Source organism: Mercenaria mercenaria, chromosome 5 (genome assembly GCF_021730395.1).
Source record: "Mercenaria mercenaria strain notata chromosome 5, MADL_Memer_1, whole genome shotgun sequence".
Taxonomy (NCBI): domain Eukaryota; kingdom Metazoa; phylum Mollusca; class Bivalvia; order Venerida; family Veneridae; genus Mercenaria; species Mercenaria mercenaria.
In genome coordinates, this window is record NC_069365.1 from 14,429,894 (window position 1) to 14,574,072 (window position 144,179).

A 144,179-nucleotide genomic window follows, 5' to 3' on the forward strand; every position below is an offset into this window, starting at 1 on the left:
TTCCCATAATACGTCCCATTTTTCAAACGGGCATATAAAAATGTTAACAACAAATATTACCAACAACAGTTGCACACAAATATACATAGGCTTGCAAAACTCAAGCATAAACATATTCCCAGTATTTCCCAGTATTTCCGAGTGTTTTAAACATTTCTTCTGCTCTAGAGAACAACTGAAGTTCTTGCCTGTAAAATGACATGGTAACCTCATTCAGAATGAAAATTTATTAAGCCACTTTCTGTGATTCTATGATACAAAGAAATAAGCAATTTTAAATTTGTAATATTTAAATTCGTAAAATATAAACAAGAGTGCAAGAATGTCACAATATACGCCCGTCGCAGCAAATTAGCAAAAAGCAGCTGCGTTTGCAAATGGAATCTTAACTTTGTGGTTGTTTAGTAATTATTGTAATTCTTTTGTTTTTCTATGTCCACAAAAAACTCCTTACCAAGTAGAGATACCTGTTAAAATACACCTAAAATTTGAAAGTAACATCTATGTTGTACCACAGAAAAGTGATCTTGGTTTTTACCTACGGTCAATTATAAAAAAGTTACAGTATAGGTTATTTATAGTAACAACTAAGGGAAGTTAATCTTTTAAAAAAAAAAAAAAAAAAAAAATCCAAAAAAAATTTGTAAGTCCACACAAAAATCCTTACCCTGTAGAGATGGGTCAAAATACACCTCAACATTGGATGTAATATGCATGTTGTACTACAGAAAAGTGGTCTCGATTTTTCCCTACGACTAGTAATGAAAAAGTTGCAATATAAGCTATTTATAGTAAAAACAAAGGGAAGTAATTCTAAAGAAGGGACCTGCGCATGACACTTCGTCTCATGATGGTGTACAGTTGTGCCAAGTTACATCAAAATCCCTCCATGCATGAAGAAGAAATGCTTCGGACAAAGTCATTCTTGTATCTGACCTTTGGCCTCTAAGTGTGACCTTGACCTTAGACCTAGGGACCTGGTTCTTGCGCAAGACACTCCATCTCGTGGTGGTGAACATTTGTGCCAAGTTATATCAAAATCTCTCCATGCATGAAGAAGAAATGCTCCGGACAAAGTTTTCATTCTTGTATCCTTTGACCTCTAAGTGTGACCTTGACCTTAGACCTAGGGATCTGGTTCTTGCGCAAGACACTCCGTCTCATGATGGTGAACAATTGTGCCAAGTTACATCAAAATCCCTCTATGCATGAAGAAGATATGCTCCGGACAGTCATTCTTGAATTTGACCTTTGACCTCAAAGTGTGACCTTGACCTTAGACCTGGTTCTTGCGCATGACACTCGGTCTCATGATGATGAACAACTGTGCCAAGTTTCATCAAAATCCATCCATGCAAGAAGAAGATATCCTCCGGACAAAGTCTGTGGACGCCGCCTGCCCGCCCGCCCATCCGCCCGCCAGGGGCGTTCCCATAATACGTCCCGTTTTTCAAACGGGCGTATAATAATGTGTAAAAAGCAATTCACACTGATATAATCTACTATGAAATCGTAACTATTTGTGAGGGATGCACATATCCATAGAATAAAATCCCAACAAAGTAATAAAATTCTGTTAACTTTACTTTAGAATTTCATATCTGAAAAAAAAAAAGCCATTAAGCTAAAACTAAGTAATATAATACCAACATAATGATATGATTTTGCTGAAGATCCACCTCTGTACCAATAAGTATAAACAGAACAGCTTGTTTATTCAAACTAGTTGAAGAAAAAATCTTATTACCTCAGTGATTTTTTTGTTAATTTGACAGTGATGCCATAAGTGTATCAATATCACTTGTATTATAATATTCGATTACCAATGAGCAAAAATCCCCATAAAGTCTACTTAAAATCAGCGTTTTTGGTACAAGTTCAAATCTGACATTTGTCATTTATTTCTTATATCTGAGTTTTCATTTCATAATATGACTTAATACGACTTGTAGCCCAGTTCTCTCCTATATAAGTCTATATAAAATTTGGGACCCCCAAGGCAGGGCCTTTCACCCCAGGGGTACAATTTGAACAATTTTGGTTGAGGACCATAAGACAATGCTACAAACCAAATATCAAAGGTCTAAGTGTTGTGGTTTCAGACAAGAAGATTTTAACATACCAAATATCAAAGCCCTAGGCCATGTGGTTTTGTACAAGAAGATTTTCCAAGTTTTCCCTATATAAGTCTATATAAACCATGTGACCCCAGGGTCGGGGCCATATTTGACCCTAGGGGGATAATTTGAACAATTTTGGTAGAGGACCACTAGATGATGCCTAAATCTATCAAAGGCCTAGGCCTTGTGGTTTTAGACGAGAAGATTTTTAAGATTTTTTAAGTTTTTCCTTTCGGTTGCCATGGCAACCAGAGTTCTACATGGAATTCAATTCTTTGAACAATTTTGAAAGGGGACCACCTATGGATCATTCCTGTGAAGTTTGGTGTAATTCTACCCAGTGGTTTTCAAGAAGAAGATTTTTTTAGAAATTGTTAACGACGGATGACGGACATTGAGTGGTCACAAAAGCTCATAAGAGTAAAAATGCACTTGAAGAAGCTGATATGACTGTATACCATTAGTAAAACAACAGATGTTAATAAAATATCAAAGTACCCCAGTATTGTCTTTCCTGTAATTAAACACTGACTAGCCAAATATAAGTATCCTTACAGAAAAAGTGTATTAATTCAAATTAAGTGCAGTATAAAATAAATTAATAATCTAACGAAATAAGCATAAACTAAACTAATTTACTCCAGAGTGGTTCAAATAAGCTTGAAGCTTTCATCACAACCAAGCTAAAACAAACTGACATTGCTTAACATTCAGTATCCAAGCACCGACACACTAAATTTGTATATAAAACAAATACTTGAGCAAAACTGATCATACAAATATAAATTTTCAATGCTGTCTACAAGTAATCTAGCACCATCACCATCAAAATGACAGACTTTAGGTTCACTGAGGATCTATACCACTTTTTAATAGTGCTTTGAATTTTACACGAGTATGAACTTGTTCTCAGCAACTTCAAAACATAAATCAGAAAAGGAGATATACTTCTGAGGTAATGTATTTAAGAAAAATCAATATGTATAAAATATATCTCACCTTGGGATCAAATGTCATGATGCACCTCAAATAAACTGCACTAATCAGACAGGCTTCATTTCAAAGAGCAATGTATGTTTGCAACAATATATACACTTTTGCTTGGTTTTCTAGTATTTGTTTTTTCCTTCTTACAAGCAACAATGCAAGTGAATTGAACTACATATCTTGTGACAATAGAATAAATTCACAAGGGCATTCTTTACTAGAATGTGAAAATAAACAATTAATATCACATACAGATAAATATGTGGGAAATCACATATATACAGATAAATATGGGGGAAATCACATATATACAGATAAATATGGGGGAAATCACATATATACAGATAAATATGGGGGAAATCACATATATACAGATAAATATGGGGGAAATCACATATATACAGATAAATAAATCACAATCAAATTCAAACTGTAAATTAATTCACAGCGATAACACAATATATACCAGTCAGAATATATATTTATAATTGTTGCAGTAAGAACTGCTATAGAAAAATATACTACATGTATACCTGGTGGTAAGCAATGACACTGCTTGTAAATATTTAACAAAAATGAACAATCATCTAGTTCAGTTTTAACATTTGCTTTCTTCCAAATGTCAACAATAAAAGTTTCTGGCAATTTGAAATTTGTAGCAAATTGTAAACACAAACACACACTGAAGTTATTTTTCAGTAATATTATCTTGATTAACACAAAAACATATTGAAAATGCCAATTATAAACAGGATGAGCAATAACTGAAGGTATTGTTTTAATATTTCAAAGGCTTGTTAACATTCTGTTCTGCCTTTCATACAATAATATGGACAACCAGACAACCAGTTGTAACAATAAATTTCCCTATCTTTGGTCAACATTCTGTTCTGTCATGCAAAAATCTGGAAAACCAGACAGCCAGTCGTAACAATTTCCCTCTCTTTGGTCAACATTCTGTTCTGCCTTTGATACAATAACATGGACAACCAGTCATAACAATAAATTTGTCTATCTTTGGTCAACTTTCTGTTCTGCATTTTATGCAATAATCTGAACAAACAGTAGTAACAATTTCCAAATACTTGCTCAACTGCCTTTCATACAATTATATGGATAACTTTCCTATATTTGGTCAACATTCTGTTCTACCTTTCATAAAATAATCTGAACAAATAATCAGAATGCACTAATAAGCAGGATGTTCTTTTTTCACTAACCCAAGGGACAGCCTAGATTAGATTTTTTTCATTCCCTACCTCCTACTGGGTACAGAAAACCCTAACATACACAGTGATACATGCATTTAAGATCGTTATCTTCAAATCCAAATATTTTTTTAAATACAGAAATGGGACAACAGGGAAAGATTCCTGAATAGTCTGAAAGCGGCTTCATTTCGACAGTCAATACATGTATGCATATATTTTGAATTCATCTTTATACTGCGTTTGAAGTTCATTCAATAACAGTAGCCGTGTATTCAAAATGAACAAACATTGCTAACACATAATACAGATATAATAATAAATTGGTGTTTTACTAATTATTAATGCCCAAAACATTAACTGTTACATGTACAGAAACAACCAACACAGGTAAACTTCCATTACCAGTTATTTATTACTTAGGAATGACTATTTTTGATTAAATATTTTGAGAAATTCATTATAAGCTGTTGCAGACTATTTTAATATGATTCCATCAAGACTTTGTTTAAACCCCTTATCTATCACCATTTCATATCATATGTAAAATGACCAGCACAGATGACTCTGCAGAAATATACATTCTCAAAATTCCATGTATAAACCAATTTATTTGAATAGCATATCATATACAGTACGTTCCACTTAATTGCATATCGGTTAATCGCATATCCCGGATATTCGCATACGAATTTGAAGCACCGATCGATCCCTATATAATTACCTTTAAAGTTTTTCGCATAATTGCATGAAATTTTTAATCTGTCCCGCTTAATTGCATAAAATATTTGGCTAAAAGTCCACTTATTTGGTCGCAAACAGCGATAAAAATGATCAAAAGACGCCGACAATTTGCTGTGAATTACTCTAGCCGATCAGCTGTTTCACATCGCCTAGGTGACAATGGGTGCGTGACAAATTCGTCAACGTGATTCTCACACTTGTAGCAGTTCTTATGCTACACCGCTGATGACGTTCTACTTCCTTCTTATAATTAGGACAGTACTTTTGTTATCAATTCGTCGAAAATACTTCAACAGTATTGTCATTTACAGTTTTATTTGTTTAAAACATACACAGGTATGATTAATCACTCCATTAGTGACACATTTTCCAATTAATGTTGCCGTATTGATTCAAAGTAATAACCATTGCTCCTAGAGCAGCCGAAGCATACCGAAACAGATGCCATATACGTGTATTCGGATAAACGAATAGCCCGGTTATTCGCATATTTTGCTTTGACAAATTGGGTATGCAAATAAGCGGACTCCACTGTATATATAATAAATATTGACAATATATATATACCTTGGAGGTACTTACAATATATATCCATAAATTTGTATCAAGAAATATGCACAAGCTCTGCAGCGGAAATATTGTGTGACTTTAGGAGTGCAATATTATTCAGCGAAAGAACAAGTGCATATTTTTTGATGGAAGTATAATAATCTTTCTATTACATATGTGTCTAAACTTAAAATTATTATATAAATGATACAAATTTGTTATTAAGCCTGAGTGAAATTAAAAATATCTTCGTTAAACAACTTTTAAATGTGGCAACATACATGAACGCGGCAACCATACATGAAACTGACATCACAAATGACATCATACACCCCAATATGAAAATTGAATGTCAATATATAAAACATTGACGTTTAAGGTTCCATTGCAATCTGACTAAAGTACTTGATCTTCTAAACGAAGATCTGAGGATGACCTATTCACATTCATCTTTTTGTATATTTGGATTTGCCGATATTGCTATTTTTATTTTTGCAAATCTATTTTTATTTGAACCAATCAAACTACTCGTTTCAACAAGCATTTAGCTGAACCATCAAAATAGCGTTGAATGTCACAGGGTGAGAAAAATGTGCAGTCAGTCTGGGGCTCGAACCAGGGACCCCTCACTTACAGGGCGAGTGTTCTACCGATTGAGCTAACCGGCTGCCTGACACATATTCTCCCCTTACTTATCCTGTGAGTCTTAACTAAATATTTAAAAGTTAACAATGTTATAGTCCAAATAAATTTATTTTTGATAAAACTAAACTATATGCAGCTAATCCATTCTAATTCCTATGAAATCTTCTGACCCAAAAAATCAATTATTCCAATGGTGACAATGCTTGAATGACCACGTTTGCTTATATATATATTACATTGTCATACGAGACATGTGCATTAACTGGATGTTACCCATGGGAGGTATGCTCTTTGACATGACAACACAAGGTAGGATATTCTGTAAGGTATATTTAGATGACAGTGACAAAGTTTAGATGACAATTTTGTTGTTTCAAAGATCAGAAAAAGTGTGAAATGCTGACTCAAAGCTTGATATTTCAAAGATTTGTACCTACAAACATATGCAACACTGGAGCAATCAGAGTTACTTCCATTTGTGTATTAACATAGTAGTGTTTAAGCATACATGAAGACCTGCTGCCAGTACCCACTTGAAAAGCATGTATGCTTTTGAAACCGAAATGGAAACTTCTACCAGTAACCAAAGTATCCAGATATATAAATAACTGTTTAAGTTTTGTCTGGGTTTAATGCCATTTTGAACAGTATTCTAGCTGAGTAACATTGGGCAGTTAACCTAACCAGTTTTCCTGGGTACTGTTCAAGCACTAGCCTGTTCTCTAATAGTAACTGTCAACTTCCCCACATGAATCAGAGGTAGAGGACGTGTGACTTCAGACATAATGTCTTTCATCAGTCATCATGGAGAACATATGGCTCACCTGGGAATCTGACAATACCCTGCAATAAGTTGATCTGCACTCTCCCTACTAACCTAAGCTGGCAGACAACTAATTAAGAACAAGAGCACCACCTACAGGTGCCATCGCTCAACTGCAAGTGCTGGACCGTATGTAAGAAGAGAGTAACAGTTCAGAATTTCTAAGTACAAAAAGGGCTATAATTCAATCAAATTGCAAGTTACAGTTATGGTTCTTGGCCTACATAGTCAACTAATGATGATAAACAAGTGTGCAAAATTTCAAAGCTGTAGCTCTTACAGATTTTGAGAAAAGATGGACCTAAAACAAAAATTTTAACCAAGAAACTCAAATTTTCTTAGTACAAAAAGGGCCATAATTCTGACAAAAAACATATCAGAATTATGGTTCTTGGCCTACACAGTCATCTAATGATGATAAACAAGTGTGCAAAGTTCAAAGCTGTATCTCTTATATTTTTTGAGAAAAGGTGGACCTAAACAAAAATTTTAACAAAGAAACTCAAATTTTCTAAGTACAAAAAGGGCCATAATTTTGACAAAATGCAAATCAGAGTTATGGTTCTTGGCCTACACAGTCATGTAATGATGATAAATAAGTGTGCAAAGTTTCAAAGCTGTAGCTCTTACAGTTTTAGTTTTTGAATAAAGGTGGACCAAAACAAATATTTTGACAATACCTCATAGGTTTTTTTCAACAAGAGCTGTCAGTGGACAGCGTGCTCGACTATTCTCAGTGCTTGATAGTATAATATAAGCTATGAGTAAAACTTTAACATTACAATAAGCATATTCTAAGTCGAAAAGGGGCCATAATTCAGTCAAAATGCTTGATAGAGTTGCCTCCTCCTTTTTACAGACTGGGGTCATGATGGTAAACAAGTATGCAAAATATGAAAGCAATTTCTCAATGGACTTTGAAAATATTTGGGGTGGTACGCAAACTTTAACATTTATTCTAAGTCGAAATGGGGCCATAATTCAGTCAAAATGCTTGATAGAGTTGCCTCCTCCTTTTTACAGACTGGGGTCATGATGGTAAACAAGTATGCAAAATATGAAAGCAATATCTCAATGGACTTTGAAAAAATTTGTGGTGGTACGCAAACTTAAACATTTGTGTGACGCTCATGCTAACGCAGACGCCGGGGCAAGTAGGATAGCTCCCCTATTCTTCGAATAGTCGAGCTAAAAATCAGATGAGCTAATAAAAGAAAAATTAAGTAGTATGCAGCTAAATCAGTTACAACCATACATTCATTAAAATAATGGTGAATGATTCCAATCAATCCCAACCCCAATCATCATCTTCATCCTCCCAGTCATCTATTGCAACGCCTTCAAACAGTTTATTATAACACGGTGATCCGTGGGTGTTGTAGTGAGAGTATGGGTTTGCACGTGACAACGAGCTGTTACATATCCAACAAAAATATGCACGGCATTTCATACAGGTCATCTTGTTGCAGCCATCTATTTTCTGAAATTCAGATTGTGATTTTAATTATATAGTTAACAAAAGCACCACCTGCAGGTGTCATCGCTTAACTGTAAGTACTGGACAATATGCAAGAGAAGAGTTATGGTTCTTGGCCTTCTTACTCATCTTAACTGATGACAAAAAAATGTAAGAAATTTCAAACCTATGGTAAGTGTTCAAGAAAAGTGAACTTAAACATAAAAACAACCATGAAATACTGATTTTCTAAGTTAAAAAGGCTCATAATTCTGATAAATGCAAGAGATAGTTATGGTTCTTGACCTACTTACTAATCTAATGCTAATAAGTGTACAAAGTTTAAAAGCTACAGCTCTTATAGAATTCAAGAAAAGTGGACCTAAATAAAAGGAATTCAAATTTTCTATGTACATAAAGGGCCATATGCATAACAGACTTATGGCTCTTGGCCTATGTACTCACCTAATGATGATAAACAAGTCTGCACAGTTTCAAAGCTAGTGTTCTTATAGTATTCAAATTAACTGACATAAACAAAAATTTTAATCAAAATTTTATGCCATAATTCTGACAAAACGCATGTTACATTTAAGGGTCTTGGTCTACTTACTCATCTAATGATGATTAACAAGTGTACAAAGTTTTAAAGCTATAGTTGTTTTAGTTTTTGAGAAAAGGTGGACCTAAACAAAAATTTTAACTAACGCCGACATCGACGATCAAGTGTCAACAATACCTCGTAGATTTTTTTCAAAGATCAGACAAGCTAAAAATCAGTGTCCGTGTTTAAGTCTCACACAGGCCATCATGTTAAAAATGCTTTACAAAAGTATTTTTTTTAAACAAATATACAAAGGCTTATGACAGGTCTATGAACAGGTTAGAGCAGTACAGTGACAGAGGAACTTGTCTGTAAGATAGGACTACAAATCTTACTTTTCATCTGTGTACTCACAGAACATCTGTAAATGCAATATTTTCTTAAAGAGATGTAGCAAATTTTTAGTTTGGCAAAAAAACAAAACAAACATCAATGTGTCACACAAAACAAACCTCAATGTGTCACACTGGTGACGTACATTCTGGCAAGTATCTATTGTAATGTTCATTGAATATGATGATGAACCAAATACAATTTTTCAATCTCTGCAGCTTGAATTTTTCTTTTTCAAATATTCTTGCAAAATTGTTAACTGTTCATTTTTTAAACTTACATACCTGAATGAAAGCCCCACACACGGATGTTAAACATACCTATATGAAAGCCCCACAGCCTGATGCTAGTATACCCTAATGAAAGCCCAACAACGTGACACCAAACATACCTGGATGAAAGCTACACAACCTGATGCCAGACATAACTGAATAATGACCCTACAAGCTAATGCCAGACATACTGGAAGAAAGACTCAAAACTTGATGCCAGACATACCTGAATGGAAGTCCTGCAACTACATATCAGACATACATGAAGGAAGTTCCCCCCTCAACATGATATATCTGAATGTCCCACAGCCTGATGTCAGACATACCTGGATGAAAGCTCTGCAACTTGATTCCAGACATACCTGAATGAAAGCCCCACAATCTAATGCCAGACATATTTGAAAAAAAAGCCCTGCAACTTGATGACAGACATACCTGAATGAAAGCCCAAAACTTGATGACAGACAAATGTGAATGAATGCCCTGTAACCTGATGCCAGACATACCTGAACGAAAGTCCCACAGTCTGATGGAAGACATACCTGAATGAAAGTCCCACAGCCTGATGCCAGACATACCTGAATTAAAGCCTCACAACTTGATGCCAGACATACCTGAATGGAAGTCACACAACTTGATGCCAGACATATCTAAATGAATGCCCAAAAACTTGATGCTAGACATACCTGAATAAAAACCACACAATCTTATGCCAGACATACCTGAATGAAAGCCCCACAATCTTATGCCAGATATACCTGAATGAAAGCCCCACAATCTTATGCCAGACATACCTGAATGAAAACCCCACAATCTTATGCCAGACATACCTGAATGAAAACCCCACAATCTTATGCCAGACATACCTGAATGAAAGCCCCACAATCTTATGCCAGACATACCTGAATGAAAGCCCCACAATCTTATGCCAGACATACCTGAATGAAAGCCCCACAATCTTATGCCAGACATACCTGAATGAAAGCCCCACAATCTTATGCCAGACATACCTGAATGAAAGCTCCACAACCTGGACATTGTTTCGAGTGCTGCTTGAGCCATTCATTAGAAAAGCTCTCTTCTAGAGCTTGCTGTATTGTTATCTTGCCGTATCGTTTCTCAAGTAATTTCTTGGTGGCAGAGTCCGCTGACAAATACTCCTCTCGTAACTTCAACAATCCATCTAGGAGTTTAAAAATATAGTCAAGTGAAAAAAAAAACTATTTACATTTTTTTCTAATTTTTGTTTAACTTCTAGATGTGTGCATTGAAACAAAGAAGTTTGCTTCATAGTGGAATTTAGATCTGAATAGTATTATTTATCCACCTGTCTGTGCATGATTATAAAAAAAACTTCTAAAAAAGAACCACACATTATTCATACAGCTGTGCATTTTTGTAGAAACAATGGTGTACTTTAATTTAGCTGAATATATGCAGTTTTGTTATTTTCAAAAATAAAACAATTTTAAGGAAGTAACAGCTTTTTAAATACATACTGGTAAATATCTATAATTTTCCAAGCCGAGAGCCTTCTGAAATACGTATTTATGTATTGTGTGATTTTGAGTACTGTATCTCTTTTTAGTAGATTCTATCAGAGAATGTTACCACAAGACACCTTTTTAAATAGGCCAACAATTGTAAAAGTGAGCCATGAATATTCATCATTGTCTCATATTGTAACCATACAGCATGATTTCTTATATTCATGAATGTTTGAAAATATTTTTTCTTAAAAAAGCCCACCTGCTTTCAGTTTACAGGGAGATAATCCATGATATACCAGTCTACAAAGTGTGCAGAATGTAAAATGACAGACTGGACATGTAGCAAGAGTTGTCTCCCTTTCCATCAGAACAGGTGATTGACAGACTGGTCGAGGACAGAACGTCACGTCTGACATCGTATCTAGGCTCGTCTGGAATAACAACTGATCATACTTGCTGAACAGATCTGGTGACACCAACTTTTTAACCTGTTAAGACAAAACTTGAGTATAAGTCCTTCAAAATAGCTCATACAACTAAGAGTTTGTATATAACTCTCATGAAAAGTCTTCAAAAAAAGGTGTACCGTGACCTATCCTCTACACCTGACCTGTGTCAATCTGCTGAAAAATAATGTCTAATGCAAAAAGAAAACAGAAATAATCTATAGTCAAAATACAGAGAATCAGTGTGTCAGCAATAAACGTAACATTTATGACTGTTAAAACAAATATATAATAAATGTATTGTTGTAACTGCAAACAGAAAAGAAAGAGCCATTTATATTTAACATTTAGAAAAGGAAACTGGCAAGAAAATGCTGAAGTGTAATATCTGAACTTAATGTTAGAATATCTACAATGAAAACCCTTTCACTCACTATTTTCTATTCAAGACTTGAAAATGCTTACTTGTGCAGGATGTGCCTGTGATTCACATTTATCATCTGGACATTCCAGACCTTTCACATTTCCATCTCTTATCTGTACACTGAAATAGTCTCTCATACACTCATTACAGTATACGTGATCACAGTCATGAAATATTGTACAATTTACACCAGCTTTTTCACTAAAACACACTTTACACGTAAAACTGGATTTCTCAAACTGGCGGAATTTTTCCTGTTTGTTGAACTCTAATATCACTGGTAAAAGTTCGTGTTCTGACGATATTTCCTGTATGGCACGGTCGTCAAGGTTTGAATCTTTTCTAGGGTTGATCACATGAGCAAGTTCCAGTGGCGAACTGAGAGATAGGAAATCAAACAGCTCGTCTTGCAGGAATGTGTTCCACATAAATAATACAACACAACCCGTGTTCTCCTCCCAAATGGAATCTAACTTCTTGCACAGTTTTCCAAGCTATAAATTGAAATATTATCTATGTTTTTATAAATTTTCAGTGATACAATTTCTTTTTTATCAATTTTCAACATACCCTGTAACGTAAGTTTTGTGAGGATGGGCACTTGAATTTTTAATGATAGCTTTCAAATGACAATGTGCATGGAATACAAAGATATTTAATTATTGCATAGTAGTACTAGTACATATACTATATAGTTATCCCTAAAGTGATACGTAAAAACTCTCCATTAAATCTAGTAACAATGCCTCTTTCAATAAGGAAAAGGGGAATATGAAAAGCTGTTACAAGTACCTGCTGCCTGTTGAGCCATTTACAAGAGAGAGTGAACTGTGGAGCGTTACAGGATGGGTAGTCCTTTGGTAAAACAAAATTCAACAATATTGGAGGTAGGTATCTAATTATGTGTAACTCTGTTTCACTTGTCTCCCCACTACTTCCTGTAAAGTACAACAGTAAAATATTATATCACACATTTTTCAGTGAATTATTAAAATATCAGAGTGATATAATTATATCTGGCAACTTCCAACACGAGGGCCATGATGCTGGTCCTAGATGGCCATGATGCTAGCTGGCCCCTGATGGTCATGATGCTGGCCCTAGATGGCCATGATGCTGGCCCTAGATGGCCATGATGCTAGCTGGCCCTTGATGGTCATGATGCTGGCCCTAGATGGCCATGATGCTGGCCCTAGATGGCCATGATGCTGCTGGCCCTTGATGGTCATGATGCTGGCCCTAGATGGCCATGATGCTGTCTAGGGGAAGGGTGTGTGTTTGTGTGTGCAGGTTAATTCATTGAGGGTGAGGCAGTAATATGGGCTGCTGCATTACCCAAATCATCCCATCACCACCCACCTATATTCAAAGATTAGTAACTGAGATCAATCCTTATGCAATGTTTGATGATTATAGCAGGGCTCCAGATAATTTTTTTGGCCTATGAGTATTAATTTTACTCATCATAATTTTTGTGAATGAGTAAAATGGTAAATCTGAAAAATTTACTAGAAGTAATTTTACTTGACACCGCTTTAAAATACACTACTGTACCATCCGTAGTAAACTATCTGATATACGCACGCACTGAATGTATAATATAGTTTAACCTAAATACAAAATATTCTAAACCAATATTTGACTTTAAAAAGGAAGAATTACCTTTCTGATTCTTCAAAATTTTCACACAGAAATCGTCAGGCAGTACTGGACTGGCAGACAATTCTCCACCATTGAGCTCACCTTCTTTTGTGACCTTGAGCACATTGTCATAGATACTAGTCAGTGCTAGCAACTCATCATCCTGCTCTTCCTGATCGCTCATTCTCAACTAGGAAGGTCACAGTCTGGAAATAAACAACTAGGAAATTCACAGTCTGGAAATAAACAACCAGTGTAGTTAAAATCTGGAAAGAAACAACCAGGAGCATCACAGTCTGGCATTAATCAACCAGGAAAGTTGATCACGCTGGAAATAAACAACTTGGAAATTCAAAGTCTGGAAATAAACAACAAGGAAAGTCATAGTCAGATAAATAAACAACCAGGAGAGTCACAGTCTGAAAATAAACTACTAGGAAAGTCACAGTCTAGAAATAAACAACAAAATCTGGAAAGAAACAACGTGGAGCATCACAGTCTGGCAATAATCAACCAGGAAAGTCGATCACGCTGGAAATAAACAACTTGGATTTTCAAAGTCTGGAAATAAACGACTAGGAAAGTCATAGTCAGATAAATAAACAACAAGGAAAGTCAGTCTGGCAATAAACAACCAGGAAAGTCAATCACGCTGTAAATAAACAACTTGGAAATTCAAAGTCTGGAAATAAACGACTAGGAAAGTGATAGTCAGATAAATAAACAACAAGGAAAGTCACAGTCTGGAAATAAATAACCAAGAGAGTCACAGTCTTGAAATAAACAACTAGGAAAGTCACAGTCTGGAAATAAATAACCAGTGAAGTCAAAATCTGGCCATAATCAACAAGGAAAGTCACACTGGTAATAAACAACTTGGAAATTCAAAGTCTGAAAATAAACAACAAGGAAAGTCATAGTCTGATAAATAAACAACCTGAGGAGAGTCACAGTCTGGAAATAAACAACTAGGAGAGTCACAGTCTGGAAATAAACAACCAGGAAAGTCAGTCTGGAAGTAAACAACCAGGAAAGTAACAGACTGGAAATATACAACTAGGAAAGTCACAGTCTGGAAATAAACAACTTCAAGTTGGAAATTCACAGTCTGGAAATAAACAACTAAGTTAACAGCAATTTGTAAGTAAAATCTAAGTCACCATTTTATAACAGCTTTTTAATTTCTGATGTCATGCACCACTGTTACAGTTCTCTGGACGTAAGTTTGTTTTGGGTTTAACGCAGTTTTTCAACAGTTTTTCAGTCATGTAATGGCGGGCAGTTAACCTAACCAGTGTCCCTGGATTCTGTACCAGTACAAACCTGTTCATCCGATTCTGTAAGATCAAGATATTTTTCATTCATCAAAACTAAACCTTGCCCTTTCACTTGTAACTTGCCATTCATTTGTGAATATTACATCTGATATTCATTTGGTGAAAAAAATACAAATCGTGAATGAATGTATAAATTTCAAAGTGGATATAACAACTTTTGCAATTTAGATCCACATATAATTCCAAACATCATATTATTTCTGCCAGCTGTTGACATTAACATTTTACCAATCTATATAAATAACTTAATATCCTTTAATATTGCAAAATTCCTGTCGCAGCTAGTTTATGTGAAACACAAAATTATACTTTATCTTGTCATGATGTACATGTAGTTTGCTGAATAATAATTTATGTCTATTAATATTTAATTACAAATTGAATTTACATACGCTTTCTGTGAAAGCATGCTTTCAAATTCTTACACACATCTAAATGTGATTATATATCTGTGCATGTACATGAATATTGAATAAAAACTGTTTAAAGCAATAAAGATTAAAACAAGAGGGTCACTGACCCTGAAGCGCTCACCTGTACAACTCCGATATCACACGCCAAATATCAAGGCTCTAGCTATTACTGATTCAGAAAAGAAGATTTTCAAAGTTTCTAATATATAAGCCTAAAGTAAGTACATGTCACACTTTGAAATTGTGGCCATTTTTGACCTTAAGGCAATAATTTGGACAAGTATGGTAGAGATTCAAACCCTTATATCACATGCCAAATATCAAAGCTCTAGAGAAAAAAAATTTGAAGTCAGATTACTGAAAACCAAATAGACCAATATGTTCAACGAACCGGAACCATTTGAACAACTTTGAAAGGGGGCTACCAAGAGATCATTTGTGTAAAGTTTCATCAAAATCCATTCAGTGGTGAGCTAACAAGAGCTGTCACAGGAGACACCGCGCTCGACTATTTCGATGCTGGATAGTGAAACTGGGCACATTTAACGAAGCTGGAGCTGTCACTGGAGTGTTTAATGACTCCAACGTGGATAAAATACTGGATAATAGCTTAAGTCTGTGTCAAAAGTATTAAGTAATAAGAGAGATAAGGATCAAGTGTATCAAAACATTAAATTTTAAGTATAATTCTTAGGAAAAAGGGGGCATAATTCATGAAATATTGGTGCAAGATTGATGCACCCTGTGTCATGCTGAATCAAATCCATTTTGTAATAATTGAGATATAGTGAAAATGCATCAAAATTAACCTTTAATTCTAAGTAAAAGGGGCATAATTCATGAAAAACTGGTGCCAGAATTAATGGACCTTGTGTCATATGATGTGGGTGATAAAGTGGAACAACTATTTTAAGTTTGAATCAAATCCATTCAGTATTAAACAGTTAGAGTGGAAGTGCATCAAAACTTTAACCTGAAATTCTAAGTAAAAAGGGGAGATAATTCATGAAATAATGGTGAAATAGTTATGGCCCTTGTGTCACATGATGTGGGTGATATGGGCCCTTGTGTCACATGATGTGGGTGATATGGTGAAACAACTATTTTAAGTTTGAATCAAATCCATTCAGTAATAACTGAGATAAAGTGGAAGTGCACCAAAATTTTAACCTGAAATTCTAAGTAAAAAGGGGGGATAATTCATGAAACACTGGTGCAAGAGTTGTGGCTCTTGTGTCATATGATGTGAGTGATGATGTTGAACAACTATTTTAAGTCTGAATCAAATCCATTTGGTAATAACTTAAATAACGTGAAAGTGCACCAAAACTTTAACCTGAAATTCTAAGTAAAAAGGGGAGATAATTCATGAAATAATGGTGCAAGAGTTATGGCCCTTGTGTCACATGATGTGGGTGATAAGGTGGAACAACTATTTTAAGTCTGAATCAAATCCATTCAGTAATAACTGAGATAGAGTGGAAGTGCACCAAAACTTTAACCTGAAATTCTTAGTAAAAAGGGGAGATAATTCATGAAACACTGGTGCAAGAGTTATGGCTCTTGTGTCATATGATGTGAGTGATGATGTTGAACAACTATTTTAAGTTTGAATCAAATCCATTCGGTAATAACTTAGATAACGTGAAAGTGCACCAAAACTTTAACCTGGTTTTCTAAGTAAAAGGGGGGATAATTCATGAAATATTGGTGCCAGAGTTATGACCCTTGTGCCATATGATGTGGGTGATGATATTGAACAATTATTTTAGTTTGAATCAAATCCATTCAGTAATAACTGATATAAAGTGAAAGTGCACCAAAACTTTAACCTGAAATTCTAAATATAAAGGGGGGTTAATTCATGAAATATTAGTGCCAGAGTTATGGCCCTTGTGCCATATGATGTGGGTGATGATGAGGAACAACTGTTTTAAGTTTGAAGTAAATCCATCAAGTTAATAACAAGGATAAAGAGAAAGTGCATCAAAACTTTAACCAAAGTGCGGACGTGGAAAGACGCTGACGCCCATGCGGACACAGACGCCGGGTCGAGTAGGATAGCTCTCTATACTTCGTACAGTCGAGGTAAGAATGTATGCCGCAGCTTTTCATATATACAGTTTTGTTTTACATCCCACAAGTTTCCGGCATTTTACATGGTCAAAAGGTGGCCAAAGGGTGACACCTATATTTCTGTGGTGGGTCAGTAGAGTTTCATTTTGTTTTAGGCAGCGGTGCAAAACTTTTCAATGCCAAAATTCAAGGGAGATGAAGCATCTGAGTTTCACAGCTTTCCTAAACAGTTTTGGTAAAGGGTCATGCAAAAAAAGAAAAATATCAGAAATTATTTTGAAATAGACATCAATTTTTTTTTTTTTGGAGTGGGGATCCATGCAATATGAAGTGGGAGAGGGTAATGTGGGTGGTGGGGGATGATGATGATGATGTGATACTAATCGACAACACCATAATAGTGGGCCATGACGGCCCTAGATTTGACCTTTTAGCTCAATTTGTGACCATGACCTTTGACCTATAGAGCCAGTTGAAGTGCTCTGCACATCAACTCACTGCCATGTACCTATATGCCAAGTTTAAAGTCAATACCTTTAACGCTTAGGCGTGAAAAAAAATTATCCCGATCTGCCTTAAATTTTTGGCCCTACCCTAAATGTTTTTATGGCCTTGGAGAATATTTTTTTCAACTTTTTAACAAAAAGTTGCAAAACTGCACTTTTTATGCTTTAAACATGGCCAGTGATGTTAGAAATCAACTTACTGATGCTCTAAAGGCAAATCTCCCACTTGAACACCTCAATCTCCCACTTCGGAAAGCAAAAACTCCCACTTGGCATTCAGAACAAGTTGGGATGTCTGGCATATCCCCCTTATTTGCATTCATTTTTTGACACAAAAATAATTTCCTAAAAGTCTACCTTAATAAAAAAAATCCAAAAAAAAAAAAAAAATTCCGACCTACCTACTCTAATTTTTTTGAGTATGTTACCGGAAACAGAGAATTTTTTTTTTTAGGCCTCATAAAGTTAAGCTCCGGACATGAATTATGATGGACAGATGCATGGACAGATCACGTGCCATCACATAATACGTCTTGTTTTGAAAAAACAGGCGTATAAAAAGAGCAAAACTGAAACATTTGAACAAACTCGACCATGCCAGATTGCTACTGACTAAGTTTGGTGATATTCTGACAAGTAGTTCTTCTGAAGAAAAGTGTGGATGGATGGATGACGGACGGCGAGAGATCACAATGGCTCGTTCTGAGCACAGGTGAAAACACAGGAACCTAAAGCAAAAAAGCTTTTTTGGTGGGTGAGGTTGGGGAGGGGGTAATGTGGACTTGGGAACATTATGAGTGAAAATATTTTGACTATTTGAGTTTGTGTCAGGAATTTCAGAGGAGAAAAATAGTTAAAGTTTTCAATATTGCCATATAGAGAAAACTAGCCTCACCATATGCATTCACGGGATGATCGCAGCAACTTATTCGTAGGAAACTCACAGCTACTTGTATGTGACAACTTGTTCCCAGCAAATACAATTTGCCATTGAAAAGTGAACACCAAACGAACATCCCGCGATTATGGTATCGATTTTACCTCAAGTTTTCCCAGCATGTTCCATGTTCACCTGATATTTGTGGCATGATCGCAACAAGTGTTCGAGGCAAACTATAATAATTCTGGAATAGTATAGACTACTGGTACTGATGATAAAACCAAACAGAAAATGAGGTTTTTTACCTGTAACTTTTTTATTTCTGCAAATTGTAATCAATGGTTGGTATCAAAATAAAGCTTAACCTTTGCTGAAAACTTTACATAATTCAAATTTATATTTAGTAAGCAAACTCACAAGAAGTGAGGCCATGAAAGGGGTATGTAAAAAGGGGACTGTATGAACGTTGACTGATGATAAATTCGAACACTTTGTCATTTACAAAATTTTCTTGGTATTATTATATTGAAACTTTCACCAAAAAACAGCCATTCCTGATCAAGTAATGAAAAGTTACCAAATGTCAGGCCTTCATGTCTCGACAGTGAGCATGCGCAAAAAAACACCCTCTTCCCCAGTAATTTTGGATAAATATTTTTTATACAAATTTATGTAAGTCATTTATTTATGGAAGTGTCTAGCCGTCTGGTAAGCGGACGACTAGCCTGCGTTCTAGTCGTCCGGTTACCAGATGGCTAGCAAATCCTCAGGGGATTTTCTAGTCGTCCGGTAATTGATTTCTTAATGAATAAGTAATGATTTTATATAGTTTTAAATGTTATTTACTTAAAATATCAATACTTACGGTATCTGATTTTTCAGTCGATTAAATGCAAGAGATCGTGTTTGTTTACAAATCTGTTGATATTCTATTTTTAGAAATGATACAACATTGATCGCCGAACGTCCGTTTAGTATGCTATTTTGTAAAAAGTTATGTTTTTTCTAACGGCCTAAACTTTAATTATTAAAACACAAATCTATATATATACTTTGAAGAATGGAAAGCTTAAAAAAGCAATTCATTCATTAATTTTGACTATAATTATTTCAAAATAAAATGGGTTAATTATGAATGCTTAACTACTGTTTTTCTTAAAGTTTTGAACATCACGCAGCCGCTTTTGAAATTAGATGTCATTTAAAACAGTTATTCATTAAAAAAATATTTGAATACTAAAATATGAAAATTTGAAAGTACTTAAAAACTGTTTTAATTTTGAAAATCCAGTGAAAAAGTTGTTAAAATTACAAAATTCCGCTCCCATAAAAGCCTCCAGATGAACAGATTTTAATAAGTGACATCACGTCGATCTCGCCATTACTGAGTTCGGCAAACTTCCATTTTATCGGCTGAATAATGCAGTGATTTTTTGTAAATGTTTATAGGGGATGAAAATCCCCGAGACGGTAACGTCCGTATATAGTTATTCGTCTTTGTTGTCTGCATATACTGAGGCAATTTTTTCGATGTTTTCCGGTTCCGGTTTATATACAAACTGCAGACTGGTTGTCTGCATGAACATCCGAGCACCCCGAATCAGTCAAAGAAACTCGTAAACCGCGCTAACATGATTGTTTTACTTCTTTTTCGTAATGAAAACTGTACATGCAACTGAAAAACACTTAAAACAGTAAGAAAGTGTAAAGGTCGTCAAGTTTTTGCGTGGAGTGCAAACAAACCAAAAAAATCTTAAAAGCTAGTGCGAGAACACTGAATGACGTCACTGTCACGGCTTCTGTAAATTTTGCAAAGTATGATATTCGCTGTAAGAGGTATGATGACACTAAATGTAAACTAGAGTTTAGAGCAAAGTTTCCCTTTCTTGAGCTGAATATTTCTTTCTACGCGGATATATAAAAGATAAATCCTCAATGCTAGGCGGTGCCTTAATTCATATTAGTATGTATTTACACAAAATTTTGTTTGCAGATAAATATCGATATCTTAAGTAAGTAACATTAAAACTATATAAAATCATGTCTTATTCATTAGGAAATCAATTACCGGACGACCAGAAAATCCCATGAGGATTTGCTAGCCGTCCGGTAACCAGACGACTAGAATGCAGGCTAGGCGTCCGGTTACCGGACGGCTAGACACTTCCTTTATTTATACAGATTATTTACCAATTTTGTTTTTGTTTACACCAGTTGGTGTTGTAAGTGGAAACTATAAGATGGCGTGTTCAGTTTTATAAATAACCGATTGCAATCAAATATTTCCAAGGTGGTCGACTCTATCATCTGTCCGGGTTTATCATCAGTACCAGTATCTATAGTCATAAAAATGCTATGTCCGATTTCTACACCAGTGAAAAAAACACTTCATATAATGGGCTGACAAGGTTTCATTGATATATATATTGATATAAAACAGAGAAAATATTTAAAAACAGTAACGCAACATTCAGAAACAAATAAAATGAAGCAAAAGTAAAGTATTTACATTTTTTTTCTTTTTACCAGTTTTGTGCAATAATACAAGGGACGCAACTCTCAATTATCATATTGATCTAAGCGGTTTCCTTCCCAGAATTCCACTGAGCATGCGTACAGTGACCAAAAGTTTACTTGTTTTCAAAATACGGAGGATAACAAAGCAAATCTAGTTGAGATTTACTCACTAGAACTTCTTTAAATTGATCTTAAATACATGTGACAATTAACGGTGGTATCGTTTTAACATGTCAAGTGCGGTTCCTGGTGGAAAAAAGGCCGCACTCTGCAGATATTTTATCAGCACTGGTACTTGCACGTACGGAGACGAGTGTCAGTTTCTTCATCAAAATCCACACGGCTTTCAGCAGCAGCAACCAAATATACCAAATTCCTTTTTAAATGGGCCAACTCTTCCAAACGGACCAACAAATTCAGCTGATAATTTAGGTCTGTACATTTTTATGGAAATATTTGCTGAGTAAAGAAAGGATTTAAGTGGGTCAAACCTCTTATGACGTTGAAAAAATAGTATTTGGGAAAATAGCCAGGTTTAAAAATGTAAAAAGATCAATGAGGAATTAAATCCCTTTTTGATACATGTTAAAGTTTAATTAGAATTGGCCAATTCAAGACATAATTGGTATTTAAACCTATAGCATTTAAAGCACCGGCAGCGATGAAACTTTCACCACAGGAGTCTGAAATTCTATAAATAAGACCATAGAAGTCTATCTTTACAAAAAACACCCCCTATATATATAAAATAAACACCAGGAATGAAACGTCAAAAGCCCTGGGTCCCCTGAAAATACGCATGGAACTCAGGGTGATCGCAATTTAGCGAGCGTAGTGAAGAAATAACACTAAAATACACCTACCGCACTTGACAGTATTCAAATGTGATACACATTACAAGAGTAATCAGACATTTTCTGAGGTTTTCTGAGATTTTCAGCTGTCGCCGAAGCCATTCGCTGACGTCACAACAACAACTGTGACTCCTGTGCTTTCACTGGAAATTTCCTCCACTATTTAAGTCTATTTTGGTCAAGTGGAGATATTGCCAATAAGAAAAATCAGGGCCTCCTCTGCCATTCGCCAATGATGCCAAATGCTACAAATTCAAAGAACTGGCTACAGATTTTTGAAAGTGGCTAGAAGAATTTTATTAAAATGTGGTAAAATTTCAGCAATTCAGCTTTTTGGCAATTTCTCTCAAAAAGTGGCTACAACTTTCTGAGGCCCAGGGAAGGCCCTGAAAATAACTTGATATTTCTTAGGATTGCATCAAATTTGTTGGACTATCTTAGGTCACATTTAAAAAAGTCTTTGTTTGTTGTCTTCCAACCCTACTTTTTAAAGTTGGGTAGGGCCATCCTTAAAAAATTGTTTGTTTGCGGTAACGCGACCGACTCACGAAAATCGCCGCGACTCAAACAATTTTTAACCCAAAACTCGGAATTTTTTTTTTATCTGTGCCGTGTTTTTATTCTTTCCTGTTTCGTTATTTCTTTTGGGTAACTATTTGTATCGCTAAGTTTTCCTAGACAGTGTTCGTTGCGGTTCAACTACATGAATGATCGATATGACCGATAAGAAACAAAATAAGTGAATGTTAAGCTTTCTGTATACCGCTAAGTAACAAGTGACACAAATACGATAATAGGCTGCTCTTCTATGCATTGTTTATCAATTAACTTTTACACATTGATCAATAAATACCTTTGGCAATGACGGACATTATTGTACCAAATACAAACCGCGAGAAGCCCACGTGTCAGTCGGCGCGTGGCATGATTGACATCTGCCAGAAGCTGATTAATATACCAAGCTCCGCCTACTGCCATACTTCCGCTTATGGCGGCGAACAATATTGGAATTCACCGGGATTTTGATTGACAAGGGGCAGTACTTTCGAACTCAGACGCATAAAAGAAAATTTCCTCGGGTCAAGCCGACGCACGGGACATTTTTTGTGTGGGTCAAATACGAGTTTTTCTCGAAAAGTGCGAGTGAAAACCCAGAACCTCAGGTCTACCGAACGCCCTGCCGATTTCCTGATATACTACAAAAAAATCATGCAAAAAGTTGTTTAGAAAATTCCACATGGACAAATCATGGTACATAGTGTTATCTGTGCAATACTGCAGACGTATTTAACTGAGTTTTAGATTTGTAAAATAATGATTTTTTTCGTACGTAAAACATCTGGGATAGATAAATTCTTGGATATCATTCTGTCATAATTTCTCAAACAATTTTGCAAACAAATAATAATTTTAGTTTCGATCTTTTGTCGTTGCATAATCTTTAATCTGCCCCGAGGATAAAACTGCAGTGACACTGCACAAGTCACTTGGAAAAGAGCACAATAAACGTCAAAAATATTAGACAAACAAAATTTTCTTACCTGAAAATTTATTTATAAAAGTTAAACATCCTTTCAATGCAATGACTAAAACCAGCAAAAGAAATCCATAATGTTTACATTTTTAGATTTTCCTATTTAAGTGAAATTAAATTTCCATGGGTCCACTTTTTCCTATTTTTCAAAACCCAGACTTCAGAGACATAGTTATTATTACTGAAACTTTCTGTGACTTAAATAATGTAACTGAAATTCATGCAAATTTTTGAGACCTGCCATCAGAAACTGGGTTTAACCTGTTTGACAACTGTTTCTTTTAATGTGTGGCGACAGTAGCAGATCAAAGAAGACACTAGCAGATCAAAGAAGACATGTATCCTGTGTGATGTCATAGTGATGTCACTGCTATTGACATGTATTTAATTCAAGAAGTGACTGTGAAATGCTTTTATGGGTATTTGTGTTTTGACTTTGTGTGCATTAGCACTGGGAGCTTGATTTATTTTTTGCTGATATGGAATTAACCTAGCTTTTTTTAATTGTATTCATATTCAGATTAGGCTTTTCTTGGTTAAGGCAATCATTGCAAGAGTGAAAAAAAACTTTAATTTGCAGTTTAATCACATTAGATTCACAAGGATAAGAAATTAGGTTTACATTGAAGGATAAGAAAACAGAATCACTGATATTTTCAGTGAATTTGTTATTTACTTTAAATCAATAGACTTAAACAAAAACAGGAAATAATAAAAAAATATATAAGTATATTTAGTTCCATTTTCAACTTGCATGTCATGGCGCTATTAAAAATCTTTCCACGTTCCCCTAAAATCACTCCACCTCTCCCTAAAATCTCTCCACTTCTCCATAATCTTAGCTGAGGAAGAAATGACTTCTCCCTAAAATATTAGCATAGCTTAAGCCCTGAGTAAACAATGTAAAACAGTTAAGTATTGTCTTAAAATTACATGATACATAGGCTTTGAAGGAGTGCGGTGCTAGTAATCAGACTCAGGTCTACAGGGTAAAATATCAAAGATTTTGCTATGTACTTCAATGCTGTCCATTGGAGTAGGAATCCTAAGGAATGTAATGTATTTTTTATTACCCTAGCCAGTGCAAGAACATTCAAAAGGTCTGGCCAATTATTTTTGTTTAATATATTGATAATCTTAAATTTTTAAGTTTCATATGGAGATAATAAGCTCTGTTTCTGACTGGTGTCAGGCTATCTGTTGTTTTTATTGTTATTAAAAAGGTGATATTGATATTAGTATTCATACCATGTTAAAACTACCACCCTTGCAGATATGTTACAATCAAGTTAGCATTCTACAGGGAAGTGTTAGTACCCAAAAGATGTATAAACCAGAGGGTTAAAAAGAAAATGCAGGCGTTGTACAATTAGCATACAAAAAAAAAAAAAAAAAAAAAAAAAACGAAAAAAAAACAACCTACCTACCTACTCAAACTAAAAATTCTGGGTCGCGTTACTGCAAACAAACAATTTTTTAAGGATGGCCTAGGTAGGTAGGCAATTCTTACATATAAGTTGGGTAGGTACTAGGTAGGTAGGCAATTCTTCGCTTCACCCCCTACCCAGTTACTTGGTTAGATTTTGGCCCTATGGTCACTTTATTGTAAATTTTGGCAAACGTTTCACTTGTTTGCATTATTTTTCACTGGGATTCTGAAATATCATTTATTCGCCCATGCGTCGGCATCTGCGTCCTGATTTGGTTAAGTTTTTGTATGTAAGCTGGTATCTCAGCAACCACTTGTGGGAATGGATTGAAACTTCACACACTTATTCACTGTGATAAACTGACTTACATTGCACAGGTTCCATAACTCTATTTTGCTTTTTTACAAAATTATGCCCCTTTTTTGACTTAGAAATTTTTGGTTAAGGTTTTGTATGTAAGCTGGTATCTCAGTAACCACTTGTGGGAATGGATTGAAACTTCACACACTTATTAACTGTGATAAACTGACTTACATTGCACAGGTTCCATAACTCTATTTTGCTTTTTTACAAAATTATGCCCCTTTTTCGACTTAGAAATTTTTGGTTAAGGTTTTGTATCAGGGTTCTAGCCAGGCTATTATCGCCTGTCGCGTGCGACATGCCTTCAGTCTATGAGTTGTATATTCGACATCCCTTACTTTCCCCGTCATCCCTTAATTGCCAAAGTGACATGTCTTTTAGAAATGCATTCCAATAAACACCTCGATTAATCCGATAGTGTATTCGAAAGTTTACCACATGCTCGGCCGATAGTTCAGGTAAAGCGATGTCAGTTAAGATATACGATAAACCAATGACAGCTTCCAATGTAGAAACGTGTGACGTAAATTTCATCGGTATCTTAAGAAGTGTACATGAAAGTGTTTTAAGATTTTTTATGTAATCAGAAATAATGGCAGATGACTTCCAATAATTATTGTCCGAATGGACTTCAAAACAATTATTGTCCGAATGTTTTTCGCAATCAAGGAAACACAATGGAAGGTACCAGAAAGTCAAAAATTGTGCAACACTTTAAAGTGATTTTGAACAATTCTCGGCGTAGTAGTCAGGGGTTCCATTTGACCCGGGACCCCGGGTCCGGACCCGGGAGATTTTCAAAAGACGCTCAAAGGACCCGGCATGATACTTGCCTGTGCGTCCTTCGGGACCCAGAGGCATTTTCCTTCGATAATCCTTTCTCTTATCATTCATTTCCTTCAGTAAAACTATTTCCACGATAGACACGTGTATTCCAAAATAAACACACGCGGTCATGCCCTCCTGCCTTTGATCTTCTGCTAAATCCCGCCCTTTCTCCTGTAGACATGCCTCGCTGATTTTTTTTATCAGCAAGTTACGTCACGGCGAGTGCACATAGGTAACAAGAATCAAATAGGTGTTGAAATTAACTGATAATGCGTATTGATCCTGTGTACTGTCAAAAAAGGCGCCAATTATCAAATTATCGTAAGCAGCCGATTACCGAGCATGTGAAAAGTGCCCTGCAAGATTTTTTCTCGCAAACCTTAAATTAGACTATTGCTTAGTGATCATAGCGTAATTTCAACAAGAAGCTTCACAAATTTTGATGAATTTTGAAAGCAAAAATAAGTTTAGAATGTCCGTTCACGAGTATTACACCTGATGTCCATTGTGTACACTACGGTAGTGCTTTCATACTGTCGCACTGACATTAGACGGAATGTGTGACGTCACGCTCTATGTATAGAATGCCCGAAACAAAATAATGCATATTTCCAAAATTCCTTAAAAAACTGACTTTCAATGCTGTTTTTGAGTGGGCTAAACGATGTAATCGTTTTGACGAGTCCTTGCTATCCAGCGATTCTCTAAGTCTAAATGGACCAAATAACACAGTGAAGCGATGTAGTTCCATAAGATTTCTCAAACTTCAAACAGTTCACTGCAAGAATGAAATTAAGTTGCGTGAATTCCCTTTGCTATGACCAATATACGATGTAATCTGTCATATTTATGACTTGTAATTGTGCAATACTCGAATGTAACTCATTAAGCATAACTGTGCATTTTATGAATTGCGCAGGCTTACAAAGCTTGCGTAACATCCAGCGAAAGACAAAAAATAGTTCCACAGGGCTCCAGATAAGATGCGTATTAGCGTAAATTACGTATAGAAATAATGCAAATACGCATGTGTAATAATTTCTAAACGTATATAAAATTACAGAAATGCACACAATGCTTTTTTAAAAACAAAATCTGAATCATCTGGATGCGTTAGGTAACATAGCCGATCCCGATCAGCCTTAATTCTCCCACATTGAACGTATACACGCATCGTATGATCTCTATAAACTTTGCGTGGGTTTCTACACACACACATGAATTTTGCAGTCAGTAAACGGATAAATTATCGGAAGAAGAAGCTCTTACTGGTTTGTTTAGTTACTACAGATATTAAAAATGATTTTAATTCTTATTTTTCGAGAAATAAACAAATCGGCGAAACATTAAATTGTATTTTCTTGTAGTTTTTGAAATCGAAAGTAGATCGTCTATGTTTTGCGAAATGAAACAACTTTTTATGAAAAGATTTAAATAAGAGGTAATTTAACCGTAAACTTCAATGTCAGATACTGCCAATTGCTGCTAAATGTCTTCGTATCATCACAATTTGTAAAATATATTGTTCAAACTGGAGAAAAGTGTAATCGTATCCGGATATAATATTTTGGGTAAATATCGAGCTGTGTTATGAAATTTTAAGAAAAAAAACTAAAAACAAACTGAAATACTATACTGTCAGTACATCAATCATTAGCCGACTCAGGCCATTCAGGCCTTTGATTAATGATAAGTAGCATCATTATTTGAGGGACTATCTCTGATTTAGCTTAGTTGGCCAAGTAAACTGAGCAAAAACTACTTTCCGATGACATTCCGAAAGTGTACCAGTATCCGGACAGTACATTTTGGATACACTTTTATATAGAGTGTTATAGCACTGTTCTGTTATTAAAAATTAAATGAAACGGAAGAAAAACCTAATCTAAATAACATGAATTTTGATAAATATTAGTTTACAATATATGACCTGAAACTGACATTTTTATTATGCTATAACATGATCTTGGGTTTATTGTTTTCTTATAATATAGGTAAAGATCTTCGTATTACTAAATAAAAAAATATAGTCAATTATATAGACGTGTTAGGACAGGACTGCTGTATTTTGGAAAAGGACCCTTCAAAATTTGGGCCCAAGGGTCCTGGGACTCTTGGGTTTTCAGGTCTAGTGGAACCCCTGATAGTAATGTTTTTCACATTGTATGAATTGTGTTTTCTCGGGTTGAATATCGAAAAGACAATGCCAGAATTAACTTTCGATATAGAACTTGTAGATAAAAGTTTGAAATATTGTGGATCTATTACTTAATTATTGATGATGCCTGGAAATAAACGTAAGTCAGAGAGTGGGAAATTGTTAAATATGAACTATTTCAAGAAGCTCCGGAAGGAGAACAGTGTTAGTGACTCAGTAATAGAGGAGACATGCAGTGAAATGTGAAAAGCGAGACAAATCTATGAATGACATTCTTCCTTTTGTCTTCTACGCTCTTTTCAAAAATACCCTTCAGAAAATCCTGGCTAGAACCCTGTGTATGTAAGCTGTATCTCAGTACTCACTAATGGGAATGGATTGAAACTTCACACACTTGTTCACTGTCATGATCTGACATGTACAAAGCAGGTCCTATAACTCTATTTTGCTTTTTGTATAAAATTATGCCCCTTTTTCAACATAGAAATTTTTGGTTATTATATCCCCACAAAACGAAGTTTGGGGTGTATATAGGAGTGAGCTTGGCGGCCGGTCTGTCCGTTGGTTTTGCATGGTTTCCGGATGATAACTCAAGAAAGGATTGACCAATTGAAATAATTTTTGGTACACAGTTGTAACATCAGAAAATACAGGTCGAGTTCGAATTTGGGGTCAGTAGGTCAAAGGTCAAGGTCACAGTGACCCTGAACAGTTTCCGGATGATAACTTGAGAACGCTTGGGCCTAGGATCATAAATTTTGGTACACAGGTGTAACATCATGAAATGCAGGTCAAGTTTGACTTAGAGGTCTGTAGGTCAAAGGTCAAGGTCACAGGGACTCGGAACAGTTAAATGGTTTCCGGATGATAACTTGAGAACGCTTGGGCCTAGGATCATAAACTTTGGTACACAGGTGTAACATTATGAAATGCAGGTCAAGTTCGACTTTGAGGTCTGTAGGTCCAAGGTCAAGGTCACAGGGACACGGAACAGTTAAATGGTTTCCGGATGATAACTTGAAAACGCTTCTGCCTAGGATCATAAATTTTGGTACACAGGTGTAACATCATGAAATGCAGGTCAGGTTCGACTTTGAGGTCTGTAGGTCAAAGGTCAAGGTCACAGTGACTTAGAACAGTTAAATGGTTTCCGGATGATAACTTGAGAACGCTTGGACCAAGGATCATAAATTTTAGTACACAGGTGTAACATCATGAAATACAGGTCAAGTTCTACTTTGAGGTCAGTAGGTCAAAGGTCAAAGTCACAGTGACTTGGAACATTTAAACGGTTTCCGGATGATAACTTAAGAATGCTTGGGCCTAGGATCATGAAAATTGATTGGGAGGTTGGTTATGACTAGCAGATGACCCCTTATGATTTTGAGGTCAGTAGGTCAGAGGTCAAGGTGACAGTGACCCGGAACATTTAAACAGTTTTCGAACAATAACTTGAGAATGCTTTGGACTAGGATCAGGAAACTTAATCTGGAGGTTGGTCATGTCAAGCAGATGACCCATATTGATTTTGAGTTCCAAAGGTCAAAGGTCATTTAAACCTTTTACGGACAATAACTTGAGAACGCTTGGGTGGAGGATCATGAAACTTTATAGGGAGGTTGATCATGACTAGCAGATGACCTCTGTTGATTTTGTGGTCAGTACTGTGGTCAAAGGTCAAGCAAGTTCGGCTTTGACATTGGCTTAGTTCTGTGACAAGGCCATATTGTGGGGGTATAATTCGTCATTTTGTGACAACTCTAGTTTAAGTTTTTAGCTCGACTATTCAAAGAATAGTCTAGCTATTCTACTCACCCTGGCGTCGGCGTCGGCGTCACACCTTGGTTAAGTTTTTGCATGCAAGTACATACAGCCATCAATTAAAGGCATATAGCTTTGAAACTTATTTTTTCTTTTTCTAGGTCAATTACCAACCTCTCTGGGTCAAGTCCCATAACTCTGACGTGTATTTTGAGCAAATTATGCCCCCTTTTGGACTTAGAAAATTTTGGTTAAAGTTTTACATGCAACTTACTATCTCCAAATCTAATGCAGATATTGATTTGAAACTTCACATGTGTCTTCGGGGTTATAAAACTAGTTGATAGCAGCAAGTCCCATAACTCTGACTTTCATTTTGGCCAAATTATGCCCCCATTTGGACTTAGAAAATTCTGGTTAAAGTTTTGCGTGCAAGTACATACAGCTATTTCTAAAAGGCATATAGATTTGAAACTTATTTTTTCTTTTTCTAGATCAATTACCAACCTCACTGGGTCAAGTCCCATAACTCTGACATGTTTTTTGAGCAAATTATGCCCCCTTTTAGACTTAGAAAATTTTGGTTCAAGTTTTACATGCAAGTTATTATCTCCAAAACCAATGCAGATATTGATTTGAAACTTCACATGTGTCTTCGGGGTTATAATTCTAGTTGATAGCAGCAAGTCCCATAACTCTGACCTTCATTTTGGCCAAATTATGTCCCCTTTTGGACTTAGCAAATTCTGGTTAAAGTTTTGCGTGCAAGTACATACAGCTATTACTAAAAGGCATATAGATTTGAAACTTATTTTTTCTTTTTCAAGATCAATTACCAACCTCACTGGATCAAGTCCCATAACTCTGGCATGTATTTTGGGCAAATTATGACCCCTTTTGGACTTTGAAAATTCTGGTTAAAGTTTTACATGCAAGTTTCTATCTCCAAAACTAATGCAGATATTGAATTGAAACTTCACATGTGCCTTCGGGGTTATAAAACTAGTTGATAGCAGCAAGTCCCATAACTGATATGCATTTTGGTCAAATTATTCCCCCTTTTGAACTTAAAACTCTTTTCATATTTAACCTTTTTGGGTAATGTTTTCCTGCTTCTGGGACAATATTTCGAATAGTCGAGCTTGGCTGTCTTACGGACAGCTCTTGTTGTATGTAAGCTGGTATCTCAGTATCCACTAATGGGAAAGAATTGAAACTTCACTCACTTGTTCACTGTCATATGACATGCAGTGCAAAGGGTCAATAACTCAACTTCGCATTTTACAGAATTATGCCCCTTTTTCAACTTGGGAGTTTTTGGTTAAATTCTTATATGTAAGCTGGTATGTCAGTACCCATTTATAGGAATTGATTGAAACTTCACACACTCGACAAGGCTGTTGAATAGTCGAGCTTTGCTGTCCTCCGACAGCTCTCATGTTTTTTTTGGTGGGGAGATTTTACTTTTACCATTAGATATAGTATCGTTTCTTACAGAATATTTCTTCTGTAAAAATAAGGCAGACTGTGCGTATTGTACAAAAGGATAAAATTAAATAATACAATTTAAACATTTTTAGCTCGACTATTCAAAGAATAGTCTAGCTATTCTACTCATTTTGGCGTCGGCGTCACACCTTGGTTAAGTTTTTGCATGCAAGTACATACAGCTATCATTTAAAGGCATATAGCCTTGAAACTTATTTTTTTCTTTTTCTAGGTCAATTACCAACCTCACTGGGTCAAGTTCCATAACTCTGACATGTATTTTGAGCAAATTATGCCCCCTTTTGGACTTAGAAAATTCTGGTTAAAGTTTTACATGCAAGTTACTATCTCTACTAGGGAGGCATTTAGTTTTTGAACCGTCTGTCGGTCTGTCTGCAATTTTCGTGTCTGGTCCATATCTTTGTCATCGATGGATGGATTTTCAAAGAACTTGGCATGAATGTGTACCACACTAGACAACGTGTCGCGCGCAAGACCCAGGTCCGTAGCTCAAAGGTCAAGGTCACACTTAAACGTTAAAGGATAGTACATTGATGGGCGTGTCCAGTCCATATCTTTGTCATCGATGGATGGATTTTCAAATAACTTGGCATGAATGTGTACCACAGTAAGACGATGTGTCGCACGCAAGACCCAGGTCCGTAGCTCAAAGGTCAAGGTCACACTAAGACATTAAAGGTCATTTTTCATGATAGTGCATTGATGGGCGTGTCCGGTCCATATCATTGTCATTCATGCATGGATTTTAAAATAACTACGCATGAATGTGTGACACAGTAAGAGGACGTGTCGCGCGCAAGACCCAGCTCCGTAGGTCAAAGGTCCTAAACTCTAACATCGGCCATAACTATTCATTCAAAGTGCCATCGGGGGCATGTGTCATCCTATGGAGACAGCTCTTGTTCACACTGGGACTCAAACTTTTTCCAGGACGCAAAACCAGGACTCCTATTTTTAAAATCCTAGTGAGAACCCTGGTATTGTTTACAGAACCAAAATAAACAGATAAAGTAGCAAAACTATTGTAAAACAGCAAGAACACTGAAAGTTAATAATCATTTAGAAATTTTAAGTTCAGAATTGGGGAAAAAACATACTTTTTTGCTTTGGGGCTGACTCTTTTGCCGGAGGTAGATTTATAGGGGAAAAAAGCTCTGGTAGCAGATAAGTTTAGGTAAGCAGGTTCAAAGTAGCTCTATTATTTTCTTGGCTTTAAATATATTTTATATTGAAAATTGCCTTGCTTTTCCAGGTATGCCGGTTCAGGACAGCACAGGAAGTAATGGTGACCAGTTTTTTAATGCAACGTTTTCTGCAGCTGACAATGCGCCTGAATTTCAACCTTTCTCTGTAAGTACACTTTCTGTAAAGAAATGTATAGGAAATAGTTTTAAAATTTATGTTTATAAAATCAGTGACCAGTTGATAACTGAATTGAAAATGGGTTTATCTACAAGAAAGTCTTATAAATGGTCTGATTGAACAACAGTATTTAAAGAAAATGCTGTTGGATTCCATTGATGACGTAATAGACAAGACATTGTAAAAATATTATCAAATGCATAAGCTAGGCTATTCAGAGCTTGCACTCACCCATTCATCGGTCTGAGTGTCTGCATCCCATTTGGTCAAGTATAGTTATGAGCTGTTTTCTCAGTAATTACTAGTGGGAATGGATTGAAACTAAATATATATATCACAGTGTCGCCATTGGTTAAAGTTTTTGATAAAGTCAAATATCTCTTTTACTATCAAAGCTATTGACTTGAAACTTAAAATGGTTATTTACTATCAAAGTCTACACCAGGAGAAACAATCCCCATAACTTTGTTTGAATTTTGACAGAGTTATGCCCCTTCTTACATGTCTTAACTTAATATTGTTTGGTTAAAGTTTTTAGCTTATCTGATTTTTTGAAAAAAAATGATGAGTTATTGTCATCACTTGAGCGGTTGTCGGCGTCGGCATCTGCGTCGGCGTTGCCTGGTTAAGTTTTATGTTTAGGTCAGCTTTTCTCCTAAACTATCAAAGCTATTGCTTTGAAACTTGGAATACTTGTTCACCATCATAAGCTGACCCCTTATAGCAAGAAACATAACTCCATCTTGCTTTTTGCAAGATTTATGGCCCCTTTTGTACTTAGAAAATATCAGATTTCTTGGTTAAGTTTTATGTTTAGGTCAAGTTTTCTCCTAAACTATCAAAGCTTTTGCTTTGAAACTTGGAATACTTGTTCACCATCATAAGCAGACCATGTACATCAAGAAACATAACTCCATCTTGCTTTTTGCAAGAATTATTGCCCCTTTTGGACTTAGAAAATCAGTTTTCTTGGTTAAGTTTTATGTTTAGGTCAGCTTTTATCCTAAACTATCAAAGCTATTCCTTTAAAACTTGCAACACTTGTTCACCATCATAAGCTGACCCTGTACAGCAAGAAACATAACTCCATCCTGCTTTTTGCAAGATTTATGGCCCCTTTTGGACTTAGAAAATATCAGATTTCTTGGTTAAGTTTTATGTTTAGGTCAACTTTTTCTCTTAAACTATCAAAGCTATTGCTTTAAAACTTGCAACTCTTGTTCACCATCATAAGCTGACCCTGTACAGCAAGCAACATAACTACATCCTGCTTTTTGCAATAATTATTGCCCCTTTTGGACTTAGAAAAATCATTTTCTTGGTTGAATATTATGTTTAAGTCAACTTTTCTCATAAACTATCAAAGCTATTGCTTTAAAACTTGCAACAGTTTTTCACCATCATAAGTGGACACTGTACATCAAGAAACATAACTCTATCCTGCTTTTTGCAAGAGTGATGGCCCTTTTTAGACTTAGAAAATCATGGGTAGGACAATATTTCTATTATACAAAAAAAATCAGATGAGCGTCAGCACCTGCAAGGCGGTGCTCTTGTTTTTAGGGGCCTCCGTAGCCAAGCGGTTAATGTCGTTCATCGATGTGGGTTCGAGCCTCACTCGGGGCGTTGAATTTATGTGAGGAAGCCATCCAGCTGGCTTACGGAAGGTCGGTGGTTCTACCCAGGTGCCCGCTCATGATGAAATAATGCAGGGAAGGGCACCTGAGGTCTTCCTCCACCGTCAAAGCTGGAAAGTCGCCATATGACCTATAATTGTGTCGGCGCGACGTTAAACCCAACAAAATAAATAAATTGGTTAAAGTTTTAAGTTTTTACTGGCAAAGCTCTAATTCAGAGTCAAGCACTGAGAAAAGTCAAGCGTGCTGTCTTACGGACAGTCTTATTTGACTTAAATATTCATTCAGTTGAGTCATTATTGACAAGGCAGGTTGCTGAATAGTCAAGCGTTGCTGTCCTTCAGCAGCTCTTGTTCAGCTTAGCAATTCTTTGGTGTGATCTGTAATGTTGTTAAGCATGATAACAGGGGAAAATTCTATTATTCAAAATTGTTGTCCCTTTTGTACTTGTATGTTGTTGTCATTATTTGAACTTATAAGTTACAAACTTTTGAATAGTCAAGCATTGCTGTCCTCAGCAGCTTGTGTTTTATGATGATGTTGAAATAAATAAGACTCGTTTTATGATGATGATGTTAAAATGCAATGAAATTTATTTTTGTATCCAGCAAAGGCCAGGACCAATATCTCGACAGAACAGGGGCAGTGTTGGTATGGTTGGAAATGGAAACATGATGTCAAACAGCCCTATGTCCCAGTCTAACAGTGCTATGCCCCAGCAGCCTCAGCAGATGGCGAGCCCCTTCAATAACAGTAACATGACCCCTAACAAGGCACCGATCTCACAGAGTACTCCTCTCTCACAACAGCAGGTTGTTAAATTTATTTAGGTTTTGTTTGAAAAGTTAATATTTTTTTTCATCAAAGCCTTCAACATAAGGTGTCGTACTAGCAAGAATGTTAACATAACATAAGAAGGAGGGGTATATTGTTTTGCAGATGTCGGTCGGTCGGAATGTAGACCAATCCGTTTCCGGATAACTCAAGAACGCTTGGGCCTAGGATCATGAAAGTTGATAGGAGGTTGGTCATCACCAGCAGATGACCCCTATTGATTTTGAGTTCAGTAGGTCAAAGTTCAAGGTCACAGTGACCCTGAACATTTAAACAGTTTCCGGATGATAACTCAAGAACGCTTGGGCCTAGGATCATCAAAGATGATAGAGTGATTGGTCATGACCAGCAGATGACCCCTATTGATTTTGAGATCAGTAGGTCAAAGTTCAAGGTCACAGTGACCCAGATCAGTTAAACGGTTTCCAGATGATAACTCAAGAATACTTGGGCCTAGGATCATGGAAGTTGATAAGGAGGTTGGTCATCACCAGCAGATGACCCCTATTGATTTTGAGATCAGTAGGTCAAAGGTGAAGGTCACATTGACCAGGAACAGTAAAACAGTTTCTGGACGATAACTCAAGAACGCTTGGGCCTAGGATCAGGAAAATTGATGGGGAGGTTGGTTATGACCAGCAGATGACCCTTATTGAATTTGAGGCCATTAAGTCAAAGTTCAAGGTCGCATTGCCCAGGAACAATTAAACGGTTTCCGGGCGGTGAAAGTTGATAGAATGGTTAATCATGACCAGCAGATGACCCCTGTTGATTTTGTAGTCAGTAGGTCAAAGGTCAAGGTTACAGTGACCCGGAACACTTACAGTTAAACAATTTTCTGGACGATTACTTGAGAACGCTTGGACCTAGGATCATGAAACTTGATAGGGTGTTTTGTCATGACCAGTAGATGACCCTTATAGATTTTGACGTCAGTAGGCCAAAGGTCAAGGTCACATTGACCCGGAACAGTTAAACCCTTTCTGGACGATAACTTGAGAACGCTTGGGCCTAGGATCACGAAACTTAATAGGGAGGTTGATTATGACCAGCAGATGACCCCTGTTGAATTTGAGGTCAATAGGTCAAAGGTCAAGGTCACATTTAACCAGAACAGTAGAACTTTGGTTTACAGTGAGCGAATAATTTCTGTTTCTTGTGCAATTACTGAATTACTGAAAGGGGGCATTTCATGTTCTACGAGCTCTTGTTAATCGTACAGTTAGGTTCATTTAATGTTTTACTAATACAAAAATCTTATTGTTTCTATAAAAGAAAATTAGAAGTATACTCCACTGTTATTTTGGTAACATGAAACTTTCAGGCTGTTCACCCTCCACCACAGAATGGTCCAGTGTCCAGTCTAATGAATGGTCAGCTGCCACCAAACATGAAACCTTTCATGGGTAACAACAGTGGCTATGATTCCAGTATGACAAGTGAATTCTCTGCACTGAATCTCTCTATTCCTTCTACCACTAAGGTAAGTGATGTTTATGATTTACTCAACCAGGTTGTTGTTATGAAAGGTAATTGGTTCAACCCAGATGCCTGATAGTGCTGGAAATGATGCTGAGGAAGGCAGTTGGAGGCCAAAGTTTTCTTTTGTCAGCTGTTTATGTGACATTTAACGAAATAATAGTCTTCTTGCCAAGGTTAATGGAACAGTTGTACCCTTTTGATGTTGAGTTTTTTAGTCAAAGATCATGGTCATTGTCATGTGAAATGATATGATGGACGTATAATGTGACACCAGTGCTTGTCATCCATTCATCTGTTTGCAATTTAGTTTCCCTCCATTAACTCCAGAATGCTTTAGCCTTTGAGTATGATTCTCATTCTGCATTTTGCCTATTTTGTACTGCACAGTGGTGCACTTGTTACTACTTTAATTCAGTGCAGTTTGACTTTTTACATATAGATATGTCTTAGCTGTTTTTGTCTTCCGTGTTTCAGGGAGGTAATCCAATGGTATCCGAGTTTATACCAAAATTATCACACAGTTCAAGCTCTCCAAACTTTTCAAGCTTCAACAACATGCCCCCACCGGGACACCAACAACAAAACTCAAGTGCTACAAACCTTCTTGGCGGTAAAGTATATTTATTTCATCTCTGTTTATTCCTAGGTAACTTAGCTTAAGATGGGTATATTAATTTAAAGAAAGATGCAACCCTACATAAAGAGAATTGCTAAACAATACAAACATTTCATAATTTATATACCTTCGTTAACTTTCAATTTTTCAGATGCTATTACATTTTTATGAATAAATGACTCCTGTTTAAAGGGCATATTTTCTTGTCAGTAATTAGGAAAGAATTATATTTAAACAAACTGTAACATTAACATTGTTTTAGGATTGAACATCACATCAAGTTCAAGTCCCAACCACAGCCCCAGATTGTCACCCAATAATTCACCACTGATGATGAGGCGCACTGGGTCGCCAGTAGCACCACTGAGGCAGTCGAAGCCGGCGGCAGGCAGCATGGTACAGGAAAATGTTGGTGGTACTACATACTTCTATAATGCAGAGGATTTCACACCTCAAAGAGAGGGCATTGTAAGTGTCTCAATAAATCTGAGAAAAAAATCTTTAAATGTTAAACAGTTCACATAATCCTTCTCTTCAAAAGTATATTGAGTGCCTATTCTTGTATTGAAAAGGTATACTGACTTTTTTCCTATGTCTCTTACATTATAAATTTACTCCAATATAAACTAATCATCATTTATAATGTATCATACATGATTGAATGGAGCATGCCTCCAGATAGCAGTGTAGAAAACAAGGAGGCTTTGTGTATGAAATATCAGATGTCAGAAGTTAGTACTATTTAGTTTGATGTTTGATAGGTATGGTAGAAAGTACAGCTAACTTCCTTCTATTCTACCTGAAAACTTTACTCTTTTACATAGTAGATACCCTTTAGATAATGTCTCTACACATTTTTGCAGACAACATGAGTGTCTCCATATATAAAAAATTGGCAAGAACTGTCTGAATCACTTTATTAGCTCACCTGTCACATAGTGACAAGGTGAGCTTTTGTGATCGCCCTTTTTCTGTTGTCCGTACACAATTTCAAAGGAAAAGCTTAACACTCTAGAGGCTACATTTATGACCCTATCTTCATGAAACTTGGTCAGAATGTTTATCTTGATGATCCCTTGGCCAAGTTCACATCTGGGTCCTGTGGGGTCAAAAACTAGAAGGTTAACAGATAATAAGTTCGAAACAGGGCTTAGCTATTTGGCCTGTAGGATTCAAACCGTGACATGTTGATCTTCACCAAGTGATCCACAATCCTCCTGTTAAACTATAACAATGAAACTGTATCTGCATAGAAAATTTTTTCAATTTTATTCAAATCATGACCCCTGGGGTCACAGACATATGTAGTAGTAAACTTAAAATCTTATGGAACCACATGGCACAGACCTTACATAAATATTGCATGTAGCATATTTAACAGGTGAGCGATATAGGGTCATCATGACCCTCTTGTATATTTTATTTACCATTGCACATGTAATTAATAAAACAAAATTGCATTTTTATTGCATTTTCAAAAAAAAATGTTAGCACTATATGTAGCACATTCAGCACTGATGAAAAATATAGGTAAGTACTGTTTATCTTAATATGTTGAGACATTGTATTAAAATAATCATTTCTCTTTTAGCAACTTCCAAACTTTACAATGTTCCATGGTCCACCACCACATATTGCCCACATGAAAGTGAAGTCTAACATGCCACAGTTCTTCATGCCTGATGAGCTGAAAGTGGAAATTCTTAACAAGAGTGCTGTTACCATGGCACAGATAGATCTAGGACAGAATATTGGTAAGTCTTTTACTGTACACAATTCAGTGGTTGAATACAGATCAGAAATGCGATCTCCAGCTACAGTTTGGAAGTTGTAGAACCTGTATAGGAAAGTATTTCTAGATGAAGTATGATTCAACTGAAGTTAATGTGTATAGGTAAAAATAATCTTTCAAAATTTAGAATATGTTTTGTGTGAATAAATATTGATATTGCTTGCCAGTTATATTGTAGATCTTTTGATACTATAATTACATATGTAGAACAGACATGTAATTTATTAGAAAAATTTAGAAGCTTCTTACAGTTAATGAAATGAGATATTTCTATTTTCAGATATTCCGGCAGAAGTGGACACATACAGAAACTTGTTCCCGTTAGAGCCTCCCCCAGACAACCCCCATCATAAATCAAAAACATTTGGTTACCCTACTACATGCTACAAAGCCCTTAACACTAAAGATGGCCAGACATACTGTTTGAGAAGAATTCATGGTAATATAATGCTGATATTTGTATTCAGTCTGTGTTTCCATTCTTTTCAGTTTTACATATAATTTCCAAATGTAAAATATCCTCAAAGTGTTTACAGCTTCTGAGCCAGGTGCAAGTTGTTCTGTAGCACTGACAGAGGTGGCAAGATCTAATAATAGAAAATAAATGTAAAACAATATACCCTACCAAACTTATATGGTGAGGGGAGAGCTGTGCTGCATTCTCTTTTATGTCTGTCCCTGTCATTTATAAAACCGTTGAAGATATGTTAAAACTGATATTATGTTTTAAGGATCTTCAGACAAGTTCACATATCTGGCCTCATTATTCTTACTTTTATATGGACAAAACTATTTCCCTTCTTCACTTGGAAAATTTCTCAAAAGTGACATTTCTTTCATTGTTTTTGTAGCCTACTTACACCACTTCACTTACACATAAAGTTCCATAAGTCTGCCTTCTATTTTTGATGAAATTGATCCCCTGTCGGACTTGGAAAGTTTGGCAGAATTGCTTTTTAGTGGTAACTCTTAAGTTATATTAATTTGCAGGTTTTCGTTTGGTTCATACAAAATGTATGACATTGGTTGACATGTGGAAGAAAATGTTTCATCCTAACATTGTACAGTTGAGGGAAGTGTTCACAACCAAGGCATTTGGAGATCATTGTAAGTTTGTGTTTTTCTTTATCATTGAATTTCCTGTTGAAAAAAATATCTCTAGTTTTAATACCAAAACTGAGACTTTAGAAGTGGAAAAAATTTAATGTGTAATTTGTGAAAGTTAGAGATTTCATGGGTAATTCCTATGCAGAATATTGGATGCTAAGAATTCTATCTGAATTTTGACACTGTTAAAGCTTTCTAAAATAAATGATGAAAATCTTATGTGTGCACACATAAAATTTTATTCTTATCTCAGAATCCAATAATTACACGTATTAGAACTGTTTATGTCTGTTTCAGCGATTGTGTTTGTGTATGATTTTTTCCCGTTAGCGGAGACTCTGTTGTCGAAGCATTTTAGTCATCCCCATCACAGCAGTCATCATAACCCATTCATGGATTCATCTGCCAGACCCTTCAGTGCAGGGAAAGGTAACTCTAGAGGTATGACAGATAGTTTCAGTGACATGTCTTTTAAATGTTCAGATTTAAAACTAATTTAGGAGTGAAAAATTGGTTCCACACAGAAGTACAAGTAAGGTATTTATACCTTTATTTGAATTCCAGCTTATTTATAATAACTGTAATAACTTTACACACACTTAGCCTTGATGTATGTTTTTATTAAAATAGTATATGGAGCCTTAGTATATCAATTAATACACAATTCAAATTTTATACTTTGACTTATCAGTAGTTCCAAATTCTGGGAGTTTGATTTTATATCCATGAAGGGCAAATATACTTTGAAACTGTACCTGCTAAATGTATTGTTTTTCTTCATTCTAAAGTCAGAAATCAAAGAAAGAAATTTTTTCTCTTTCTACCAGAGGAATACAGTTAAAATAAAAACGATAATCTTTTGATAGAAAAAAATTAAGAGAAAAATCAAAATCAGCTCTTCAGAATTATTACTATAGATCTCTGATGGAAAATTTCCAAATTGTTACTGTATTTATATAAAGCTTAAATTTTATACATTTACCCTAAAGGAGGCAGTTCATCTGGACCTAGGCAGCATGCAGGGCTACTCCCAGAGAGCCTCATCTGGTCATACGTTGTTCAGTTATCATCTTCACTGCGGGCGATACATGCAGCAGGTCTCTCGTGTAGAACTCTTGACCCATCGAAAATCATCATATACAATAAATCGAGGTATTCTTCATTTTATCAAAGTTTTTTTTAGGTTTTTAGCTCCACTATTCGGAGAATAGGGGGGCTATTCTACTCGCGTCAGCGTTGGCGTGACCTTTCTTGGTTAAAGTTTTTCGGCAACCTTTGTTTTTCTGTCATATCTTTGTTACTGTTGCATATATCTTACTGTAACTTCACATAAACATTGTCCAGCATACAAACAAAGTATGTGCAGGGGCTGGGTCCATTATACATAAGGTTAAGGTCACCAAGGTGTTATACTTTGGTTATTTGTAAGAAAGTTTTTCGGCAACCTTTGTTTTTCTGTCATATCTTTGTTATTATTGCTTATATCTTACTGTAACTTCACAAAAACATTGTCCAGCATACAAAGTATGTGCAGGGGCTGGGCCAATTATACCCAAGGTCATGGTCACCAAGGCGTTATACTTGGGTTAATTTTAAGGTTAAAGTTTTTTGGCAACCTTTGCTTTTCTGTCATATCTCCTTTACTATTTCTTATATCTTACTGTAACTTCACATAAACATTGTCCAGCATACAAACAAAATATGTGCAGGGGCTGGGCCCATTATACCCAAGGTCAAGGTCACAATGTTGTTATACTTTGAATTATTTTCATGTTAAATTTTTTCGAACGCTTTGTTTATAGACATATCTTTGGTACTTTAAAAGATAATGACTTGAACTTAAAAATATTTCTTTATAATCATCATCTGCATGTGTGGTTACAATCCCCATAACTCTCATTGTATTTTTGACAGAATTATGCCCCTTTCATACTTAATGTTTTTTTGGCAATCTTTAGTACAAGATAAGATAAAGACTTGAAACTTAAAATGTATCTTTATCATCAACATTTGCATGTGTGGTAACAATCCCTATAACTCTGATTTGTATTTTTGACCAAATTATGCCCCTTTCATACTTAAATTTTTTGACAAACTTCGTTTTCTGGACATAACTTTGGTACTATATAAGATAATGACTTGAAACTCAAAATATATCTTTACCATCATCATCTGCATGTGTGGTAACAATCCCAATAACTCTGATTTGTGTTCTTGACAGAATTATGCCCCTTGGTGTACCTTCCTTTTAAAAGTAGAGGTCTCTTCTTGAGACATATATTCATTTTACTGCCAAATCGCCAAATTGTGGAGCGCGCTGTCTTACGGACAGCTCTTGTTGTTATTTATGGCTAATATTAGGCCATCAGACAATTTTGTCAATGATAGTCTCTTGATAGACATGAAGGTTGGTGAATATTTTGTGCATCAGCTAACAGTTCCAGTCTTCCTGTTTATATTTGTGTGCTATATATTTATGCTTTAGTATTTGATGTTAATCTACTTTAGTAATATGATTTGAAGTTATTATGTTGATCAGTAGCGATACATCAAAACTGTTAATTGTTATGTATATATACTAACTTAATAAAATTTGTATTCAGTATTTGTTTACATGTCATTGTTGTGAAAATTAAGGTAAATAGAAATTATAAATGTTATCCAGTCTGCTCTAATTATTGAAGATCTTGCATATAGTAAAAGGTTCTTACTTCTTGTTTAAATTTTCTAATCATTGATAAATATTTGCTTCTTTAAGATTGCGTTTAAATTGTTGTGGAATATTTGATGTGCTGACGTTTGACAATAACCAAAGCAATCCTATGGCTTTAACTCCACACTATCAGGTCAGTAACTGTCATTTTCACATACTTTATCATTTTTCAGTGTTAAAGACACATCTGACAGTTTTCTATATGTATATAGGCAAAAATTTTCCTACGGACAGAATTTCTTTAAACTTTGTGTACTGACTGAGAATCAAGTTTAAAACGGAAATATGTATTAAAAATCATAGGTACCGGTGCTTGATCTTGAATTATCTGCCCTTGAAAATAGATTTTTCAGTATTTTCCGACTTTCAAGGGCAGACAATTCATGACCAAGGCTGGGTACCTATGATTTGCTTCATATTATATTTCTGTTTTTGATTTGATTCTCTGTCAGTAAACACAGTTTAAAGAAGAAATTCTGTCCGTAAGAAAATTTTGCCCCATGTTAATATAGACACTGTGGCAAATGTCCTTGACTATGAACATGACAAAATGATACCTCAAAGTCCTGGTCTTTCCCATAGACCAAATTTCTTGCCTTAATCTTGAATTATCTGCCCTTGAAAATTGGATTTTTTGGTATTTTCTGATTTTCAAGGGCAGATAATTCAAGATCAAGCACCAGTACTTATGATTTTTAATACATATTTCTGTTTTAAACTTGATTCTCAGTCAGTACACAAAGTTTAAAGAAATTCTGTCTGTAGGAAAATTTTTGCCTATATACATATAGGAAACTGTCAGATGTGTCTTTAAGTATACATTCTACGCAAAGCTTGGCGGAAATGAACATGTTGAAAAATTTCACCCTTTATGTGATAATAGAAGTTTAAAAACACATTTTTGCCGCATGTGATTGTCCATCCCATAAGTGTTTGGAAGTTGCCAGATAACTTTCAGATCCTATTAAAGAACATAATTAATTGTTTGTCAGAGGTGGATGATGTATGTAGTTCAACCTCTTGTTACGTACAATTAACCCTTTAGCCTGCTAACAGCAAATTATTCTGCCTTTGCGACCAGTGCAGACCAAGATCAGCCTGCACATTCAGGCAGGCTGATCATGGTCTGCACTGTTCGAATGTGCAGGCTGATCATGGTCTGCACTGTTCGCTGTTCAGTCAGTAAATTTTCAGTGAACACCCCTTTGATTAATAAGTGGTGCTGCCCAAATTGAAAGATGGACAAGTTCATTATAGAAATTTAGCAGGGTAAGGGTTAATCTGACAACAATTCTATTTGCAGCAGGAAGATTTGATATCGCTCGGGAAGGTGGTGTTGGCTCTTGCCTGTAACAGCGTGATGGCAATACAGCGGGATAACCTGCAGACATCCATGGAACTTGTTGCTAGAAACTACTCGGCCGATCTCAAAAATCTCATCCTGTTTGTACTTTTTGTTCTTAATGCATCATCAGTACATGCAGTATGTAGAATCACACTTTCCATGTGTATTCATGTTTGACTTTTATGTTGTAATCTATTAAACAAAATAGGGACTACTCCGAAAATAATGCTTGGTCACTATTCAGAAGTAAATTGAAAGATTTTAAGACAGATGTGTATATTTAGCACTAAGGTTGATTTTCATAGCAATTCGTAACTGTTCACTGTATTACTATAATCACTTTCTTGTTCTTCTTCTAATAATTGTATGTGCATTTTCGATTGGGTCTGTAGTTGAGCCATATTTAAGAGCAGCACAAGCTGCTGTAAGAACCTCTCATGGAGGCGGCTTTTGAAGTATGGATATGGTTTTGTCTTTAGGTATTTGCTGGGCAACCAGAACCGCCCTCGCAGCATCAATGATATTATGCCAATGATTGGGGCTCGATTTTATACGCAGTTGGACTCGGCACAGCTTCGTAGTGATGTCATAGAAACTGAATTGGCTAAAGTATGTATTTTTACCAGTACTGTATTTGCTTCATTCAGCTTTTTATGCCCCCCTTCAAAGAAGGATGGGGTATATTGTTTTGCAGATGTCGGTCGGTCGGTCGGTTGGTCGGTCTGTATGTAGACCAATCTGTTTCCAGATGATAACTTAAGAACGCTTGCGCCTAGGATCATGAAAATTGATAGGGAGGTTTGGTCATGACCAGCAGTTGACCCCTATTGATTTTGAGATCAGTAGGTCAAAGGTCAAGGTCACAGTGACCAGGAACAGTAAAACGGTTTCCGGGCAATAACTCAAGAACGCTTGGGCCTAGGATCAGGAAAATGCATAAGGAGATTGGTCATGATCAGCAGATGACCCCTATTGATTTTGAGGTCATTTGGTCAAAGTTCAACGTCACATTGGCCGGGAACAGTTAAACCGTTTCTGGACGATAACTTGAAAACGCTTGGGCCAAGGGTCATGAAAGATGATAGAGAGGTTCATCATGACCTGCAGATGACCCCTATTGATTTTGAGGTCAGTAGGTAAAAGGTCAAGGTTACAGCGACCTGAAACATTTAAACTGTTTCCAGACAATTACTTGAGAAAGCTTGGGCCTAGGATCATGAAACTTGATAGGGAGGTTGGTCTTGACCAGTAGATGACCCCTATAGATTTTGAGGTCAGTAGGCCAAAGGTCAAGGTCACATTGACCTGAAACAGTTAAACGCTTTCCGGACAATACCTTGAGAATGCTTGGGCCTAGGATCACGAAACTTAATAGGGAGGTTGATCATGACCAGCAGATGACCCCTGTTGATTTTAAGGTCAATAGGTCAAAGGTCAAGGTCACATTGAACCAAAACAGTAGAACTTTTGTTTACAGTGAGCAAATAATTTTTGTTCCTTGTGCAGTTACTGAATGCATCAAGAGGGGGCATTTCGTGTTCGACGAGCTCTTGTGTTGTTTTTTTTTGTCCCTGAGACTGTATTATTTTGGGGGTTACATGTTGTACACAAGAACTTGAGTTTTTCCGCATTAGTCAGACTTGAAATCCATAAGTACGCTTTTATCACGGTTGCATGTAATACAAACAAAAATATGATGTTCATATAGACACAAACTTGAGATGTGTAGTCTGAATATCATGTCTAAAATTGATAACCAATTTTTAAGCACAGCTAAATAACACTTACACACATTTTTCATGAGGTGTTAAAGTACTTGTACTGTAGTACATGTACTGAAAATCTTTTTATCACTATGGCTTAAATATATTAAGCTTAAATATGCTCTTGCATATTGTATCTGGTGAACAATTAAGATGGCATTGTGTAAGGAAAGCATTTCATACATTAACTGACGTGAAAGTAACTGTAGTAGCAGGTTGTAATGTGGAAAGTTAATTTCAGGAGGTGGAGAATGGCCGTTTGTTCAGACTGTTGTGTAAACTTGGAGTGATCAACGAGAGGCCTGAGTAAGTACACTTATATTAAAACAGCTTCAGTTGTTGCAAAGATTAATTCATAATTTTCCTTTACTGTTATTGCAGATAAATATTTATGTCTTCCCCCACTGGGGGAGACATACTGTTGCCCTGTCCCTCCGTCCTTCCATCCGTCCGTCACACTTCATTTCCGATCAATAACTGGAGAACCATTTGACGTAGAACCTTCAAACTTCATAGGGTGGCAGGGCTTATGGAGTAGACGACCCCTATTGTTTTTGGGGTCACTCTATCAAAGGTCAAGGTCACAGGGGCCTGAACATGGAAAACCATTTCCGATCAATAACTTGAGAACCACTTGACCCAGAATGTTGAAACTTCATAGGATGATTGGTCATGCAGAGTAGATGACCCCTATTGATTTTGGGGTCACTCTGTTAAAGGTCAAGGTCACAGGGGCCTGAACATTGAAAACCATTTCCGGTCAGTAACTTGAGAACCACTCGACCCAGAATGTTGAAACTTCATAGGATGATTGGTCATGCAGAGTAGATGACTCCTATTGATTTTGGGGTCACTCTGTTAAAGGTCAAGGTCACAGGGGCCTGAACATGGAAAACCATTTCCAATCAATAACTCGAGAACCACTTGACCCAGAATGTTGAAACTTAAAAGGATGATTGGACTCTCAGAGTAGATGACCCCTATTGATTTTGGGGTCACTCTATTAAAGCTCAAGGTCACAGGGGCCTGAACATGGAAAACCATTTCTGGTCAGTAACTTGAGAACCACTTGACCCAGAATGTTGAAACTTCATAGGATGATTGGACATGCAGAGTAGATCACCCCTATTGACTTTGATCTCACTCTATTAAAGGTAGAGGTTGCAGTGGACAGAAAATGGAAATCCATTTCCGGTCAATAACTTGAGAACCGTTTGACCCAGAACCTTCAAACTTCATAGGGTGATAGGACTTACAGAGTAGATGACCTCTATTGTTTTAGGGGTCACTCCATCAAAGGTCAAGGTCACAGGGGACTGAACATAGAAAACTCTTTCCAATCAATAACTTGAGAACCACTTGACCTAGAATGTTGAAACTTAATAGGATGATTGGACATGCAGAGTAGATGACTCCTACTGATTTTGGGGTCATTCGATCAAAGGTCAAGGTCACAGGGGCCTGAACATGGAAAAGTGTTTCAATTCAAAACCTGAGAACCACTAGGCCCAGGATCTTGAAACTTAGTGTGGGATGATTGGACATGCCAAGTAGATGATCCCTATTGCAGCCAACCATCAGTGTCTCTTTGACTTTCGCTCATGTCCCCTATTGACTTATTGCCTATACGAATGTGCATTGGGGGAGACATGCGCTTTTCTACAAAAGCATCTTCTAGTCTTTACTATGCTTAAAAAGAGGTTGATATTCAATTTATTTTCAAGTTTGAGGAATTGTTAGCTCACCTGTCACATAGTGACAAGGTGAGCTTTTGTGATCACCCTTCGTCCGTCGTGCGTCCGTCTCGTGCGTCCGTCAACAATTTCTTGTCTGCACGATAGTGGTTTCATTTATGATTTTATTTTAACCAAACTTGCACACAACTTGTATCACCATAAGATCTCGGTTCCTTTCTTGAACTGGCCAGATCCCATTACAGGTTCCAGAGTTATGGCCCCTGAAAGGGCCAAAATTAGCTATTTTGACCTTGTCTGCACAATAGCAGCTTTATTTATAATTTGATTTTTACCAAACTGGCACACAACTTGTATCACCATAAGATCTTGGTTCCTTTCTTGAACTGGTCAGATTCCTTTATGGGTTCCAGAGTTATGGCTCCTGAAAGGGCCAGAATTAGCTATTTTGACCTTGTCTGCACAATAGCAGCTTCATTTATGATTTTATTTTAACCAAACTTGCACACAACTTGTATCACCATATGATCTTGGTTCCTGTCTTGAACTGGCCAGATTCCGTCATGGGTTCCAGAGTGATGGCCCCTGAAAGGGCCAGAATTACCTATTTTGACCTTGTCTGCACAATAGCAGCTTCATTTATGATTTGAATTTAATCAAACTTGCACAAAACTTGTGTCACCATAAGATCTTGGTTCCTTTCTTGAACTGGCCAGATCCCATAATGGATTCCAGAGTTATGGCCCCTGAAAGGGCCAAAATTAGCTATTTTGACCTTGTCTGCACAATAGCGGCTTCATTTATGATTTGATTTTAACCAAACTTGCACAAAGCTTGTATCACCACAAGATCTTGGTTCCATTCTTGAACTGGCCAGATTCCTTCATGGGTTCCAGAGTTATGGACCCTTAAAGGTCCAAAATTGGCTATTTTGGCTTTTGCAGCCATAAAGAGACTTCATTTATGGTTTTATTTGATACAAACTTCCAAAATATCTTCAACAACAATAAATCTTGGATTCCATGTCAAATCAGATCCAGTCGTAGGTTCCAGAGTTATTTTATATCTGATTAGCTCCACTGATTGTAATCAAAATGGATTTATATCAGTAAGTACTTACAGGACTTATTTGAAATTTCATTATTGTCATTAGTTGGACTGAACCAATGCTATACACTGGGCACGTTTAAGAACCAGGCTGTCTATTCGCAACGAGCTAGGCTAAGTTAGCCAGACAAGCCTGTATCTGATTTCTGATCTCTCTCTCGTAGGGGCTTTGTCTCACTCTGTCCCTCTGGTCAGATCGCTCTGTGTCTGTACTAGTAGAGGATGAATTATGCGCCGTGTGTGGCTGCATTTGAACGTGAAATTGATCATGAAAAGGGCGCTATATAAATCTGGTATAATAATAATAATAATAATAATAATAGATAACTATGGACTGATTTTATGTCAAATTACCTCCCTTTATTTCAAATTAAAATGGGTATATCTCCATAACTAATGAAGATACTGATCTGAAATTTCATTTATGTCAACAGATTTATTTGGCAGATCCTTCTTTTATTAACTTACAATCATTTTTTTTTAATTACTTCCCTTTTACGTTACTATAAATAGCTTGTTTTTAGTAACTTTTTTAGCTCACCTGTCACAAAGTGACAAGGTGAGCTTTTGTGATCGCACAGCGTCCGTCGTCCGTCGTCAGTCCGTGCGTCCGTGCGTAAACTTTTGCTTGTGTTACTATAAATAGCTTGTTTTTAGTAACTTTTTTAGCTCACCTGTCACAAAGTGACAAGGTGAGCTTTTGTGATCGCACAGCGTCCGTCGTCCGTCCGTCAGTCCGTGCGTCCGTGCGTAAACTTTTGCTTGTGACCACTCTAGAGGTCACATTTTTAGCTCACCTGAGCAATGCTCAGGTGAGTTTTTCTGATCGCTCGATGTCCGGCGTCCGTCGTCTGTCGTCTGTCAACATTTAGCTTGTGTATGCGATAGAGGCTGTATTTTTCAACAAATCTTCATGAATATTGGTCAGAATGATAACCTTGATGAAATCTAGGCCGAGTTCGAAAATGGGTCATCTCGGGTCAAAAACTAGGTCACTAGGTCAAATCAAAGAAAAACCTTGTGTATGCGATAGAGGCTGTATTTTTCAATTAATCTTCATGAATATTGGTCAGAATGATAACCTTGATGAAATCTAGGCCGAGTTCGAAAATGGGTCATCTCGGGTCAAAAACTAGGTCACTAGGTCAAATCAAAGAAAAACCTTGTGTATGCGATAGAGGCTGTATTTTTCAATTGATCTTCATGAATATAGGTCAGAATGATTGCCTTGATGAAATCTAGACTGAGTTCGAAAATGGGTCATCTGGGGTCAAAAACTAGGTCACTAGGTCAAATCAAAGAAAAACCTTGTGTATGCGATAGAGGCTGTATTTTTAAACTAATCTTCATGAATATTGGTCAGAATGATAACCTTGATGAAATCTAGGCCGCTTTCGAAAATGGGTCATCTCGGGTCAAAAACTAGGTCACTAGGTCAAATCAAAGAAAAACCTTGTGTATGCGATAGAGGCTGTATTTTTCAATTGATCTTCATGAATATTGGTGAGAATGATTGCCTTGATGAAATCTAGGCCGAGTTCGAAAATGGGTCATCTCGGGTCAAAAACTAGGTCACTAGGTCAAATCAAAGAAAAACCTTGTGTATGCGATAGAGGTTGTATTTTTCAGTTATTCTTCATGAATATTGGTCAGAATGATAACCTTGATGAAATCTAGGCCGAGTTCGAAAATGGGTCATCTCAGGTCAAAAACTAGGTCACTAGGTTAAATCAAAGAAAAACCTTGTGTATGCGATAGAGGCTGTATTTTTCAATTGATCTTCATGAATATTGGTGAGAATGATTGCCTTGATAAAATCTAAGCCGAGTTCGAAAGTGGGTCATCTCGGGTCAAAAACTAGGTCACTAGGTCAAATCAAAGAAAAACCTTGTGTATGCAATATAGGCGGTATTTTTCAATTGATCTTCATGAATTTTGGTCAGAATGATTACCTTGATGAAATCTAGGCCGCTTTAGAAAATGGGACATTTCGGGTCAAAAACTAGGTCACATGGTCAAATTAAGGAAAAACCTTGTGTATGCGATAGAGGCTGTATTTTTCAACTGATCTTCATGAAATTTAGCCAGAATGATTACCTTGATAAAATCTAGGCCGAGTTCGAAAATGGGTCATCTGGGGTCAAAAACTAGGTCACTAGGTCAAATCGAAGAAAAACATTGTGTATGCAATAGAGGATGTAGTTTTCAGTTGATCTTCATGAAATTTGGTCAGAGTGATTGCCTTGATGAAATCTAGGTCCAGTTTGAATATGGGTTATCTGAGGTCAAAAACTAGGTCACTAGGTCAAATTAAAGAAAAATCTTGTGTATGCGATAGAGACTGTTTTTTTTCAATTGATTTTTATGAAATTTGGTCAGGATGATTGTCTTAATGAAATCTAGGTCGAATTTGAATATGGGTCATCTGAGGTCAAAAACTAGGTCACTTGGTCAAATCAAAGATAAAACTTGTGTGTGTGATAGAGGCTGTATTTTTCAATTGATCTTCATGAATTTTTGTCAGAATGATTGCCTTGATAAAATCTAGGTCGAGTTTGAACATGGGTCATCTAGGGTCAAAAACTAGGTCATATCTAAGAAAATGCTTGTTTTATCGCAAGAGACCAATTTTTTGGTCCATTCTTAATGAAAATTGGTCAGAATATTTGTTTCCATGAAATCACTAGGTCAAACATGTTTTACACTGTTATGGTGTGTTTCTTAGGTGAGCGACCTAGGGCCATCTTGGCCCTCTTGTTCATGGGATCTTTATGAAAATTGGTCAGAATGTTCATCTTGATGATATCTAGGTCAAGTTCGAAACTGGGTCACGTGCGGTCAAAAACTAGGTCAGTAGGTCTAAAAATAGAAAAACCTTGTGACCTCTCTAGAGTCCATATATTACACAAGATCTTCATGAAAATTGGTCAGAATGTTCATCTTGATGATATCTAGGTCAAGTTCGAAACTGGGTTACGTACCATCAAAAACTAGGTCAGTAGGTCAAATAATAGAAAAACCTTGTGACCTCTCTAAAGGTCAAATTTTTCATGGGGTCTTTATGAAAATTTGTCAGAATGTTCACCTTGATGATATCTAGGTCAAGTTCGAAACTGGGACACGTGCGGTCAAAAACTAGGTCAGTAGGTCTAAAAATAGAAAAACCTTGTGACCACTCTAGAGGTCATATTTTTCATGGGGTCTTTATAAAAATTTGTCAGAATGTTCATCTTGATGATATCTAGGTCAAGTTCGAAACTGGGTCACGTGCGGTCAAAAACTAGGTCAGTAGGTCTAAAAATAGAAAAACCTTGTGACCTCTCTAGAGACCATATATTTCAAAAGATCTTCATGAAAATTGGTCAGAATGTTCATCTTGATGATATCTAGGCCGAGTTCGAAACTGGGTTACGTGCCTTCAAAAAGTAGGTCAGTAGGTCAAATAATAGAAAAACCTTGTGACCACTCTAGAGGTCATATTTTTCATGGGGTCTTTATAAAAATTTGTCAGAATGTTCATCTTGATGATATCTAGGTCAAGTTCGAAACTGGGTCACGTGCGGTCAAAAACTAGGTCAGTAGGTCTAAAAATAGAAAAACCTTGTGACCTCTCTAGAGACCATATATTTCACAAGATCTTCATGAAAATTGGTCAGAATGTTCATCTTGATGATATCTAGGTCAGGTTTGAAACTGGGTCACGTGCCGTAAAAAACTAGGTCAGTAGGTCAAATAATGAAAAAACCTTGTGACCTCTCTAGAGGCCATATTTTTCATGGGATCTGTATGAAAATTGGTCTGAATTTTCATCTTGATGATATCTAGGTCAAGTTTGAAACTGGGTCACGTGCGGTCAAAAACTAGGTCAGTAGGTCTAAAAATAGAAAAACCTTGTGACCTCTCTAGAGGCCATACTTGTGAATGGATCTTCATAAAAATTAGTCAGAATGTTCATCATGGTGATATCTAGGTCAAGTTCGAAAGTGGGTCACCTGCCTTCGAAAAGTAGGTCAGTAGGTCAAATAATGAAAAAACCTTGTAACCTCTCTAGAGGCCATATTTTTCATGGGATGTGTATGAAAGTTGGTCTGACTTTTTATGTTGATGATATATAGGTGAAATTTGAAACTGGGTCAGTTGATATCAAAAACTAGGTCAGTAGGTCTTAAAATAGAAAAACCTTGTGACCTCTCTAGAGGCCATACCCTTGAATGGGTCTTCATGAAAATTGGTCAGGATGTTCACCTTGATGATATCTAGGTCAAGTTTGAAACTGAGTCATGTGCCTTCAAAAACTAGGTCAGTAGGTCAAATAAAATAAAAACCTTGTGACCTCTCCAGAGGCCATACTTTTCATGGGATCTGTATGAAAGTTGGTCTGAATGTTCATCTTTATGATATCTAGTCAAGTTTGAAACTGGGTGAACTGCGGTCAAAAACTAGGTCAATTGGTCTAAAATTAGAAAAATCTTTTGACCTCTCTAGAGGCCATATTTTTCAATAGATCTTCATGAAAATTGGTCTGAATGTTCACCTTGATGGTATCTAGGTCAGTTTCGAAACTGGGTCACATGCGGTCAAAAACTAGGCCAGTAGGTATAAAAATAGAAAAACCTTGTGACCTCTCTAGAGGCTATATTTTTCATGAGATCTTCATGAAAATTAGTGAGAATGTTCACCTTGATGATATCTAGGTCAAGTTCAAAAACAGGGTCACGTACTGTTGAAAATGAGGTCAATAGGTCAAATAATAGGATAACCTTGTGACCTCTCTAGAGGCCATATTTTTCAATGGATCTTCATGTAAATTGGTCAGAATTTTTATCTTGATGATATCTAGATCAGATTCAAAACTGGGTCACATGAGCTCAAAAACTAGGTCACTATGTCAAATAATAGAAAAAAGTACGTCATACTCAAAACTGGGTCATGTGGGAACAGGTGAGCGATTCAGGACCATCATGGTCCTCTTGTTATTATTTGCCGTAGGGAAAAACCGAGACCACTTTTCTGTGGTACAACATGGATGGTACCTCCAATTTTTAGGTGTATTTTGACATATCTGTACCTTGTAAGAATTTTTTTTCCTTTTTGGTTAAATTTCTTCCCTTTATTAATCCTGTCCTTTGGACTTAGACATTTTTTTTTGAGGACCTTCTTGTCCTCAAGTGCAATGATAACAGGTGAGCGATATAGGGCCATCATGGCCCTCTTGTTAACAAGTGTAATAAAATGTTGCATATTTTAGGTTTAATTTGGACCCGCAATGGTCAGAGACAGGAGATCGTTACATGCTGAAATTGTTCCGAGACTATGTGTTTCATCAGGTGGATGAGAATGCGGCTCCTTGGGTGGACATGTCACATCTTGTCATGTGTCTCAATAAGGTAAAAAAATTCTGTATATTGGGGAGAGAGGTTGGGGGTAAATATTTCTGATTTAAGAACCATCTGTAATATGTATATATTATAACACTTTTGTTTTGAAAATATTGACTCATAACGTGTCATCAGTCTCAATAAGGAGACACTGATCTCAGTTATTTTTGTCAAGTACCCGGTATATGACAATATTTTTCATTTGGATGCTGATTCCCGTGTCCCATGATTTATGTCAAGTATATCACTATAATTATCATTTGGATGCTGGTTCCTGTGCCCTGTATATTACTGTATTTTTCAGTTGGATGCTGGTTCCCTCATTTTAAGATTTATGCCCTGTATATCACTGTATTTTCGGTTGCATGCTGGTTTCTGTGTCCCAGGATTAATGCCCAGTATATATCACTGTATTTTTCAGTTGGATGCAAGTTCTCTTATTTCAGGATTTATGCCCTGTATATCACTGTATTTCCAGTTGGATGCTGGTTCCTGTGTCCTAGGATTAATGCCCAGTTTTTATCACTATTTTTCAGTTGGATGCTGGTTCCCTTGTTTCAGGATTAATGCCCAGTGTATATCACTGTATTTTCAGTTGGATGCTGGTTCCCTCATTTTAGGTTTTATGCCCTGTATATCGCTGTATTTTCAGTTGGATGCTGGTTCCTGTGTCCCAGGATTAATGCCCAGTGTATATCACTGTATTTTTCAGTTGGATGCTGGTTCCCCAGAGAAGATTAGTCTGATGTCAAGGGATGAACAAAATATCTTAGTGGTGAGCTACGCAGAGTTGAAACAGTGCTTTGAGAATTCATTTGGAGATATTCTTAACAGCGCGCACTCCAGTGGAATTTCCTAAACGTGGATTTATAATCAACCAGTTAAGGAAAGAAAAATCTGGTTAGACTCATAAGCTTCATAAAAAGCTTGAGTTATTTACGTGAACATGAATATACAGGCTTGAAGCAAGCTGTAACTTTCCCTGGGCATTTTATTTGCCTGTATCGTTACTTATAAATACTGTTAAACATTGTCAGTATACACTTGTCGCGTTTAGTATTGGTAAATGTAATTTATATTGATAGTACTTAAGGAGATTGTGATTATGTGAAAGGCAGCTCCGCACTTCTGTAGAGTTAAAAAGACTTGAAATTTTTGTGACACTGAGGCTATTTCAGCTATGAAACTCCTGGATATTAAGCTGTATGAACTAAAATCAAAAGTTGTAGTCTTTAAACATTCAGTGTAATATGATATTGTCATGATCAAGGATTAAAGATGAATTGTTTAAAACGCTGAAAACATGTCCAAACTAAAAAGTGTGGGATTAAAGTACAATTGTTCTAGCTGGTTTTTAACTTGTCATGTCTGCTCAATGATTATGAAGTATTTCATTTCATTTTCGGGTAAAAATCTGACTGCCCACTGTTACCCACTTTACAAGTTATTTTCATACATTTTTAACTCTGTAAATGACTAGTTAATTTATTTTTGTGGTATAGAATTGTACATTACATGTACATAATGCATGCTGAATTTTGTATATAGTATTATTACAAGTTATTTTTTTCTTTTTGTTGACCATAAAAATGAAATGAAAATTATTTTGAAACCAAAATTGTTTTAAGTTAATACCTAATTGACTTACAGTCCTTAAATCTGTGTTGAATTCTGTGTATTACTGAAAGTACCTGATCTGTTTGTAACTTATCTTGATCAGGAGTTTGTCTAAGAAATTGATACAGAGGGTTAGCTTTAGGTTATACTATTTTAGCTTGATTTTGGTGAAAGCTTTAAGCTTATTTGAATCACTTTCCACTTCCTGGATAACTCAGTACTGGTATCATATGAGAAGTTATGGTCGTGACCCCAGTGGGGCTTATATGTGTGACAAAGCGTTTAGTGGCCGGCACCTCAACCACTAGACCACCTTCACCTTTGAAGGGTTAGGATTTGATACTTGTGGTAATGCAAGAACATGCTATTGTAGTTTATAATTCAGATGCATCTCTTAACATTTACCCTGCTAAATTACTGAAATGGACTGGTCCATCATTCCATTTGGGCAGCACCACTTATAATTCAAAGGGGTGTTCACTGAAGATTTACTGACTGAATAGCGAACACTGCAGGCTGATCTTGGTTCGACTGGTCACAACGGAAATATCATTTGCTGCCAGCAGGCTAAAGGAGAAATAAACTGTGTAGCCTTACAGAACATTATATTGTAGATTCTGGGGAAATTTATTTGAATTATAATGCTGGAAGGAGAATAATATTTACTTACACAGTACAGGACAGGGAGGGTTACCCTTGTTGTAGATATATTACATTACTAGAACAATAATGTGCTATTATTTTACAGTAAACACAAATTCAACACAGTTTAGATATGTGAGTATAGAATCAGGGTGTTGTTATTTGATCTGATCCTACAAGCTGCCTAATGTTAAATGTATGTGCATATATTTTAATATTGAGTGTATGTGTGTAAATGTTGATAAAACACACGGTTGTGAAGCTAATTGGTGTAAGTGAAATCTATCCTTCCGTATTTTTATAGTTGCACATCATGTGAAGATAGTGGTTGCATTATTGAGTGAGAAATGATTGACATTTGTTAGATGAATACACATCATTCTTGACACATTATCAGTAAAACAATTGAGTTATACAAAATCTCCTACAAGTAACTACTGGTAATACTCCATTATGATTGATCAGTAACTTGACATATATACTGCTGCTAACATTCCAATATATCGTGCTCATATTGTGTACTCATTTCTCTTACTTCATAAAATACTTTTTTTATGATCTTGATTTTTGAAGGTATATTTTTACAGTACAGTTGAAGTAGTTACATTATGTTATTTTCCTTACAGTCAATGTGTTTTAGTTAAAAGTGAACTGTGGAATTATTAGAATGTAAGATTTTCAGTATATTCTATCAGATGCTTTGTTATCACTCAAGGTGGCCAAATACTTTTAAGTACAAGGTTGACAACATTACCAAATATTTGGGGGGGTTTTGTGAGGAAGTAGTTAATGTAGGAAATTGCCAAATCTGCTCTTGGTAGACTTTGTTAAAATTGTTATTAATTAAGAGCTAAAAATAGTATTGCCAAAAAATGCAGAACAATAAAACAGATCAAGAAATGATCAAGCATTTCTTACCCATTTTCAGATGTTTTTTTACAGACACAAAGTTCTGACTTGTTCTGTTATACATAGATTTATATTCAGTATATGCAAATTCATGAAAATAAGCTGTTGAGGAATTGCATTAATTTCTACAGATTTTTGTTTTATTCAACAAAGTATACACTGAGCTTGACAGATCCACTTTTAGATATGAGTAGAAATTGGCTCTGTATGAGCGGAACTTGCTATAATAATTATCTTGCAGGATGAATGCGATTTTTGACCAAAAATACAATAAATTCAAAGAAAATGGAGCTGCAAAGACATATTGAAAATAGAAGTTGATTTATTGTTCACAAGTCTAAGTTCTGTTCAGTTCTGTTACAGTATGGCATTATGAACACTCAATAGTCCACGACAGGATTTCTGTATGTAACATTTTCACCAGACTATTAAAAAGTGCTGTAGATAAAAATTACTTTTCCTATGTGAATTGCAGTAGGACAAGTGAAAAATTAAAGCAGCTCGTCCTGCAGGATGACTTGCTTTCAAAGAATTGTTGAGATGCATTTTTGGTAAATAGTACTAAGACAGGTAATCCAGACACCGTGCATGATGTTCATATGTTTTGCAAGATTTTCATTTCCAGAAAAAGTCAATGTAAATATGTGATTAGTTTGAATATATGTGCTAGTCTGTTTCTGCATAATACATATGTCATTACTTCGGCACAAAAAGTGATAAACTGTACTGACATAAAGGAGTAGTTGATCACTTTCTGCACTGAGGTGAAGATATATAATACTTTTTTACTTTTGCAAACTATGTGCTACCAAAAGCAGTTTGTTATTTTTCAAGAACAACAATAAAAATAATGTCTCTTTAACCATTTCAAATAGGGAAATACCATGTCTGGCTGTGCTCACGTTACACACTTTCTGGATGGCTTGTCTATCAATAGTCAAAAGGTCCACAAGGACCAGTGGTCAGTTGCTTTGATTAATGAACAGAAAGCTATTAAGTGTTTTATAACATGACATTGGAAATAAAATTTCAATATATTTTGACTTTTAACCCAGTAAACATGTTGAATATCGACTGGTCATATAGCACAGACTACGGGCCAGTGAATTATATAAGAAATCAAAAAAGATATGATAGTTTTTATTACAGAACTGTAGCAATAGATTTTTTTTTGTAACAGCTCATTTTTTTTCTGAATTTTTGAACTGTGATGAAGCATTTTAATTGTAATTTTTTAGAAGGGGAGACATAGATATAACTTTGCAAACAAACAAGCTACAGTTTTGGTAGCTGTAGTTGTAAGTGTTAGCACAGCTTAAATAGACAAAACACCATTACTTTTCTAACATTTAACCACTCTTTACAGCCATAAATCTGCACTCTTTGAAAAAAAGTCAAACTGGTATTTCCGTAAGTACAAGTTGCTTCAGACAGCACTTCTTATTAATATATTAAGAATTTTCACATTGCAAGATCACATCTAACAGCTGTTGCCTTAGTGTTGGCTATCAGCATGTGTTACGTTTTATGATGAATAGAATTTTGTATTATATTAATATTATTTTGTGTATAACATGCCGCTCTATCACTGATTACAATATTCATTTTACATAGTGACACAGTAGACTGATTATTTGTAGAAATATGCTACCTAACAAGATTTTCACATGAGTTATTAGTTCTGCACTAATTTTATCATTGTTAAGTGTTATTTGTTGATAGATAGAAGTGCAATAATACATAATACTGTTATTTTCTATGAATGTGACAGGCTAGGAAGACTGTTCAGGGAATCTGTTGATCATAGCGTGCATAGATTGTTGTAACAATCTGAGAATGTATTGATCTTAGGGTGTGGAGGTTTTTGTAACAACCTGAGAATGTAGTGATCATAACTGCGGAGGTTGTTGTAACAATCTGAGAATGTAGTGATCATAGCTGCGGAGGTTGTAACAATCTGAGAATGTGTTGATCATAGCGTGCGGAGGTTGTTGTAACAATCTGAGAATGTAGTGATCATAGCTGCGGAGGTTGTAACAATCTGAGAATGTGTTGATCATAGCGTGCGGAGGTTGTTATAACAATCTGAGAATGTAGTGATCATAGCTGCGGAGGTTGTAACAATCTGAGAATGTGTAGATCATAGCATGCGGAGGTTGTTGTAACAATCTGAGAATGTAGTGATCATAGCTGCGGAGGTTGTAACAATCTGAGAATGTGTAGATCATAGCATGCGGAGGTTGTTATAACAATCTGAGAATGTGTAGATCATAGCGTGCGGAGGTTGTTGTAACAATCTGAGAATGTAGTGATCATAGCTGCGGAGGTTGTAACAATCTGAGAATGTGTTGATCATAGCGTGCGGAGGTTGTTGTAACAATCTGAGAATGTAGTGATCATAGCTGCGGAGGTTGTAACAATCTGAGAATGTGTAGATCATAGCATGCGGAGGTTGTTATAACAATCTGAGAATGTGTAGATCATAGCGTGCGGAGGTTGTTGTAACAATCTGAGAATGTGTAGATCATAGCATGTGGAGGTTGTTGTAACAATCTGAGAATGTATTGATCATAGCTGTGGACGTTGTTGTAACAATCTGAGAATGTATTGATCATAGCTGCAGAGGTTGTTGTAACAATCTGAGAATGTATTGATCATAGCTGCGGAAGGTTGTTTTTAACAATCTGAGAATGTATTGATCATAGCTGCGGAGGTTGTTGTAACAATCTGAGAATGTATTGATCATAGCGTGCGGAGGTTGTTGTAACAATCTAAGAATGTATTGATCATAGCGTGCGGAGGTTGTTGTAACAATCTGAGAATGTATTGATCATAGCGTGCGGAGGTTGTTGTAACAATCTGAGAATGTATTGATCATAGCGTGCGGAGGTTGTTGTAACAATCTGAGAATGTATTGATCATAGAGTGCGGAGGTTGTTGTAACAATCTGAGAATGTATTGATCATAGCGTGCGGAGGTTGTTGTAACAATCTGAGAATGTATTGATCATAGCTGCGGAGTTTGTTGTAACAATCTGAGAATGTATTGATCATAGCTGCGGAGTTTGTTGTAACAATCTGAGAATGTATTGATCATAGAGTGCGGAGGTTGTTGTAACAATCTGAGAATGTATTGATCATAGAGTGCGGAGGTTGTTGTAACAATCTGAGAATGTATTGATCATAGAGTGCGGAGGTTGTTGTAACAATCTGAGAATGTATTGATCATAGAGTGCGGAGGTTGTTGTAACAATCTGAGAATGTATTGATCATAGCGTGCGGAGGTTGTTGTAACAATCTGAGAATGTATTGATCATAGAGTGCGGAGGTTGTTGTAACAATCTGAGAATGTATTGATCATAGAGTGCGGAGGTTGTTGTAACAACCTGAGAATGTATTAATCTTAGCTGCGGAGTTTGTTGTAACAATCAGAGAATGTTTTGATCATAGCTGCGGAGTTTGTTGTAACAATCAGAGAATGTTTTGATCATAGCTGCCGAGGTTGTATCAACCTGAGAATGTATTGATCATAGTGTGTGGAGATTGTTGTAACATTCTGAGAATGTATTGATCATGGCATGTGACGATTGTTATTTCAGTGGTACTGTCATTTTATTGGTCGTCTTCCAGCAACGTGGAAACTGCCAGTATAGTTTACTGCGATTGTTATTTCAACACCATATACATTGTTCCATCAAAACAAATTTACACTTGTAAGTTTAAGATAATTATTTCAAACAAACATTTGTCATTTAACATATCATTTTCATATTATTTAATGTAATCATCTTTAAACATGGCTGTTGCCAATAGTTACATTTGTAAGTTATTTTAAAAAACTGGAATGAAATTTATAACTGAATATGTAATGAAATGTTTTATATGCTGATTTAAGTGAGGTTTTCATGTTATCATACACAGGTGATCATGGCATGTTTTTAAACTCAGGAAAAAAAAAGATGGAGAACAACATAATCTTGATACATTCATTGTTGCATTGCAACTAGATGTCTTATATCACATGAGCATTTTCTTTCTTTTTCCTTACAATTTTTTTAAAATTCTTTTTAATTGATGTTTCTAAGATTACTCATATTTTTGGTTGTTATTTTTAGCTCATCAGAACTTTGTTCATGGTGAGCTATTAATGTAGATGGACAGGCTGGCATACGTTGTGTGCATACATTGTCCTGCATCAAAATATCCACTTACACAACATCTGGTCAGAATTATATGAAACTTGATCTTTTACCGCTAAGGAACCGTTTAAGACAGCTTCACCAAACTTGGTTTTAACCCCCTTGTATGGTTCGTTCGCATGTTTACTTTAGGGGCTACCAGAGTTAAAGGTAAAGAAAAGAACCTTTAAGCAGCTTCTTACAAAACCCTTGGTGGATCTTCACCAAACTCAGTAGCATTCTTGTATGGACCTGTCTTAAATTTATTCATATGGATCTGCTGGTCATCTGGGCTAAAAGTAGAAGCATTTTTGAAATGGTCCTCCTAGACCCCTTTTCACAAGAACTATAAATTGAAAAAAGCTTTGAACAGCTTCTTCTAATGATAATAATTTTCACTAAACTTGATCCATAGCATCCGAACATGAGCCAATCTCTGTTTGTTCAGATGATTTGGTTTATTTAAAGTTGTCAGAGCTAAACATTGAAAAACAATTTAAACTATTTCTCATGCATGGCCCAGAGATCTTCGCTGAACTTGGTCTGATGGACCTTAGGCAGTTGTGTTAAAATGTTTTCACTTGGCTGGAGGTAGGGGCTGAACCGAAATAAAGAAAGTCTTTTAAACTAATTCTGTTAAACTAGATAGTCCACACTTGAACTCACTTGTACCCTTGTTTGACCTACTTTTCATGAACTGCTTAATGGATGTTTACCAGACTTGTCAGAAGCAAGGTCAGAGTCGTCCTCGGGTGAACGACTTAAGTCAACTATGTCCTCTTGTTTTTAAGACTGTTAAAAAACTGATATAATTTAGGTTCACTTTTATTGTGTCATCTGCAGAGATATTAGAATTGATTCCAAGGCCTCCTACAGATAGATATAAGATATAATTGAACTTTATATGAAATTTTAAAATTCTTTTTCTAATTAAAGAAACAACAGACTGTTCATCAATGACAAACTAAAGGTAGATTAGGTTTGCAGATGAGGATTTTTTTTTAAAAAAGATGCAAAATTTGTTATACAGGCCATGACTAAGCTATTCCGAATGATGATAGATAAAAGTTTATTGGCACATAATTGACAGAATTTGTTTTCCATTACACATCACAAGTTTATCTGCAGTTGATATGAAGGACTAGTCTCCTGTATTTTGTTTGTAGTCTTGTTTTTTTTTTTGACAGCCTGCTTTGTTTCATGTGTCAGTGAAATATATATAGATGAAAGGAACTGGCAACTTTGTTACAACTTGATGGCCTGTATCAGCTCACTGTAGAAGACAGATTTTGTAACTGTAAGCAATTAGACCCATAATTGACACATGTCAGATGTAATATAACATTGGTGTATTCCTCTGAACAAGTTTTGGAAAATGACAGCCCATTTCCAGAGTGAGCCTAAATTATGTTATTGGTCTATATAAGAACATTGGACCTTTGTTTAGTAACTAAATAAAATGATGCCATGTCTAGAAATATGAGATTGTTGGTACCAAAACTTCAGAAAACTGTATCAGGTAACAAAGGCTACAAAAACTTGTATTTGTTTCGTTCAATTTTCACTGAAAAAAATACATGAACTTAAATGTAACAGAGAAATATAGTTTTGCATTTCTTTCATTTATCTATCTTTGCTGGCACACATTAAGACAGACAAGACTGGATTGTTTTATCATTCTTTTCTGTTGATACAACATGATATTGTTACACTGTTTTATTTTGTTATATACAACATGAGAATAAGCTTTAAAGGGTAGCAGCATACATTGCTTGGATGGATTGTGCTGACAGTGTGTTTACTTCGTGTGGTTGAGTTGTCTCTCCTTGTGTATTTGCAATATTTTTAATTGCCATATGTGAATTTGTATCAACAATTTTCTCTTTTTGGGCTCTTTCTGCTTAAGTTATCGAAAGCTCTTAGTTTTTCAGTTCTTGTATAAATTGGAATTTGAAGTCCTATATACTTACGGCGTTTTTAGGGGGTTTTGATACTGGAAAGATTAAAAAAAGTAAGGATGTATCATTTAAAGTATTAGCAATTGTTATTTTAACTTATAGCATAAATCTCATTTTATATGCTTGGGAAATAAGTAGCATATTATGAAACAAGATTGAAGAATTATTATTTGATACTTAAATCAGAGTTTTGTAGTGGATCACCTCCACTGCACAGGGGAATAACTTAACAGAAGTTGAAATTGTGTTGTGTTTACAGGTCTAGGTATCTAGATGTCAAGTTTATAATGACAGTTAAATTATAGGAGGCAAAATAAGTTGATGAAAAGAGCTTAGAGGGAAATGTTGATACAAAAAGCATTTTGGTGAAATGTACATTTGACAGATTATTTTTATGATGATAAAAGTAAAAATCCCTAAAATAAAAATGAATAAAACTCTTTTAAAAATGAGCCAGTGTTAAGAGTTATTTATCAGACATTTCTAGTTTTTGTGACCACTTGATGTCTGTCTTGCATTGTCTGTCCATCAACAATTTCTAAAAATAATCTTCAAAACTACTGGGCAGATTTACACCAAACTTCACAGGAATTAGTTTTGGGTGGCTCCCCTTTCAAAATTGCCTAAAGAATTAAAATCCATGCAGAACTGTGGTTGCCATGGCAACCGAAAGGAAAAATCTTTAAAAATCTTCTTAGAGACTGTTGGCTGGATTTCAAATATATTTTGTAGTGACCATCTACCAAAATTGTAAAGAAACTTCATTAACTGCATGTTGTGTTTGTTATTTCATTGTGTATTTTGTCTTGATATTATTTTAAGGAGTCTTCATTAAGATATTCTGCCTCTATTTTGATACAAATAGAGGTCAGTACAGGTTCTTCCCCTGAAAGACGGCTTCTGATGTATTGGCGTTCTACATCGGGCACGTTAAGAACCAGACTATCTATTCACTGAACTAGGCTAGGTTAGCCTGTATTAAAAGGATTTCTCTGTTCCGGCAGCTTGCTTTTGCTCTGTCCCTCTATTGGCTTCCCACCCCCCAACAAGAGTTGCTACTTTTTGTGGAATACAAAGCATCTGTCTTTTAATGTGTTTATCATGAAAAGGGCACTACATAAATCTGGTATAATATATGACATAATTAATACCCATACAGTATTTGAAAGCCTTCTGCCAAAAGGCAGAGGGATATAGTTTTGGCAATGTCCATCCTTCCATCCGTCCAAAGTCGCTTGGTATATTTAAATTAAATGGTAGAATTGTTAACTGCTATAGCTGTAAGTTTAATTCAGATTGGTAGTGGAAGACAAGATTTATGGCCCTTTGTCATTATATATGTATAATGAATATATAGTTTTTTTAGCTCACCTGAGCAAAGCTCAAGTGAGTTTTTCTGATCACTCGATGTCCGGCATCTGTCGTCTGTCTGTCAACATTTAGCTTGTGTATGCAATAGAGGCTGTATTTTTCAACTGATCTTCTTGAAATTTGGTCAGAATGATTACCTTGATGAAATCTAAGCCGAGTTCGAAAATGGGTCATCTGGGGTCAAAAACTAGGTCACTAGGTCAAATCAAAGAAAAACCTTGTGTATGTGATAGAGGCTGTATTTTTCAATTAATCTTCATGAATTTTGGTCAGAATGATTACCTTGATGAAAACTAGGCCGAGTTCGAAAATGGGTCATCTGGGATCAAAAACTAGGTCACTAGGTCAAATCAAAGAAAAACCTTGTGTATGCAATAGAGGCTGTATTTTTCAATTAATCTTCATGAATTTTGGTTAGAATGATAACCTTGATGAAGTCTAGGCCGGGTTCGAAAATGGGTCATCTCAGGTCAAAAACTAGGTCACAAGGTCAAATCAAAGAAAAACCTTGTGTATGCAATAGAGGCTGTATTTTTAGCTCACCTGTCACAAAGTGACAAGGTGAGCTTTTGTGATCGCGCGGTGTCCGTCGTCCGTCCGTGCGTGCGTGCGTCCGTCCGTCCGTAAACTTTTGCTTGTGACCACTCTAGAGGTCACATTTTTCATGGGATCTTTATGAAAGTTGGTCAGAATGTTCATCTTGATGATATCTAGGTCAAGTTCGAAACTGGGTCACGTGCCTTCAAAATCTAGGTCAGTAGGTCTAAAAATAGAAAAACCTTGTGACCTCTCTAGAGCCCATATTTTTCATAAGATCTTCATGAAAATTGGTTAGAATGTTCACCTTGATGATATCTAGGTCAAGTTCGAAACTGGGTCACGTGCGGTCAAAAACTAGGTCAGTAGGTCTAAAAATAGAAAAACCTTGTGACCTCTCTAGAGGCCATATTTCTCAATGGATCTTCATGAAAATTGGTTAGAATGTTCATCTTGATGATATCTAGGTCAAGTTCGAAACTGGGTCACGTGGGGTCAAAAACTAGGTCAGTAGGTCTAAAAATAGAAAAACCTTGTGACCTCTCTAGAGGCCATATTTCTCAATGGATCTTCATGAAAATTGGTTAGAATGTTCATCTTGATGATATCTAGGTCAAGTTCGAAACTGGGTCACGTGGGGTTAAAAACTAGGTCAGTAGATCTAAAAATAGAAAAACCTTGTGACCTCTCTAGAGGCCATATTTTTCAAAAGTACTTCATGAATATTGGTCAGAATGTTTACCTTGATGATATCTAGGTCAAGTTCGAAACTGGGTCACGTAGGGTCAAAAACTAGGTCATTAGGTCTAAAAATAGAAAAACCTTGTGACCTCTCTAGAGGCCATATTTCTCAATGGATCTTCATGAAAATTGGTCAGAATGTTCATCTTGATGATATCTAGGTCAAGTTCGAAACTGGGTCACGTGGGGTTAAAAACTAGGTCAGTAGATCTAAAAATAGAAAACCTTGTGACCTCTCTAGAGGCCATATTTTTCATGAGATCTTCATGAATATTGGTCAGAATGTTCACCTTGATGATATCTAGGACAAGTTCGAAACTGGGTCATGTGGGGTCAAAATCTAGGTCAGTAGATCTAAAAATAGAAAAACCTTGTGACCTCTCTAGAGGCCATATTTCTCAATGGATCTTCATGAAAATTGGTCAGAATGTTCACCTTGATGATATCTAGGTCAAGTTCGAAACTGGGTCACGTGCAGACAAAAACTAGGTCAGTAGGTCTAAAAATAGGAAAACCTTGTGACCTCTCTAGAGGCGATATTTTTCAATGGATCTTCATGAAAATTGGTCAGAATGTTTACCTTGAAGATATCTAGGTCAAGTTCGAAACTGGGTCATGTGGGGTTAAAAACTAGGTCAGTAGATCTAAAAATAGAAAAACCTTGTGACCTCTCTAGAGGCCAAATTTTTCATGAGATCTTCATGAATAGTGGTCAGAATGTTCATCTTGATGATATCTAAGTCAAAATCGAAACTGGGTCACATGGGGTCAAAAACTAGGTAATTATGTCTAAAAATAGAAAAAACCTTGTGACCTCTCTAGAGGCCATATTTCTCAATGGATCTTCATGAAAATTGGTGAGAATGTTCAGCTTGATGATATCTAGGTCAGGTTCGAAACTGGGTCATGTGCGGTCAAAAACTAGGTCAGTAGGTCGAAAAATAGAAAAACCTTGTGACCTCTCTAGAGGCCATATTTTTCACGAGACCTTCATGAAAATTGGTGAGAATGTTCACCTTGATGATATCTAGGTCAAGTTTAAAAGTGGGTCACGTGCCTTCAAAAACTAGGTCATTAGGTCAAATAATAGAAAAACCTTGTGACCTCTCTAGAGGCGATATTTTTCAATGGATCTTCATGAAAATTGGTCAGAATGTTTACCTTGAAGATATCTAGGTCAAGTTCGAAACTGGGTCATGTGGGGTTAAAAACTAGGTCAGTAGATCTAAAAATAGAAAAACCTTGTGACCTCTCTAGAGGCCAAATTTTTCATGAGATCTTCATGAATAATGGTCAGAATGTTCATCTTGATGATATCTAAGTCAAAATCGAAACTGGGTCACATGGGGTCAAAAACTAGGTAATTATGTCTAAAAATAGAAAAAACCTTGTGACCTCTCTAGAGGCCATATTTCTCAATGGATCTTCATGAAAATTGGTGAGAATGTTCAGCTTGATGATATCTAGGTCAGGTTCGAAACTGGGTCATGTGCGGTCAAAAACTAGGTCAGTAGGTCGAAAAATAGAAAAACCTTGTGACCTCTCTAGAGGCCATATTTTTCACGAGACCTTCATGAAAATTGGTGAGAATGTTCACCTTGATGATATCTAGGTCAAGTTTAAAAGTGGGTCACGTGCCTTCAAAAACTAGGTCATTAGGTCAAATAATAGAAAAACCTTGTGACCTCTCTAGAGGCCATTTTTTTCAATGGATCTTCATGAAAATTGGTCAGAATTTTTTATCTTGATGATATCTAGGTCACATGTGCTCAAAAACTAGGTCACTATGTCAAATAATAGAAATAACGACGTCATGCTCAGTTGAACACTGGGTCATGTTGGGATAGGTGAGCGATTCAGGACCATCATGGTCCTCTTGTTCAATTAATCTTCATGAATTTTGGTCAGAATGATAACCTTGATGAAATCTAGGTCAGATTTGAATATGGGTCATCTTCTTGGGTCAAAAACTAGGTCACTAGGTCAAATAAGATAAAAAAAACCTTGTGTACGCAATGGAGGTTGTATTTTTCAACTGATCTTCATGAATTTTGGTCAGAATGATTGCCTTGATAAAATCTAGGTCAGGTTTTAATATATTTTATCTGGGGTCAAAAACTAGGTCACTAGGTCAAATCAAAGGAAAAGCTTGTGTATGCGATAGAGGCTGTATTTTTCAATTGATCTTCATGAAATTTGGTCCGAATGATTGCATTGATGGAACCTTAGGTCAAGTTTGAATATGGGTCATCTGGGAATAAAAATTAGGTCACTAGGTCAAATCAAAGAAAAACTTGTGTATGCGATAGAGGCTATATTTGTCAGTTGATCTTCCTGAAATTAAGTCAGAATGGTTGCCTATATGCAGCCTTGATGAAATCTAGGTCAAGTTTGAATATGGGTCATCTTGGGTCAAAAAGTAGGTCACTAGGTCAAATCAAAGAAAAACCTTGTGTATGCGATAGAGTCTGTATTTTTCAATTGGTCTTTGCGAAATTTGGTCAGAATGATAAAATCTAGGTCAAGTTTGAATATGGGTCATCTGGGGTCAAAAACTAGGTCACTTGGTCAAATCAAAGAAAATACTTACTTATACTCAAGATTTTTGCTCCAATTTTAATGACAATTGATCGGGATATTTTTTTCCATGAAATCACTAGGTCAAACATGTTTACACTGTATAATATGTTGTGTTATGGTGTGTTTCTCAGGTGAGCGACCTAGGGCCATCTTGGCCCTCTTGTTTATTAGCTCATCTGAACCAATGGTTCAGGATGAGCTATTAGTGTAGTTGGGTGGTGTAAGTTGTCAATATCTTTACTTAAACATCTTCTCTTATACCAAACCTGGTCTGTAGTATCCTAGCAAGGCTCCCTCTCAAGTTTGTTCAAATAGGAACACTTTGGCCACTAGAGCTAAAAACTGGAAAAAAAAACAACTTCTCGTGAACTTATTGATGGATCTCATCAAACTTGGTATATAGAGTCATTGTAAGGTCCTCACTCAAAATTGTTAAAATGAGGGCAACTGACCTGTGTTTTTAGCTCACCTGTCACATAGTGACAAGGTGAGCTTTTGTTATCGCGCAGCGTCCGTCGTCCATGCGTGCGTGCGTGCGTCCTTAAACTTTTCCTTGTGACATCTCTAGAGGTCACATTTTTCATGGGATCTTTATGAAAATGGGTCAGAATGTTCATCTTGATAAATTCTAGGTCAAGTTCGAAACTGTGTCACGTGCCGACAAAAACTAGGTCAGTAGGTCTAAAAATAGAAAAACCTTGTGACCTCTCTAGAGGCCATAATTTTCAATGGATCTTCATGAAAATTGGTCAGAATGTTCAGCTTGATGATATCTAGGTCAAGATCGAAACTGGGTCATGTGCCTTTAAAAACTAGGTCAGTAGGTCTGAAAATAGAAAACCTTGTGACCTCTCTAGAGGCCATATATTTCACAACATCTTCGTGAAAATTGGTCAGAACGTTCACCTTGATGATATCTAGGTCAAGTTCGAAACTGGGTCACGTGCCGTCAAAAACTAGGTCAGTAGGTCAAATAATAGAAAAACCTTGTGACCTCTCTAAAGGCCATATTTTTCATGGGATTTGTATGAAAGTTGGTCTGAATGTTTATCTTGATGATATCTAGGTCAAGTTCGAAACTGGGTCACGTGCGGTCAAAAACTAGGTCAGTAGGTCTAAAAATAGAAAAACCTTGTGACCTTTCTAGAGGTCATATATTTCATAAGATCTTCATGAAAATTGGTCAGAACGTTCACCTTGATGATATCTAGGTCAAGTTCGAAATTGGGTCACATGCCATCAAAAACTAGGTCAGTAGGTCAAATAATAGAAAAACCTTGTGACCTCTTTTAAGGCCATATTTTTCATGGGATCTGTATGAAAGTTGGTCTGAATGTTCATCTTGATGATATCTAGGTCAAGTTCAAAACTGGGTCGAGTGCGGTCAAAAACTAGGTCAGTAGGTCTAAAAATAGAAAAACCTTGTGACCTCTCTAGAGGCCATATATTTCATGAAATCTTCATGAAAATTGGTCAGAATGTTCACCTTGATGATATCTAAGTGGAGTTTGAAAGTGGGTCATGTGCCATCAAAAACTAGGTCAGTAAGCGAAATAATAGAAAAACCTTGTGTCCTCTCTAGAGGCCATATTTTCCATGGGAACTGTATAAAAGTTGGTCTGAATGTTCATCTTGATGATATCTAGGTCAAGTTCGAAAGTGGGTCACGTATCATCAAAAACTAGGTCAGTAGGTCAAATAATAGAAAAACCTTGTGACCTCTCTAAAGGCCATATTTTTCAATAAATCTTCATGGAATTGGTCTGAATGTTCATCTTGATGATATCTAGGTCAAGTTCGAAACAGGGTCATGTGTGGTCAAAAACTAGGTCAGTGGGTATAAAAATAGAAAAACCTTGTGACCTCTCTAGAGGCCATACTTGTGAATGTCAGTAGGTCAAATAATGAAAAAATGTTGTGACCTCTCTAGAGGCCATATTTTTCATGGGATCTGTATGAAAGTTGGTCTGAATGTTTATCTTGATGATATCTAGGTCAAGTTTGAAACTGGGTCAACTCTGATCAAAATCTAGGTCAGTAGGTCTTGAAATAGAAAAACCTTGTGACCTTTCTAGAGGCCATACCCTTGAATGGATCTTCATGAAAATTGGTCAGAATGTTCACCTTGATGATATCTAGGTCAAGTTTGAAACTGGATCACATGCCTTAAAAAACTAGGTCAATAGGTCAAATAATAGAAAAACCTTGTGACCTCTCTAGAGACCACATTTTTCAATGGATCTTCATGAAAATTGGTCAGAATTTTTATCTTGATAATATCTAGGTCAAGTTCAAAACTGGGTCACATGAGCTCAAAAACTAGGTCACTATGTCAAATAATAGAAAAAACGACGTCATACTCAAAACTGGATCATGTGGGAAGAGGTGAGCGATTCAGGACCATCATGGTCCTCTTGTTGTTTATTAAATACAGATTTAACCATTCATAATGCAGTGTGTCATAAATTTATTCAAGGTCAAGTGAACAACTATGGGCTTGTTGACCCTTTTGTGCAATTTTTTTAATGTCTGGAGTCATATCTCAGAACTGGTTTGTTGGATTTCAATAAAACTGTGAAATGAAATGTGGCCTTACAATTTTCAGTTTGGATTGCCCAAGGCTGACAAGATTTAAGGCCCATAATACTTTCAGTAAATAGATAGTCTGTCAGCCTATAGTCGTATCTCACACATGGTTTAATGGATTTTAATAATACATAGTAGAAATGTTGACTGCTATAAGGAAATTCGGCTCAGCAAGTTTCAGACATATTGCTTGAAGAGGACAAGATTTATCGCCCTTTGTACTTACATTTATATACATATCTCTTTGTAATTGGGAAATGTGGCATTTTTTGGCAATTTTCAGTTAATTGCTTGAGGAACACATGAGTTATGACCCTAAGTACTTATATTAAGTTTACTATACAGGGTATTTTTTTGCAAATTAAATGGCATTTTGGGGTCCATCATTTGCTAGAGATATTGTGGCCAAGCTAAGAACGTATGTAGCTTTTTTGGAAAGTGATATGGCACTATAGTTTACTAATGTTGAATAATGAAAGGGCAATAATTCAGTGAAAAATCATCCAACCAAAACAGGAAGGTAATATGTGCATCTCCACTTGATAGTAAAGCTTCCAATGAAGTATGGCTAAATTCCAACCAGTGGTTGCTGAGAAATACTGCAGACAAGAATTGTACTATGATGTACTACTGTTGAATAATCAAAGGGTAATAACTCGGTACAAAATCATCCAACCGGAACACAAAGATTATATACGCATCTCTTGATGAACCTTCCTATGAAGTATGGCTAAATTCCAAACAGTGGTTCTTGAAAAATACTCCACACAAGAATTGTACTATAGTATACTATCATTGAATAATCAAAGGTCAATAACTAAGTGAAAAATCTTCCAACCGGAACACAAAGATTACATGTCCATCATTCTCCTCTTAAGAGTGAAGCTTCCTATGAAGTTTCACTGAAGTCCAACCAGTGGTTCCTAAGAAATACTCTAGAAAAGATTATTGTACTATGGTATACTATTGTTGAATAATCAAAGGGCAATAACTCTGTAAAATCATTGGACCGGAACATGAAGACAATATGCGCATCTCCTCTTGATAGTGCAGCTTCCTATGAAGTTTTGCTTAATTGCACCCAGTGGTTGCTAAGAAAACTCCGGACAAGAAAAGCAGGACCGACGTATGGAAGAAGCGGGGACTATTGTGCTTCCCTTTGGGTGACCATAATGAATTTCAGTGGTTAAAAAAATGTGGTTTTATTAGCTCATCTGATTTTTTGAAAAAAAATGATGAGTTATTGTCATCACTTGAGCGGTTGTCGGCGTCTGCGTCGGCCTTGCCTGGTTAAGTTTTATGTTTAGGTCAGCTTTTCTCCTAAACTATCAAAGCTATTGCTTTGAAACTTGGAATACTTGTTCACCATCATAAGCTGACCCTGTATAGCAAGAAACATAACTCCATCTTGCTTTTTGCAAGATTTATGGCCCCTTTTGTACTTAGAAAATATCAGATTTCTTGGTTAAGTTTTATGTTTAGGTCAGCTTTTATCCTAAACAATCAAAGCTATTGCTTTAAAACTTGCAACACTTGTTCACCATCATAAGTTGACCCTGTACAGCAAGAAACATAACTCTATTCTGCTTTTTGCAAGATTTATGGCCCCTTTTGGACTTAGAAAATATCAGATTTCTTGGTTAAGTTTTATGTTTAGGTCAACTTTTTCTCTTAAACTATCAAAGCTATTGCTTTGAAACTTGCAACACTTGTTCACCATCATAAGCTGACCCTGTACAGCAAGCAACATAACTCCATCCTGCTTTTTGCAATAATTATTGCCCCTTTTGGACTTAGAAAATCATTTTCTTGGTTGAGTATTATGTTTAAGTCAACTTTTCTCATAAACTATCAAAGCTATTGCTTTAAAACTTGCAACACTTTTTCACCATCATAAGTGGACACTGAACATCAAGAAACATAACTCTATCCTGCTTTTTGCAAGAATGATGGCCCTTTTTAGACTTAGAAAATCATGGGTAGGACAATATTTCTATTACACAAAAAAAATCAGATGAGCATCAGCACCCGCAAGGCGGTGCTCTTGTTTGTCTTACTTTGGTCAAAGTGCCGGCTAAATTTTGTTTTTGTTGGGTTTAACGTCGCACCGACACATTTATAGGTGGATGGCTTCCTCCCATGAAGAATTCAACGCCCCGAGTGGGGCTCGAACCCACATTGGTGAGGGGCAAATGATTGGAAGTCAGCGACGTAAACCACTCGGCGGAGGCCCCTAAAGCACTGCTAGAGGTAGGAAACAATGTCTACATCCTGCACCTCTTGCAGAATAAAATCTGTTTTTACAGACTTACAGAAGGTACGCAAACATAAAGGCACACTGCAAGGATGTCCTGGTGTAGCAAAGTCATAAGTAAATAATTTATGTGGAAGGAACAGGAGACGTGTACTACAGATATCTGTTGAAGGTATGTAGAATTTCGTAAGAAATGTCATAAAATCCAATAATTTGTGATCAAGCTGCGAAATTCTGAAAGGAAACCTAAAGACAAATGTACATATTTTTGGTAATATGCACAAAAATTAGCAGCACTAAATTTACCCATTTTCATATACCCATTTTTGAAAAACAGGATTATCATGTTGGCACGTCCATTTGTCTGTCTGACCATCCACTTTTCATGTCTGATGCTTAATTTAATACCATTCAAGGTAAAGGTACTGACTTTAAACTTGGTATATAGGTAGGTGGCAATGAGCTGATAGGCAAAAGATCAAGATCACAAATGGAGCTCAAAGGCAATACTTGTACCTTATATTAGTGTCTTGAGCATTGAACATCAATGTGCAAAGTGCATGAACCAGGTCATTAGGCCAATATCACAGCAAAAAAATAAGGATTGCTCAATGCATGTCAAAGTTACAATCTGATCAAGCTGTTCAATGACTTTTGATCCCAAAACATGACCTTGATCACTGAAAATGTGTACTAGAGTTTGTGCACAAAACTCTGTCTCACTGAGACAAACATTTAGGAAAAATAAAAATGACTGTTCCATGCAAATTAAAGTTATGGTCCAAACAAGACTGCACATGTCCTAGGGACCTGAGGATTGTGTGCTACACTACATTTTTACTGAGAGTAACATTTATGTCAAGTATGAAAAAAGATTGCATTTCAAAGTTATCCAGACAATATTGGACGGACATACTAATGGATACACTATCACACATACACCTATCAACCATTTTAAATTTTAAAGACATATTTGGCTGTGTTGGAGAGGGAATGATTATTCACTGAATCCTGATTGTTTTGTAAAGAAATATAAGCTCAATAAGAAATTCAACTTCTGAGTATAATATAAATTTATTTGACATCATTGCAAATTGATTACATTCAAAATGTAAGAAGAGACACTAGTTTTTAAACATTATTCAATCTAATAAATCAGTAGCATTTCAAATATCCGATCAAAAACTGTTTCTAGTTCCAAAGCTCTTTGTATCTGCATTTAATTTATTCATGTTCTATCACAGTCTATCCTCACATCAAAAACTCCTCACAATGTAAAATAAACATAATTCCCATTGTAGATACACCAAGTTTCAAGTTTAGAGACTATTTTGACACTGGATTATATTGTATATATTATATACAGTTGAAATAATTGCATAAAGTCTAGTATTGACAAAACAGCCATCACTAAGCTCCGATTCTAACTATATTACTTTGTTTTTCCATGATTTACTAAACTGCATAATTAAGTGTGAACAACATAATACACTAGTAAACAGAATAAAGAATTTATAATGAAATACAAATATCAGCAATATGCGAGATCTACTTCTCAAAAATAATACAAAAACAAGAGCTGTCTGTAAGACAGCCAATGCCTGACTATTCGAATTATTGTCCCAGAGGCAGGAAAATATTACCCAAAATGTTAAAATATCTATAGAGTTTCAATCCAGTATCTGCATTAGTTTTGGAGAAAGTAACTTGCATGCAAAACTTTAACCAGAAGTTTCAAGTTTAAAAGGGGGCATAATTTGACCAAAATGCAAGTCAGAGTTTTTGGACTTGATGCAATCAACTAGTTTTAAAACCCTGAAGGCACATGTGAAGATTCAATTTAATATCTGCATTTTGTTCTGCAGATAGTAACTTGCATGCAAAACTTTAACCAGAACTTTCTAAGTCCAAATTGGAGCATAATTTGCCAAAAATATATGTCAGAGTAATGGGACTTGACCCAGTGAGGTTGGTAATTGATCTAGAAAAGGAAAAAATAAGTTTTAAATCTGTACGCCTTTTCGTAATAGGTGTATGTACTTGCACGCAAAACTTTAACCAGGATTTTCTAAGTCCAAAAGGGGGCACAATTTGGCCAAAATGTAGGTCAGAGTTATGGGACTTGACCCAGAGAGGTTGGTAATTGACCTAGAAAAAGAAAAAATAAGTTTCAAAGCTATATGCCTTTAAATGATAGCCATATGTACTTGCATGCAAAACTTTAACCAAGGTGTCATGCCGACACCAACGTCAGGGTGAGTAGAATAACTAGACTATTCTTCAAATAGTTGAGCTAACAAGAATTTCTTATAATAATTATATCAAATATACTTTATACGAGATCTTTACTCTCTAAAATAAGAGCTGAAAATATGAGATTTTTGTACAAGGAGATTTTTTTAAACCTGAAAAAAGTTTTCAATAAACTTACTTATTTCTTCAGATTTTTAATCAAAAAGATGACACACAGTTTCTTTCATTGCACCACCAACTCAGTACATAATAAATCAGCTAAAGGTAATAGCACTTGTTCTTCACTTAGTAGCGATTACATACAATGGTTTTACTGAACAATAAGATATCATGTTGATAAAAATGCTGTAAAGGGCTATATCACGTTTGACAAAGTAGGAGTGAAAAAAAGCCATCACATAAATTTGATAATACACTAGTGTAATAAAGCTTTGACGTTGACATCATTTATCTATAGAAGATGTTGGTCGATTTAACTTAGTCTATAATAGGTAAAGAAAGAAGAAATTCTGATGTTTCAACAAGAAAAGCTTACATGTGATAAACAGAATATTACATTTGTGTCTTTCCACATTGAATTTATTAAACTTGTTGAATAAAATTGATAAAATGCTCGACAGAGTCTCGCATTTTATTATTTTATTCAACTCCTTTGATAAATTCAATATGAAAAGACACTCATGTAATATCCTCTATATAAAAGACATCAAATGCCTCTGAATAACATTGTATTGCATTACATGCATAATGGAATGTCTCAAAGTTGCTGTTAAAGATCAGATCTGTATCACAATAAGCTTTAACCACGAAACTCAGCCACTCCAAAGAACACTCCTGTCGGATCTACAGTGACATTAAGACTGTCGTGGGGTTTGAACTTTCCTATAAACGTACCAGAAAACACTTCTGTAATGCTGTAACCTGCAGGGGCTATGGCACCTAGCTTGCTCACCGGGTAACTCACCTGTGAAGTTCAAAATAAAGAATGACAGCCATAAAATAAAAAAGTTAGGTTCACTGTTACAGATATTATTGGATGTATCCTTGCGGGTGACTAATGTATATTATATTTTAACAAGGACAATATTTTTTGGCACAATTTACAGTAACGGTTGTCAAGGAAAACAGCAAAATTGTTTTTTTTCAAATCAGATTGCAATATTATTCCGCAAACTAACATGTAATAATTCCAGTTTTTATTTGTTACTTTTCGATTAATCTTTAAGGGTGTTTCATTTTCTTGTCATTTGAATTATATTGTTTTTTTTTGCTCTATATTTTAGAAGTTGAATGCAAACTTGAAATGTCTACAAATAAAGCCTTTTATGAACCATAATATGCATAACAATTTTGTTGCTGTTGTTGCTGCTGCTGTTATCTTTAAGGAATTTTAAATTACCCCAGTAAGCCCTCTGCCTTTTGCAGCATTATGGAATTTGAAATTACATATGCATGCCACCTGCCTTCTGCAGTATTAAGAAATGTAATTTTACCTCAGTAGGCTCTCGTCTTCTGCAGTATTAAGAAATGTTATTTTACCTCAGTAAGCTCTCGTCTTCTGCAGTATTAAGAAATGTAATTTTACCTCAGTAAGCTCTCGTCTTCTGCAGTATTAAGAAATGTTATTTTACCTCAGTAAGCTCTCGTCTTCTGCAGTATTAAGAAATGTAATTTTACATCAGTAGGCTCTCATCTTCTGCAGTATTAAGAAATGTAATTTTACCTCAGTAGGCTCTCGTCTTCTGCAGTATTAAGAAATGTTATTTTACCTCAGTAAGCTCTCGTCTTCTGCAGTATTAAGAAATGTAATTTTACATCAGTAGGCTCTCATCTTCTGCAGTATTAAGAAATGTAATTTTACCTCAGTAGGCTCTCGTCTTCTGCAGTATTAAGAAATGTTATTTTACCTCAGTAAGCTCTCGTCTTCTGCAGTATTAAGAAATGTAATTTTACATCAGTAGGCTCTCGTCTTCTGCAGAATTAAGAAATGTAATTTTACCTCAGTAGGCTCTTGTCTTCTGCAGTATTAAGAAATGTAATTTTACATCAGTAGGCTCTCCTCTTCTGCAGTATTAAGAAATGTAATTTTACATCAGTAGGCTCTCGTCTTCTGCAGTATTTACCTCAGTAGGCTCTCGTCTTCTGCAGTATTAAGAAATGTAATTTTACATCAGTAGGCTCTCGTCTTCTGCAGTATTAAGAAATGTAATTTTACCTCAGTAGGCTCTCGTCTTCTGCAGTATTAAGAAATGTAATTTTACCTCAGTCGGCTCTCGTCTTCTGCAGTATTAAGAAATGTAATTTTACATCAGTAGGCTCTCGTCTTCAGCAGTAATAAGAAATGAAATTTTACCTAAGTCGGCTCTCGTCTTCTGCAGTATTAAGAAATGTAATTTTACATCAGCAGGCTCTCCTCTTCTGCAGTATTAAGAAATGTAATTTTACATCAGTAGGCTCTCGTCTTCTGCAGTATTTACCTCAGTAGGCTCTCGTCTTCTGCAGTATTAAGAAATGTAATTTCACATCAGTAGGCTCTCGTCTTCTGCAGTATTAAGAAATGTAATTTTACCTCAGTAGGCTCTCGTCTTCTGCAGTATTAAGAAATGTAATTTTACCTTAGTAGGCTCTCGTCTTCTGCAGTATTAAGAAATGTAATTTTACCTCAGTAGGCTCTCGTCTTCTGCAGTATTAAGAAATGTAATTTTACCTCAGTCGGCTCTCGTCTTCTGCAGTGTTAAGAAATGTAATTTTACCTCAGTAGGCTCTCGTCTTCTGCAGTGTTAAGAAATGTAATTTTACCTCAGTAGGCTCTCGTCTTCTGCAGTATTAAGAAATGTAATTTTACCTCAGTAGGCTCTCGTCTTCTGCAGTATTAAGAAATGCTCTCGTCTTCTGCAGTATTAAGAAATGTAATTTTACCTCAGTCGGCTCTCGTCTTCTGCAGTATTAAGAAATGTAATTTTACCTCAGTCGGCTCTCGTCTTCTGCAGTATTAAGAAATGTAATTTAACTTCAGTAGGCTCTCGTCTTCTGCAGTATAAAGGAATGCAAGATTACCTCAGTAAGCCTTCTACTTTCTGCAGCTTTAAGGAATGAAAAGCTACCCTCTGCCTTATAATGAAAAGTAAAATTACCTCAGTAGGCCCTCCACCTTCTTCTGTATTGAGGAATGCAAAAGCTATGGATTTGCCTTTAGGTGATATAGGCTTGGTCCACACTTCAATATTTTTCCCAATCTGTAATTATAGAAAAATCACACTGCTTTGAATAAATTACAGTCACATATGTTATATTAAAAGCAAGAAGATTTTCAAAAAACTGACTGATTCACTTGAGTGTTTGTTTTAAATCTTGCGTCAATGTCACTGGCAGGTTTTGGGATTGTGAGCTAAACAGCCCGATAAATGGTACATAAAGTTCAAGTTCAAATCTGAAAGCTGCTCAACAGAGTGCCATTTTTGGAAAATTTATTATAGTTTATGTGCTCTTCAAATTTCTCTTCACCATCTATTTAATGTATCAAACTACGCCAATTAAAATCAGCTCCAAATATCTTTAAAGATTCAATGTCAAACTTGGACTTGCAAAAAGTAGCATAACACGTGTACCTGCCCCCACCCCTCTATATAAGGGCTTTGAAAAACTGATATGAGCTTTGAAAAACTGATATGGATATTACTTTATGTTTCTTTATCAATTTTAATTCATGTTCCTCATAACTACTGGGGTATTCAATAATAAATATGCATTTTATCAAAACAAAAATCTGTATACTCAGTTGATCCTGATTTATAGCTATTGCCCAACATGTTCGTACACATACCATACCTATCCTAGATCCCAGTATATCCAGTGGATCCTATTTTAAAGCTATTGCTTTACATGTTGTTTCACATACCCCATTTAATATAGATCCCTGTCAACCTAGTGGATCCTGATCTAGAGCTATTCCCCTACATGTTTGTACACATACCATATCTATCATACATCTCCCTTTACCCAGTGGATCCTAGTTTAAAGATATTGCTTTACATGTTGATACACAAACATTTATTCTAGATCCCCATCCACCCAGTGGATCCTGATCTGATGCTATTGTCCTACATGTTTGTACATATACCATATCTATCCTAGTCCCCTGTATACCCAGTGGATCCCAATTTATAGTTATTGCCACATACCATATCAATCCCAATCCTAGACTCCTGTATACCCAGTGGGTCCTGATTTACAGCTATTGCCACATACCATACCTATCCTAGTCCCCTGTATACCCAGTGGATCACAATTTATAGTTATTGCCACATACCATATCAATCCTAGATTCTTGTATACTCAGAGTATCCTGATTGATAGCTATTGCCCAACATGTTTATACATATACCATATCTATCCTAGATCTCTGTATACCAAAAGGATCCCGGTTTACAGTTACTGCCACATACCATATCTATCCTAGTCCCCTGTATACCAAGTGGATCCCAATTTATAGTTATTGCCACATACCATATTAATCCCAATCCTAGTCCCCAGTATACTGTGTATCCTGATTTATAGCTATTGCCCAAAATGTTTATACATACACCATATCTATCCTAGATCTCTGTATACCAAAAGGATCCCAATTTATAGTTATTGCCACATACCATATCCATCCTAGATTCCTGTATACTCAGTGGATCCTGATTTATAGTTATTGCCACATACCATATCTATCCTAGTCCCCTGTATACCCAGTGGATCACAATTTATAGTTATTGCCACATACCATATCAATCCTAGATTCCTGTATACTCAGTGTATCCTGATTTATAGCTATTGCCCAACATGTTTATACACATACCATATCTATCCTAGATCTCTGTATACCAAAAGGATCCCAATTTATAGTTATTGCCACATACCATATCTATCCTAGTCCCCTGTATACTCAGTGGATCCTGATTTATAGCTATTGCCCAACATGTTCATACACATACCATATCTATCCTAGATATCTGTACACCAAAAGATCCCAATTTATAGTTACTACCACATACCATATCTATCCTAGTCCCCTGTATCCTGATTTACAGCTATTGCCACATACCATATCTATCCTAGTCCCCTGTATACCCAGCCAGGGGATCCTGATTTACAGCTATTGCCACATACCATATCTATCCTAGTCCCCTGCATAACCAGGGGATCCTGATTTACAGCTATTGCCCCATACCATATCTATCCTAGTCCCCTGCATACCCAGGGGATCCTGATTTACAGCTATTGCCCCATACCATATCTATCCTAGTCCCCTGCATACCCAGGGATCCTGATTTACAGCTATTGCCACATACCATATCTATCCTAGGCCCCTGCATACCCAGGGAATCTTGATTTACAGCTATTGCCACATACCATATCTATCCTAGTCCCCTGCATACCCAAGGGATCCTGATTTACAGCTATTGCCACATACCATATCTATCCTAGTCCCCTGTATACCCAGGGGATCCTGATTTACAGCTATTGCCACATACCATATCTATCCTAGTCCCCTGCATACCCAGGGGATCCTGATTTACAGCTATTGCCACATACCATATCTATCCTAGTCCCCTGCATACCCAGGGGATCCTGATTTACAGCTATTGCCCCATACCATATCTATCCTAGTCCCCTGCATACCCAGGGGATCCTGGTTTACAGCTATTAACCCATACCATATCTATCCTAGTCCCTTGTATACCCAGGGATCCTGATTTACAGCTATTGCCACATACCATATCTATCCTAGTCCCCTGTATACCCAGGGGATCCTGGTTTACAGCTATTGCCCCATACCATATCTATCCTAGTCCCCTGCATACCCAGGGGATCCTGATTTACAGCTATTGCCCCATACCATATCTATCCTAGTCCCCTGCATACCCAGGGATCCTGATTTACAGCTATTGCCACATACCATATCTATCCTAGTCCCCTGTATACCCAGGGGATCCTGGTTTACAGCTATTGCCACATACCATATCTATCCTAGTCCCCTGTATACCCAGGGGATCCTGGTTTACAGCTATTGCCCTCTTGTTGAGCAGTAAGGCTTTTGATGCTGGAGGCATCTTCCTCAGGTTACTTGACATGAACAATGGTGATGCCATTATTGACCATAGAGCCATCTGTGTCTTCTGTTGCTCATAACTTAAACCATAGTCTCCTATAATCAACTGTATACAAGAAATAGTTCTGTATTAATATAGCTGAAAAGTGCAATAGACAATGTTTAATACTTCCAAAGATAAAATGTGCGAAAATTTTGGATTTGAAAATATGAACAATTACTTCTCAGTTTTATAGTAAACATAAAATAAACTTTGACTGAAATAAGGGTAACATTCTTTTGTTTCCGCAGCAACATAATATTGGTGACAGAAGTCTGTTGTTAAGTACAAATTCATCTCTGATGTATTGATCAAGATTTGGAAAGTTTTTATTATGGTGACAACCCAGGTTCAAATCCCGACTCAAGCATGTCTTTTCTTCTTCTTGATTTAGCATTTTTAAAATAGTTTTGAAACAGAAACTCATGTCAATAATATAAACTTCAATTTTAAAGAACAGTTATTTTCAGCTAGTATCTAGAGTTTAGCCCCTTGACAATAATATTTACCATATCAGGATCATTAAAATTTCCAGGTCCTGCCACTTTGCTGAAGTTCCCTTTGTCCTTCCCATAATACTCTATAATACCTCTAACACTGTCCCAGGAATCTCCGATATCAGCATAATTACGCCAGATGTTACAGTACTTGGCAATTTTCACATAATTAGGCTGAAATACAGCATACACATTACTTCCTGGGATTTCTAAATAAAACAGTTTATAAAATACTATTATTTCTGTACTGACTTAAGGACGTATGCTAGAATTTGGTGCGAAAATTTTCCCAATAACAGAATTTCTTCAAACTTTGGATATTGAAGGACAATCATCTAAGAAACTAAAAAATGCAATAAAAATCATAGGTCACCGGTATCGAAAAAGAGTTATCTGCCCTTGAAAACGGCATTTCCCCAAAAAATGACGTTATCAAGGGCAGATAACTCTTTTTTGAATCCAGTGACCTCTGATTTTTATTGCATTTTTTTGTTTCTTAGATGATTGTCCTTCAATATCCAAAGTTTGAAGAAATTCTGTTATTGGGAAAATTTTCGCCCATCTCATATACAGGGAATTCTAGCGTACGCCTTTAACTAAACAAATAGCTACATTATCAACTGAACATGGTAAGACAGGTCATGACTGACAATATGTATAAAAGATGCAATTTACTTAAGATGTGATCATAGAGAAGTAAAGACCATTAATACTAAATCTATATTAACAGTCTAAAGTGACATGACTAATGTTAAAAACTCGCATTAATTTGAGGGTCTAGCCAATAACACATACTAACATGTTTGAAAATCCTCACAGCCGAACTTGACTGGGTACGAATCAGCAGTGACACCGTAACATCACAATGTAAAAGCAGTAATGATGTGAGTTTAAATTACGAGCAACTTCTGCAAATGCTTGAATTTAATAACTCTTTTCCATATGATGGATTATATATCAATAAAACAAATGTTACCATTTTTTTTTTTTTTTGGTTGGGTTTAACGTTGCACCAACATAATTTGAGTCATATGGCACAACTTTCCAGCTTTCGATGGTGAAGGGAGACCAAAGGTGCACCTCTGTGCATTATTTCATCACAGGCTGGCATCTTGGTAGAACCATCAACCTTCCGTTAGCCAGCTTGACGGCTTCCTCACATGAAGAATTCAGTACCCTGAACCCACATCTGTGAGGGGTAAGTGATTTGTCAGTGACCTTAACCACTCAGCCACGGAGGCCCTTAGCAAAAGTTTTAAACAATCAAACCCATTCTAGCAGCCACCTGTATTAAGCAGTAACTTGCCTTAAGAAACCAGTCTGCTAGCTTCCCAAATTCAAATTATTTGAGCCGCGCCATGAGAAAACCGACATAGTGCGTTTGCGACCAGCATAGATCCAGACCAGCCTGCTCATCCGCACAGTCTAGTCAGGATCCATGCTGTTTGCTTTCAATGCCTATTGCAATTAGAGAAACCGTTAGCAAACAGCATGGATCCTGACCAGACTGCACTGATGCGCAGGCTGGTCTGGATCCATGCTGGTCGCAAATGCACTATGTTGGTTTACTCATGGTGCGGCTCATTTGTTCTTATCTGAACTTAAGCAACCATATTGTACTTCTGCCTTGTTTGGCTGCTTTATACAGGTTTGACTGTAATACTTACATTTGATATGTAAGCAGGCCAGCTGCAGGAATACAGCATAGGACGTCCAGTCCGGTTCAAGAAGAATTCCATGATTGGATAGCCTATAGAACATTGAAACAAAATGTAAGATTATGCCAAGTAAAGAAATCAGTCACATCTTTTTAATTCAACAAGATTATAATGAACATTTGTATAATTCAGGTACTAATAGATTTTAATTTCCTTTATTAAGATTTCCTAATAGATTTTTTTAATTATAAAATCAAAACAGTTAAAAAAAAAATAACTCTAACACTCAGGTAATGTTCTAATCATTCAATATTTATTATTTTATAAATTTCTTCAGACTTAAATAGGAATATAATATAAAAATTCTATTTACATCGAAAACTACAAAAGCTTATTTCAATTCTAATTCCTCCCCAAACTAAACATGTACCTTGTAGACGTTACTATACTTATTTACATTTTTTTTCAGACTTATAGTAGAAAACATTATTATAACAATCTTTTTAAGTTTTAGAATGACAAGTATTCAGACCTGGGTATGATAAAGCAGGAAAGTAGTCTATTAAATTACATCTAAGTTGCTTTTCAAATGTATTGTGTGGATAATAAAAAATCCGTGCAGGCTGATCATGGTCTGCACTGTTCGCTATTCAGTCAGTAAATTTTCAGTGAACACCTCTTTGAATAATAAATGGTATGAATGATGGACCATTCCATTTTAGAAATTTAGCAGGGTAAGTGTTAAAAAACTGGAAGTAATTCCACCTAATAATGGCTTACATACAAAAGCTTTAGCAAAATTTGTTGATAATACGACAAACTTTTGTAAGCTTAAGTCAAATATAGGAAACCTGGCACAGAATGGTCATTTCATACTGCTGAGACATATGAACAGTTTGACAGCAATCTGTACCACAGTTCTTGAGAAACCTAATTAGATGTAAAACTTTCACCAAAATTAATAAGTCAGAAAGGGGAATTAAATTTGCCAAAATGCACCCCAGAGATATGAAACTTGCTTTTTGACCAAATATGTGTAAGTGCTTACATACAAAGCTTTCATGACATATTTTAACAAGAGCATCGCAATGCGGAGCAATATACGCCCGAAGGTATGACCTATGACCCCTAAGTATGATCTTGACCTTGAAGTGAGCCATCCAAAAAATGCGCTCCGCACATCGTGTCGATGTGGTGAACATTTGTGCCAAGTTTCTTTAAAATCCTTTAAGCAGTTCAAGAGCTACAAAGCAAACATGAAACAAAGTAATATGACCTTTGATCCCAGTGTGACCTTGACTATGAAGTGAGCTATCCAAAACATGCACTCTGCATGTTGTCTCCATGTGGTGAACATTTGTGTAAAGTTTCTTTGAGATCCTTCAAGGGGTTCAAGAGTTATAGAGTGGACACAAAATTGCTAACGGACGGACAGACGGACACTGGTGTCATAACATAATATGCCCCCTTTGGGCGTACAAAAAAGGGTCATAATTTTGACAAAATAATGTTAATAACAATATAATTTAAAGTTATGTAACTTGTACTGCGAGATCAACTAATGATGCCAAAGATATAACAGAAGTTAGAAATCATTGGACAAGTAGATTCTTAAAACCTGCTTAAATGCAAAACTTATGAGACATGGATGCAAATTACAAAGGTTCCACAATTCCAAAAATTTCTAACAGATCAGCTAATAAATCTTTAACTTTTACAGCTGGCATGTTATTTAATCAAACTCAGGAATGGAAAATATACCTTTACTGATGACTACATATAATCATTTTATGAAACATATAGTTGTAAAAAAATACCATAATCATAATCTCCTTTATTTGTGTAGCAACCATCTAGTTTGAGCATGTCTACGCCCCATGCTGCAAATGTCTCAGCATCTTTCTGCAGGTAGAACTTGCTACCTGGGTAACCTCCACATGTTTTTGTGCCAAAGTCTTCATAAATTCCCATTTTCAGTCCTTTTGAATGTATCTGTAAAGTATTTACATCATGCTGACAGTAATATTAGTCTCAATAACTAATCCATTAAATACTAGACACTAGTGACTGGTCTTAGTATACTTTTTGAAAAAGCTACAAATGCACTTAAAAAGTTTCATACAAAAAAGTATTTATACAGACGAGTGTATTACCACTGCTTCTTCTGTTTATAAAATCATTATAAAGTCATTTAAAAGCTTCTTCTTAAAAGTTATGTCTTGAATGAAAATGTAGTCAAATTCTCACATGATCTGCTAGATATTTTATCCCATGTGGGAACCTTTTTGGGTCTGGTACCAGGGAACCCTTTTTGTCCCTCTGTTTTGTCATCCAGCAATCATCTATATTGACATATTGGTACCCAGCATCCTTGTAGCCTTCTGATACCATCAGATCAGCCATGGTCATGTACAGTTTTTCACTGAAAAAGATAAATGTGACATAAAAACAATGGAAAGCAACAATGGAGGCAATATATTTCAGGTTTGTTCCGTTACCCACTATGTGTTCATCAATCAATCATTTAATTGCAATTTTACTTTGCCATGATTAGGAACAAAGGTTACTTGCTAGTAGGCTTATACATGTAAACTGATTTTGTAAAACATACATGAAAAAAGAAAAGCCTTATTGTAAATAAAAATTCAGAAAATTATGAAGCGCCATGAAATCAGTTTATATATGAATATATAATCTCTTTTCAAATGAATAAACTCATTTTATTATTGTGAAAAGAGCCAACAATACAACTTCAACAGCATTGAAGTTAACAAAAACATTCATTTACACAGCATTTATAATTATCATGGACACTTGCCAGCATACTTTCCACATACTTGTCAGCATACTTTCCACACACTTGTCAGCATAGCATACTTTCCACACACTTGTCAGCATAATTTCCACACATTTGTCAGCATTTTTTCCACACACTTGACAGTGTTGAGAATCTATTTTTAAGACACTTACTTTCAACAACTCAATTAAAAATGACTGGTACAGAAATTACCTGATACAATTGTCTGGATCAGCATCGCAATCAATGTTACATCTGTATCGTTCCCATGACAACCAACCCATAGGGGGAGTCCGTGCCAAACCATTGTTCAGACAGATCACTTGATGTACTGTAGTCACTAACAGAAGCAGACTAAACCAAACCTGTCAATACAGTTTGTAAATCTGTCAGATTTTAAATTTATTTTGAAGCAACAACTTCTGTTTCCTAAAAGACTTTTTTCACAAGAAATCAATGATATCAAATTATTTTAACAGTAATTATAAGACTACTTAACAGTAAGTCTGTCAAGATGACGTACATGTATTACTACAAGCACACTTTTCTAGAAAACCTCTGTTCAAGTACTCTATGACAGGTTTTATATTCCTCAAGGCAAGTTATTATGAATCAGATTATTCAGAGAGTGTTTAAACTTTAAAAAAAAATTACAACAATAAGGTATTCACATGTGTGACTTTATTTCTGACCTAATTTTTTCCAACATAAGAGTTCCTTATTGTTACCATGCTTTCCATATATGTTGTTACCTACCGGCTTCTTTGTTCCGATGAGGTCTATAAAGACCGCTTATGAGGTTTATAAGAATTTCCAGACATGTTCTATTTCTACTATCTGCACAAAAATCTTAAGTGCCTGTAATGGGAATCGAACCCAAGTCGCTCTGATGCTAGTCCAATGCTCTAACCACTGAGCAAAATTGTCAACACACTTACGCACTAGTCAGAGATTAAATTTAAAGTTATGCGTAAGCAACAGAAACAATGCAGTAGAATCATGAGAAGTCCGTGCATGACATTTTAGGTGAACGCGTGATTGACTCCGTAAATATAGAATACATTGTTTCAAAAAAGTATCTTTTAACTGAAAAAAATCTGACCAGTTTTATGTATCTTGAAAATTGATCTAAACATTACTTTACTGTAAAGTTTTAACATTCAATTCTAAGCAGGTCTTGACATTTGTCTAAAAGTTAATATGGGCATATTCTTCCGCAAGAGTGGAAAATGCTTCATGAAACAGGACATTTTATTTTACTAAGAATATATTGACAAAGATATAATTGCAAAAAAATACAAACTACACAAATTTCCTCCAAGTTAATTAATAGTCTGCTAATGAAAATTGTGACGATTTTCTGTACAATTAACATGGAACACAAGTAATGAAGTTGTATTTTTAAAAATAACCCAGTTAAACCACAAATCCCTCACAGGTTTATAAACACAATGCATACCTATTCCTCGAACAATAACTATTACATATCTTAATAGGTATACAATATATTTTGGTGATAATTTTTGAAAATATTATAAATATATCACAGTACTTTTTTAAGAATAATTACTGCTTTCTTTTTGTCACACATGACTTTATGGCTGCATGCATTATTACATTACTTTTGGATCAACCCTGTATTTGGGTACAGCAAGTTTCAAAGGCTGCTCCATTGATTTAGAAAGTCTGAAGGACTGCTGAGGGTTATAACAAAATCAAATAGGTGTATTTGTGTCTACGCCAACCTGCAGGCCAAGGGCCGCAGGCCAGTGACTATATAGCAGAGAAAAGCTGAGATACTCTGAGAATGCTGAGAGCACATGAAGGTATGACACAGTCTTTTAAATTTTTCACAGCCATAACTGAGTTGGTGATATGTCCCCAAATGTTTTGGGGAATTTGCCAGGAAAAATTACGTGTATCCTACAACAACAAACATGGACTGAACACAGGCATCCTTACAGGTATGTCAAATGGACATAGGCATCCCTACAGGTATGACAAATGGACATAGGCATCCCTACAGGTATGTCAAATGGACTGAACACAGGCATCCCTACAGGTATGTCAAATGGACTGAACTCAGGCATACCTACAGGTATGACAAATGGACTGAACTCAGGCATCCCTACAGGTATGACAAATGGACTGAACACAGGCATCCCTACAGGTATGACAAATGGACTGAACTCAGGCATCCCTACAGGTATGACAAATGGACATAGGCATCCCTACAGGTATGTCAAATGGACTGAACACAGGCATCCCTACAGGTATGACAAATGGACATATGCATCCCTACAGATATGTCAAATGGTCTGAACACAGGCATCCCTACAGGTATGACAAATGGACATAGGCATCCCTACAGGTATGTCAAATGGACTGAACACAGGCATCCCTACAGGTATGTCAAATGGACTGAACACAGGCATCCCTACAGGTATGACAAATGGACATAGGCATCCCTACAGGTATGTCAAATGGACTAAACACAGGCATCCCCACAGGTATGACAAATGGACTGAACACAGGCATCCCTACAGGTATGTCATATGGACTGAACTCAGGCATCCCTACAGGTATGACAAATGGACATAGGCATCCCTACAGGTATGTCAAATGGACTGAACACAGGCATCCCTACAGGTGTGTCAAATGGACATAGGCATCCCTACAGGTATGACAAATGGACTGAACACAGGCATCCCTACAGGTATGACAAATGGACTGAACAAAGGCATCCCTACAGGTATGACAAATGGACTGAACACAGGCATCCCTACAGGTATGACAAATGGACTGAACAAAGGCATCCCTACAGGTATGACAAATGGACTGAACACAGGCATCCCTACAGATATGACAAATGGACTGAACACAGGCATCCCTACAGGTATGTCAAATGGACTGAATACAGGCATCCCTACAGGTATGACAAATGGACTGAACACATAAATGGACTAAAACCCTTATTCAGTCATGGAATGGCACAGTATGTAAATGTACCTCCTGCTCTAGGGGGGTTTCATAACACAGATGCAGCATAAAGTTAAGTGCATGCTTGGCTAAATGTATTCTCAAGCTTAAGATTGCTTTTGTTCCTTTATTTTTGTCTTTTAGTTTTGCCGCTTTATATATATTTTTTTCAAGCACTGAGTTTCATTTTGCCTTTGTAGTCTGCTTACTGCTATTGTGTCTATTGTAGATGTGTGTTGTGTGATTTTTGTCTTCCTGAATTTGCTGTAGCTTAATGTTTGTTTTGTATGTAATTGAGACTTACTTGTGTTTGTTTTTCAAATGTTGTATTTCTGCTTTAGTTCATGTTGTATTCATTTTGTGTTTATTTAATTACATCCCTTTAACTGAACTAAAATAACATGTCTGTGTACCTATCAACTTTAATGTGAAGTACCTTGTTGCTTGCAACCCTGCCTGTGTATTGGAAAATGTAATGATAGAGCTTATATATCATGTCTGTATGCAAATTCTTAATTAAACAAAGTTAATTTTTAACCATAATTACTTAGTCTTACTTAGTTACTTAGTCGTTGAGGCCGGAACATCCTCTTCTGGATGCTAAGCTACTTAGCTTCTTAGGCCCTTTTGGCAATTGTTTTACCATATTGGCATACTATTAAGTTTTCACTTTTTGTTGTTTTATCTCTTATTTTAGTAATTCACTCACTTTTATTCTTTTTCAGTCAATTATTCACAATACATTTATTTACACAACACAGTTAAAATTTAAAATTATTCACTCTGATGGATAATTAGTTTCTTATAGCTTTCCTGATTTGTAGAGCACTTATCTGTCACTTGTATCATGATAAAACACCTATCACTTCACATTTAATTTTAGTAAGGGTTGTAACATTTGGCATGAAACTTATAATCACCTGTCCAGTGTCTATTTAACCTAGCCTTAAATGTATTTAGAGTTTGTGCTTCAATGACACTATTGGGAAGCGAGTTACAACTGTCCACAACACGATGCGTAAAAGCATTTCTTCTAATAATTACTCACGCTCTAGGTTAAATAGTTTCTGATTGTGGCCTCTTGTATTTGTTTCTTCCCTGACAGTTAACATGTTAGTGGCTGTTATGTCAAGTTTGTGCATAAGTTTGTAAACCTCAATAACGTCTGCCCTAGATCTCTTGCTTGCAACCCTGCCTGTCTATTGGAAAATCTAATGTTAGAGCTTATATATCGTGTCTGTATGCAAATTCTTAATTAAACAAAGTTAATTTTTAACCATAATACAAATCTATATTCATATGTTATTTAATCATGTTCATTTTAATGATTATTGATTGACCCTATGAAAAAGATGCTAATCAGGTCACTTTCAAATCTGATTTGAGTGATATTCTGATTTTTTAAGATATTTCTTAAGGATTACTACCCGTAATAGGCCTCGATTTCACCAAAAGCGTAAATACAATTTGATAATGTAAGCTTTGAAAATGTCAAACGATAGAAATAAGGTGCATATTGGCAAGTTATATAGTGACGGAAGTTCTCAAAACTTTCCTTCTGATTACCTCCCCTGATAATTTTTGTTTTTCATGAGTTATTTCCCCTGAAAACTAGAAAATAATAATTTTCTCATTTTCCCTACGGGGAGTACTAAATTTCTTTTTGATATTTGTATCAGAATCATATAATGCAGCTTTCTACTGCAAAATTTTCTCAAAACTCAAGTTCAGATTCTCATAATCAAAGAAATTATATATTTCCCATAGGCATCAATGTTAACTTCAATAACGATTATCTCCCCCCAAAATGATAAAATTTGAAAAATCTCTCGGTGAAACGTTTTTAATTTTGAATGTCTTTAAAGTGACCAAATTTCATTTAAATATTACCATCCAGTTACAAGATATGAAATATGGCTATTACACCATGTTATCCTTAACTACGGCACCTTTGCCCCATATTTTTGGTCAACTTGTAACTAATTTCATCTTTTTAAGCAGTTTTAAACCAAATTTGGTAGGATTAGCATGTTTCTCATAGATTTTATGTTGTAAATTATCCTTCTTACTTGTAGCTTATTTACTTTTGTTAACATACACTTGTTATATAGTCGGTTAAAAAAGCTCTTCAGAGCTTATGTTATTTGTAAATGTCTTGCCGACTCAAAATAAAACTTATCTTATCTTACAGGCATCCCTACAGGCATGTCAAATGGACTGAACACAGGCATCCCTACAGGTATGACAAATGGACTGAACACTTCTATACTCATTTCCTACAGTAAAATAAAATTGGAATAAATTACGGTTACCGGACGGCTAGACACTTCCTAAAATATAAAGGCCCGATGAAGACACAAGTTGAACTTCCTGATACCTAAATTTTCGTACAATTTTGTAGTACAATTTGCACGTCAGTGCCTTTGAGTAGTGAGCCTTTTCGAAATACCCATGTTTGGATTTTTTATGCAGTTGTGTATTTTGCGTTATGGGTGCTAAGCTCATTACAAAATAACAGGATTACCAGTGCCTCCGCCATTTTCTTGTCATGTGACCGGTACGGTACCGCAGAATTAATTATCCGTCTATCATAAGAAGTTGTTTACATACGGGCATTTTCAACCGTTACCCCAGTAACAAAATGGCGGCATAAATAATTTTTAAAAACTGTTCCTGTATTTTGAAAGAAAACTTTGGCAGTGTAATAACAACGACTTAACAAAAATGTCCGGAACAAGGTAAGCATTGAAGAGAGCAAAATTATAACGTTTGAGGATTTATCTATTTTCTGTTTTTGCCAATATTTCTGATGAAACGGGTTTTCGCGTGTATTTTTGAATTGTTTTATGAATAATTTGTTTATGAGCTTCAGCACTTCATCATGTGACATTTTTAGCCTGCCTATTCTGTTGTTTCTATGATAAAAAGGAATAAAACTCCGGTTTCAGGACGCTAAACTTTGAAGCCAAAATGACCTAAATGCACACCTGTAGCGCATAGGGGTCCGGCACATGAGTGGATTAAGATTAATGGCTTATATTTGAGTCCTAGAGCCATAATTATGTAAAAATTATACTAATATAACTACTTCATAGACAAGGGTTTTTACCCCGCAGAAGTTATGTTTTCAACTACTTTCTTTACATGGTCAGGAAAAAAATATTATCAGCTATTTTCCCATTCAAACATTGCATTCAGTTATTCAAATGAATCAACTTTTAAAATTACCTCAACATATTTTCAGCGTCGGTATCAAAGGAGTACATCACATAAAGGTTTTGGGGTGGGGTATAGTAACCCCTATATATAGACAAGGGCTCCAGCTGTCAAAATGGCAATTTTGGTATATGGTCATTATCAACTTCTGTAAAAGTCTCATTTGTTACATAAATCGTTGAATCATGAGCCCTGACTGGCTCGAATGTCTCTCTGGTAGTCGGTCACATCGGTATTTCTTCACGATATAATTTTCACTTAGGTAGTACTCCACTAAATTAACGTGAGGCGGTATTGTTCATGAGACGCTTTGTGATACTTATGAAGATGCAGAGCGTGTCGTTCAATAAATGTTGCCATTCAGTGTAAGGGTCATCTTTCTTTCTTTGGAGTAGTAGTTCTGCATTGAACGAATATACTCCAGAGTATCTAGCAAATTCTAGTCTTAATCTCTCCCTCACTTCTTCATGTAGCATACAGTATTCAAGATAATGCTTGACTGTTTCAGCACCATGCTGACATGCGCACAAAGGCGATTCTGCTAACCCGATCCTATGCATATACCCATTTAGAATGCAGTATCCGGTTCTCAATTGATGGATGACACGCTGGCATTGTACTTTGATGCTGGTAATTGTGGGGACCTTAAGTTTAAGCCCAACATCAGGCATGTATTGGTGAAGATGTCTTCCGGTGTCTGTTAGTTGCCATCTGTTCTGCCATTTCATCTCACATGAATTCTTTGCTGCTTTCTTTATGTCTTGCAAGGTAGTTGGGATATTAGACTCGCCCATTGTCTCAGCTTCACTTGCAGCTTCCTTTGCAAGACGGTCAGCTATTTCATTATCAAGGATGTTTGCATGACCAGGTGTCCAGGAGATGTCTGTTTTGGTGCCTACTGAGTCCAGATCTTTCATCAGTTTTTTAGTTTCTCTCACAGTTGTTGTGTAAGTGTCAGCTTTCCAACCTAACTGTAGAATTCCTACAGCAGATTGGCTGTCTGAAAATATCTTTATGTGGTTTATGTGTCTTCTTTCTGATTCTTCTTTGCAGTGTTGCAATGTTATTTTTATAGGTACAATTTCACCAAGCAGGATACTTGCTGAGCTTGACACTGGTTTCTTCAGTTCTGTATGTGTGTCATCAAGTGGCATAAATATGCATGCCCCGGCTCCACATGGTCCTGGATTGCCCTGGCAAGAACCGTCAGTGAATGCTAGTAAGGTGTGGATGTCGCAGTCATGTATCTGGTTTCTGATTATTTCTTTTGATTCTTGTATTTGGCGTGCAGATCTATTTTTGGATGAACCTAGGGTGCTCCAATATTCTGGTGGTCGCCGTGTTGGTTGCATGTACTCTAGGTAGGTTAGCTGATGTTCAAGATTGTGGTAGTTTGTACTTGTGTTGTTTTCCATGTCGTTTATCTGGATGAACATCTTTCCTAAGGGAGATAAGTACCTTTCTGGTGTCTCTTAATTTTGTTGCCAATTTCTAGCCAATGAATAAAAATACCATAAAAATTCCAGCAGATACGCCCTCACACTGCTTTATATAAATATCCATAAAAAACATTCTCATTTCTTGCTGTCATAAACCGTTTTTGCACAGTGAGCTGCGAAACTCGTACTATTTCATCAAAAATGTGTAGTCCAACAAGATCGCATTCACCAGACGATCATAGAAAATCACCTGTAAAACTCATGTACGACAGTCGAACAAAAGGAACTGAAATTCAATGATGTTCCTTACAAAACGATCAAAATGTATCTCACAAACCTCGGTATTAAACCACAAGTCTTTAAGTCCTGCAATGCTTTGCTGTTTTCATAACCGAAAATTTATTCTCGCCGGCTCCACCATTGCGTCACATATGAGTAACGTGGGCTAGATGCTATATCAACTTATCTGATTGGCGAGTACAATACAATTACAATAACAATAAGTTTGAATTTGAGTCGGCAAGAAGGCAACATTACAAAACATAAGCTCTGAAGAGCTTTTGAACTGACTGTACAACAAATTAAAACAAGTTTAACAAGAAGTTATAAAAGAGCTACAAAAGAGAAATATTAAGCACACAAATTTAAATAGAACTAGTTGAGCATGTGTAATAATGCAAGTGTTAAAATCTGTGTTGAAGCTGCTGATCTAGACACTGCTGTCTAAAAACTGCCATAAGAGAGGAAAAATAAGATCTGCAGTACAAAAAAAAAACAACACAAAAGTGTATGCTTAAGAAATGGTGATAAAAACTGTATCCCCCCAAATCAGATTTGGAAAGAACTGATCAGCAACTTCCTCACAGTAGCAAATGACAAACAACATGAAAGAAGGCATGTCACATATACAGACAGTGTGTAATACAGTAATAAGCACAGAAGCATACAAGCAAGCAGATAGCACATACTAAGCAATCAGCCAAACAAGGTAAGCAGAGGCGATAGCATATTATTAAACTACAAAAAACACGGCAAACTCAAGACATAATAATAGGCAAAAACAAAAGGAAAAGCAAAATAAAACATCAAAACAAGCTAATCAAAGCAACTCAGGAAGCAAAGTAGGAAAAGCTGGTCTGCGGGACCCACCAGCAGAAAGCTCCAGGCATAACAGTATTACACACTCAGGGGTTCCACTAGACCTGAAAACCCAGGAGTCCCAGGACCCTTGGGCCCAAATTTTGAAGGGTCCTTTTCCAAAATACAGGAGTCCTGTCCAAACACGTTCATATAATTGACTATATTTTTTTTATTTAGTAATACATAGATCTTTACCTAAGAAAACAATAAACCCAAGATCATGTTACAGCATAATAAAAATGTCAGTTTCAGGTCATATAGTCTCATATTGTAAACTAATATTTATCAAAATTCATGTTATTTTGATTAGGTTTTTCTTCTATATTTCATTTAATTTTTAATAACAGAACAGTGCTATAACACTCTATAAAAATGTATCCAAAATGTACTATCCGGATACTGGTACACTTTAGGAATGTCAGCGGAAAGTAGTTTTTGCTTAGTTTACTTGGCCAACTAAGCTAAATCAGAGATAGTTCCTCAAATAATGATGCTATTTATCATTAAAAACTGCATTGAAAGTCATTTTTTTTTTCAGGAATTTTGGAAATATGCATATGACATCGGGTGTAATTAGACTCGTGAACGGACATTCTAAATTTATTTTTGCTTTCAAAATTCATCAAAATTTGTGAAGTTTCTTGTTGAAATTACGGTATGATCACTAAACAATGGTCTAATTTAAAGTTGGCATGAAAAAATGTTGCAGGGCACTTTTCACATGCTCGGTAATCAGCTGCTTACGATAATTTAATAATTGGCGCCTTTTTTGACAGTACATAGGATCAATACTCTTTATCAATTAATTTCAACACTTCATTGATTCTTCTTACCTATGTGCACTCACCGTGACGTAACTTGCTGATAAAAAAATCAGCGAGGCATGTCTACAGGAGAAAGGGCGGGATTTAGCAGAAGATCAAAGGCAGGAGGGCATGACCGCGAGTGTTTATTTTGGAATACACGTGTCTATCGTGGAAATAGTTTTACTGAAGGAAATGAATGATAAGAGAAAGGATTATCAAAGGAAAATGCCTCCGGGTCCCGAAGGACGCACAGGCAAGTATCATGCCGGGTCCTTTGAGCGTCTTTTGAAAATCTCCCGGGTCTGGACCCGGGGTCCCGGGTCAAATGGAACCCCTGACACTGTCTGTATATGTGACATGCTTTCTTCCATGTTGTTTGTCATTTGCTACTGTGAGGAAGTTGCTGATCAGACTGAAGGCCATACTGAAAATAAGTTTACGTTTCATTTTCATGTTATGTACACTTTGTATGTTACCTTCATTAAATAAAGATTTTATTATTATTATTATTGTTATTTACATGCAACACATTTACAACTGTTGCTGTCCCAGAACCGGAGTTGGGTTTTTGAACCGATTAAAATCTGTTAGCTTCCTGAAGCTTTCTGGTAGCGAGTTCCACAGAACTGGTGCTGCATAACGGAACGAATTCTTACCATATGTCGTTGTCTTAACTTGAGGGACCTGTAGAATATTGGAATACCTGAAGTTATACTTTGAATCTTTTTTCACTACTAAATCTGACAGAACTGTAGGGGCCATATTATTTAAAATTTTAAAAGTTTCAATAGCTATTGTTCTAGTCCTTAAGTGTAATGATGGTAACTTAGCCTTAAGTAGTAGGTTTTCATACGAACTATCATAATCATCATAAAAAAATCTCGGAGCACGTTCTTGGATTTTTTCAATTTTTTTAGTATTACTGACTGAACAAAAATGCCAAGACAAGGGACAAAAATTAAAGTTTGAGAGCAAAAAGGTATGGAATATTGTTAATCTGTTAAGCTTACTTAAATTTTTACCAATACGTTTTAAAATATTTATTTGTTGAACAGCCTTTTTACAAATTATATTATTTATATGAGAGTCAAAGTTTAAACCATTTAAAGTCAATGTCAACACCCAGTAATTTCACAATATCTTTGCATTCAATAGTGGAACTGCCGATTTTAAAAACAGGAGCTTTATCATGTGTTTTTTTACCTACAGCAATTGCCTGGAATTTATCTGGGTTAGCCTGCATACAGTTAAATCTAAACCAGTCAATTAAAGTATCACTTTTTGTTTGTAAAGTTGTGAGGAGCTCATCATAGTTTGGTGTGTGAAATGAGAGAGTGTTGTCATCAGCATAATTATAGAGGGTACTATTGTTTATAAAGTAGAAAAAATCATTTATAAAAATATTAAAAAGTAAAGGCCCAAGAATGGAACCTTGAGGCACCCCCTTATCTATTTCAGCCCAGGTACTTACAATGTTACCAATTTTCATCTGTTGTTCCTTATATGAAAGATAACTACCGGTAGACATTAAGTTTATAGACTTATCAGTTAGACCATATATTTTGAGTTTATTAAGGAGAATGTTATGGGGCAGACGGTCGAATGCTTTTGACAGGTCCATCAGAATGGCAGCAACATATTCATTTGAGTCAAGAGCCGTTTTCCAATCCTCAAGAAGTTTCAATAGAGTCGTTTGGCAACCAGAACCTTTTCTGAAAGTACATAGAAATTTGTCAAAAATAGAGTCAAAATAATTGCTAAGTTGTACTGACAGAACTTTTTCAAAAAATTTTGAGGGCACAGGCAAAATGCTAACTGGTCTATAGTTAGACTTTAGTAATGGATCATTCTTTTTGAAAACTGGCATAATCTGAGCTTGCTTCAATCTGTCTGGAAAAATGCCCGAGTTTATTGTATTATTCAAAAGATGTGTAAAGTGAGGTACAAGAGCTGGTTTGCCTAATCTTAATATCTTAACAGAGATTTTATCTACACCAGTTGCTTTTTTAATATTAAATTTATCAATTATTTTGGATACAGTATTTTGATCAGTAGGTGAGAAGTCAAAATTTTCTTGTTTGAATTCTTTTTTAGCAGTTTCATTCAAGCTAGGGTGGTTACTTTTATCAAAGGTGTAGTCCTTGCCTATATCTTTTGCCACATTCACAAAAAAATCATTGAAAATTTCTGCTACTTCATCATTTTTTGAAATAATGTTATTGTTTTCATTTAAAATTATCTTATTCTTACTTCTGCATGCTTTTTTTAGACATATATGGTTTTATAGTTTGCCAAAAATCAGTTGATTTGCATCCACCTAAACACCTTTCCATAAAGTAGTTATTTAAAGACTTCTTGTTAAGTTTATTTACAAGATTTCTTTTTTGTTTATAATCTTCCCAATTTTTAGAGCTTTTATATTTTAGATATTTATGATATGACATTTTCTTATTGTAGATTGCTTTCCTTTATACCTTATTCATATATGGCAATTGGTCCTTTTTTCTGTATGTATATTTAACTGGAATATGCTCATCTATGATCCTACCAACTTCTGATTCAAAAGAGTTATAGATATCATTAATATCACTGCTATTGTGAGACAAGCTTTCATGTACATTTAAGTTTCCTAAATCAGAGTTAAAATCTATAGGGTTAAAATTCTTAAAACTTTTAAAAGCACATTTTTGTTTTTGTTATGGTTGGTGTTATGTTATTTATTACTGTACAGTACTTATCATATTATGACAGTCACTTATACCTGTTGTAAAATTCAAAGTTTTAACACATAATGTATTAGAATTTGTCAAAAATACATCCAGAAGAGATGGCTTACAATTTTTCATAAAACAGGTGGCTTCCTTAATAATATTTGTCAGACTAAAAAGTTCACAAAAATCTAGGAGAGGTTTTCCTTTTCTATCAGAGAGCAAGTCAAAATTTAGATCACCAATTACTGCATAGTTGTCAAATAAAGCTAAACATTTATCTAAAGATTTACAGAGATTTTCAATAAAACAGTCATCATTTAAACTAGGTGGCCTGTAGGCACACATAAAACACCATTTACTTTTGTTAAGGGTTACCTCATAAACTAGGTTTTCAATGTTTTTACATCCAAGATCTTTTCTTTTTCTTGATGGTATGTCTGATCTTACAAAGGAGGCTAGTCCTCCACCATGAATATCCCTGTCCCATCTGCCAAGTTTATAGCCGGAAATATTAAAAGCAGAATCAAGGTATGATGCATCTATTTTAGTTTCGGAGAGTAATTTTATCAGCTAATAATTTGCGAGAACCAGTTGATATAGCCAATCAAATGAGCATGTACAGCATCTAACCCACGTGACTTAATTTGACATGAAATAAACTATGCAACTTAATTTTAATTTGAATTATATATAGCTGTGCGGAATGGATAGAATTAAATTAATTTAATAACTAATTTAATCCAGTTTCATGTTTCATAATCTTTACATGCAGTCACTTTACTATATTGTAGTGTTGTACCCTACCAGACAAAGCGCAGACCAGAAATGAAACCAGCAATAGACACTTACAATGAGATCATTCCTCCTTTAGATTATTCTTTTTGTGGTGTAGAGCAGATAGCAGGTTGGTAAAACAATTGCCGTATATCTTGTATGTTTTATTTAGGCACATATTCCCTACTTAAAACGCAGTTTTCTATGCAATATTCTGTCAAATATCAGTGTTGTGCAACACATTAACTGAAAATTACAAACCCATTTACCTCATAAAAGCCATCTTTGGAGGCATGTGTGTAACAGGTCTTACCAAATTGATGTTTCAGCACTGATACCGGTAATTTTACCATTAATTTCCAGTAAGTAAATGATTTTCCAAAGTAATATAATTGTTAAAGGCTGGTTAATAATAGTAGGTAATAGTATACTTACTTTCATCATATTCTATAGCAAGTCTGCTGAAACATTTTCATTCAATCTACTCGAATAGTCTGATACCGTCCGCAACTATTGAACTTCATATTTTACCCCAAAGGAGAACCATTTATAGAGAACATGTAATTTGTAATTTGATAGTTTAAGTTATTTTGTTTTTCATGTATTTACCAGAAAACTATTTATGTTACTGAAATTCAAAGTGCTTATGTATTTTTGTTTTAACCTTTAGCATGCTAGATAAACTGCCGTCTGCTGGGAATGTCGTCTGCTTAAATTGTAAAGTTCATTCAATTTGCTCCAAAATTGGAAGAAATATTGTCAGAGTAGCAAACAGCTTGGAACCTGATCAGACGCCGATTTAATAGGCGTCTGATCTGGTTCCAAGCTGTTTGCAAAGGCTGTTAAATTCGCCTGCAGCAGGCTAAGGATTAAAAGTGTTTTCTCAGCTAGTAATCGGACCTGTAAGTCACTGCTTGATTATAACAAAAAGTGACCTATCTAAGTAACTCTACATTTGAGAAAAAAATTAAATTACTTATGGTATATGAAATGTTACTTGTTTAAGTAGCTACCCAGACTGATAGGTATTCCAAGACAAGTGCTGAAAATCATGTTTCTCAAAAGGAATTCTGTGTTTTGGATGCATTGGATAATTTTTCTGCTTCAAACTTTCTCCTGCTAAATGCACTACTTGAGGAAATATGTTGAAAGCATTAAAGGTTGACAGTTGTGTTAATTAAATGTTCAGCGAAGTAGAGAGCAGAAACTAATGCAGTTCTCTGAAATCTTCTTTGAGATTTTTGAAAAGTTCATATCTGTGTATGTTACCTGTTCAAATATTTGTATTTTAGATATGAATGACGAGGAACCTCGGCCTCCAATATCTCCACGAGGCAAAGGCAAACAGCGTGTGCAACAGGAGGGAAGCAAGTCGGATGGAAGATGTCTGAAATTTAACAACAATAGTATCACAAATCTTGAATGTCTTATAGATTTTGCTCAGCTTAAGTTCACTGACTGGACTGAAATTGCATGGATTGATCTTTCACACAATGAACTTACTAAAATAGGACCAGTAAGTATAACCATTCTAGGTGGAAGTTTTAGAATGAACAAGTGACCGAGTATTGCAGTGGCAATACCCTTACAGAAGAAAAAGGCCTGCTGTGTACTCTTGCTGTGTACATACAGCGTATATGATGCGTACATGATGTGTACTGAAATCAAGGGCTTTAAACAGTACGCAGGATATACACCGCACATACACCGATAGTACGTTTGTAGTACACTTTTGACATGCAAATGAGCTCTGCCGCATACTACTTGCTGCGTACATGCTGTGGACTACATAGTACACAGGATGTACGCTGGAGGAATTTAGTATGCGGGGAAATAGTACACAGCATGTACGCGGCACATACACTTTTCACATGCAAATGAGCCTGCGGTGTACTACCCCTGCGGCGTACATGCTGTGTACTCCTGCGGCGTACATGCTGTGTACTCCCGGCCCGAGTCCTGCAGCGTACATGCTGTGTACTCCTGCTGCTGTGTACTCTTGTGGCGAAACTGCTGTGATAATCATAATGTAAATTCCTTTCTCCACCAACTTTCGTATGTAAATGCTGATCATTTAGACAGAAAAAAACAGACAAAAGATAAGTGACATGCATCAATAAGTATTTACCCTTACCAAAATAATGTAGATTGATGTTATCAAATAGATTAGTATGCTTTTCTTCATCCACTTTTCAATGAAATAAATCAATTTTTGTAGCATGTAATTTGGTAAACATTTGAAGAAAATGGCGTAACTGCATCAAGGGGAAACAACTTTAATGCAACTAAATATAAGTGTTATGATTTATTATAGATGATGTGTGCGTAGTATGTATTTATTTTTATTAAAATCCATCTGAGAACAATCTAGGACTGGAATTATATAAGCATTTATACGCTTTTACGTCTGTAAAAAGTAGCGCACCAAAAAATGTTGGACTGATTTTTTCCAATGGGGTGAGCGCAATTAGCCAAAAATGTTCTGAAAATATACGAGTGGCAAATCCGATGAACAACTTTTTAATTTGGTGAGGCCTTAATGAGTTAACATAATGAGCATTAAAGCCTTTATAAAACATGATAGAATGGTGTTTTGCTTAAGAGTATTCAAATAACAGTGAGAGCTATTTTAAAATTTGGGCGCTGTTGAGGCATTATCTTGGTAATTATTTCATGTATTACAAAATGTAATGCAATGAAGTTCAAATAAGGCTTTTCAATTATCCAGGTTAGAAAGCTCCAGGATCAATTCAAAATGAAAAAGAATATATTTTTACACTGCATGCAAGGTGCAGCTCAGAAATCACTAAGATGTAAGCTTCACAAATGAACATTGCAAATAGTTTGGCAAATTTTCATTGTTCAGAATACCGGTAATCTGAACTATTCTATGCTATTAAGATAAGAGTTACTCGGAAATCAAGTTCTTGCTTACAAAAAAAAAAAAAAATGTACAAATCCTTCCTGCATGAAGTGTACTTCAGACTTTTACCTAAAAAAATTCAAAGTATAAACACCAAAAGAAAATGAACAAGTCCCTCCTGCATATATGAAGTTTACTTCAGACTTTAACTTATAAAAAAAAAACTAAGTATAAATGCCAAAAGATATTGTACAAGTCTTTCCCGCGTATATGAAGTGTACTGCACAAATTTCAAAGTATCTGCGGTGTACATGCAATGTACTATTTTCTTGTACAAGTCCCTCCTGCGTACATGCAGTGTACTCCTTAAATTTTCAGAATCTGTGCTGCGTACTTGAAGTGTACTAGTGACCTCCTGCGTACATGCTGTGTACTCGTCGAAATAGTACGCGGCATGTACGCGGCATGCGGTGTATGTAAAATGTACTCCTCTGGCGTACTACTGTGTTCGCGGCATATACACAGCAAATACGCAGCATGTACGCCACAGAGGCTTGCTTCTGTAAGGGTACAGACGTCCCCTACCAGTGAAAAAACAATATTACTTGACCTTCAGTAGTGACATTGACCTTTGATGACAACCATGGATCATGTGTGACACATAGTCTAATCATAGGGAATATTTCTGTGTAGTACTAAAAAAATCCTTCAATGTAATTAAATGAAATAGAGCAGAAACAAATTCTTAATTTACCTTGAACAGTGACCTTGACCTTTAATCGACATGCATAGATCATGCGTTGATACATTGTCTCATCATGGGGAACGTTTGTGTGTAGCACTAAGATAATCTGTCATTACATATTAAAGTTATGGAGCAGAAGCAATTTTTAGCCACTGCTAGGGGACATCCTACTTCAAATGGTATCGTAAAGATTTGATTAAGGTAGTTCTGCATGTTTGATAAACCGGAAGTGATGGCGTAATGTTATAATTTGGGGTCTCATTTATCTACATCTACATCTACATCTACATCTACATCTTTCACCCAACCGTCGATTTCCGACTATCACTGGGCGGCGCTGTCAGAGAAACAGTTGTTAAAGAAATGAAATGTTACAATGTTAAAAGAATAAAAGCTAAAAAAGACAGTATGCTACAGTTAAAATGGGACAGAGGCAATGAATCACATACTGACCACCGCCTGCCTCTCTCTAAAGATACTGAGACTAGGGCTAGATTTAACATAAGTTGGTAGGGAGTTCCAGAGTCAGATGGTCCTTGGGAAGTAGGAGTTAGAAAAGTACTGAGTGTGAGACATGGGGATTAAGTAATTTAGGTTTCTACCCAGATAGCAGACATGCGTTGGCCCAACGTTGGGCCAACGGCAGACTCTTCGTTGGCCCAACGAAGATTTCCATCGTTGGCCCAACGCCATTTTGCTAATTGGCGCAACGTTGGTCCAACGGTTGGTACACCGTTGGCCCAACGCCTGGTATCCTACGCTTATCGTTGGCCCTCCATTGGGCCAACAACTGGTATCCTACACTTATCGTTGGCCCTCCATTGGGCCAACAGCATTTTTTCGTCTATCATGGTTGGTCCAACGTTGGGCCAACTCTATTTCTTTGTTGGCCAAAGATGGATGCCAACACTATCCCAACGATTACGAAATTGAAAAAAGACTAAAACTAGCATTGTTTAGTACATATTTTATTTTCAAAACGTTGTGATTTTGTTAACATTTAATAAAAAGAAGTCTAACATTTATTTAAAGTTTGTTTGCAATTTTCCTGAAGAAATATAACAGAATATTTCATCACTACAACATGTCAAATATTGATTCCAGTCTTTTATAAATCTAAATATTTGTCTTTTTTCAGTCACTGATTAAATCCTACTAAAGTGAATTACTTTCTGTATATTACTCATTATATATCCAAGTTCTCTTTGATTGTTTTCTTTTCTCACTGAAGTTGCAGCTTCCTATTTTTTATATTTTTTTTCTTGTGCGACACAGTGTTAGGCACTCCATTATTACTCTCTTGAACAGCACCCTGTAAAAAAACAAAAATCATAATGATGATTAAACCATCCACGTCAAATTGATAACAATAACTAAAGAAATGCACATAAACCTCTGGACATAAACTTGTGTAAAATGTATGAAATTTATTTTTGTCTGTATTTAACCGAGAAAAATATGTTAGAATTAACGAGAATATGAGTTATTTTATTTACAGAATTTAATACTCAACACAAGTGCCATCCGCCAGCTTTAATTAAAAGTAATTAACGTATGTTCAAGTCACATGGATATTACATACAGGATATAAAAAAAATTCTCTATAAGATTCCACAACTTTATAAGAAGATTGAAGATTGAATACTGCTTAAGCCGGTGCTAGGGGGCGTGGGCAGTGTTGCCTTTTCCATTACTGCTCATGAACAGACTCAATCAAACCGAGTCTGCAATTTTCACTGTTTGCTTTGTTCTCGGTGCTTCCGAGGGATCTACTTTTCATATTTTATTTATAAAAAAAAATATTCAAAAACTTCTACTTACAGTTTATAGCTGGTAGACCGGGTTTTTGTTAAATCTAGATCTATCACATGTATAATAGTTTCCTTTACTTCACATGTCTGTGAAGCTAGAAATCTGGCCTAGAGTGTAAAATTAACCACATTTTCAGGGATTTCTTACATAAGCCGGGTTAACGAGAGTTCATGTTCTGGAATAGATTCAACAGATTTATTGTAAACATTTTATGATTGTATAAATTAGATATTTGTTATAGAGTTAGTAGTTTTTTTTTCAATACTTCTTTTTTAAGGTAGTAGATTTGAAATAGTTCAAAATATCATTACGGCTGCAAATAAGTTTTAAGTTTAATTAGCTCAAATTTAACTGATCACGAATTGGTGCAGAAAAGTGTTTAATTATTAATTAAATATTGCATGTTACACCTACACAATGTGTATACCTGTATGGGCTTGTGATAAAACTGTGACCTGTAATATATATAATTATTATATTATTACTTCTGATGAGCAAACGTTGGGCCAGCGATGTTTTCTCTGTATAAGTCTTTCCCTGGAAATTAATAGTGGGCCAATGCAGAGATATATGTGACTGAAACTTAAAGTTGGTTCAACGTTGGCCCAACAGCTGTATTTACAATACTTATTAATCATTGTTGGGCCAACAGTGGCCCAACAACGATTATCCTTTGACGGATTTCCGTCGTTGGCCCAATGACTTCATGTTTACAGGGTAGTTGGAATAAGATGAGATTGGTCGACTGCAACTGTCTGGGTCCTTATTTTATAAAACATTACTAATGAATTGTGTAACCTTCTATATTGGAGTGTATTCCATTCTAAAGTTTTCAGCATTTGTGTAACACTACTGGTGTAACTGTAGTCGTACATGACGTGCCTAGCAGCTGACCTTTGGACATTTTCGACTTTGCTAGTGAGGACTTTTGCCAAGGATGCCAGACGCTTGAACAGTATTCAGGTTGAGGGCGGACATAGGTTTTATAGGCAGCAATTTTGACCTTTTTATTGTCAGTTTTGACATTTCGTTGTATGAAGCGAAGAGTGGAAGCTACTTTGGAAGTGATATTGCCAATGTGTTTGGATCTTTGGAAATGGTTATGCCTAGGTATTTAGCTGCCTCACAAGTTTTTAACTCTGTCTTGTGAAGTTTGGGTAGACCACAGGATTTTTCTTTCTAAAGATTTTAAGGACTTCACACTTGTCCGGGTTGATTTTGCAGTTTGTGTGTTTGACTGAAATTATTTTTCTTGCACCAAACATGACCCCCACTTTTCTTTTGATTTTTATTGAGCACTAACAATATTCTTCAAGAAAATATAGAGTGGGCAGACCAATGCTCGGCGCATACCAACGCTCGGCGTATATCACGTTTCTCTGGGAATGTCTTAATATATATTTAAAATATCAGCTCTTATGAGTCCCTTTTCGTTTGTTTACATCACGCGTAATATTTTATCCCAGTGCGGTTCATTTCCGGTATGGTCACGTGGTTACAGTAGAGCAGACGATGCAAGGCTAAAAGCCGTTCAGTTTTGTGTTCTACTCTCATTAAGACAAATTTTCTGGTAAAATTGGTATTAAAAAAGTAGCTTGCAGGCCGAATTATGGAGAAAAAAAAGCATTTTTATTTTTAATTATTCTATTTCTTTATACTTAAATAAACTATAAACCCTTATCATGGCATTTTATACGGACCCATTGTACTGCACTTTTCTGTCGAAGTAATTGATATACTATGTGGACTAATGACACTTTTGAAAAGATTTCCAAAAATAATGGAAATAAATCATCAGATATCATAATTTATTGATTTCTTGAAGTTAGACTCACAGAATTGTGATAAATTATCTACAAATGAATTCCTTAAGATAATTGTTGTATAAAATGTGTTTATTCAATTTATAGATGCAGAACAGAGAGAGGGGTAATTTACGTACATGTTTATGTACTTAAAAAAATCAGTTAATCAATACAACCTATGTCTTGTGTTAAATATGTCTTATACTTCACTTTAATACATAAATAGTTCAAAATTACAACCTGCAGATTAATATGCCGTACGCCGAGCGTTTGTATACTTCCGCATGAACCACACAGGTTTTACTGGTACCATTTTTAGCTCCCGCCTATTACGTCACGGTGTGACTAGAAATATGTAAACAATATGGTTGAATACTCAAAGACTGTTCTACAAACTGACGATAAAAAAGTACGGTAAGTTAATGTAAAATCAGTTTTTAAATTTAAAATTTGTAGTTTTTAAGCCGAGCACTGGTCTGCCCACTCTAGGTTACATACATTTTAAATGGGTCCTGATGTGTGCTGCGGCTATTGGAAATAGGTCAGTTTTATATAGAATAAAGAACAACAACTATTTAGTGTGTTATAACCTATAGAAAGGGGAGTGCATTTAGTAGTTTTTAACCTCAAGTATAGGTACAAATGGCGTAAAAAGAGCGAAGGGCGGTAACTCATAATTTTTTACGCAATTTTAAGACATTTTACTACAAATGTGTCCAGTAAATATCAAAAGGAAGCAAACATTTTTTTTCAACAAAAAGCCGACTGTTTATAAATATAGACAAACAATACATTATTCACTTGTTTCAACGGACTGCGTTTTTGTTTAATTTGGTGTATTTGGGTATATTTCGGCTTCTTTGGGGTAAAATCTAGACAGCTGAAATGGCGAATTCAGATGAAATTGGACTATCTTCAGAAAAAGTTGTAAACATGTATCAAAAATTAGATCCATTGTTATATTATGTAAGGGCAAACTTTCCAGCTAGTGATTCTTGGGAATTTCCTGAACTAATATACAAAACATACTTTATTCCCGACTGTAAAAAAGATGTTAAAGAAATCCTGAGATGTTCAAGGGTTAGGCCTAAGAAAACAGACAGTAGCAGCGATGACGACGTTGTAAGAAATTTGATTTTCCCATCAATGCATGCTTTAAAAAACATCAAAGAAGTGAATTGCTATCTGGTAACCTGAATAATAATATCTGTCATGTGTTTACAAATCGGAGAGAAATATCCGTCCCGAGGGCACCTGCACATTGGGCGGTAATGAGGCATGCCGAATTACCGCCCATGCGCAGGTGGCCGAGGGACGGATATTTCCATCCGATTCGTAAACACATGACTGATATTTTTTCTTGCATATCGTATACATGTTAGCATTTTATTCTGGCAGATTATTTTTCTTGCACACCGTATTTTACAAATAACAGATAGAAATACTTTCTTTGAAGCACTCTTTCTTATAGTAGAGCGTGGGAAATTAACGTCCGTAAGCAGAAGTGACGTCATGATGTTTTGCGTTATGCACAATAACAAAGTTCCACTCTAGTTTTATCGTTTGTAGCGTAACGTTATGTTCTTACGATAAACTAACATATTTTGAATCGAGAAATATACTATAAGGAACGGAGAGAAACTATCAAGGTACCTGCTTTTTTCGTGTTTTTACATAAACAATATATTATCAGTGCATGAACAACTAGTTGTCATTAACAGCACGCGAGTCATCTGGCATGGGGGGTGCCAGATGGGTTTTGGCGGCATGGGTAAAATCGCCGAAAACGCCAGTCCGGTGTGCAAGAAAGCCTACCGTAGTCTCAATTTTTCGACTGCAAGGCAGACTGATTTCACAGACTGACATTTACCGAAGCGCTATAAAAATAAATAGATCGGCAACTTGAAAGGCATATAGAGCAAATCTTGCCAACATCCCGTGATAACAGAATGAGATCTCCTTTACCGAAAGTGATGCTTTCTCCACGTGCCATATTGTACGCGAAAGCAATTCCTCATTGGTAAATTAATTATCACGGTATGACCACACTTCTTTTAATGGCAAGAAACGTGTACTTTGTGTCTTAAGACTATTTCACATTAAACTAATGTTGTTTTAGAAGCTAACATGTATTTGAAATGTAGTTTTAAAGGTTCAAATTGTAATTCCATGCTCGCTGATGTTTGTTTTTACTAAGATAATGCTGATTCACGCACTGACACGAGATCACGCGAAATTACAGCCAGTTGCCATTCTGTGTATTTTATACTTCTTTGCATTTACCGTGTAATCGGTGTAGCTGCCTCTATACATCTCAAGTAGTTAGGATCAAAACTGTTGTGCAAATTGACGTTGCTTAAACATCATGATTTGTAGTTTTACATACACATCAAGCAAGTGGGGTTTAAAAATAAACTGAACACCCACAGCTTTACATGACTGAGGTGGAAATTTCATCATCATCATCATCATTTATAATGGCAAACGTTCAATATTGATACGTTATGGCCATGCGTGTGGGGTTAGTGAAAGTAAAAGACTGTCACTTTACCTAGGCTACACAATCCACCTAGTGCTTCCCAACTGTTGTGATAAAAAAAGTGCAAAACCTAACACCTTAACCCTTATCATGCTGGACACGATTGATTCTGCCTTTGCGACCAGTGCAGATCATGATCAGCCTGCACATCCATACAGTCTGATCATGACCTGCACTGTTTGCCATTCAGTCAGTATCTTTTTGGTATGCACCCTTTTTAACAGTTAATGATACTGTCAAAATTGAAAGATGGACAAGTTCATTATAGAAATTTAATTAGCAGGGTAAGGGTTAAACCTTAATTCCTTTATCTGCAAATATATATATATATACATAAACTGTTGTGCAGAAAGGAAGACGTTAACGTATCTCACAGTCTGGCACGTATCTACCTATAAGCAGATACGCAGCTGAAATGAAAATCTGGCAAGCATGCACTATTAATTTGGCTAATCTGAAACATTGTATATGTTTGGTTACAGTTAAGGAGCCTATATCATTTAATGGAGGATGTTGTACGCAACTCATAGTTAAAATGTCTAAATGTTTCAGGATTTTCATCTAAATATATGTATGCTGGTGTCAAGGGTTTTTCAAGACTAGGCACCATGTTAAGGCATGCCTCTGGGCTGTAATGTCCACCATCTGGCTTTGTGTTCGCGAGCATGAGCACATTAAATTCGGGTTGTTCAAAAATTAGGAGTAGTAACTCGCTATCGTCTTCAATTTGAACAAATCAGTAGACTGAAATGAAATAAAATAAATATATGCAACAAGACATCACAACTCTGCAAATCTCCTTCAGTCATCGTTTTCATAAGAACTTCAGCTGCTGTAGAAATCTGATCAAATCATTAAATAATGCATAGAAATTTCTGAACTACTGAAAACAACGAGGGTTATTGTAGACTTATTATGAAAGTGAAAGCAAAAATTCTGATAATTTGATGAGGCAATATACAACAATGAACCAGACAGACTATTTCCAGAGCTAAAAGTCTAACATTTACAGTCATGAATTAAATTTATTTTTGCATTTACACACCCGGATGTCTTACTGAAAATTAAAATTCTGATTTTTTCCAAAGGTGTTGTTTTCAATAAGAAAATATTGCAGACTAATTATGTTTTAGTTGAAAAGTTTGACGTTATGAAGACCTCACTGTCGTTGGCTGGAATGTGTTTAAAACCCTTTAACATTGATAAAAAATAAAACATGCCAGGCATCAGCGTGTCAGCTTTGGTACAGTAGTACATAGTGAATACGGAATGATACAATCTTAATTCGAAGGGTCAGGGTGAAAGTAATCTAAGTGAATATAATTAAAGAAACACTTAGAATCTGCACAATATCGCCCCTCGATATGTCTTTGTTGATTAATTTTGAAGTTATGACAAAAGTCCAGGGTTGGCGACTACCCGCCCAGGGCGGGTAAACCCACTCGGGAAAACCCGGGTTTTCCCGGGTTGGGCAGTACTCCTAAAAATGACTGAAGTGGGCAATACCGGGCAATAAGAATGGTTTCTATTTTTTTTTACCTAAATAATTAAGTAATTTCTATGTTATAGAATGTAAGCTTATTCTTACATTAAGTTTTACTTACTTTGATACAATTGGTGAAGTGATAGTTAGCAGAGAGAACAGTTTTATTAACAAAATTGCAATGGTTTATTGACACAACAAAAAAGTTTTTATGTGATAATATTTATAGTTACAAATACATCTCTCTAGGTCACAACTAGATTTTGCTTAACATAATTTTGATAGTCAACCAGTCTAGTTCTTCTTTGCCATGTAGCATTCTGTAACAGGATACAAGTTTTGCAGTTTTTTCAATCCAAAGTCTATTTCTGAGTTTTGTTTGAATACTGCCAAAATTTGAAAACACCCTTTCAGTTGACGCAGAAGATGCCGGCATATCTAGAAGTTTTTTGGCTACCCCACAGAGTGGTTCACCAACTGCCTTTGTCCGCTCTACACAGCACCACCACATGTAACAGCATTTAACATAGACATGTGCAAATTAATTTTTTCACTTAAAAATGATAACAAGTCCGGCATAGCATCAGGAGTCTCCTCAAAAAGTAGGTTCTGTGCTTTAGTAATTTGCTAGATGGTAACAGTTTCTTCCCATGAAACTTGGGGTGGAGTATATTTGCCAAATAATGGCATGGTTCCATGGTTTGGGAAAAAGGTTTTTCCAGTTTGTCTTTATGAGGCTCTAACGCTCATAGCACTCGAGAGTTAAAGATCACAGACAAGTACCCTAACTGTATAAGATAAATCCTGACTCACATGCATATTGTTTCACTTAGGCATATCAGATATATATAGTGTTACATCTAGGGTTCAGATTTTGCAATCTTTTTTTAATCATCACATCTAGGGTTCAGTTTTTGCAATCTTTTTTTAATCATCCTCTGTGACAATAAAACAATTCCACACAGGGTCCTTAGGTTTCATGGTTATAACTTATATGATAGAAATGACAGTGTGATCTAAACTGACTTTCATGAGTAAAATGACCAGATTTAAGTTAACACTTCTAACTTTAATCCCCTAATCTTGCTCAATAATTGCTCAATCATTATCATAATAATCTCTATTCAATAGTTTTTTTTATAGCTTCAGGCATGCAGGTGTCACTGCTGTATCACTAAATGGGTTCTAAGTCAACTAAAGTGTTGATATATGTTTTGATGTATGAACTGAAATTTTATATTGCCCACTATTGCCCATTATTACTCTGTAAAACCCGGGTTTTCCCAGTAAATCCCACTGGGCTGGGCAATATGCTTAAAACCCGGGTTTTTGCCAACCCTGCAAAAGTCTGCGTTTTTTAACAACCAATGTATTTAGAGATGAGACCATTTACTTTGCTCAAATGATCAGTCAGTTTGCATAGAAAAGGGATAGGAGATTTGCTGTTTTTTAGAGTGTATGTAGGCTGGATCCTATTGTATGTACTGAAAAATATCTGTATAAAAATGTCTCTTTAGTCTACATGCAGACCTACATGCAGACCTGCTGCTTATTAGCTCACCTGAGCAATGCTCAGGTGAGTTTTTCTGATCGCTCGATGTCCGGCGTCTGTCGTCCGTATTCTGTCGTCCGTCGTCTGTCAACATTTAGCTTGTGTATGCAATAGAGGCTGTATTTTTCAATTAATCTTCATGAATATTGGTCAGAATGATAATCTTGATGAAATCTAGGCCGAGTTCGAAAATGGGTCATCTCGGGTCAAAAACTAGGTCACTAGGTCAAATCAAAGAAAAACCTTGTGTATGCGATAGAGGCTGTATTTTTCATTTAATCTTCATGAATATTGGTCAGAATGATAACTTTGATGAAATCTAGGCTGAGTTCGAAAATGGGTCATCTCGGGTCAAAAACTAGGTCACTAGGTCAAATCAAAGAAAAACCTTGTGTATGCGATAGAGGCGGTATTTTTCAATTAATCTTCATGAATATTGGTCAGAATGATAACCTTGATGAAATCTAAGCCGAGTTCGAAAATGGGTCATCTCGGGTCAAAAACTAGGTCACTAGGTCAAATCAAAGAAAAACCTTGTGTATGCGATAGAGGCGGTATTTTTCAATTCTTCTTCATGAATATTGGTCAGAATGATAACCTTGATGAAATCTAGGCCGAGTTCGAAAATGGGTCATCTCGGGTCAAAAACTAGGTCACTAGGTCAAATCAAAGAAAAACCTTGTGTATGCGATAGAGGCTGTATTTTTCAATTGATCTTCATGAATTTTGGTCAGAATGATTGCCTTGATGAAATCTAGGCCGAGTTCGTAAATGGGTCATCTCGGGTCAAAAACTAGGTCACTAGGTCAAATCAAAGAAAAACATTGTGTATGCGATAGAGGCTGTATTTTTCAATTGATCTTCATGAATTTTGGTCAGAATGATTGCCTTGATGAAATCTAGGCCGAGTTCGAAAATGGGTCATCTCGGGTCAAAAACTAGGTCAAATCAAAGAAAAACCTTGTGTATGCGATAGAGGCGGTATTTTTCAATTGATCTTCATGAATTTTGGTCAGAATGATTACCTTGAAGAAATCTAGGCCGAGTTCGAAAATGGGTCATCTGGGGTCAAAAACTAGGTCACTAGGTCATATCACGTAAAAACCTTGTGTATGCGATAGAGGCTGTATTTTTCAATTGATCTTCATGAATTTTGGTCAGAATGATTACCTTGATGAAATTGAGACCAAGTTCGAAAATGGGTCATCTCGGATCAAAAACTAGGTCACTAGGTCAAATCAAAGAAAAACCTTGTGTATGCAATAGAGGCGGTATTTTTCAACTGATCTTCATGAAATTTAGCCAGAATGATAACCTTGATAAAATCTAGGCCGAGTTCGAAAATGGGTCATCTGGGGTCAAAAACTAGGTCACTAGGTCAAATCAAAGAAAAACATTGTGTATGCAATAGAGGATGTATTTTTAGCTCACCTGAGCAATGCTCAGGTGAGTTTTTCTGATCGCTCGATGTCCGGCGTCCGTCGTCTGTCGTCCGTCGTCTGTCAACATTTAGCTTGTGTATGCGATAGAGGCTGTATTTTTCAATTAATCTTCATGAATATTGGTCAGAATGATAACCTTGATGAAATCTAGGCCGAGTTCGAAAATGGGTCATCTCGGGTCAAAAACTAGGTCACTAGGTCAAATCAAAGAAAAACCTTGTGTATGCGATAGAGGCTGTATTTTTCATTTAATCTTCATGAATATTGGTCAGAATGATAACTTTGATAAAATCTAGGCCGAGTTCGAAAATGGGTCATCTCGGGTCAAAAACTAGGTCACTAGGTCAAATCAAAGAAAAACCTTGTGTATGCGATAGAGGCGGTATTTTTCAATTAATCTTCATGAATATTGGTCAGAATGATAACCTTGATGAAATCTAAGCCGAGTTCGAAAATGGGTCATCTCGGGTCAAAAACTAGGTCACTAGGTCAAATCAAAGAAAAACCTTGTGTATACGATAGAGGCTGTATTTTTCAATTCTTCTTCATGAATATTGGTCAGAATGATAACCTTGATGAAATCTAGGCCGAGTTCGAAAATGGGTCATCTCGGATCAAAAACTAGGTCACAAGGTCAAATCAAAGAAAAACCTTGTGTATGCGATAGAGGCTGTATTTTTCAATTGATCTTCATGAATTTTGGTCAGAATGATTGCCTTGATGAAATCTAGGCCGAGTTCGAAAATGGGTCATCTCGGGTCAAAAACTAGGTCACTAGGTCAAATAAAAGAAAAACCTTGTGTATGCATAGAGGCGGTATTTTTCAATTGATCTTCATGAATTTTGGTCAGAATGATTACCTTGATGAAATCTAGGCCAAGTTCGAAAATGGGTCATCTGGGGTCAAAAACTAGGTCACTAGTCATATCACGTATAAAACCTTGTGTATGCGATAGAGGCTGTATTTTTCAAATGATCTTCATGAATTTTGGTCAGAATGATTACCTTGATGAAATTAGACCAATTTCGAAAATAGGTCATCTGGGTCAAAACTAGGTCACTAGGTCAAATCAAAGAAAAACCTTGTGTATGCAGTAGAGCTGTATTTTTAACTGATCTTCAGAAATTAGCCAAATGATTACCTTAAAAACTAGGCCTGTCGAAAATGGGTCACTCGGTCAAAAACTAGGTCACAGTCAAATCGAAAAAAACATTGTGTATGCAATACAGATGTATTTTTCAATTGATCTGTATGAAATTTGGTCAGAATGATTGTCTTGATGAAATCTAGGTCGATTTTGAATATGGGTTATCTGAGGTCAAAAACTAGGTCACTAGGTCAAATTAAAAAAAAATCTTGTGTATGCGATAGAGACTGTTTTTTTTCAATTGATTTTTATGAAATTTGGTCAGGTTGATTGCCTTAATGAAATCTAGTCGAATTGAATATGGGTCATCTGAGTCAAAACTAGGTCACTTGGTCAAATCAAAGAAAAACTTCTGTATGTGATAGAGGCTGTATTTTTCAGTTGATCTTCATGAATTTTGGTCAGAATGATTGCCTTGATAAAATCTAGGTCGAGTTTGAACATGGGTCATCTAGGGTCAAAAACTAGGTCATATCTAAGAAAATGCTTGTTTTATCGCAAGAGACCAATTTTTTGGTCCAATCTTAATGAAAATTGGTCAGAATATTTGTTTCCTTGAAATCACTAGGTCAAACATGTTTTACACTGTTATGGAGTGTTTCTTAGGTGAGCGACCTAGGGCCATCTTGGCCCTCTTGTTCAATTGATCTTCATGAAATTTGGTCAGAGTGATTGCCTTGATGAAATCTAGGTCGATTTTGAATATGGGTTATCTGAGGTCAAAAATTAGGTCACTAGGTCAAATTAAAGAAAAATCTTGTGTATGCGATAGAGACTGTTTTTTTCAATTGATTTTTATGAAATTTGGTCAGGTTGATTGCCTTAATGAAATCTAGGTCGAATTTGAATATGGGTCATCTGAGGTCAAAAACTAGGTCACTTGGTCAAATCAAAGAAAAAACATCTGTATGTGATAGAGGCTGTATTTTTCAGTTGATCTTCATGAATTTTGGTCAGAATGATTGCCTTGATAAAATCTAGGTCGAGTTTGAACATGGGTCATCTAGGATCAAAAACTAGGTCATATCTAAGAAAATGCTTGTTTTATCGCAAGAGACCAATTTTTTGGTCCAATCTTAATGAAAATTGGTCAGAATATTTGTTTCCATGAAATCACTAGGTCAAACATGTTTTACACTGTTATGGAGTGTTTCTTAGGTGAGCGACCTAGGGCCATCTTGGCCCTCTTGTTTTTTCACATGTGTGTAGGTTTACTAAAATAATACATTTCGTATGAAATTTATTAAAAAAAGAACAAGGTTTAAGTTCACTGTATATACTTCAAATATACCCCAAAATGCACCATTTGCCGTTCTCACTTAAAAAAATTCCCGGGGGAGGATACCCCCGTAACCCCCCTACCTACCCTGTGTACTATAAATATGGTCCTAGCTACGGGCGTGACTTAAATAAAAGTAAGATATGTTATGAAATGAAATGAAATGTTTAGGTCTGTGTGCTTTTTTTTAGCTCACCAGAGCCAAAGGCTCAGGGTGAGCTATTCTGATCACTCACCGTCCGGCGTCCGTAAACTTTTCCTTTAAACGACATCTCCTCATAAACCGCTAGGCCAATTTCATCCAAACTTCACAGGAATGTTCCTTGGGTGAAGCTCTACAAAAATTATTCAAAGAATTGAATTCCATGCAGAACTCTGGTTGCCATGGTAACCGAAAGGAAAAACTTTAAAAATCTTCTTCTCAAAAGCCAGAAGCCTAGAGCTTAGATATTTGGTGTGAAGCATTGCCTAGTGGACCTCTACCAAATTTGTTCAAATCATGACCCCGGGGTCAAAATTGACCCTGCCCCAGGAGTCACTTGATTTTGCGTAGGAACATCTTAAAAAATCTTCTTCTCAAAAACCAGTAGCCCTAGAGCTTAGATACTTGACATGTAGCATTTCCTAGTGGAGCTCTACTAAAGTTGTTCAAATCATGACTCCGGGGTCAAAATTGACCCCGCCCCAGGGATTATTGATTTTACATAGATTTCTATAGGAAAATCTTCAAAATTTTTTAAAAAATAAACCAGAAGGCCTAGAGCTTAGATATTTGACATGTAGCATTGCCTAATGGACCTCTACAAAATTTGTTCAAATCATGACCCCTGGACCCCGCCCCAGGGGTCACTTGATTTTACACAGGAAAATCTTCAAAATTTTTCTAAAAATAAACCAGGAGGCCTAGAGGTTAGGTATTTCACATGTAGCATTGCCTAGTGGACCTCTACCAGATTTGTTTAAATCATGACCCCCGGGTTAAAATTGGCCCCGCCCCAGGGGTCACTTGATTGTACCTAGAAAAATCTTTAAAATTTTCTAAAAATAAACCAGAAGGCCTAGAGCTTAAATATTTGACATGTAACATTGCCTTGTGGACCTCTACAAAATTTGTTCAAATCATGACCTCAGGGTCAAAATTGACCCCGCTTTGCCTAGTGGATCTCTACAAAATTTGTTCAAAGCTTGACCCCTGGGGTCAAAATTGACCCCGCCCCAGGTGTCACTTGATTTTACATAGGAAAATCTTCAAAAATATTCTAAAAATAAACCAGAAGGCCTAGAGCTTAGATATTTAACATGTTGCATTGCCTAGTGGACCTCTACAAAATTTATTCAAATCATGACCCCCGGGGTCAAAATTGACTCCGCCCCAGGGGTCACTTGATTTTACATAGGAAAATCTTCAAAAAATTTCTAAAAATAAACCAGAAGGCCTAGAGCTTAGATATTTGACATGTAGCATTGCCTAGTAGACTACTACAAAAAATATTCAAATCATGACCCCCGGGGTCAAATTGACCCCGCCCCATAGGATTACTTGATTGTACATAGAAAAATCTTCAAAATTTTCTAAAAATAAACCAGAAGGCCTAGAGCTCAGATATTTGACATGAAGCATTACCTAGTGGACCTCTACAAAAATTTTTCAAATCTTGACCCCCAGGGTCAAATTGACCCCGCCCCAGGGGTTACTTGATTGTACATAGGGAAATCTTCATAAATTTGCTAAAAATAAACCAGAAGGCCTAGATCTTAGATATGTTACATCGACTAGTAGACTTCTACAAACTTTTTTCAAATCATGACCCCCGGGATAAAATTGGCCCCGCCCCAGGGGTTCCTTGATTGTACATCGGAAAATCTTCTAAAAAATGTCAAAAAATCATCAGTTTGACATTTGAAACATATAGCTCATATTACTCAGGTGAGCGATCCAGGGTCGTCATGGCTATCTTGTTATCAAATGTTAACCTTTCCTGCGGAAACATAAAAAAATTCTACTTTCTTTTCCTATGTAAGCAAGTCGATTTGACCAACGTCTCCTATACTGTAAATGGCGTCGTTATAAGCGTATTATCATTTTTAGCTCACCTGAGCCAAAGACTCATGGTGAGCTTTTGTGACAGCTCAATGTCTGTCGTCCATCGTGTGTCGTGTGTCGTCCGTCCATCAACATTTTCTAAAAAAAATCTTCTTCTTGAAAACCACTAGGCAGAATTACACCAAACTTCTTAGGAATGATCCTTAGGTGGCCCCCTTTCAAACTTGTTCAAAGAATTGAATTCCATGCAGAACTCTGGTTGCAACCAAAAGGAAAAACTTTAAAAATCTTCTCGTCCAAAACCACAGGGCCTAGGGCTTTGATATCTGGTGTGTAGCATCATCTAGTGGTCATCTACCAAAATTGTTCAAATTATCCCCCTAGGGTCAAATATGGCCCCGCCCCAGGGGTCACATGGTTTATATAGACTTATATAGGGAAAACTTTGAAAATCTTGTACAAAACCACACGGCCTAGGGCTTTGATATTTGGTATGTAGTATCATCTAGTGGTCCTCTACCAAGATTGTTCAAGTTATCCCCCTAGGATCAAATATGGCCCCACCCCGGGGGTCCCAAGTTTTACATAGACTTACATAGGAAAAAAAGTTTAAAAATCTTCTTGTCTGTAACCACAACACTTAGACCTTTGATATTTGGTTCGTAGCATTGTCTTATGGTCCTCAACCAAAATTATTCAAATTGTACCCCTGGGGTGAAAAGAGGCCCTGCCCTGGGGGTCCCAGGTTTTATATAGACTTAAATAGGAAAAAACTTTAAAAATCTTCTTGTCTGAAACCATACGACCTAGGCTTTTGATATTTTGTATGATATATTGTCTTGTAGTCCTCTACCAAAATTTTTCAAATTATGCCCCTGGGGTTAAAAGAGGCCCCGCCCTGGGGTCACTTAGTTATTATGTGAGTTATATAGGAAAAAATACTTAAAAAATCATTTGATCCTATTTCCAAGACTGTTTAATTATAATTACCTGATGACCCCAAGTAATATGATGTCACTTGACTGTGACCTTGACCTTCTGACCTACATTCTTGTTTTTTAAGATACAGCCTTGAAATTTTGATGACATACACAGTTTTGCACACCAATCATAAAACTGAATTTCATTGACCATGAATGTGACCTACTGACTTTCGTTATATTTTATCATCAGTTTGACATTTGAAACATGTAGCTCATATTACTCAGGTGAGCGATCCAGGGTCATCGTGACCTCTTGTTAAGATATTTGCACATGATTAAATAGATTGACACACTACAAGATATTAATTGTTCAACATAATCAGGGGATTTTTAACATGTCAACTCTTAAATATCAAATTTCATCTATAGAAAGATAGTAGAGTTACCCTTTTCCATAAATTTTCTCACAGATTTCCATTATTTCATAAAGAGATTTTCTTTTTCAGATGTCAGGGGCGGGCCTTACTCAAAGTTATTCAGATAAAAAACATTACGCCATTTCTTCTGGTTTCTCAAACATGCAGAACTACCTTAAGGAATGTTAATGGTCTAACCCAGGTGCCTACATATGCCTGAAACACATTGTAATGCTATGTAGTGGGGCACTTTCTCCACTATCAAAATGCTGCAAAGTAACCAGATGAACCTCTTTCATTAACCCTTACCTCCACCACAACCTCAACCACCAAAGAAGAAGAAACACCACAAACCACATACACCAACAAAAGTATCTATTGTGATTCAGTTCATGCCAGTCAATGAGCCTTTAGGTAGTTATATTATAGTTTCCGCTCAATACAGAATGCTTCAAGTTAGTTGGTAAAACCTGTTGGCTTTTTGTTTTATAGGTTAAAGGTCAAGGTCATATTAATATTTAATGTTGAATTGTGCAGACTTGACAGTTTACAAATAGTCACTTGTTTCAGGTTGACTTTGATACAACACCTATCCAAGAAGCAATTCAAAGATTGAATGACTGCTTAACCGAGGAGAACTGTCAGCAGCTGACTAGAATATTTGAGAGGCAAGATTTATCTGAAAATGAGGTCCTTGTTGGATGTGGTGTGCATTTGATCAAGAAATTAAGTGGAAATGCATTTACAAATACCTACAGAGGAAACCTTACATGCCCCTGTGGCTGTGGAGAAAAGTTACAGGCTACTGACATGTGTATTGGTAGGTAAAAAAAAATTCTATAAAATAGAGTAGGTGATGGATATTCAATTAATTGCTCATACATGAATCAAAAGGGTCTGATCCTGCCAACAGCCAGAGATTTTCAAGTTTTCAATTCACTAATATCTTAATATTTTACCACATCTCAAAAGATTTGGTAAGTGAATGAATGAAGGGGATCATTAGCTCGACTATTCAAAGAATAGTAGAGCTATTGGACTCACCCATGCGTCGGCGTCCCGATTTGGTTAAGGTTTTGTATGTAAGCTGGTATCTCAGTAACCACTTGTGGGAATGGATTGAAACTTCACACACTTATTCACTGTGACAAACTGACCTACATTGCACAGGTTCCATAACTCTGTTTTGCATTTTTACAAAATTATGTCCCCTTTTCGACTTAGAAATTTTTGGTTAAGGTTTTGTATGTAAGCTGGTATCTCAGTAACCACTTGTGGGAATGGATTGAAACTTCACACACTTATTCACTGTGATAAACTGACCTACATTGGACAGGTTCCATAACTCTATTTTGCTTTTTTACAAAATTATGTCCCCTTTTCGACTTAGAAATTCTTGGTTAAGGTTTTGTATGTAAGCTGGTATCTCAGTACCCAATAATGGGAATGGATTGAAACTTCACACACTTGTTCACTGTCATGATCTGACATGCTGTGTGTAGGTCCCATAACTCTACTTTGCAATTTTTTCAAAATTATGCCCCTTTTTCGACTTAGCAGTTTTTGGTTAAGTTTTTGTATGTAAGCTGCTATTTCTGTATCCACTTATGGGAAAGGATTGAAACTTCACGCACTTGTTCACTTTATGAGCTGATAAGCTCTGTGAAGGTTCCATAACCCTTTTTCCCATTTTTAGCTCATCTGATTTTTGGAAAAAAAAATGATGAGTTATTGTCATCACTTGAGCGGTTGTCGGCGTTGGCGTCTGCGTCGGCATTGCCTGGTTAAGTTTTATGTTTAGGTCAGCTTTTCTCCTAAACTATCAAAGCTATTGCTTTGAAACTTGGAATACTTGTTCACCATCATAAGCTGACCCTGTATATCAAGAAACATAACTCCATCTTGCTTTTTGCAAGATTTATGGCCCCTTTTGTACTTAGAAAATATCAGATTTCTTGGTTAAGTTTTATGTTTAGGTCAACTTTTCTCCTAAACTATCAAAGCTATTGCTTTGAAACTTGGAATACTTGTTCACCATCATAAGCAGACCCTGTACATCAAGAAACATAACTCCATCTTGCTTTTTGCAAGATTTATGTCCCCTTTTGGACTTAGAAAATCAGTTTTCTTGGTTAAGTTTTATGTTTAGGTCAGCTTTTATCCTAAACTATCAAAGCTATTGCTTTAAAATTTGCAACACTTGTTCACCATCATAAGTTGACCCTGTACAGCAAGATCTGTACTCCATCCTGCTTTTTGCAAGATTTATGGCCCCTTTTGGACTTAGAAAATATCAGATTTCTTGGTTAAGTTTTATGTTTAGGTCAACTTTTCTCCTAAACTATCAAAGCTATTGCTTTGACACTTGGAATACTTGTTCACCATCATAAGCAGACCCTGTACATCAAGAAACATAACTCCATCTTGCTTTTTGCAAGATTTATTTCCCCTTTTGGACTTAGAAAATCAGTTTTCTTGGTTAAGTTTTATGTTTAGGTCAGCTTTTATCCTAAACTGTCAAAGCTATTGCTTTAAAATTTGCAACACTTGTTCACCATCATAAGTTGACCCTGTACAGCAAGATCTGTACTCCATCCTGCTTTTTGCAAGATTTATGGCCCCTTTTGGACTTAGAAAATATCAGATTTCTTGGTTAAGTTTTATGTTTAGGTCAACTTTTTCTCTTAAACTGTCAAAGCTATTGCTTTGAAACTTGCAACACTTGTTGACCATCATAAGCTGACCCTGTACAGCAAGCAACATAACTCCATCCTGCTTTTTGCAATAATTATTGCCCCTTTTGGACTTAGAAAATCATTTTCTTGGTTGAGTATTATGTTTAAGTCAACTTTTCTCATAAACTATCAAAGCTATTGCTTTAAAACTTGCAACAGTTTTTCACCATCATAAGTGGACACTGAACATCAAGAAACATAACTCTATCCTGCTTTTTGCAAGAATGATGGCCCTTTTTAGACTTAGAAAATCATGGGTAGGACAATATTTCTATTACACAAAAAAAATCAGATGAGCGTCAGCACCCGCAAGGCGGTGCTCTTGTTACAAAATTATGCCCCTTTTATCGACTTTTGTATTCATTCAATTGACAAGGCTGTTGAATAGTCGAGCGTTGCTGTCCTCTGACAGCTCTTGTTTTATTTTGCCATGATGTAGCTTTCAATGATTACATATAATTTCACTTGTAAAACTACAAATGATGTATTGAAAATATCTTACAACTACATTCATCTATGCACACTGTCTCATTTGATCTTAATTTAATAATTAAAATGTATGAACTATTGCCTATATTTACAAACCTGGATGAAAGTTGGTATGATCACCCTCTTTTGGGGCTTCAGTCAGTTTGCTTAGTCCCAGAACTGCAACATTATGCAAAAAATAATCATGTCCATCAAGATTTCTATTTGTGGAGAATGTAATAAAAATCAGAATTTTTTTTCACAAAAAGCAGGTGAACCTGTATCAGCTCTACTAGAGTGCAACATCCTGAAGGTGAGCTGTTGTGTTAACTCACCGTCTGAAGTCTGTCCGTTATCTGGAAACCATTTTAGCTCGACTATACGCAGTATGTAGAGCTATCCTACTTGCCCAGGCGTTGACATCCTTCCACATCACCTTGGTTAAAGTTTTGATGCACTTTCTCTTTATCTCTGTTATAACTTGATGGGTTTGCTTTAAACTTAAAGTAGTTATTCCTCATCATCACCCACATCATATAGTGCAACAACTCTTGCACTAATATTTCATGAATTATCCCCCCTTTATACTTAGAATTTCGGGTTAAAATTTTGGGTCACTTTCACTCTATCTCAGTTATTACTAAATGGATTGGATTCAAACTTAGAACAGTTGTTTGACATCATCACCCACATCATATGACATTTGTAAGGTCAATACTAAACTTACTTAAAATTTTGTTGCAATATTGATGCCTTTTCACTATATCTTTGCTATTACAAAAGTGATTTGATTCAAACTTAAAATAAATCAGCATTATTACCTACATCATTTGAAACAAGGGCCATTACTCTGACAATTATATTTTATGAGTTATCGCTCTTTTTACTTAAAATTGTAGGTTAAAGTTTTGATTCACTTTCACTCCATCTCTGTTACTACCAGACAGATTTGATTCAAACTTTAAATAGTTGTACTACATCATCACCCACATCAAATGACACAAGGACCATAACTCTTGCACCAATATTTTATGAATAACTCCTCTTTTTACTTAAAATTTTTGTTATTACTTAATGAATTTAATTAAAACTTAAATTAATGCTTCCACATCCTCCTCCTAATAATATGGCACAAGGTCAACAACTATGGTGCAAATATTTCATAAATTATATCCGCTTTTTACTTAGAATTTCAGTTTAATTTGGATGCTTTTTCACCATATCTCTGTTGTTACTAAATGGATTTAATTAAACGTACAATGGTTGTCCCACATCATCACCCGCATAATATAAAACAAGGTTCATTATGCTGGTACCAGTATGTTATGAGTTATGCCCCCTTTTAACTAATATAATTTCAGGTTCAAGTTTTGATGCACTTTTGCTCTATCTCAGTTATTACTACATATATTTGATTCAAACTGAAAATGGTTGTTTCATTGTTAACCACATGAAATAATACATGGTGCATTACTTTTGCAGAAGTTTTCCATGAATTATGTTCCTTTATACTTACTTTATCTCTGTTTTTACTAAATCCATTTTGACACAGACTTAAGCTATTGCCCAACATCTTCATCCACTTTTGAGTCATTAAACACTACCAGTGACAGCTGCAACTTCCACCAATGTGCCTAATTTCACTATCCAGCATCGAAATAGTCGAGTTTGTTGTCTCCTTTGAGAGCTTGTTAGTTCACCTTTTTAGCTCAACTATTCAAAGAATAGGTAGAGCTACTGGACTCATGCATGCGTCCGGGTCCTCATCCATGTCCACGTCGGCGTCCCGATTTGGTTTTAGCTCACCTGAGCACAAAGTGCTCAAATGTGAGCTTTAGTGATCGCCCTGTGTCCGTCGTCGTCCGTCCATCGTCAGTCGTCCGTCGTCAACAATTTGACTGTTAACACTCTAGAGGTCACAATTTTAGCCCAAACTAATGAAACTTGGTCAGAATGTTACCCTCAATAAAATCTTGGACGAGTTCGATATTGGGTCATCTGGGGTCAAAAACTAGGTCACAAGGTCAAATCAAAGGAAAAGCTTGTTAACACTGTAGAGGTCACAATTTTGGCCCAATCTTAATGAAACTTGGTCAGAATGTTACCCTCAATAAAACCTTGGATGAGTTCGATATTGGGTCATCTGGGGGCAAAAACTAGGTCATCAGATCAAATCGAAGGAAAGGCTTGTTAACACACTAGAGGTCACTTTTTTGGCCCAATCTTAATGAAACTTGGTCAGAATGTTACCTTCAATAAAATCTTAGATGAGTTTGATATTGGGTCATCTGGGGTCAAAAACCAGGTCACCAGGTCAAATCAAAGGAAAAGCTTGTTAACACTCTAGAGGTCACAATTTGGGCCCAACCTTACTTAGTCAGAATGTTACCCTCAATAAAGTCTTGGACGAGTTCGATATTAGGTCATCCAGGGTAAAAAACTAGGTCACCAGGTCAAATCAAAGGAAAAGCTTGTTAACACTGTAGAGGCCAGATTTATGACTGTATCTTCGTGAAACTTGGTAAGAATGTTAATCTTGATGATCTCAAGGTCTAGTTTGAATCTGGGTCATGTAGGATCAAAAACTAGTTCACCAGGTCAAATCAAAGGAAAAGCTAGTTTACACTGTAGAGCCACATTTATGACCATATCTTAATGAAACTTGGTCAGAATGTTTATCTTGATGATCTATAAGTCAAGTTTGAATCCGGGTCCGGTGGGGTCAAAAACGAGGTCACTAGATCGAATCAAAGGAAAAGCTTGTTAACACTCTAGAGGCCACATTTATGACTGTATCTTCACGAAACAGGGTTGTAGTAATGCTAATGCTAATGCATTAATAATGCATTATTTTTTTCAAATAGTGCCAAGTAATGATTAATGCCACAATTTTAGCATTAAAAATAATGCTAATTTAATGCCAAAGTTAGTAATGCTTATGCTAATGCTTAGCATTACTTAGGCATTATTTTCTGTATCACTGGAAATCCCAGGTTCAAGTTAACTTGGTGTGAACCAGATCAGATCCAGAGATATACCACAAACCTCAGTCTGAAGGACATAAAACACAATCCAAATGTTCAGGTATGCACAATATTCTGCCTAAATACTGATAAAATTTAAATCATATATGGGCTATCTAGGTATGAAACATTTTTGAACATACAATTTTACTTAAAACACTAGCACTATTTGTTTGTAACCAATTAAATTTTCAAAAACATTCACAGTGTATCTAATGCAAATTAATGCATTGAACTATACATTTAAAGTCTGGGACAGCTCCAAAGCGCAAATTCATATTAACAATTAAAGTGTGACATAATTAGTTTTGTCAACCAAAATATCAAACAGAATCATTGTTATCTTTTGACACCTTTTTATCAATTAACAGTAAGCCACTGATAGTGATGTTAAAGACCTTAAGGCAGCTCCTTTTACATGTCATGTCAAATTAGGCTGTTAGGGAGTCATTAAACAGGTACTTGACTTTCAACATAAGTGTTTTTTATAAAGTAATGGTAATGGTAAAAGAAAAATTCAGATATAATATAAGTAAGTCATACATGTATTAAACTATAGGTAAATACTGTAAAGCAGACTAAATGCTCAAATCTTTGAGCAGCTCATGTTCATAAAATGCAACAGTGATAAACTATAATACATTAACAATATCAAGCACTGGAGACATAGACAGATACAAAAATACTGAAGAATTTAAATGCTGTGTTTCTTATGGTGCTGTTGGATCATTTCAAGTATTTCATACAAATTATATATAACCCCTAGTTGGTAGATTTGATTCATTACAAATGATTGTCATGTGTTGCTGCTATGAAATAAACAACTAAAATGATTAAATGAAAAACAAACAACAAACAAATAGTGATTCGATTATAACATGCAATGATTTACAAAAAGTAATGCTAATGCTAATGCACCCTATGTAATGCTAATTTAATGCATTATTTTGACAAAAATGAGTAATGCTAATGCTAATTTAATGCCGATTTTTTCTAAGTAATGCTAATTTAATGCATTACTTTTGCAAGTAATTATTAACAACCCTGTCACGAAACTTAGTCAGAATGTTAATCTTGGTGATCTTTAGGTCAAGTTCGAATCTGGGTTATCTCTGGTCAAAAACTAGGTCACTGGGTCAAATCGAAGGAAAAGCTATTTAACACTTTAGAGGCCACATTTATGACCATATCTTTATGAAACTTGGTCAGAATGTTAATCTTGATGATCTTTAGGTCAATAGGTCAGGTGAGCGATACAGGGCCTTCATGGCCCTCTTGTTGTATGTAAGCAGGTATCTCAGTAACCACTTGTGGGAATGGATTGACACTTCACACACTTATTTACTGTGATAAACTTACTTACATTGCACAGGTTCCATAACCCTTTTTTGCTTTTTTACAAATTTATTCCCCTTTTTTGACTTAGAAATTTTTAGTTAAGGTTTTTATCTAAGCTGGTGTCTCAGTACCCACTAATGGGAATGGATTGAAACTTCACACACTTGTTTTATGTGATGATCTAACATTCTGTACACAGGTTCCATAACTCTGCATTGCATTTTTACAAAATTATGCCCCTTTTTCGACTAAGCAGTCTTTGGTTAAGTTTTTGTATGTAAACTGGTATCTCAGTACCCGCTAATGGGAATGGATTGAAACTTAACACTCTTCACTGTCATGATCTGACACGCAGTGCACAGGTTCCATAACTGTACATTGCTTTTTTACAAAATTATGCCCCTTCTTAGCTCACCTTAGCACAAAGTGCTCAAGGTGAGCTATTGTGACCGGTCATTGTCTGGCGTCGTCCGTCATGCATCAACATTTGCCTTGTTAACACTCTAGTGGCCACAGTTGTGACCCAGTCTTTATGAAACTTGGATGATCTCTAGGTCAAGTTCGTAATTGGGTCATGTGGGGTCAAAAACTAGGTCTGTAGGCCAGATCAAAGGAAAATCTTGTTGACACATTAAGAGTCCACAGTTTAAGTTTAAAACTTATGAGAGTTTGGCAGAATGTTTGTCTTGATTACCTCTATGTCAGGTTCGAATCTGGGTCATGTGGGGGTCAAAATCTAGGTCACTGGTCAAATCAAAGGAAAAGTTTGTTAATACTCTAGAGGCCACAGTTGTAAACCAATCTTTATGAAACTTGGTCAGAATGTTTGTCTTGATTATCTTTAGGCCTGTTCGAAAGTGGGTCATGTTGGGTTAAAAACCAGGTCAGTAGGCCAGATCAAAGGAAAATCTTGGTAACACACTCTAGAGTCCACAGTTCATGTTTGAAAGTCATGAGAATTGTACAGAATGTTTGTCTTGATGACTTCTAGGTGAAGTTTGAATCTGGGTCATGTGTGTTAAAAACTAGGTCACCCAGTCAAATCAAAGAAAAAGCTTGTTAACATGCTAGAGGCCACATTTATGATTCTATCTTCATGAAACTTGTTCAGAATGTTCATGATGATCTTTAGCCCAAGTTCGAATCTGGGTCATGTGGGGTCAAAAATTAGGTCACTAGGCCAGATCAAAGGAAAATCTTGTTGGCACTCTAGAGTCAAAAGTTTAAGTTTGAAACTCACGAGAATTTTTCAGAATAATTGTCTTGATGATTTATAAGTCAAGTTCGAATCTTGGTCATGTGGGGTCAAAATATATATAAAAAAAATTTGCATGACCCACTACCGAAACTTTTAAACTCATTTGAGTGATTTAATGCTACATGTATCATGGTCCTCTTGTTTTCATACAATTATGTTTTTGAAACCACTAGTTGGAAGTTTATAGAACTTGGCTTGGATGTTTCTTGGATGGATCTTCATGAATTAAACGATTCTGCATGCTTCCCAAAGCTGAAAATAAAAATAAATCTTCATTGTCTCCTTAACCACTAAGATGGTTCTGAAATAAGTTCATAGAAGGCATTTGTCTTGCATATACCAAGATTATTCTGATTCTTTTAAAAAGCTTGAGTTGAAAACAAGTAATATCTTGACAACATCTAATTTCAAACCATTGGTTCAAGTTTGAAATAATTTCACAGAAATGTGCATTGCATGATCATCTACTAACAATATTCCTTCTATACCAGTTTGTGAAAAAAAGACATAGCCATCAGAGCTAAAAATAGAAAAAAAATCTTTAAACATCTCCAGAATCACTGGTCTGATTTTGAAATAATTCACTGAAATACTCCTTGGGTGACCTACTAAATTATTATTTTGATTGAGGAAGGCTGCCATTCCCTATATGACTGTACCGAACTTTTCCAAATTCAACAGCAATGTTTCTTGTTACCCCTAACTGAACTGTAAATTTCGGGTGAGTTGATATGGACCTGTTGGTGATTTTTTGGGCTTTAGAAGTAAAATGTAAGTATTACAGATAAATACCAAAAAACCTTAATAAGGTAAAGGTGAACTTCATTTAAAATGTTGCATATTATTAACCTGAATTTACCTTGACACTATTGTGAGGACATTATATGTTTTCATTTGCTTTGGTTTTAGGGACATCCAGTACTTGGTATGGAGAACTAGATATGCTTGCTGAACACAAATCAACAAATATTATTGTAAAATCACCAGATAATATATCAGATGATGAAAATGTGGAGGATAATGAGGAAGGGCAAAGTTGTCCCAGAGACTGCACAAACTTTGAAGTGGAAAAGAATAGTATATATGCTGGGCATGTGCTGTGCAAAGCAATAGCTGAATCAGTCGTGTTTGCATGGACGGAATATAATCGTCATCCAGAGAGTCATTCGTGTATTCCAAGCATTTTGATTTCAAATGGGAAATTTGCTGCATTTATTTATAACCCTATAAATGATGAACTCTATGCAACTGCTGGATATCAAAATCTCAACCCCAAAGACAACCGATTTTCAGGAATATTTTGTTTGTGGGTGTTTTTAAATCATCGTCTTTTCTTCCGAAAAGAAACTGAGAAGGATTTGAGGCGAATGTGTGGCTTCAGTGAAAGTGTTTCTGAGGATAAACTAAAACAATATGAATGTCTTAAAGATTATTTTAAGCAAGTGAATGTTCCTAAAGATGAAAATGAAATATGTCTGTATCCAAACATGGAATGCATGAATTGGTACTTGTGAGGAACTTTCATATATACAATGAGGTTTTCACTTTGATATATTGTAAGGTTGAGGTCTGGTAGAATGACTTCAAATTCATTTTTATAAACTGGATTAAATGCTGGTAAGAAAATACAATTTAAAGATACATTTAGCATAAATATTCACCATTGTCAGTTTTGACCACTTTAAGCCTGGAAACCACCTAACTCTCCATTGTTGATGTAAAAATGACTTACATTTTATTCCTAATTTTTTAGCTCGACTATACGAAGTATATGGAGAGCTATCCTACTCACCCTGGTGTCGGCATCTTTCCACGTCCCCACCTTGGTTAAAGTTTTTTTTACACTTTCTCTTTTTATACGCTGGTCTCTGAAAGAGCGGGGCATATTATGTGAACACTAGTGGTGGGTGGGCGGTCGGCGTCCAAAAGCATGTCCGCTCTCTAAGTCAAACAGTTTTTATCCGATCTTCACCAAACTTGGTGACAATGTTTGTTGGCATAATATCTCAGCCAACTTCAATAACGAGCCAAATCACCCTAGGCACTCTTGGATTATGGCCCTTGAATTACTCAAAAAACTGTGAATTTAGTCTTGTACGCTCCCTAAGTTGAACAGTTTTCATCCGATCTTCCACAGACTTGCAGATAATGTTTGTGGGCATAATATCTCGGACAAGTTTGATAACCAGCCAAATCGCCCCAGGCACTTTTGGATTATGGCCCTTGAATTACTCTAAATCTGTGAATTTAGCCTTGTCTGCTCTCTAAGTCGAACAGTTTTTATCTGATCTTCACCAAGCTTGCTGGCAATGTTTGTGTGCATAATATCTCGGCCAAGTTCAATAACAGCCAAATCGCCTCAGGCACTCTTGGATTATGGCCCTTGAATTAGGCCAAGTTCGATGACGGGTGTATGTTGTGACAGTCTGCCCCTCTTGTTTCTTCTTATCTCTGTAACTACTTGATGGATTTGCTTTAACCTTAAGATAGTTATTTCCCATCATCACTCACATCATCTGGCACAAGGACCATAACTCTCACACCAATATTTCATGAATTATCCCCCCTTTTTACTTAGAATTTCACTTTCACTCTACCTCAGTAATATTACTAAATGGATTTGTTTCAAACTGAAAGTAGTTGTTCCACATCATATGGCACAAGGTCCATAACTCTGGTACCAATTTTTTATGAGTTTTCCCCCATTTTTAATTAGAATTTCAGATTAAAGTTTTGATGTACTTTCACTCTATCTCATTTATAAATAAATGGATTTGATTCAAACTTTAAATAGTTGTTCAACATCATCACTCTCATTGTATGACACAAGAGCAATAACTCTTGCACCAATATTTCTTGAATTATCTCCCCTTTTCACTTAGAATTTCAGGTTAAAGTTTTGATGCACTTTCACTCTATCTCAGTTATTACAAAATGGATTTGATTCAAACTTAAACTAGTTGTTTCACCTTATCACCCACATCATATGACACAAGGTGCATAACTCTGGTACCAATTTTTAATGAATCATCCCCCACTTTTACTTAGAATTTCAGGTTAAAGTTTTGATGTACTTTCACTATATCTTAGTTAGATAGATAGATAGATTTATTTCAACTTAAAATGTACAATTTACATGGCGACTTATAATTAAAACATCCAATCAAACAATAAACAAACATGTATGAATTAATATAGCCATGTCAATCAACATTATATGTTAAGGATAACACAAAAAAGAGTTAAAATAAACTCTTATTTCCATTGTGGTCCTTAAGATATAGTATTGTATGACATAGGAAGAATAATTTATCACAGTAAAAAAATAAACACAGCAAATGCCCGAAGATAAGTTTGTATAAAAATCCTATGCTTAAAAATGATTGACTAGTATAAAAAATGATTGACTAGTAAAAAAACACAATGCAAAAATCTATCTGTAATGCAATCTAACTAAAAGTCATATTAAGCTTAAAAAATGTTCCTTAACCTTACGTTTAAATGAATACATGGTGGTGGCATCCCTAACATTTTGTGGCAGACTGTTCCATAAACAACAACCATTATAAGCAAATGTTTTTTTCCCAAAACCTTTGAACACTGGGAGAGCATATCTCTTACTATCTGACATTGAAAAACCTGTACCATCAAGGGAGGCATTTGCATTTGCTCTGAACCTTGTGGGATAATCATGAACAGTATTGATAGGGGTAAAGTGTTCACTTAAATATGAAGGAGCAAAATTAGAATTGATTTTATAAACATGACAGAGAGTTATTTGATTAACTCTACTTGAAACTGGTAATCAGTTAAGACGTGAAAAATGCTCAATTCCAGTGTGTGACATGGGATTTAAATTCAACACAAAACGTATAAGTTTATTTTATGTGACCTGTAACTTGTGTTTTAATTCCTGTGTTAAACTATTAAACCAAGTAGAAGAGGCATAGTCGAAATGACATTGTACAAGTGATGTAACTAAGAGCTTTTTTGTGTGCAAAGTGAGGAATTCACTTTCACGGTAGAGGAATTTTAACCGAGCATTGGATTTCTTAATAACAGACCTAGCCATTGACTCAAATGACAAACTTTGATCAGTAGTTGCACCAAGATATTTAACTGAAGATTTGGATTCAATAGTTTGACCATTGCAATTTACATCAAGATTACCATGTTTTTTTAACCTTTGCACTGACCAAAATAAAGTAGATTCTGTCTTACCAAGGTGAAGAGATAGTTTATTACATACAAACCATTGACTGACAATATTCAGATCCTGACTTAAGAGATTTTCAATATCACACTTGTTTTTGGCAGACACAAGAATTGCTGAGTTATCAGCATAGATAAGCAGCTTGTTTTTTACAAAAGCTGACATGTCATTCACATAAATAAGAAAAAGCAGAGGACCTAATATAGATCCCGGTGGCACACCACATGTTATATTGGCAGAAGAAGACAAAGTACATGATATTTCAACCATTTGGCGTCTATCAGACAAATACGAAGAAAACCATCTGATAGAGGACTCTGTGAGACCCAGTGCTCTTAGTTTCATTAAAAGAATTGAGTGGTTGACAGTATCAAATGCCTTTTGTAGATCTAAAAGAACCATACCCACAAGATGACCTTTATCCATCTGAAAACGAATATAGTCTGTGAGGTGAATAAGGCATGTATCAGTTGAAAACCCATATCTAAAACCTGACTGATATTCATACAAAAGACTATTTTGAACAAGGTACTGTTCTAACTGATCATAAATGACTCGCTCAAAGATCTTAGATACAATACTAAGGATAGAAACTGGACGATAATTCCCAACATCTGTCTTATCATTCTTTTTGTACAAAGGCACTACACAAGCAGACTTAAGTTCATCAGGGACAGTACCTTGTATAATTGACAAGTTTATAACATGTGAAAGTGGACCAGCAATAATAGAGGCCGAGTCTTTAACAAAACGTTAGGGAATCCCGTCTAAACCTGTCGCCTTATTTGGACAAAGATTGTTTAGGTATTTCAAAACCTTATTTTCACAAACAATTGAAAATGAAAAACTCAGGCTTTACACCTTTAGAAGAATAAAAATTAAAAACAAAATTCATACCAAAATTATTAACACAGTTTGGTAATTTGCTCACAAGTTTATCTGCAACAGAGGTGTAAAATAAGTTAAATTTTTCTGCCACCTTAAGTTTATCAAAACAAATGTTACCATCAATGGTCAGACCAATATTACTTGAGCACTGATTATTCTTACTTGGTAAACCTAGATCTTTTAGGCTTTTCCATAAAGACTTAAGAGTCATTTTTATTGTTTTCAAGAGAAGATTAGTTATTACTAAATGGATTTGATTTAAACTTTAAATAGGTGTTCAGCATCATCACTCACATCATATGACACAAGAGCCATAACTCTTGCACAAATACGAGGATTTTCCCAGAATATCGCAAACTTCTTTTAACATTTCAAAAATAAGCGGCGCACGAAATAATTATTTTAACTGATGGTGTTTCAGTGTATTCTCAACATGACTGTAGAGTTTAAAATTAAATACCTCTCATATTATTTGAGTATTCTTTAAATAATGGACAGCAGTCAGTGCTAGTCGGTGCACACTGAGTTTTCCTCCTACAAAAAGAGGCGACTTCCTTTTAAACTCGTGTCACTTACCCGATATACATCTCATAGAATTAAAATTTTTATCATTGCTAATGGCAACGTGTGGCGTGTAATTATGTTTCGTTTCAAGTCTTAAAATGACATCACTTGCTTTAAAATGTTGATGTAATTTTAAAAGTAATGGTCGCATGTACATTTAGAAATTGCAACGTCAGATAAATTTGCGGTGCAGAAAGTATTAATAAAATATTGTATAGGTCGCAGTATGACTCCTTCACAAACAGAATGGGAAGTGGAAAATTCTGGAAGTCAGGCAAATGTTAGCAGGACACTTTACGTGGCACAAACGTTTTAAGGAAGGTTGGGCGATTGATTCAAAGAGAGGGTGACATAATACTTTTAATACTTTCTACGCAGTGAACTTATCTGATGTAGTCATTTCTGAAAGTGCGTGCAACTGTTACTTTCAAAATTACATCACTATTTTAACATAAGTGACGTCAAAGACTTGAAACGCAAAATAATTACAAGGAAAACTAAGCATGCGCAGGGTTCGAATTTAGCCAGATTTTCTACTTGCATTTTTTCGCAAGTGGTATTTTTTTTAACTTGCTAAATGAAAAAACAACTTGCATTTTCCGCGACTTGTCACTTTATTAGAACATTAACACAAACATCCACGTGATGAGTCCAGCCAATCGTATTTGCGCTATATAAATAGTACCTTATTATAGATTACCAAAAAACCCACCTGATGCGGTAAATGTCATCAAAATTGGCACAGGTACTTGTCAGCAGTTGAAAAGACATGCGCACGGGACATGTATCGAGTGTAAACTTCCGTTTATGACGAAAGATGAAAGAGTGCTTCGAAATTCGTTCTGCAAATGACAGTGCGCTGCAATGACCGCGAGTTGTTAAAGAAAGAACAGTGTAAGATCGAGACGACCGTTAGAAATGCACATTATTCGGCCAAAAATTTTCACTCGCAAAAAAATGCTGGTGTCTGAAATCTCACCTCGCAGTTTGAAGTTTGCACTCGCATTTTGCGAGTATGCGAGCTTAAATTCGAACCCTGGTGCGCTGCCTAGCACTGACTGCCGTCCATTATTTAAAAAATACTCTAATAATATGACAGATATTTAATTTTAAACTCTATAGTCCTGTCGAGTACACATTGAAATAACCCCAGTTGAAATAATTATTTGACGCGTTGCTTATTTTCGAAATAATAAAAGAAGTTCGCAATTTTCTGGGACAGCCCTCGTATTTCACAAATTATCTCCCCTTTTCACTTAGAATTTCAGGTTAAAGTTCTGATGCACTTTCACTCTCTCTCAGTTATTACTAAATGGATTTGATTCAGACTTGATGTAGTTGTTCCGCATCATCACAACATCATATGACACAAAGTGCATAACTCTTGCACCAATATTTTATGCCCTTTTTGCTTAGAATTATACTTATATAGTGTTTTGATACCCTATCTCTATTATTTCTTGATACTTTTGACACAGACTTGAGCTATTGTGCAATATCTTCATCCACCATTGGAGTCATTAAACACTCCAGTGACAGCTCCAGCTTCCTCAGATGTGCCCAGTTCCACTTAGTCCAGCACCAAAATAGCCGAGCACGCTGTCTTCTGTTACAGCTCTTGTTTTATATGGAGCAGTTATGTACCAGAAACTTGTGCACAAGTAATTAACATGTATATGCTATACAGTTAACTCAAATTGCGCTAATTAAATTTTCTAAATGGCACTGTAACAGACAATTTTCCTAGACTTTAAGGCTGGTACTGCATTAAACTTTTATGTATATTTAGTGTATACAGAAGTGAAAAACGTGTTCAGAAACTCAGAGTGCACTTCGGATATTTGGCTTGATATGAATGAACTACTTTGATCACCTTCTGTCTGTCTTCCTTCATCATCTTGTGTCATGAAGAATTTTACTGTTCAGTAGTCCCAATTGTGACCCAATTAGAATGTTAATTAGAACCTCAGAATGTTAATCTTGATGATCTTAAGGTCCAGTTTGAATCTGGGTCATGTAGGGTCAAAAACTAGGTCACCAGGTCAAATCAAAGGAAAAACTAGTTAACACACCAGATGGCACATTTATGACCTTATCTTAATGAATGGTCAGAATGTTAATCTTGATGATCGATAGGTCAAATTCAAATTTGGGTCAGGTGGGGTGAAAAACTAGGTCACTAGGTCAAATCAAAGGAAAAGCTTGTTAACACTTTAGAGGCCACATTTATGACTGTATCTTTATGAAACTTAGTCAGATTGTTAATCTTGATGATCTTTAGGTCAAGTTCAAGTCTGGGTCATGCGGGGTCAAAACTAGGTCACCAGGTCCAACAAAAGGAAAAGCTATTTAACACTCCTGAGGACACATTTATGACCATGTCTTAATGAAACTTGGTCAGAATGTTAGTCTTGGTGATCTTTAGGTCAGATTCAAATCTGGGTCAGGTGGGTTGAAAAACTAGGTCACTAGGTCAAATCAAATGAAAAGCTTGTTAACACTCTAGAGGCCACAGTTATGACTATCTTCATGAAACTTAGTCAGAATGTTAATCTTGATGATCTTTAGGTCAAGTTTGAATCTGGGTCATGTGGGGTCAAAAACTAGGTCACCGGGTCAAATCAAAGGAAACGCTAGTTAACACTCCTTAGGCCACATGTATGACCGTATCTTAATGAAACTTGGTCAGAATGTTAATCTTTATGATCTTTAGGTCGAATTCAAAACTGGGTCAGATGGGGTGAAAAACTAGGTCAAATCAAAGGAAAAAGCTTGTTAACACTCTAGAGGCAACATTTATGATTGTATCTTCATGAAACATAGTCAGAATGTTAATCTTGATGATCTTTAGGTCAGGTTCGAATCTGGGTCATTTGGGGTCAAAAACTAGGTCACCGGATCAAATCAAAGGAAACGCTAGTTAACACTCCTGAGGCCACATGTATGACCATATTGATACATCCCAGTGTTTTGTTTATGTAATCTATTTTTAGCACAGTGTCAGTACCATTTTACTAAGATTTCTGCCAATACTATTGATGTCATCAATTATTTATTAGGTAAATCATTTCTTTACTTACTATTGCATTATTTTAAAGTCAGACTGTCATCATATTTGTTGTATTTTGTAAGTTATTGCATTTTAAATTGATTACAGTGCAGCATCCCTGTCTGGCTGCAGCCATTTTGCCCAATTGCATTCTGGGTAGTTACCCTTGACAACCTAGTAGAATTCCAGGAATTATTCCAACTGTCAAAACAATTCTAAGCTAAATTTCTTTAATTTAAGCAAAGGATCAGAGTTTTTCAGGTAATAGTCATTTTATTTAGGAATTATACCTTTGATTTATGTCCAGTTTTCATGCAACTTAATTTATTTTAGTAGTTTAAACTCTGATTTTTATGATTTAACCATAGTTTTGGCTGTTCCATGTACACATTGTTTTGATGTGTACATTCTGCACACAGTTGTACATTCACTCAAGAGTTTGGTTGTGTGCACCCATACAGTTGGTGTGTGCACACATGTTTTTGGTGTGCACTTGGTCAGTATAAAAGCTTTTTGTAGCTCCATTGAGGGAACTCTCCAGACTTTGAACTTCAAGAGCTTAACCTCTTTTTTGGTAACTGCCAGTATTCTATTTCGACTTTAGAATTTTTCAAGACTTGATTATTTTTGGCTTAAGTAAATAACTTTTAACAGTAAAATAAGATTACTTTTAAGATTTAATACTGAGGTTTATAGGCAAGCATTTGTTTCATTTAAAGATTCTAAATATTTAACAGTTTGTTGTTAACTAAGATGTTTTGCCGATACATTATTAGTATTTATTTAGAGTCAGTATTTTATATGCATTGTCTTAATTTTTGTTAGGGATAAAATAAATAAATTTGCAATTTAAATTTATTTGATCTTAGTGATTTCTTATTAGTGTTAAGTAGAACTTAAGTAAATCTTGGTAAAATAAGTAGTCTAACTGGGGTAAAATAGCCTTAGTGAATCGGCCACAAAGCAGAATTGCATTCGAACCCAATCTGTTCTTAACCACGAAACCGGAAGTCGCAAGCCTGCATGATAGTCCAGTTTTACGTAACCACATAGCCAGAGTTCGAGATCCCAGCCCGGTAAATCCTACTCAACTTCTCTTGCCGAACCACAACCAGTCCCGAAACCATCCGAGCTAGCCAGAGCGCAACAATATCTTAATGAAACTTGGTCAGAATGTTAATCTTTATGATCTTTAGGTCAATAGGTCAGGTGAGCGATACAGGGCCTTCATGGCCCTCTTGTTTTTAGCTTGTCCTATTTTTGAAAAAAAAACTATGAGGTTTTGCCATCTCTTGATCGTCGTCGTCAGCGTTGGTTATAAATTTTGTTTATGTCCACCTTTTCTCAAAAACTGTAAGAGCTACTACAGCTTTTAAACTTTTCACACTTCTTTATCATCATTAGTTGACTGTATAGGCCAAGACCTATAACTCTGATATGCATTTTGATAGAATTATGGCCCTTTTTGTATTAAGAAAATTTTAGTTTCTTGGTTGTTTTGTTTAGGTCCGCATTTTCTTGAAAACTGTAAGAGCTACAGCTTTAAAACTTTGCATCTCGTAGATTTTTTTTCAAAAATCAGATGAGCTAACTACGTCTCTCGATTAAATATTACTTTCTAGGGTTGTTTCATTGTTTATATACTTCAAAGTACATTTGGTCTCACACAAAAATAGCATTTCTTCATAAACAGTATGAAACAGAAAAAGTACTACAATCAAAAACAGTCACCAATAGATATTGAAATAAGCTGCCAAACCATATGAAATTATAAGGGTGTGGAGTTATGTCCATGAAAACTATAGTGTCATCCTCTCAGATTAAAGCACACTACGTAGAACTAAGACTTGCTATTTATTAATGACAAAAAAGTCAATTTCTGACGTTAGTATGTCGGTGATTTGTGGCGCTAACTGTTACAATGCTTTCTATGCATTTTGGTATCTCGGTAAGTAAGCAATAAATGTTGATGATATTTTAAAAAAAAACTCAAACATATCAAGCTATTTACCGGTAGGTTGTTGTGTTTTGTTGTTAGCCATTTTCTAAAAATAGTAATGGTTTGCAAACAATCAGTTGGAAAGTGTATACAATCTGTATTGTATCACAGGCGTTATCTGTAAGTGTTCTTGGTTAGAAGATTTTATACATTAATTCTTATAATTGTTTTCTACATGTTGAGGTTTTTCTGCTCTTGAAAAATGTGTATGTTAATCTTTTACAATTGAGACATAAAAGGCGGCAAACCAGTGTGTTTTCCATCAGCAAAGCACTGCATTGTTCTTCTGCAGCTTGAAACTGCTGCCAGGTACATGTTTTAGTGAAGTGTTTCCTATTTTAGCAATTTGTGATTCCTCAGAAAGAGAATAGAGGAGGAAAAAGTCCATAAAACTTCATCAGCAAAAGTAATCTCCCTTTTTGCTGCAGAAGACTATATACTAATCTAGCCTCTCCAGTAAGAAACAGACTTACCTTATCTGATTAATGCAATGGTTTATTTTGCACATAGATTCTTCTAAATGCTGGACAAAAATTTTGCAAACTGCAACCCCCCCCCCCGCCCCCCCTCACCCACACACACACACCCGACCACCTCAACCCACAATATTGAAATATTGATTAATCTTGGCAAGAAGCCGGGTTTGTGATCTTGAGTCCTATCACTATATAACAATTTGTTGTCCCCAACTGGTCCTAAGAGTGCTTTTCCGTTTGTCAGACTATCCACATGTTCATGTCCTGTCTACAACTGCGCCATCAATCAAGGGTTCCCCAAATGATATGACTTGTCATGCACAAGGCCCGGACCGCTAGCTCAAGGTCAACAGTGTTTTCCTCATGCCTGCACTGTAACTCAACCCCGCATCAAGAGATTATATTTATATTACTTGGCACAAATGTTCCCTGTAATGACACCATAATTATATCATATGCAACTCAGAGAACCCAAACTAGAAAGTCAAGGTCGTACTAGGAGGTCAAAGGTTAATATGTTATTATTATTGTTTCGTGTCCAGTCTATAACATTGCTATACATGAAGGGATTTTAGTATTTAGCACAAATATTCCCTATAACGAGACCATGTGTCATGCGCAACCCCCAAAGGCCAAAGGGTAACATGATATTCACACCGAGGGTCTGTTACGTGACCTGTTCATAACACTGTCATCCATTAAGGGATTATTATATTAAATGGCACAAATGTTTCCCATGATGAGATGGCAGCCTGTAGCGCAGAGGTCAAAGTCACAAAGGTCAAAGGTCGACAAGGTTTTTTTAGCTCTCCTGTCACATAGTGACAAGGTGAGCTTTTGTGATCACCCTTCGTCCGTCGTCCGTCCGTCCGTCAACAATTTCTTGTCTGCACGATAGTGGTTTCATTTATGATTTTATTTTAACCAAACTTGCATACAACTTGTATCACCATAAGATCACGGTTCCTTTCTTGAACTGGCCAGATCCCATTATGGGTCCCAGAGTTATGGCCCCTGAAAGGGCCAAAATTAGCTATTTTGACCTTGTCTGCACAATAGCAGCTTTATTATGTCTCCCACCACACAGTGGTGTGGGAGACATATTGATTTACTCCAGTCTGTCTGTCTGTGTGTCTGTGTGTGTGTCTGTCACAAAGCTTGTCCGCACTCTTAAGTCGAACATTTCTTATCCGATTTTCACCAAACTTGAACAAAATGTGTTTGACCATGAGACCTCGGCCAAGTTCGATAACTAGCCAAATCGGTCCAGGCGTCTTGGAGTTATGGCCCTTGAATTATCAAAAATCGGTCTTTTTACTCTTGTCCGCACTCTAATTCGAATATTTCTCATCCAATCTTCACCAAACTTAAACAAAATGTGTTTTACCATAAGACCTCGGCCAAGTTCGATAACTAGCCAAATCGGTCCAGGCATTTTGGAGTTACGGCCCTTGAATTATCGAAAAATTGGCCTTTTTACTCATGTCCGCACTCTAAATCAAACATTTCTCATTCGATCGTCACCAAACTTGAACAAAATGTGTTTGACCATGTGACCTCGGCCAAGTTCGATAACTAGCCAAATCGGTCCAGGCATTTTGGAGTTACGGCCCTTGAATTATCGAAAAATCGGCCTTTTTACTCATGTCCGCACTCTAAGTCGAACATTTCTCATCCGATCTTCACCAAACTTCAACAAAATGTGTTTGACCATGAGACCTCGGCCAAGTTCGATAACTAGCCAAATCGGTCCTGGCATTTTAGAGTTACGGCCCTTGAATTATCGAAAAATTGGCCTTTTTACTCATATCCGCACTCTTAATCAAACATTTCTCATCCGATCTTCACCAAACTTGAACAAAATGTGTTTGACCATGAGACCTCGGCCACGTTCGATAACTAGCCAAATCGGTCCAGGCATTTTAGAGTTACGGCCCTTGAATTATTGAAAAATTGGTCTTTTTACTCATGTCCGCACTCTTAATCAAACATTTCTCATCCGATCTTCACCAAACTTGAACAAAATGTGTTTGACCATGAGACCTCGACCAAGTTCGATAACTAGCCAAATCGGTCCAGGCATTTTAGAGTTACGGCTCTTGAATTTTCGAAAACAATGGCCTTTTTACTCACGTCCGCTCTCTAAGTCGAACATTTCTCATCCGATCTTCACCAAACTTGAACAAAATGTGTTTGGCCATAAGACCTTACCCAAGTTCGATAACTAGCCAAATCGGCCCAGGCACTTTTGATTTATGGCCCTTGAATTACTGATTGGATCCACTCATCCAGACCATCTAATTGGATCCACTCGTCTAAAACATCTAGAGAAACTAACATTTTTCATAGGGGCAGTTGTGGGAGACATACGCTTTTCTCAAAAGCATCTCTAGTTTATGATTTGATATTTACCAAACTGGCACACAACTTGTATCCCCATGAGGTCTTGGTTCCTTTTTTGAACTGGCCAGATTCCATTATGGGTCCCTGAAGGGGCCAGAATTAGCTATTCTGACCTTGTCTGCACAATAGCAACATCATTTATGATTTTATTTTAACCAAACTTGCACACAACTTGTATCACCGTAAGATCTCGGTTCCTTTTTTGAACTGGCAAGATTCCATTATGGGTTCCAGAGTTATGGCCCCTGAAAGGGCCAGAATTAGCTATTTTGACCTTGTCTGCACAATAGCAGCTTCATTTATGATTTGAATTTAATCAAACTTGCACAAAACTTGTGTCACCATAAGATCTTGGTTCCTTTTTCGAACCGGCCAGATCCCTTAATGGGTTCCAGAGTTATGGCCCCTGAAAGGGCCAAAATTAGCTATTTCGACCTTGTCTGCACAATAGCAGCTTCATTTATGATTTGATTTTAACCAAACTTGCACACAACTTGTATCACCACAAGATCTTGCTTCCTTTCTTCAACTGGCCAGATTCCATCATGGGTTCCAGAGTTATGGCCCTTTAAAGGTCCAAAATTGGCTATTTTGGCTTTTGCAGCCATATAGAGACTTCATTTATGGTTTTATTTGATACAAACTTCCAAAATATCTTCAACAACAATAAATCTTGGATTCCATAACAAATCAGATCCAATCATAGGTTCCAGAGTTATTTTATATCTGATTACCTCCCCTGATTGGAATCAAAATGGATTTATATCAGTAAGTACTTACAGGACTTATTTGAAATTTCATTATTGTTATTAGGTGGACTGAGACAATCAGGGTAGATAACTATGGACTGATTTTTTGTCAAATTACCTCCCTTTATTTCAGATTAAAATTGTTATATCTCCATAACTACTGAAGATACTGATCTGAAATTTCATTTATGTCAACAGATTTATTTGGCAGATCCTTCTTTTGTCCACTTACAATATTTTTTTTTAATTACTTCCTTTTTACGTTACTATAAATAGCTTATTTTTAGTAACTATTTTATTATTGGCCGTAGGGAAAACAAGAGACCAGTTTTCTGTGGTACAACATGAATGGTACCTCCAATTTTTAGGTGTATTTTAACATATCTATACCTTGTAAGATTTTTTTTTCTTTTTGGTTAAATTTCTTCCCATTGTTGTTCCTGTCTTT

At 36.0% G+C, this 144,179-nt stretch overlaps 5 protein-coding genes across 8 annotated transcripts; 3 read left to right on the forward strand and 2 right to left on the reverse strand.

The window, feature by feature from the left end:
- Positions 1–1,566: 1,566 nt before the first annotated feature.
- Positions 1,567–21,523, reverse strand: LOC123556508 (E3 ubiquitin-protein ligase RNF14-like). Its single transcript, XM_045347273.2, has 7 exons — positions 21,464–21,523; positions 13,764–13,948; positions 12,894–13,039; positions 12,143–12,595; positions 11,491–11,719; positions 10,752–10,924; positions 1,567–8,556 (listed from the first exon to the last, which is right to left on the reverse strand). The coding sequence occupies exons 2-7, from the start codon at positions 13,924–13,926 to the stop codon at positions 8,362–8,364; spliced, it is 1,359 nt and encodes a 452-aa protein (XP_045203208.2). The 5' UTR covers positions 13,927–13,948; positions 21,464–21,523; the 3' UTR covers positions 1,567–8,361.
- Positions 21,524–21,552: 29 nt separating this feature from the next.
- Positions 21,553–64,493, forward strand: LOC123556507 (PAN2-PAN3 deadenylation complex subunit pan3-like). The gene is made up of 18 exons (XM_053542746.1): positions 21,553–21,903; positions 33,161–33,258; positions 35,516–35,719; positions 37,066–37,224; positions 37,698–37,833; positions 38,102–38,307; positions 39,431–39,593; positions 39,912–40,070; positions 40,622–40,738; positions 41,036–41,179; positions 41,728–41,890; positions 43,497–43,584; positions 44,755–44,894; positions 45,276–45,405; positions 46,801–46,865; positions 54,609–54,747; positions 55,451–60,619; positions 61,364–64,493. The coding sequence occupies exons 1-17, from the start codon at positions 21,702–21,704 to the stop codon at positions 55,595–55,597; spliced, it is 2,460 nt and encodes an 819-aa protein (XP_053398721.1). The 5' UTR covers positions 21,553–21,701; the 3' UTR covers positions 55,598–60,619; positions 61,364–64,493.
- Positions 64,494–75,172: 10,679 nt separating this feature from the next.
- On the reverse strand, positions 75,173–93,061 carry LOC123556509 (alpha-N-acetylgalactosaminidase-like). Of its 3 annotated transcripts, none has more exons than XM_045347276.2 (9): positions 92,956–93,061; positions 87,666–87,817; positions 86,903–87,077; positions 86,473–86,647; positions 84,665–84,747; positions 83,010–83,171; positions 82,369–82,566; positions 79,498–79,599; positions 75,173–77,327 (listed from the first exon to the last, which is right to left on the reverse strand). In XM_045347276.2, the coding sequence occupies exons 1-9, from the start codon at positions 92,968–92,970 to the stop codon at positions 77,163–77,165; spliced, it is 1,227 nt and encodes a 408-aa protein (XP_045203211.2). In that variant the 5' UTR covers positions 92,971–93,061; the 3' UTR covers positions 75,173–77,162. The 3 variants fall into 3 exon arrangements, with proteins under 3 accessions (XP_045203211.2, XP_045203210.2, XP_053398722.1); XM_045347275.2 differs by lacking the exon at positions 92,956–93,061 and adding an exon at positions 92,621–92,719; XM_053542747.1 differs by lacking the exon at positions 92,956–93,061 and adding an exon at positions 89,501–89,665.
- On the forward strand, positions 93,013–102,093 carry LOC123556511 (leucine-rich repeat-containing protein 51-like). 2 transcript variants are annotated; one of them, XM_053542749.1, is made up of 4 exons: positions 93,084–93,169; positions 97,950–98,011; positions 100,535–100,647; positions 101,810–102,093. In XM_053542749.1, exons 3-4 carry the CDS (start codon positions 100,569–100,571, stop codon positions 102,076–102,078), a joined length of 348 nt encoding a protein of 115 aa, XP_053398724.1. In that variant the 5' UTR covers positions 93,084–93,169; positions 97,950–98,011; positions 100,535–100,568; the 3' UTR covers positions 102,079–102,093. The 2 variants fall into 2 exon arrangements, with proteins under 2 accessions (XP_053398723.1, XP_053398724.1); XM_053542748.1 differs by lacking the exon at positions 97,950–98,011 and having other exon boundaries at positions 93,013–93,169.
- Positions 102,094–108,430: 6,337 nt separating this feature from the next.
- Positions 108,431–131,048, forward strand: LOC123556495 (uncharacterized). Its single transcript, XM_045347262.2, has 3 exons — positions 108,431–108,864; positions 121,139–121,388; positions 130,300–131,048. The coding sequence occupies exons 1-3, from the start codon at positions 108,628–108,630 to the stop codon at positions 130,902–130,904; spliced, it is 1,092 nt and encodes a 363-aa protein (XP_045203197.2). The 5' UTR covers positions 108,431–108,627; the 3' UTR covers positions 130,905–131,048.
- The last annotated feature ends 13,131 nt before the right edge of the window (positions 131,049–144,179 follow it).

Bases quoted from the DNA above. Each gene is read 5' to 3' on its own strand.
- LOC123556508 (XM_045347273.2), bottom strand. From the start codon at position 13,926: ATGAGCGATCAGGAAGAGCAGGATGATGAGTTGCTAGCACTGACTAGT. The intron at 13,040-13,763 runs GTAATTCTTCCT...TGTACTTTACAG, and splicing joins AATTTTGAAGAATCAGAAAG to GAAGTAGTGGGGAGACAAGT. The intron at 8,557-10,751 runs GTATGTCTGGCA...TCTGAATTTCAG, and splicing joins GTTGTGGAGCTTTCATTCAG to AAAATAGATGGCTGCAACAA.
- LOC123556507 (XM_053542746.1), top strand. From the start codon at position 21,702: ATGTCAAGTGCGGTTCCTGGTGGAAAAAAGGCCGCACTCTGCAGATAT. The intron at 21,904-33,160 runs GTCTGTACATTT...TTGCTTTTCCAG, and splicing joins AAATTCAGCTGATAATTTAG to GTATGCCGGTTCAGGACAGC. The intron at 35,720-37,065 runs GTTGTTAAATTT...TGAAACTTTCAG, and splicing joins CTCCTCTCTCACAACAGCAG to GCTGTTCACCCTCCACCACA.
- LOC123556509 (XM_053542747.1), bottom strand. From the start codon at position 89,650: ATGCCTGAGTTCAGTCCATTTGTCATACCTGTAGGGATGCCTGTGTTC. The intron at 86,648-86,902 runs GTGAGAATTTGA...AATACTTTACAG, and splicing joins TAAAATATCTAGCAGATCAT to ATACATTCAAAAGGACTGAA. The intron at 83,172-84,664 runs GTAAGTATTACA...GCTGTATTTCAG, and splicing joins GGCCTGCTTACATATCAAAT to CCTAATTATGTGAAAATTGC.
- LOC123556511 (XM_053542748.1), top strand. The intron at 100,648-101,809 runs GTTGGTAAAACA...TTTGTATTTTAG, and splicing joins TGGTGTAGAGCAGATAGCAG to ATATGAATGACGAGGAACCT.
- LOC123556495 (XM_045347262.2), top strand. From the start codon at position 108,628: ATGGCGAATTCAGATGAAATTGGACTATCTTCAGAAAAAGTTGTAAAC. The intron at 108,865-121,138 runs GTAAGAAATTTG...CACTTGTTTCAG, and splicing joins GTAGCAGCGATGACGACGTT to GTTGACTTTGATACAACACC. The intron at 121,389-130,299 runs GTAGGTAAAAAA...CTTTGGTTTTAG, and splicing joins GGCTACTGACATGTGTATTG to GGACATCCAGTACTTGGTAT.